General features: G+C 35.3%; 8 protein-coding genes, 1 long non-coding RNA gene and 1 other non-coding gene across 11 annotated transcripts; 5 read left to right on the forward strand and 5 right to left on the reverse strand.

Annotated features, from left to right (window-relative positions):
- Positions 1–2,307: 2,307 nt before the first annotated feature.
- On the forward strand, positions 2,308–4,001 carry LOC145623755 (peroxidase 28-like). The gene is made up of 4 exons (XM_081676619.1): positions 2,308–2,470; positions 2,799–2,978; positions 3,075–3,234; positions 3,374–4,001. The coding sequence occupies exons 1-4, from the start codon at positions 2,363–2,365 to the stop codon at positions 3,778–3,780; spliced, it is 855 nt and encodes a 284-aa protein (XP_081532745.1). The 5' UTR covers positions 2,308–2,362; the 3' UTR covers positions 3,781–4,001.
- Positions 4,002–24,149: 20,148 nt separating this feature from the next.
- On the forward strand, positions 24,150–24,221 carry TRNAK-UUU (transfer RNA lysine (anticodon UUU)). The gene has a single exon. It is a non-coding gene; the product is annotated as a tRNA-Lys (tRNA).
- Positions 24,222–24,506: 285 nt separating this feature from the next.
- On the reverse strand, positions 24,507–35,229 carry LOC145623751 (uncharacterized). Its single transcript, XM_081676616.1, has 3 exons — positions 35,124–35,229; positions 25,809–26,000; positions 24,507–25,241 (listed from the first exon to the last, which is right to left on the reverse strand). Exons 2-3 carry the CDS (start codon positions 25,988–25,990, stop codon positions 24,581–24,583), a joined length of 843 nt encoding a protein of 280 aa, XP_081532742.1. The 5' UTR covers positions 25,991–26,000; positions 35,124–35,229; the 3' UTR covers positions 24,507–24,580.
- On the reverse strand, positions 35,156–39,082 carry LOC145623752 (UPF0426 protein At1g28150, chloroplastic-like). Of its 2 annotated transcripts, XR_014110219.1 has the most exons (5): positions 38,912–39,082; positions 38,670–38,798; positions 35,801–36,027; positions 35,573–35,642; positions 35,156–35,234 (listed from the first exon to the last, which is right to left on the reverse strand). XR_014110219.1 is itself a non-coding variant. In XM_081676617.1 (3 exons), the coding sequence occupies exons 1-3, from the start codon at positions 38,951–38,953 to the stop codon at positions 35,848–35,850; spliced, it is 351 nt and encodes a 116-aa protein (XP_081532743.1). In that variant the 5' UTR covers positions 38,954–39,082; the 3' UTR covers positions 35,688–35,847. The 2 variants fall into 2 exon arrangements, 1 of the variants encoding a protein (XP_081532743.1); XM_081676617.1 differs by lacking the exons at positions 35,156–35,234; positions 35,573–35,642 and having other exon boundaries at positions 35,688–36,027.
- Positions 39,083–41,048: 1,966 nt separating this feature from the next.
- LOC145623753 (ubiquitin-ribosomal protein eL40z fusion protein-like) lies at positions 41,049–43,343 on the forward strand. Its single transcript, XM_081676618.1, has 5 exons — positions 41,049–41,151; positions 41,791–41,877; positions 42,009–42,120; positions 42,376–42,442; positions 43,018–43,343. The coding sequence occupies exons 1-5, from the start codon at positions 41,049–41,051 to the stop codon at positions 43,048–43,050; spliced, it is 402 nt and encodes a 133-aa protein (XP_081532744.1). The 3' UTR covers positions 43,051–43,343.
- Positions 43,344–51,379: 8,036 nt separating this feature from the next.
- LOC145623756 (uncharacterized) lies at positions 51,380–55,870 on the reverse strand. Its single transcript, XR_014110220.1, has 4 exons — positions 55,828–55,870; positions 54,469–54,699; positions 52,962–53,086; positions 51,380–51,421 (listed from the first exon to the last, which is right to left on the reverse strand). It is a non-coding gene; the product is annotated as an uncharacterized LOC145623756 (long non-coding RNA).
- Positions 55,871–56,677: 807 nt separating this feature from the next.
- LOC145623749 (ubiquitin-ribosomal protein eL40 fusion protein-like) lies at positions 56,678–58,167 on the forward strand. Its single transcript, XM_081676614.1, has 4 exons — positions 56,678–56,912; positions 57,410–57,530; positions 57,842–57,908; positions 58,058–58,167. The coding sequence occupies exons 1-4, from the start codon at positions 56,723–56,725 to the stop codon at positions 58,106–58,108; spliced, it is 429 nt and encodes a 142-aa protein (XP_081532740.1). The 5' UTR covers positions 56,678–56,722; the 3' UTR covers positions 58,109–58,167.
- Positions 58,168–64,925: 6,758 nt separating this feature from the next.
- Positions 64,926–68,795, reverse strand: LOC145610874 (beta-fructofuranosidase, insoluble isoenzyme 1-like). Its single transcript, XM_081666142.1, has 7 exons — positions 68,588–68,795; positions 67,117–67,125; positions 66,183–67,036; positions 65,733–65,891; positions 65,405–65,646; positions 65,197–65,290; positions 64,926–65,111 (listed from the first exon to the last, which is right to left on the reverse strand). Exons 1-7 carry the CDS (start codon positions 68,748–68,750, stop codon positions 64,926–64,928), a joined length of 1,707 nt encoding a protein of 568 aa, XP_081522268.1. The 5' UTR covers positions 68,751–68,795.
- A 24,457-nt stretch (positions 68,796–93,252) lies between these two features.
- Positions 93,253–100,929, reverse strand: LOC145610884 (kinesin-like protein KIN-5C). The gene is made up of 23 exons (XM_081666150.1): positions 100,765–100,929; positions 100,471–100,600; positions 99,860–100,018; positions 99,414–99,763; positions 99,134–99,272; positions 98,893–98,990; positions 98,658–98,814; positions 98,376–98,445; positions 98,219–98,295; positions 97,972–98,025; positions 97,774–97,854; positions 97,581–97,692; positions 97,402–97,488; positions 97,131–97,306; positions 96,809–96,970; positions 96,476–96,583; positions 96,137–96,295; positions 95,970–96,053; positions 95,684–95,889; positions 95,435–95,536; positions 95,132–95,241; positions 93,833–93,984; positions 93,253–93,572 (listed from the first exon to the last, which is right to left on the reverse strand). The coding sequence occupies exons 1-23, from the start codon at positions 100,812–100,814 to the stop codon at positions 93,375–93,377; spliced, it is 3,021 nt and encodes a 1,006-aa protein (XP_081522276.1). The 5' UTR covers positions 100,815–100,929; the 3' UTR covers positions 93,253–93,374.
- A 27,785-nt stretch (positions 100,930–128,714) lies between these two features.
- Positions 128,715–139,910, forward strand: LOC145623747 (uncharacterized). The gene is made up of 3 exons (XM_081676612.1): positions 128,715–129,618; positions 135,669–135,837; positions 139,155–139,910. The coding sequence occupies exons 1-3, from the start codon at positions 128,728–128,730 to the stop codon at positions 139,598–139,600; spliced, it is 1,506 nt and encodes a 501-aa protein (XP_081532738.1). The 5' UTR covers positions 128,715–128,727; the 3' UTR covers positions 139,601–139,910.
- The last annotated feature ends 4,269 nt before the right edge of the window (positions 139,911–144,179 follow it).

Here is a 144,179-nt window from a genome sequence, read left to right on the forward strand (position 1 = left end):
ATTGAAAATAGTAATTGTACCTAATCCAATGATATACAGGTATTACGTAATATAGAGTAACATTTTATTATAATAGTAAAATAAAAAAAAGTTAAAGAGAATATATAAATAGCATATAAATTAAATTAGTGATGCAAATATTTAAAAACGAAGGGAGTGATATGCAAGAAAAATATCAGATATTTAGCGATGCAAATATTTAAAAACGGAGTGAGTAATGTCCCAGATTATTAATGTAAAATAGTAGATAATTAGATTATTAATGCCAGATATTAGAATATTATTGTTAGATATTATATTATTATTGTCAAATATATTGGACTCACCCATTTTTTTTTTGAAATAATAATGAGTATTAGAAAACCATTACTATTGTACAAAAAGGTACAATAGCACATGGAAAAATAAAGATAATTGAATATTGAAATTGCCTAATAAGGGTAAATTTGTCCAAAATTTATAATTAAAAAAAGGAAAAATACTAAATGCAAAGATTAAAAAAAAATACTTTAAATAAAAACGTAAAAAATAAAAGGAAATAGAGGGACTAATAAAAAAAAAAAAGAAAAAAAGAAACAAAGAAAAGTTTATATTTTTTTCAAATTGAAATCTTTAACTAGTTAAGGGGTAAGGGGACATTGGAATTACTTAAATGATTGAAAAGAAAAATAACAATCACTAGTTCCTTTCAAACTTGACAACCAGGATGATAATCAAGTAGATTGTTTCATTGATTTTGTAATAATATTCCAAATCATTTATCATTTGTTGACTTGTTGTAATCGGCTTTAGTGCTGAGCAACTCATCTTTGTAATATTCTGGCTTCTCCAATGAAAACAAATACGAATGAATAAAAGAATTGGCGCGATATATTTCTTTTGTTTTAGAATAATTGTACTTCGTAACACTTATTAAATGCTAACTAATACGAAATATATAGCTTTGAACACTAATATCTATAATTGCATATTTAAATATATATCTAAACAATTAGTATCATGAAAATATACAATAAAACCACTCAATCCAATACTTCGATCTGGAACAATTATTTAAAGCAACAATAACTAAAAGATAATTAGATTTAAGAATCTATGAAGAATATGAGCCTAAGATCAACATGGATTTTATATTATAAAGCAGTAAGCTACTAGATTAATTTTCTCCTAAATCTGTTAATTTGAACCGTTACATGATAGCACGTAAGCACGTCAATGTCGTATAAAAGATATGGCAACCCATTACTTAATGTGGCATGTAAGTTAATTATGTCAACGCATGTTTACACTACTATATAGTTAACCAAAATTGGCTTTGATTTTCATAAATCTTTATTAAAAAAAAAAACATATAAAACAAGATCAAATAAGCTAGCTAGCTATGGGGCTCTTGTATGCACCATTGTCTAGGCTCGGTTTAACTCTAGTTATTGTACTAATGATTGTAACAACGAGCCAAAATGTTGATTGTAAGAGACACAACTTGTTGAGTGTTGAAGCCGGTGTGGTTATCACTTCCGGTGATCGTCCTAGCCCTCCACCAAAGTCGTCACCTTCCAAAGATCGTCCTAACCCTCCACCAAAGCCGTCACCTTCTAATGATCAACCTAACCCTCCACCTAAGCCGTCACCTTCCAATGATCCTCCTATCACCCCTACATCTTCGAGCCCTCCTAGTCCTCTTTCGACTCCTCCAATAATGGACCTACCGAGTCCTCCTAGTCCTCTTCCGAATCCTCCAATAATAGAGCCATCGAGTCCTCCTAGCCCTCTTCCGAATCCTCCAATAATAGAGCCATCGAGTCCTCCTAGTCCTCTTCCGAATCCTCCAATAATAGAGCCATCGAGTCCTCCTTTGCCTATAGACGACACATTTACACCCGTGCCTTCTATTGACTCTCCCTTCATTACGCCTTCTCCTGAAGCCTATCCTCCTCTTTTGCCACCACCTATTGCACCATCCCCTTCTCCTGTTGCCCTTCCTCCTCTTTCGCCGCCTCAGATTGCTCCTCTTATTGCTCCCTATCCTCCTATAGTTGATTCTCCTCCTCCTCCTCAAGTACCTTCTCAGGCATCTGTTCCTCCTTTATTGTCGCCGCCTCCTCCAATGGATGATGATCATTCCGAAGAACCTTCTAATCCAGCCTTATCACCCCCTTCTCCCACTGTTCCTCCTCCACCTCATTCACCATCAAGACCTTCTTCATCTCCTCCTTCAACAACGTTCTCTCCACCTCCTCTTTCAAAACCTTCTCCGTCTACTCCTTTAAGACCACCTTCCCCTAACTCTTATCCTTCCAACTCTGATGACACTTCTAAATTGCAAGTTGGTTACTATCAAGGGAAATGCTCTAATAAGTCCATGGATGTTGAAGCGCTCATCTCAACTATTGTTGAAGAACATTTCCTAAATGATACTTCTATCCTTCCTGCCCTACTTCGCTTACAATTTCATGACTGTTTTGTCCATGTAAGTATACATCCTCTTTTCTGTTTCAACGTTTATCTATCAAGTTGTGGAAATTCCCTGTTTCTCATGGTGAGAAACAAATTTGTTCTACATAATGGCTTTTCGTGAATAAATCAACAACCTTTTCATTATTGTGGGCTCCACAATTGAATAAAGTTGTTGGTTTATTTACGAAAATGCCATGTGAGAAACAAAATTTGTTTCTCACCATCAAGTTGTGGTTAATTTTTTCAATATAATGGTTACACTTTGGTTTCTTTGCTAATTCAAAATAGTGGTTTTACTTTCAATTTTCCAGCCTAATGTATAGAATGTTTATCTTGTAAAGGGATGTGATGCTTCAATCCTAATAGAAGGAAATACAACTGAAAAGACCGCGATCCCTAATCTCACTGTAAGGGGATATGAACTTATTGATACAATAAAGGTTTCTATTGAAGAAGAATGCCCTGGAATTGTCTCTTGTGCAGACATAATAGCAGTAGCTACTAACGTCGTAATAAAATTGGTAAGATAGTTCCAAGATTTTCCTACTTAATTCCATACTACTTGATTATTTAGATAACTAAATGTTAATTAGTAATACCTTTTTTCTCCTACAAAGGGAGGTGGACCGGAATATTTAGCACAAACAGGAAGAAGAGATGGAATAGTTTCAAAAGCTGAAGATGTTGATCTTCCAAGTCCTACCTTAACAGTGCAAGAAACTATTGATGTTTTCCAAGCAAAAAATTTCACTGCTGAAGAAATGGTTGTTCTTTTAGGTATTTCACTAAACATATGTACCCTGGTTTTATAATATGGTACATATTTTTTTAATGTTGCTTTGAAATAAGTACAAGATTTGGTTTTTATGCATTAGGTACTTTCTAATGTGGTTCAATTTGTTTTTGAAATTATTAGGTGCTCATACTGTTGGAATTGCACATTGTACATCATTTGAAGATCGCCTTTACTCAGGCACTAGCCAGTTTGATCCAACCATGGACCCAACCCTTCGCGAACAATTGTCAGAAACATGCCCCCAAGGACAGTTCTCGAACAACTTTGCTCTCCTAAACCAGAATCCACAACATTCAGGCAATGTTGACAACACTTTCTATGATCAAATCTTGAAACAAAGAGGAATCCTCTCAATTGACCAAGCATTGGCTAATGATCCTTTAACAAAAGCAACTGTTGTACAATTGTCTTTAAATGCCACTTTATTTAATGTTGCACTTGCAAATGCAATGGTGAAACTACAAGCAGTTGACGTCCTTACAGGCGATCAAGGAGAGATTAGAAATGTTTGTAGTAAATTCAATTGAGAGCTAGCGACAAAGCTTGTCTTCTCATTTTTTCCAACACTATAACGTGTTCTTATGTTAATTTTTTTTTTAAAGCATTCTTATGTTAATCTAATATATACCTATATATTAATTCAATTTTTTCCTCACTCATTTATTGTCGTCATCCACAACTTCGCTTCGATTTTCAAATTCTAATGTATCAAATATTTTATTTGAAGATTTTGAACCTTATTCAATTCCTAAATGGCAATTTAGGGCTCTTCCCTTCTTCTTCTTCTTCTTTTTTTTTTATTTTTTTATTTTTTTTATTTTTTTAAATAAGTCTTCTATATATTTACATAGTTCTTTTTAAAGTGCAACATTAGAACATTTGCATCATTCATAGACACTCATTTGATAAAAGAATTTATACACACACACTCGAGTGCAAGGTGCAATCTGACATTTGTTTTTTTTTATCTTACACTTTGATTATCACGTAGTTTTATAACTTTTATCCAATATATTTGACTTTGATATAATAAGAGCTAAGGGAGGTAGTTGGTGTATTAAAAAATTATAGGATATCGGGAACCATGAGAAAAAATAGATTTAATTATGAATTGAAATGATATTAATTTTGGGCTTGATTTTAATGATCTAATCTATTTCTAAGCTTGTCGTAACTCAATTGGCCGGACCTTGAAACCTTAATTTTCATGATTATTGTTTTGGGTGTTTTTGTCCCTTGGGAGAGTTACGTCACGAAGTCTGATCCGGTTGAGCTGCACCTGCAAAATAACGGAGACTCCGGGTGGTTGGAGCTCCGCCTTCGACGGTCAAGTTAGTAACTTGAAACGGAATAAAGAGAACGGAAATTTAGGTGGGTATCTACTCGGATTCCAAGCTCAGGTCTTTCTCTGATGTAAGAGAATAAAGGTGTAATAAATGATTCCATGTGTCCCCAAAATGGGGAAATATCTCCCTATTTATAGGGTCGTTGGAGAATGTGCCCCTATCTAGGTCACTTGACCTAGATTTTAGTGGGCTGCGCCGTTTTACGGCGCTACTTGGGATTTGGGCCCTTGAAGGCCGCCATTTCAAAGGCGTATCTGAGGGCGCCAAGTGTCAAGAGGATGTTGAGCAACATGGGCCATCCTGAGCTCGACACGTGGCGACCTCTCATTGGTCCACGTGTCTAGGGTAAAAATACCCTAAACATTTGCCCCTCACAGGTCGCGCGTGTATATCACGTGGGGCTTGTGACACGTGTCCACCTTTCATAGGTGAACAGTAACGGGTAAAATTTTGAATTTCAAATCAAAAATTTCCCCCCCCCCCACTTTCACTTTCTATAAATAGAAAGTTACCCCCTCCTTTTCACACCTCACGTTCACATTGACTTTTTAGAGAGAGAAAAAAGAGAGATTCTAGAGAGAGATTCTCTGCTCCCGCCTGCATCAACACCTTACGTTCAAGCTTCCGAGTGCTAGCAGTTCAACACCCGGTTCACTGGCTGTAGCGGTTTTCAGATTTTTCCAGAGTAAAAGCGAGGTAACCGCTTGTACCATTTTATCTTTTCTCCCTTTAAATTTGTATACCATTTTTTCCGCCTGTATACCCGGCTTTTTAAGAGAATATAAATGAGTTCCCAATCCACCCACTCGGCACTGCCTAGGACACTCAGCCGATCCCCCGGAACGGCTGAGTCTAGAACAGGGGGTGCCTTTTCTGGACTGTCGGAACCAATATGCTCATCTCCGAATTCCTCCCTCTCTGTGTCTGTGCAGGACACAATGGCCAGAACGAAACAGACGGCCAGACGGTCTAAAAGCCGGCGCACTATGAGAGTGCCTGATGAGTGACATTTATGTCACTCTTAGGGAGTAGTTTTAGAGTCATTTTCGTATTTATTTTATCTTATTTTCATTTCTTTCTCTTGTTTTCTCTTTAATAAAGTTTCTTGTTTATTTTGGTAATTTTGTCGTGTTTTAGTTCTTTTCGTAGTTTATATTAGAATTAGTTTATTTTCGTATTTTATTTGGTTTTGATTTGTTATATTTCGTTCTTTATTTTTCCTTGAAAGTTTTCTAATTTACTTTTATTTATTTTAATTGGTTTTGAGTCTATTTTATTTCACTTTCTTTGCTTGTATAGTTTTTGTTTAGTTTTTATTAGTTTTAAGTTTATTTTGTTATTTATTTGATTTTATTTACTTGTATAGTTTTATTTAATTTTTATTAGTTTAGTCTTATTTCTCTTTTTCTATTTTACTTTATTTTATTCCTAATTTATTTATTTCTTTTTTTATTTGTCTTGATTTCTCCTCGGTTTTGTGTTTAGGGTCCCGGGTTTCATGTCAAGTGAGTTCGGAGTTCGGGGACGAGTGAAAGTGTGCAATTCTTCTTTGATGGCTGCTGCCCACCGCTTATCCATCACCCCACCTCCCTTATCCTCCACCACATCAACCTCACCCAAACCAGCCTGCAACCCCGCAAACACTACACCACCACAGCCCAAACCAGCCAATTCACTCACCTGCTGCCACCCTCACACCATCCACGCACCAGCCTAAGCAACCCACCATCAATCTCAACCACCAGCTGCTGCCACCAACACCTCACACACCAGCACCAGCCACCACCTTCACGCGCAGCCGCAACAACAACTACCACTATCCCCTACTCCAGTTCACCTCGTAACAGCACCTGCTGCCTCCCTCGCGCAACAATCAACCCCACAACCACCAACAACAGCACACACAACCAAACACCGCAAACCACCAGCCACAACAGCCCACCGTTCCCACAAACCAACAGCAGCCACCCTCACCTGCGAACAGCCACCACCATCTCCAATTAACCCAATCACAAACCCACAATCAACCACCAATTACCACCAGCCACGAAAACCCACAGCACCACTACTCACTCCACCTAAAAACAGCCCCTGCCGCATCTCCTCCACTTCTCCAACCACAGCAACAAATCGCCCACCATTGCATCACAAATTAGAACAATTAGCAAATTAATCAAGTTCGAGCAAATCAATGAGTGTTCGGCCGAACTTCGAGTCAGAGACTTTGGGGGTTTTGTTATTCGAAGAGGAGTGGTCGAACATACCCTTGGTTCGACCAAACCAACCCCGTAGTTCGGTCGAACCAGCCACCGGTTCGATCGAACCATTTCACGAGCTTCTCACGCGAGTTTTAATGAAAATTGAACGGCCTTGATTGATTGCTGGTTGATGAAGATGTCGGTGATGATTTTGAGCCATTGATGATGGTTGTTTGGTGTTGATATTGAAGCAGCCAATTTCGAAGAAGAAGGGGAAATGGGTTGCTGATGGTTATTGGTGGGGATTGGTGGGTTTTGTTTTTATTTTTCTTTTTTCTTTTATTTTTATTTCTTTTTCTTTTCCCTTTTCTTATTTTCTTTCTTTTATTTTATTTTTATTTTAGTTTCTGATTTTTTTTTTAGTTTTCCTTTTAATTTAATTTATTTTATTTTCTTTTTCTATTTTTTTTCCTAGTTTTATTAAGTTAGTATAAATATCCAATTTTTGGGGTAATTAAAGGGGGGGAATAACTATCTATTCTTCTCTCTAATTAGTTTTAGTTTAGGTTAGGATTAGTCTTCTTTGGTAGAGAGAGAATGTGAGGTTTTCTTCATTAATGAACTTGGATTTTGAAGAAGGAGCTTGTTCAATCCTTTGTAGACCTTCATCTTCAATTAATGAGCAATTTCTTACTCTCTCTCCTCTATTTTTATTTGTTTATTTTGATTATTATTTTAGTTGTTGGTATTGCTTGTTGATCATGTTGATTCTTGATTATTTGTTGATTAATCTTGTTATTATCATGATTAGTGAGTAATTTCCCCATTAAGGGGATGGTTGTGGTGTAGTTGGACCTTGAGCATGTTCTAGGGTTTAGAATTGATTTATTTGTGATTAAAGTCTTTATATGCTTGATATTCTTTAATCTTCTTGCAAGTGCACATTGTTGGTTGATTAAAGGTGAATCTTTGCTAACAAGAAACGGAAGTTGACTTAGTTAAGGTTCATTACTATCGATTGTTATTTAATAGTACCTCCTAGTATATGGTTCTAATGTGGAAACATAGAGGCTATGTTAGGAGAAGCCAATTGACCCCGGAAGGCGGCTAGATTGGATTCTTAATTTCGATATTCGAGCATGTTTAGTTCATAATTAATTCAGTTTCTATGCCTTTGTTTATGTTCAAGTGAATGCTATACCTAAACCATTCCCCTTAATGTTTTATTTCTTGTTTTAGCATTTTTAGACTTTAGTTTATTTATCCCCTATTCCGGACTAGCTTAATTGTCGATAACATTTGGTGGTGTTTACCGTTCTCTGTGGTTCGACCCCTATGCTTGCCTTATACTCGTATTAGGTTTGTTTAGGTTGTATAAATTGTATTTGATCTAGGGATAGACAATTGACGACGCGTTTATTACCTTGTCAGTGCCAGCCGATGAGGTTTTCCCGGAAGGGGAACAAAGGGATTGGGAGGAGAGCGGATCTGACGAAGAGGCTCCCTCTACCTCCGGGAGCTCTGGAATAAGAGAGGTAGACGGCGAGGGAGCCGCCTCCTCTAATGAAGCCGGCGATGCTGAGGCCGGCCAAGGATCAAGAGCGGAATCTTCCGGCTCCGACCTGGGTGATTTTGCGGCTGACTATCAGCAGCCGCCCAAGGTTGCTGACAATCCCAACCCCAAAAGGACCCGGATGTTGCCGAGTAACATTGCCCTTCTTAATAGCGGGTTCAGGGCCTTTAAAGAGAAACATCCCTTTGGAAGGGGTTGGGAGGTTATTGTCCCTCCGGCTGATGCTGTGATGGCCTGGAGTGACGACATTGACCATGCAGATGATTACTTCATCTGCTATGAGGCGGTTATCGAAGCCGGCCTCCGGTTCCCCCTCCACCCCGGGATTAGGAAAATCCTCAAGGGGTAAGATCTGGGGGTTTGGCAGCTCACACCTAACTCGTGGGTGAATATATTGAGTTACATCGCCGCCTGCGAGTTTCAGAATTTGAACCCCAGTTTCTCTGCCTTCGCTCACATGCACTATTTGAGCAAGGCTCCAGGCGGCCATGGGGCATGGTATACGCTGACTACCTTGCCCCAATACTTAATGACTTTGGACAAAGTGTCCAAATGGTCCGGGTGGAAGGACAAGTTTTATTTGATTTCCTCCCCCACCCTAAGACACAACCGGACACTGCGCCGGTACAACACCGAGCCGGCTCTTCTAGGCCGAAAATGCCCTCTCCCGGTGCTATCTACTAAGGCCCGGGAGCAAATAATAGAGCCGGGATTTTTTGAGACAACAACTGAGCCCATGGGGGATGGGACTCACATCATAGTTCCCAAGAACTGGATCCCCCATCCGGACTTCTTCAAGGACGAGTGCTTCTTGTCCGCCTGCGGGCTGAGTACAATGTTTCCCAGGGGTAGAATACTTCTCATCCGGAATGATTGTTATTTCATTTTTATTGCAAACTTGCCTTAATTTTTTCTAACTTGAAATTCTTGTTTTTGCAGACGAAGCCTTGAGGATGGTTGACCAGGGTAAAACTCCTGCTAAGTCTGCGGCGCTGCTACGCAAGGAGGCGTCACTTGCCAAAAAGGCAGCCGTCGAGGCTAAGGATACGAAGAAAGGCGGGGTAAGACCGCCTAACTTTATATGTTTGTTTTTTTTTATTTTTTTTTATATACCGGTTGGGTATGCTTACATTTTGCTTCTTTCTCAGGAGTCCGTCAAGAGGATTCCACGATCATTCTCCAAGTTGCTCAAAAGGCAGGTAGATGATCTGGAGAAGGCTCCGGCTGCCAAAGCCGCCAGGAAGGATCCCCCCCAGAAACAAACATCTGCCCAATCCGGTCGTCCAACGACTGGGGGTAAATCCCCTACTGTTCTGAAAAAACTCAGCGAAAGCTCAGAACAGCAGAAAGCGCCGGATGTCTCAACGGCATCAAAGGGTGGCGAGACACCTAAGGTTGCAGGCGGTGCGACAACCACTGGGGAGGAGAACAAGCCGGAGACCCATCCGGAAGCTCAAGGTAAGGAACGAACTGAAATACCTTAGCCACTTGATTTTATGAGAATCAAGACCAAGGTTGATCCTTCAAAAGGGCCAGTCAGCAGCCGGCAACGGATGAATGTCGACTACGCTGATTCTATCTCACAAAGCACTACTTTTGATGCAGATCTGACTTCTGACCAGCCGGATCTTGCAAGCTTCGCAAAGCGGATGGTGAGGACCCTCACCCGGTCTGAGAAGGCCTCCATACCTGATCTGCAGGTCGTGGACTTCGACCGGATAATGGGTTCTCTGGCTGAGGTAAATGATCCCTTTACCTTGATGTCTTTATTCTTTAATTTGACTAAGTAACTCATAGACCGGCTGTTATTGTCTCAGGCTATGGTGAGAGTGGACAGTCTCCGGGGCCCCTTCAGGCGGAAGCAAGAAGAGGTAAATGACGCCAAACGGAGGGCCCTAGAAAACCTCAACTTTGCTGAACATTCTGATTATATGTGTAATTTAAAGATTAAAGCAGTAGAGTTGAAACAGGAGGAGCTGATCCGGAGTTTGACGGCTGCAAACGATGAAGCTAACAGCCGGGCTGATGACCTTGACAAGAAGCTGAAAGATGCCAAATTAGATCTCAAGGCATTGGAGGATGCTGACAAGGAAAATGCCCAAATCCGGATAGACAATGACCGCCTGAAGGTCGAGCTTATGAATCTGTGCAACAAGCAGTCGGATGAGCTGGCCCAGGAGCAGACCCGGCTGACTGAGGAGAATGAACGGGACAACTTGGCCCGGCTGAAGATCACCTGGGGCCTCCTTTACCTAGAGATAGACTTTGAGTTGGGTTAACATTTTATCTTTCTTTCTTCACCGGATGTGTCCGGTTAACACTTACTTTGGCCCTTGTGCCATTTTAAATATTAATGAAGTATTCCGACTCAGTCGGTGTTTATATATATTTGTGTTTTGAGTTTTTTATTTTGAATTTTGCCTCTGTTTGCAATTCTTTAATATTTTGCCTAACTTAAAAAAAGCATGCGGCAATTTGCAATCCGGGTGCTCTTGCCCCTGGGCGGCTGTGTGGTTGGTTTAATGTCAAGCTGATTGATTGGCTTGAAAACACTTGATACTAGGAGAAGTATGGAGTGTTTTTAGGCCAATCAATCACAATGGTGATTGCCCCAAACCAAGTGCACAGCCGGTCATAATAGCGGGTGCTTTGAGCTTCTTACCCAGGCGGTCAATTCCGTCTGGGGTTAACGCGTAGCCATTACACCACCTTTTGCCCCAATAGGGGAAGTGAGTGCAACTTTGGAATAAATAACCCAAGTAAGAATTTCAACCAATGACCGACTGATGCCCTAGGGCATCCGGTACTTGATTACTTAATTGTTCTTCATAGATTATTCTGGTCAGACAACTATGAGTTGACCAATTTGGTCGTTCAATTTTCGCAGTCTGCATGGATACGTAGAACCGACAAATAGTCTGTTCTCTGCGACGATTGCACCCGGAGGGGTGTCGCCGGACGCCCTTGTCCATGTTGGGATAGGCGGTTTTATAAAATAAGCAACCATCCGGCCATATTGGCCTTTGGTCTTGTTTGAGACCGGTTGTATATAGCTACTAAGCGTTTTTGTGCTTAGTTTTTAATCGGATCATTTGGCCGAGCATAATTACAACATTGAATTTACACTAAGTATCGAACTTAGCTTGTTGAACGAATAGTCCGTCTGAGTATTACCCAGGCGGTCCAACAATTATTAAATTACACTATCAAACGTAATTTAAATAAATAAAGGGTCCGTCTGGGTTTTACCCAGGCGGACAAACAATAAAAATGGTAAACATGGCAAAAATAATGTTCAACCAAACTAAGTATCAAACTTAGTAAGTTAAACACTGGGTCCGTCTGGGTATTACCCCGGCGGACGAATGATAAAAATGGCAAAAATAATTCTGCAAACAAAGCCTGAATTTTCATTAATTGACTTACTGTTTACAAAAATTATACTTTCTCAGAAGTAGTACTTTTTTAGATTGTCTACATTCCAAGTTTTAGGCAGGCGGCGACCGTCCGGAGTTTCCAGACGGTAGGTGCCGTTCCTGACTTTTTCATAAATCCGGTAGGGGCCTTCCTAATTAGGGGTTAGCTTCCCAGCCTCATTGGCCCTACCGGTTGCCTCCATTTTTCGTAACACGAAGTCGTCCATTTTCAGGGGACGCTTGTGCACTCTCTTGTTATAAGCTCTGGTCATTCTCAGACGGTATATCTCATGGCGCAGGGCAGCGTTTCCCCTGCGTTCCGGGAGGGAGTCCAATGCTAGCCGCATGGCCTCCCAATTTGCCTCTTCATCATAGAGCATAACTCTGAGAGTCGGCTCATAATGCTCAATGGGCAAGACGGCTTCAGCACCGTATACCATAAGAAATGGGGTTTCTCCGGTTGCCCCTTTAGCAGTAGTCCGGATGGCCCACAGGACATGAATTAATTCCTCTGCCCATAAACCACCGGCTCTTTCAATTTTCTTTTTTATGCCGTCTGAGATGAGTTTGTTGAAGGCTTCAACTTGGCCGTTTGCTTGGGGTCGGCCGATTGATGCAAAACAATGTGAGATACCCTGATCTCCCAACCAAGTCTTGAGCTGGGGGGTCTCAAACTGAGGGCCATTATCAAACACCATAGACATAGGTACCCCAAACCGGGTGATGATGTTCTTCCAGATGAAGGAGATGACATCCTTTGTCTTGATGTTCTTAACCGGCTCAGCTTCTACCCATTTGGTGAAATAATCCACAGCCACCAAAATGTAGCGCTTTCCGCCTGGTGCAGGCGTATATGGGCCCAAGATATTCATGCCCCATTTGGCAAACGGGACTGGGCTGTGGATTGCCGTCAGATCAGTAGCCGGGCGGCGAATCAGTGGGCCAAACCTTTGGCACTTGTCGCATCTTTTGACTAACTCTTTGGCGTCTGCTTCAAGAGTAGGCCAAAAGTATTGCCGCCTGGCTCTGACGGCTAAAGACCTGCCGCCTATATGAGAGGCGCAGTATCCGACATGCAATTCTTCGAGAATTTCTTTCCCCTTTTCTGGGGTAACACACTTCAATAAGGGTTTGAGGAAACCTGCCTTGAAGAGTTCTCCATTTATCAACTCGAAGCTTGCTGCTCGCTTTTTCAGGACGGCTGCCTCCTGTGATGAATCAGGAAGCGTGCCGTCTGCTAAATATGACCGGATGCCATCCATCCAGGTAGAGCTTCGGTCTAAGGTTCCAATGGGCTCTTCATGTATGCTTCTCTTTTCAAGAACCTCCCAAAAGACCAACCGAGGAGTATCACAGCAGGCGGAAGAAGCCAATTTAGACAATGCATCCGCCTGGTTGTTATCTGACCTAGGCACTTGATTCAGACGGAATTCCTCAAGTGCCCCAGTCTCTTCTTTGACTGTCTGAAGATATTTGATCATAGCCAGATGAGTTGCCTCATATGCTCCCTCATACTGGCTAACGACCAATTGTGAATCAGAATAGGCGTCAATTTTAGTTGCCCCTGCTGCCTTACACATGCGGATTCCGGCTAGCAGGGCTTCATATTCCGCCTCGTTATTTGAGGCTTAAAACTTAAACCGCAGTGCATATTCAAATTTGTCCCCCTCAGGGGACTCATATATAATTCCTGCACCGCAGCCGTTCTTTGTTGAGCTTCCGTCCACATACACTTTCCAAACCTGGTCAACATTATCCGGTTGCACCGGTCGTGTCATTTCAACAATGAAGTCGGCAAACGCCTGACCTTTCACTGCCTTTCTAGGTTCAAAAGTGATTTCAAGACTTTGCATTTCAATAGCCCATTTCAACATTCTGCCGGATGACTCCAAAGTAGACATTGGCCGCTTGAGGGGCTGGTCGGTGTAGATTACCACCGGATGAGCCAGGAAGTAAGGTTTCAATTTCTTGAAAGCTATATACAGGGCAAGGCCAAATTTTTCTACCATGGGGTACCGGAGCTCAGCATTTTTTAAGACATGGCTAATGAAATAGACCGGAAGCTGAACACCATCTCTCTCAGCAAGGAGAACGGCATTGAGGGCATGATCTGAGACGACTAAGTACATGTATAACACCTCCCTAGGCAGTGGACTAACAAGTCTTGGCAAAGAGTGGAGGTGTTCTTTCAGCCGTTGAAAGGCCGCCTCAGCCTCATTCCCCCATTCAAATCTGGTCTTTTTCTTGATTGCTTGGAAGAAGTAAAGGCATTTGTCACCTGACCGGCTGAGGAATCTCCCCAGAGCAGCCAGGCAACCGGTTAGTCTCTGTGCTTCCTTGACAGTGCGGGGTGACATCATGTCAATCACCGCCTGTATCTTCTCAGGGTTAGCCTCTATCCCCCTTTGATCAATCAGGAATCCGAGAAACTTCCCAGACTCAACACCAAAGACGCATTTCTTAGGATTCAACATGACCTTATGCCGCCTGAGTATGGTGAAGGTTTCTCGGAGATCAGCAAGGTGATCCGCCTGCTGTTTGGATTTGGCTATCATGTCGTCAATGTATACCTCTACATTCCTCCCAATTTGATTAATAAAGACAGTATTAATCATCAGTTGGAACGTAGCCGGCGCATTTTTCAAGCCAAACGGCATCACCGTGTAACAGAATAGCCCCTGATCAGTGACGAAGGCCGTCTTTTCTTGATCTTTCTTCCACAGGGGTATCTGATGGAAGCCGGAGTAGGCATCCATAAAACTCATCAAGGCATGCCCGGCTGTTGAATCGACCAGACTGTCGATCTTAGGAAGCGGATAACTGTCCTTGGGACATGCCTTGTTGAGATCTGTGTAATCAACACACATCCGCCAGGTACCATTCGACTTCTTTACAAGCACAACATTTGCCACCCAGTCGGGGAAATTACATGGCCGAATGAACCCAGCATCCAATAGCTTTTTTACTTCGGTAGCTGCCGCCTGACTTCTTTCCTCGCCGTGATTTCTTTTCTTTTGCCGGATGGGCTTCTTTTTAGGGTCCACGGCGAGTTTGTGGACAGCAAGATCCGGGCTGACGCCTGGCATCTCTTCCACTTCAAAGGCAAAAATGTCCTTGAATTCTTTCAGCAGAAGGTGCAAGTCTGCTCCTAACTTAGCAAAGGCAACCGTCCCAACCTTCACAGTATGCTCCGGACGGCTGTCGTCCAGAGGTATGTCAATATGTTCACCAGCCGGTTGGGGACGGAGCTCATCTGACCGTTCATCGGTCAGTGATTGCTATTTTTTCTCCTTCTTCACCTCCACCAGCATAGGTGCCTTTCTTTTCTTTCCGGCGGCTGGTGGGGCAGGCGCTGGGTCAGCATCCTTGACATTGTCAAGGTCTATTGGTTCCTGGCCGCCTGGGGTTACAATATCTCTGACAGCTGAAAGATAGCACTCTCGAGCCGTCTTCTGATCCCCATTCAGGGAACCAATAGTGCCATCATCCCTCTCATACTTGATGAGCATGAGAGATGGGATGATTACTGCCTTGGCTACGTTGAGGGTTGGCCTGCCAAGGATAATGTTGTAGGCGGTCAACTCCTCAACGACCAAGAATCTGACAACAATGTGTCGTCCTTGGCCCTTCTCTCCCAGCCGGATGGGTAAGTCAATTCTTCCGGCTGGGTAGACCATCCCACCCCCAAAACCAACCAAGGGGTGGGTGACCGGATGCATGCTGCTGACATTATATTTCAGCTTTTGCAAGCACCGGAGGCTGATGATGTCTGATGAGCTGCCAGTGTCAATAAGGATTCTTCCAACCAGTTGGTTGGCAACCTTACATTCAATAACGACCGGGTCATCATGCGGACGGCGGACGCTGCCCCTGTCCTTCTCAGTGATCAAGACGTCTGGGAAGGAGGTGCTTGCAGACGCCTGCTCATCATCATCCTTGTCCATCTTTCGAAGATGGCTCTTGGTGCCCCGGATGGTAGGGCCACCACAGGAAAACCCGCCTACTATTGTGTAGACCGGCTCCTTGTCGGTATCCGAGCTACTAGCAGGCTGAGGGGTAGTCTTAGAGGACTGACCCTTATTCTTCTTCTTTGCCCCGGCTGGGGATTTAGAAATATAGGACTTCAGCATTCCTTTGTCAGCCAGACGGTCCAACGCCCTTTGAAGGCTGAAACAGTCGTTGGTGTCATGGCCAACTTCCTCATGGTATTGGCAAAATTTATTTTTGTTCCTTGATTGAATGGAACTTTTCATTGGATTCGGCTTCTCTAGGGACAACCGGTCCTTAATTTCCATGAGGATGGAATTGCAGTCCTTGTTAAACTCGTACTTGGGGACGTATGGTTAAAACTCTTTCTTCTTCTTCTGGGACGGCTGGTCAGAATCACTAACCGCCCAGATTTTTTTTCTCTTTTTGCTCTCTTCTTTCTTTTTAGCCGGCTGAGCAGGCCGGTTGTCTTTCTACTTGTCGAACTTTTTAGAGTCCGACTGGCTACCAGGCGAGCAGAGGTCGGTAGCTTGAATGTAGCTTTCCGCCTCCCTCAGGGCCGCCTGTAGGGTGAAAGCCCCTTTTCTGACTAGGTCGAACTTAAAGGTCGACCCGTCTCTCAGACCTTTGAAAAAGTCTGTAAAAGCTACCTCATCAGACAGTCCCCGAATCTGAATTCTGATCAGATTGAACCGCCTGACATATGAGCGCAGCCCTTCTCTCTCTCCCTACTTAACAGTGCTCAAATCAAGGCTTGTTTTCTTAGCAGGGATGTTCATTGAGAAGTTAGAAGCAAACAGGAAGGCTAGCTTCCTGAAGCTATCGATGGACCCGGCTGGCAGATTACCAAACCATTGTTGGGCAATGCCCTTCAATGTAGCCGGGAAACATCGACACCAAGTGGCATCATCCAACCCCTGCAGATACATGAGGTTGGTGTAAGCCATGAGGTGGTCTTCCGGATTGGTGGTACCATCATAGGTACCAACCAATACATTCTTAACCTTGGTCGGCTGGGCCGCATCGGTTATCTCTCGGGTGAACGCAGAAGGCTGTTCACCCAGGCGCAGCAGACGAAGCTGCCAGTCCAATGGCTGGACATTTGGATATGCCGCCTGACCTCCAAAGCAGGCCGGCTGCATGAAGTGAGGAGGATACTGTCCGTAAGCCTGAGTAGGCACATACGGTACAGCTCCAATCATGTGAGGGCCAGAATGGACGGTATTACCGCCTGTCTGGCTCTCATGCAAGGAGGGTGCACTCCCTGCAGAAATATTGTTGAAGCTGTCTGGAAATTTCGACGTTGAAGCCGACTCAGACAGCGATTGGTTTCTCTTCCGGTTAATGATCTCCCGGGCACCAAGAGTTGATTTTTTACTTCTCACCGGCTGCTGAGTTCGGCGAGTGTTATTGGTGTTCTTCCCAGGAAGAAGAATTTTTGACCAATCAATGGTCCCGGTTGCCTTCTCAAGAGGCGTATCTGAGGGCGCCAAGTGTCAAGAGGATGTTGAGCCACATGGGCCATCCTGAGCTCGACACGTGGCGACCTCTCATTGGTCCACGTGTCTAGGGTAAAAATACCCTAAACAATTATTATTTTTGATATATTTTATTTTTAAAACCAACAAGCCTGTTCTACCTAGGAGGGGAAGAAATCCTTAACCAGATTAACTTTCAATTGTGTATGTATGAGTTATAAAACTGTGAAGTGCCAACAATTAAATTATATCATTATAAAATAATAGGCATACAAATGAAATTTAAGTCAATTTAATACGTCTAACATGGAATATACATTATTAAATTATTAATATATTCATTATACTTAAATATTGTATTACTTTTAAAACAAAATACATACTTTGTAGAAGATGTAATTAAAATTAACTATTAAAATCATTTTTTTTATTTCTTCTTATTGATTGATCTTATCCCTTGAACATGTCAGGTTAGGGATAAATATATGAAAGCAGGGAAAGTAAGCCTCCTACTATAATCGATTAAATACTGCAATTTCACTCTATTTGTTGCGTCCTTAGTTCGAAAAACCTAAAAATTAAACCCTACGATCAACAAATTATTAAAAACAATTAAAATTTGAAATATTAATCCTAATTTTATTCTAAATTCAATTACATACTGAAAATAGAAAGAAAAAAAAATTTCTGTTATTGCCTCGATTTTATTTGAATTAATATCTTTTTGCACAAATCATGGTATTTAATGAGAAAGTGATTTTTGATGTTATATTTAAAAAAAAAAATACGAAAGTGATATTTTAGAGAAAACAAAAAAAAAAATGTCAAATATGTTTTTTTACACAAATTCTAGATTTTTATATACGATGTTTTGTCACATTACAAATTTTTGCTGCATGTAAGAGATTTTTATTTGTCATTGTTTACCCGTAACAAAAATCATACTAATTTATGTTATCTATATTTGATACGCAGTCAAATGCATACATAACACATTGTAAAAATGGTCATTAACACACTGTCTATAAATAGGACAAAGTAAAATGGTTTTGAGGAAAGGGATCAAACAATAATTTTTATTTCAACAAAAAAATGTAATAGATTAAATTAATCATAGAGTTAGATTTTTGATAAGTGTAAAACTTTTAAAGGAAAATTAACATAGTAACAAAGTGTAAGGTATTGCATTGCTAATTTGAAAAGTGAAATGGCAAAAATGCTACTTCCAACATCATAGTTTTTAGTGAAATAAGAACTAAAACAATTGTATTTTTATTTAAAAAAAAAAAAAAAAAAAAAAAAAACACATGCCTATAAATAGAGCTTTAGCTAAAAGTTTTAAAACAAAATTTGATTGTTAGTGTTGCCACTTGGAACAAATTAAAGGCTTATGAGAAATCGATCATATCGTATCACTAATAAATAAATTCAATTTCGTTCGCAGCCATGCTTTCATATTCCAGTTATTTCCCAAGTGTCGTGATATGTAGGCAACAAATGAGTATTATTATGACACATATGATGCTAAGACTAAGGGATATCTCAAGTGGTTAAAGTTTCCCTCTCGGTTTCAGGAGATCCTGGGATTGATTCTCACCCCGCCCTTGTGGCTCTCTAAACACCAAAGAAAAATGACACATATGATGCTAAGTAAGATATTTTCGTATTTGATTTATTTTACTATTTAATAATTCCAGATAAAAAAATACATAATAATTTAATTAAAGTGTTATTGCCTACTACAAAATTATTATTTTTTTAGTGTAGTTTATAATGTGGTTTTATTTATTGTTGTTTTGCATTTTATTTGTGGTTGTTAGTTATATGACAATTGAATTTTACAATATAAATAAATTGTAAATATGACATCTTTCAAAAAAAGAATTGTAAATATGATAATTTATCGGTTACATAAGAATAAAATCTTTAATGTGAAAAGATATTTTTTTTTAAATCCTAAATAATTATTCTTTGGTTTTTAAAAAATAATAAAGCATGTATTTATTATTTTTTTACATATTTAAATCCTAAATCATTATTCTTTGGTTTTTAAAAAATAAAAAAATTATAAAATAATAAAACCACGTATTCTATTTATCTTCAACTTCTTCATCTAATAAAAGTTGATAAATAAAACATGTAAGCAAAAATAAAATTTATATAAAATTAATCTTTATAGTCTTATAAAATTTTTGTGAAATTGATCTAAAAATAGTTATTGTACAAAATCAAATCTATGCATTGAAATTTTTTAATCGTCCCCAATTTTCGCTTCTTATTTGTAACGATTGAAAAGTTACTAATGGAGTAAACTTTTCTTTCAATTGATTTTGGAAGAAATTATACAAACTTGGCTTTAATTGAGGCATGAGCGTTAATTTGTTCAATTAAGTTAATTTGATGACTTGATTAAGCTACCTAAATCACAAAAAAGTTGTTTTAGTCATAAAATTTATTGATAAAAACTAAAAAGGTTTATAAAAAATTTAATAAATGTAAACGATTTATACAGATATAATACCTTATCGTACTTTGATTTTTCAATAATTTTTGCTCAAATTTAATTATTTGATTAAATTAGATCTGCATATAAAAACAAAACAAAATTTAGTGAACAAAATATAAACCTATAATCATTAAGCATTCCAAATAAACACAATGTAAGCAATAATCACAAATATACAAAATATGGATTTTAAAAAATTAAACTAAGAATTACGCAGCCACTGATGACCTAAAACTGACACAAAATTATGACACAAAATTCGCTTGATTTGGTTTTGTATTGATATGAAATTTAATTGCTATTGTAGGACGTGTCAATTTACGGTGGTAGGCATCAAAAATTTAATTTAATTATTATTAAGGAGAAATTTTTATTTCTTATCATAAACACTATATCTAAAGGTGATTGTTTTTACAAAAGATAATTTTAGTTTTTTTAAATAAATTGTTTTTTTTAAAAGATAATTTTTAGTTTTTTTAAATAAATTAAATCCTTATAAATCACTGTTCTTTATTTTTACCTACGTGGAAAAATTCTTAAATCTCATTCGTCACTTTTATTTAGGTGAAAATTGAATTTTTTAATTTTAAAATAAAATAGAAATCTAATTTTTAGTTGGTCAAAAATATACCTTTACTTATGTGGCGCGCCGAATGCTCTCCAAAAATGCCTACTTTATTTATATACATATTAGATAAATTGGATTGTATAAGTCGGTTCTATTTCCATCTTAAATTTTGTTTAAAAAGTTTGTTGTTTAAATAAGATCCATTATTTAATTTATCTAAAAAATAATAGAGAATTAGTAAAAATATGCTTTAATCAGTAAAAATATTTTAGTTTGGTAATGTAAAACTACAAAAAAATACATTATTATATTAATAAGCAATATGATATCGTATGTCTAAATATTATACATTATCAAAATTGATTATAGGATCGTATTTAACGTCCAAGACAAAAAAAAATTACTACCTCCGGTCCAATTTACTCGCAACAAAGGGGTATTATTTGTGAGACATAAAATATTCCTTTGTTGCGAGTAAATTGGACCGGAGGTAATATTAAAAAAAAATTATCTACAATTTGGACATTGTCCGGGCACAAAACTTGTACTACCTCCGTTTCATATTAGTTGTAACTTTAAAATATTTTATATCTCATAAATAATACGGAGTACCTGGAATTTACAACTAATAGGAAATAGGGATAGTAATTAATATCCTACGTATATAAAGCTAACTTGCAATGATCCGAAATGAGACGAAGGAGAATTTTTAAATGGCTTGATGGGAAGAGAGAAACCCATTCCACATTGGCCCACGCCCTATCAAGCCTTTTGAAAATGGGCCCACTTTCCCTCTTGTTGGTCCAAGTAAATTTTTTACCACAATAACCCAAATCAACCAATAGCTCTTTAGGAAGCTTAATAATACTTGTTTTTTCTGCATTATCAAATGTATATTTTTAAGTGCAACACTAAGGGCCTATTCACATCTACTGAACTGAGCTGAACTGAACTGAACTGAACTGATTAGAGCTGAACCGAACTGATTAGAATTGAGCTGAACCGAACTGATTAGAATTGAGCTGAACCGAACTAAGGGCCTATTTACATCTACTAAACTGAGCTGAATTGAATATTTTATGAGAGAGGGAAATTAGAAGCTAAACTAAACTGAACTGAACTGAAACTGAACTGATAAGAGCTAAACTGAAATGAAATTAAGTATATGTGAACAAGCCCTAACTAACTAATTTGGGATGCCATTGATTTTTAAAACTAATTAAGAACGGGCCATTGAAGAGGTTATAAAAACTCTCCTAAAGTCGTAATTAATTAATTATATATTTTCCTATAAATGTTTTGAATTTGAACCTTTTATTTATAGCTTGATGGTATATATGATTCAAGGTTCCTTTACAAGCAAGTAAGTATTTTTGTTTAAGCAAAACGAAGGTCATAAAATGTTGAGATAATTTCTTTGTCGTAGGAGAGCATTGTATGTCCAAGGAATATTTTTTAATGATAGACTTTGCCATCAGATTAAAAAGATTGTAAGGAAGTTGCCTTGATTAATGAAGGGATTGATTTCCTGTATTATTCTTTACCTAGAACTAGCATTTTGGCCCGTTTGATGCACGGATTTTTACTTAGGTTAAATTTTACATAGGTATTTTTTCAATAGGGGAAACTTTCCATGTATAATACAATGTAATTGTTTCATGTCCATTGAGGTAAATGAAGTTTACTGTTATTTTTAAAAAAAAAGAAAAAAAAAAAAAAAAGAAGTTTCCTGTTAAAACATAAAAGAAAGAGAGAATGAGGATGGAATTGGGGAGAAGATGAAGGAATTAGTTACGTGTATATACACGAATATTGTGGAATATGAAATGACATATTTGTTCAAGTTATATTTTATGTTTAGTAGATAAAAATACTATTTTTTTTACTGTACGTACTATAATATGTGTATTAATGTGTACGAGTACTAATTAGTTCAACTTTATTTTATTATGGTGAAAATGAATTAATTCATTTTTTACTTAAATTTGCTAGTTACGAAATGCATAAAAACATTATATTATACAATTTTTTTTTAATTTTTTTTTTAAATTTGATATTAGAAAGGATTTAAAAATAGATTAAGAAAGGTGACATGTGGCATATGAATGATTTGTGGGGACATGTGGCATACGAGTAATTTGTGATTTGTGTTTTTAAATACCAAATATAGAGTATAGATATAGATATAGAAGTATAGATATAGATCTAGTAGAATGATAATATATAGTCTTGCGAATAATATAGCAAATAAAAAAAAATAAAAAAAAAATGAAAACATTAAAAAAAATCACAAAGTTTCATATGTGGCTGGTCACATCGTACGACCAGCCACAATATAATTTTCTTTTTTTTTTTATTATTTTTTAATTCTTCTTCTCTCTCTTCTCTCTCTCCTCTTTCTCTCTTCTCTTTTAATCTCTTCTTCTCCGGTTCGCCAACCATATCACCCCCTTCACCAAGCTAAGCTATCTCCTCTTTCTCTCTCCTCCTTTCTCCAAAAAAGGGCAACATACATGCAAAACAAACCACCTGCAATTACAAAGGAAGAACGCATATCCTCCACCAAGGACACCAACCCGTCGTTGTACTCCGTGAGCTCCTCGTACTCCATCATCGGAAAACAACTTAAAGGTTTTTAAGGTCAAATTCGGCCATAAAAACTCTAGATCTAGATTTAGCTATATTTGAAGTGAAATTCAAAACCATTGTTAATTTTAAAGGTATTTGTTCGATTTAATTTTTTTTTTAACGATTTAGTTGTGGGTTTGGTTGGATCTATTTTTGTTTGTGGGTTTGGTGTATGGTGGTGTGGTGGTGGTGGCATGGCGTATTGGGGGTGGGGCTAGTGGCGTTTTGGGGGTGGTGGTGCGTGGGTCAAGGGTTGCTAGGTCGGGGGTTACTTAACGGGTTACTAGATGGGTAGGTCGGGGGCTACTTAAGGGGTTACTAGATAGATTACTTAAGTGGGGTTACTTGGAGGGGTTACTTGGGAGGTTATTTAAGTGAGGTTACTTGAGGGGTTAGTGGAGGGGTTATTTAAGTAGAGTTACTTAAAGGGTTACTAAGTCGGAGAGGTTACTTAAGGGGTTACTAGATGGGTTATTTGGTCCGGTCAGGGGTTACTTGGTCTGGGGTTAATTGGTTGGAGGGGTTACTTGGTTGATGGGGTTACTTTGTCATTTACTGATTTGACACCTTGCCGCATGGTGCGACCAGCCGCATCAGAAACACACTGTAAAAAAAAAAACTACTCCCTCTGTCCCGGTTTATTTGCAACATTTTGACTGGACACGCTTGCCGATGCACATGTTTGACCGTTGATATCTTTTATTATATATTTATATAAGTTATAAAAAGTTTATATTAAGAAACTATACATTAAAATAGACCCAACAACATGTTACATGATTAAATTGACTTTCATATACTAGTTAAAAAAGATGGTCAAAGGGAGATGTGTGAATAGTGCAAAACGTCAAACCGTTGCGAGTAATTTGGGACGGAGGGAGTACATAAGAACTGTAAACTTTAGGAAAGTCTAATAAAAATTGGTGTATGCTAAATCTAAGTTTATCTAGTTTACTGTTAAATAAAATGGTATTAAACAGTAAATTGTAGTCGATTTACTTAATTAAATCATAAGAATTTAATCTTATTAAACTGTCATTAAAAAAATAATAAAAAATTGAAGAATAAAAACTTTATTTGGGAAACATTTAACTTAAGGAAAGTTACGAGTAAAACTATAGGAAAGTGTAGCGGTTTAGTGATAGATCGAAAGTACCTGTTTATAACGTATGTTCAGTTATAAGAAATAAAGTTGAGCCGTCTTAGCTCAGTGGTAGAGCGCGTGGCTTTTAACCACGTGGTCGTGGGTTCGATCCCCACAGACGGCGTTTTTTAAAATGTTGAACAGTTTTGTTTCGAATTATTCATTTGACTTCCTCAAAAAAAAAGCTTAATTGATTTGATTCAGGGTTTTATTTTACTATTAAGCAAACATTAGGTTTTTGGCTTAATTAATTGGTTTGAGTCAAGGTTTTGTATTTTTTTTTCTTCAACCAAGGTTTTTACTGCTCCGTAGTCCGTAATATTAAGCAAACAATAGATAAATATAATTGTAGTTTTTTAAAAAATAGATAGATATAACTCCTTAAAAACAAAATTACAATTGCCTGATATTACAAAATCAATTTTTTTTAAAAGTTCGAAATTAACCTACAAACACGTTAAGTACCACTATATAGATGATGCATCATACATGTTTTAAAGGCAGGAAACTAGGCACAAATTTGATATCATCCAGAAAACCCATTCCTTGTATCTCAATAGACTTTTCTTCACTCCTTTCATCTTTCGGATCAAGAAGATACAACTTTTTAGAATTAGAGGAGTAGATCAAAATCTTTCCATCATCATATACTCGAATAATCTCAAATGGATGATCAAACTTATTACATTGAGATTCACCTATTACAAATGCCTTTCTCCAAGACTCTTCCATCATCCAAACTTCCACACCTTCATCGCCAAACCTGTTTATAGCTATGTAGAGAGACTCTCCCAACACACCTAAAGACCCTCCGCAAAAACCCGAATCGAGCACGATACTTGGCGTAGAGACTAACTCAAGTTCCTCCTTTTCCATGTCTAGCTTTAGAATTTTAGTGTCTCCATCCACAAGACAATACAAAGAACCTTCCCAAACCACTGGATTTTTAAATTTATGAATAATATTATTCTCAGTGTACTCGCGATATAACGGATGATCATGTGAAATGATTCTTCTTCTCCAATTTGTACATTCGAATTTGTCATCGTTGTTTATTGTGAGGATCTCATAGCTTTTCTCCAAAAATCTGACCACCTTATATTTTCCTATTTTAGGGACGTAACCAAATGCATACCTTTCTAAACTGTGGCAAGTAAAAATCAATTAATTAAATTTCAATTGGTAAAAATTATAAAAAAAAATTTCTACCTAATAAAATTTAAATAAAAACTACTTCCTCTGTTTTTTTACTTGACCCGTTTTGACTTTTACACTAATCATCATCCTTCTTTTGACCATCTTTTGTGAATAAAAAATATTAAAAAATGTATTCATGTTGGATCTTTTTTTATTTTATCTTAATAAGTAAAATTATAATATATATTGCTTCAAAAAAAAAATTATAATATATAACTTATACTCAGTATAATTTTTACTTATTATATAGATAATGAAAGCTATTGATGGTTAAAGTTTTGCATCAAGAAGCGTAATAAAAAAAATAGGTCAAATAAAAAAAACGTATTTAAGAATATGCGAGCCATAATGATTTTTGTAGTCTTGAAAACAACATATGTAAAAGTTTGTATGTTAAAATTATTTAATAATTTGGTTTATATACTATACACAATTTTAAAAATTGTAAAAGAAATTATGTTCAACTAACTTGATCGAGATTGAATTGAGATAAGAGTATCAATTAACCACTAACCTCGTTGTTGATAATTCAATAATTTGAGGAATCATGAGGTAACAACGATTGATAGGATCTACAAGGAACATGAACGTCTCAGCACGAGCATTATAATAATAATGCTCATCATACCACCATAACCTTACAAGGAACAAACCGTTGCACGAAGCCAAAACTTCAAGTCTTTGCAGCATCATCATATCCTTTCTACTAAATGCAGGTACGAATTCCATGTTAAGACGGGTTATGATGAAGTCGTTACGATTGGAGTCATACTCAATTAAGGACATCCTTGTATCATACAAGGATGATGTATACGCTATGAAACTACATGGATGAATATTATCGTACATTTGATAAAATTGAGGAAACTTTGGGTCTGAAATTATACTATGAAACTCTTTATCATGTAACATTTTCATGTTATAAAGACTACTAATTGGAAGTCTGCATATTATGTCTGTCAACAATTCTTTTGGAAGCTCCATGATTCTTGTTTTTTCTTCATCATACGAATCGTTTTTGGGCACGACACTTAAACTAATTTTGGATGCCATTGATTTTGAACTACGATAGGCTACTTGGGTTTTATAATAAAGATTCTTGTAATGTTTTTTTGTTTTTTTTTTTCTTCTATGAAATCTATTGATTTGATGATGTTAAATTGTTTCGATTGGACTATTATTTATGATAAACTTTAGTAAAATTGAAATAGGAAACCAAACACTATTAGGAAACATAACCAAGATTAAGGGAAAATAAAACTTTTGGAAAGATTAGTAGCCCTATTTTAAGTCAACAAAGTTTATAATTAATGTTAGATAAAATAAAAGATTTTGCCATCTTAGCTCAGTGATAAAGTTTAAGTTTATGTTTCAACCATTACCAATCACCGACTCATATCCCTTCTCTAAGACCCATTACTTACAATTCAAGGAAAAGGAGGTTAAAAAAAAAAAAAAAAAAAAAAAATCTTATTTTCAGATTTTCTTGACTATGTACTTCTGGCAAATTTCAATTTAGGAAGCTAAATTATACAATATATTTTATTTATTTATTTATATATGAGAGAATATGAGAATATTTTGCCGTGCCTTTCTCATTGATCATGAAACAATATATAATACAAGCGTAAGCTAGGTTAGGGTTAAGGCTAAACTAGTAATTTACAAACTAATTACATACTAGATCATTTACATAATCTAACACTCCCCCGCAGTCAAAGCGGGAGGACCATGAACGCTTAGACTGTCCCGAAAATCATCAAATAAAACCTTAGGCAGACCTTTGGTGAAGATATCTGCAATCTGGTATCGGGAAGGCACATGTAGGACACGTACTTCGCCCCTTTGAACTTTCTCACGAACAAAGTGAATGTCCATCTCAATGTGTTTAGTGCGCTGATGCTGAACCGGATTACTAGAGAGATAAATCGCACTAACATTGTCACAATAAACCAATGTTGCTTTCGAAATAGGAAGAAATAGCTCGAGCAACAAATTGCGAATCCAGCAGGATTCTGAGACCACATTGGCAACCCCTCTGTACTCTGCTTCACAACTAGACTTAGACAAAGTGGGTTGGCGTTTTGAAGACCAAGAAATCAGATTGTCACCAAGGTATACACAATACCCCGATGTGGAACGACGAGTATCCGGACACCCTCCCCAATCTGCATCCGTGTATGACACAAGGGTAGAAATAGGAGATTTATGCAGTTGTAAACCAAAATCTGTCGTACCCTTAATGTATCATAGAATGCGTTTCAACGCATTCATGTGCTTAACACGGGGCGAGTGCATAAATAAGCAAACCTATTGAACTGCATAAGAGATATCTGGTCGGGTGAATGTCAAGTACTGCAAAGCACCACAGAGGCGCCGATAAGAAGTAGGATCGTCATACAGAGCACCCTCCTGAGTACTCAATTTGCCTTTGGTGTCAACAGGAGTAGCCGAAGGCTTGCAATTTGCCATTCCTGCTTTTTCCAAAATTTCCTGCGCATACTTCTTTTGAGATAAAAATAGACCACTTTTACCTCTAGTAACAGCAATACCCAAAAAATAACTCAGAGGACCCAAATCCTTCATTGCAAATTCAGAGCTGAGCCGAGAAATAATATGTCGGCGGAGAGATTCCGATGAAGCAGTAAGCACAATATCATCAACATATAGAAGTAGATAAGCAGTATCATTACCATGGTGATAGATGAATAAAGAGGTATCAGATTTGCTATTAGCAAAGCCAATAGTAGCCACAAAATCTGCAAACCGTTTGTACCACGCACGGGGTGCCTGTTTGAGACCATAAAGTGACTTGTCTAATAAGCAGACATGATCAGGTTTATTAGGATCTCTGAATCCCATAGGTTGATACATGTAAACCGTTTTATTCAAATTACCATGTAAGAAAGCATTTTTGACGTCCAATTGATGAATTTGCCAAGACTTGGCCAAAGCAATGCTAAGAACCACCCGAATAGTAGCCGGTTTAACAACCGGGCTAAAAGTCTCATCACAATCAATGCCTTCCCTTTGAGTTTTACCATCACCAACAAGGCGAGCCTTATGCCTCTCAAAAGACCCATCAGACTTAGTCTTATGCCGAAAAATCCACAATGACCGAATTATGTTCACATTCGGTGGTCGCGGAACCAATTTCCAAGTACCATTTTCAATAAGAGCATCATATTCTTCCTGCATAGCAATTTTCCAATTATGGTCACGAAGAGTGGTAACCGGGTTCTTTGGAATGGGTGATATGGAGGTGGTAGTATGATGTGTTTGGTCTTGGTATTTGGGATTTGGTTTCACAATCCCATGCTTGCTACAAGTAGCCATGGAGTGCGTGGGCATTGGGGATGGTGCGGGAACATGAGTAGGAGGGGAAAGATGCGGCTGTGATGATGGGGAAGAAGTGGCAGCAAGCTGCCGTGGTGACACAGGGGTGGCAGCAAGAGGAGAAGGGGGTGATAAGGGTGAGGCAGCAGTGGGAGAACGTGGTGAGGAGGGTTCGTGCTGCTGCTGCACTACCTCGCTCACCGCGCTGTGTGGGGCAGGGGGCTGTGCGGGCTGAGCAGACGCAGCAGCTTGCTGTACCCTCCCCACTCCAGCGCCTGCTGGATCCCGTGTGGGTGAGGTAGCAGCAGGCTGCTCCTGATGCTGCCGCAAGATAGGAAGAGGAAGAGGACCTAAGGCATCACCCAAAAAATCATAAGTATGTTCATTTGGGGTATGAATTTTAGAAAATGGGAAAACCGACTCATCAAACCAAACATGCCTAGCTATTATAATTTTACGACTCGAGATATCAAAACACTTGTAGCCCCTATGATTAGACGGATAACCAATAAAAACACAAGGAGTAGAACGAGATTGAAGCTTGTGAATTTTAGTGGAAGGAAATAGAGGGTAACAAAGACAACCAAACACCCTAAGATGAGAATAAGCGGGATGTTTTTGATATAGAATTTGAGTCGGAGATTTATAGCCTAGGAGTTTGGTAGGAATGATGTTATGAAGGTATGTGGCCATTTCTAAAGCATGATGCCAAAAGGTAGGAGGCATGGAGGCATGACTAAGAAGAGTACGAACAACATTGTTGATCGTTTTGATTTTTCTTTCGGCTTTGCCATTTTGAGGAGAAGAATATGGACAATAGAAGCGAAAGGTCATGCCATGTTGTTCACAAAATTTTTGAAATGGAGTGTTGGTAAATTCCGTGCCATTGTCACATTGAAAAGCTTTTATTTCTTTTTCAAATTGAGTCTTAATATATGTTCGTACACGAAGAAACAAGTTGTGAACTTGGGATTTGGATGAGATAGGAAAAGTCCAAAGAAAATTCGTGTAATTGTCAAGGAATAGAACATAAAATTTGTGACCAAGAGAGCTAACAATGGGAGAAGTCCATAAATCACTGTGAACAATATCAAAGGGCATAGTAGTAAAAGACATAGAATCATAAAATGGCAATTTCATTAACTTTCCCAAAGGACAAGAATGACAAACGTGATTTGTAGCCTTATTACAATTTATGAGTTTACTACTACGTAAAGAGCTAAGAATTGCATTTCCCGGATGACCTAAACGGGAATGCCACACACTAGGAGAAACAACTGTAAAAGCTGACGGAATAGAATTGGAAATGACTTGACGATCATTGAAGAAGGGATAAAGATCGCCATGGCTATTACATCTCACTATTTTGCTCCCCGTCTGCAAATCCTTCACAGAAAACCCAAACGGATCAAATTCAATTGACACATGATTATCAATAGTGAATTTTCTAACAGAAATTAGATTTTTGACAAGTTTAGGCACGTGTAGGACATTTTTGAGGTGAAGTGTGTTTCGGTTTAAGGATTTGTGACCATAACCATGAATTGGAACTTTGCTACCATCACCAACAATAATATTATTATTATTATTTTTGCTCAAATGAAAATATGACGACAAGTTACCTTGAGAGTTTGTCATATGTGAAGTAGCACCGGTATCCATGTAGTAATTCGGGTCGGCAAGAGACATTGTATGCATAGCTTGCTCGATGTTGGTTGGCACATATCCCGAGGAAGAAGGAGGAGGAGATGACATGAAATATGCTTGCTGTGGACGAGCACCGAGAAGACCGGGCTGCTGTGATTGAGGCCTCCCACCCCACTGCATTGGGCCTTGACCCTGTGAAGGGTACGGACATGGGGGAGTGGCCCATGGTGGCTGAGACCAATAAGCCCAAGGGGGGGGATACATCCACCCCTGCTGCCCCGAGTGAGAATGCTGCGCTGAGGGCTGAGCTTGCGGTGCTGACTGCTGGGACTGGTTGTGCCGGCCACCGGAGCCGGCGCTGCTCTTCTTACCACCCTTCCCTTTAATTTTCCGACCACCGCGAGCAGGTGGCGCACCTCCACGAGCAGAGTCAGTCGCGGAAATACCCCTCCCCTGTTGCGGAAACGACGCTGGTTGCGAGGTTTGAGAGAGGAGAGCTTCCTCACCGGAATCTGGAATATCAGATGCATTGCTCTGCTCTTCCAATTCAAGCATGGAGCGCAATGCCTCAAAGGAAGGTAGCGGATTGAGGTGTCGAACAGAGGATCGAAAGGATTTGTAGTCATCGGTGAGACCCTTCAATAATTGCAGAGCCATTCGATGATCAGAGACCGTATCTCCAACGTTCCTCAGATTATCCGCAAGGGTTTTCAGATGTGAGCAGTACGGTTTAACACCATCAAACTGTTCAAGCTTGGTGTTTGTGAATTGCGCATCAAGGGTCATAGCACGAGCAGCCTTGTTATTTAGAAAGAAATTCTCCAAACGTTTCCAAGCGTCGACCGCTTTGTCATCGGGGTCGGCAATGGTGTTGAGCAAATCAATGGATATTGTCCCATATATCCATTGACGGACAAGGTCATCAAGACGTTGCGAGAAAGCCAATTCAGCAGCAGAAGGTTCGGGTTTCTTAGCAGAGGGATCAACCAGTGGAGGAATGATAATATCAATTACCATATTTGCGCGGCAGTGAAGTTGAAAGAGAGTTCTCCAAAGGTTGTATTGAGTGCCCTTGTAATCCAGAGTAACCGGAATACATGTCTTGATGTTGCTAACAAGTGTGGCCGGATGTAGCTTGCTAGAATCAGCCATTAGAGAAGAAAAGAAGAAGAAGATTAGATGAGTGGAAGAGAGTTAGGGTTTCGGATTGAAAAACCTAGACTCGTGATACCATGAGAGAATATGAGAATATTTTGCCGTGCCTTTCTCATTGATCATGAAACAATATATAATACAAGCGTAAGCTAGGTTAGGGTTAAGGCTAAACTAGTAATTTACAAACTAATTACATACTAGATCATTTACATAATCTAACAATATACTCTGCCAAAATCTTATTCACATAATTCACCCAAATTTTAAACCTAATAATTTTGGAATTATATTTGTCATTAAAAATTTTGCAGAAATTTATTGAAAAGTTGAAAATGCACTTTTTTTTAAATTTTTTATTTTATTTTATTATACTTTATATTACATCATTAAAGAAAATAATGGCTAAGGGCCTGTTTACATTTACTGAAGTGAGCTGAACTGAAATAAATATTTTATGAGAAAGGGAAATTAGAAGCTAAACTGAACTGAACTGAATAGAGCAGAATTGAACTGATTGGAGCTGAAGTGAAATTAAGTAAATGTGAACAAAAGTGAAATTAAGTAAATGTGAACAAGCCCTAAGACCCGTTCACTTCACCCTATTTTTGCTGAACTGAAATTATTTTTACTGAATTGATTAAATTATTTTATAAACCAAACTAGCAATTAGGTTTCGTTCACTTCATCTTATTTTTGCTTAACTGAAATAATTTTTATTTAACTTAAATTATTTTTCTTGAATAAAAATTATTTTTAAGAATTGAAATTAATTACTAAACTGAAATTATTTTTACCGATATTCTATTATATTTCTTCTTTATAGTTATTAAATTTTGCTAAACTGAAATTATTTTTATTGAAATGAAATTATTTTCACTACATTGTAAAAGTTACATCTTATTATTTTTACTGAAATGTTCTTATTATAAAAGTTGGATCTTACAATAACAATAATTAACATTAGTAGCAGTTGGATCTATTGTAGGCAAAATTGAAGAATCTCAAAAAACAAATGTGAACAAAGTTCAATTCTAATTGTTATCATTCTAAATTCTTTAACCAACTATGCTAATACCAAACTCAATCTCTAAAAATCTCATAATTCCTCAAAAATGCCTTTAGTCCTACTATTTTTCATTTTAATCTTCTTTTCTTGTTCCACTTCTTCCTCTTGGATTTGGAAATACCAGAGTAAGGATGGAAATCGGCATATCCACAAAGAAGTTTATCACCAAGTGCGTAAAGCAGACCAGCATCAAGAGTTACAATCACAGCATATTCATAGCTGCAAATATCATGATATGACTTCTTGTTCAAAAAATTAGCGTTGACAGAAGTACCACTGTTCAGCACTTGGCTACAATTTACTCCCCTCCATTAATCCTAGGCACTTGTTTACCCAACACGACCCTAGCAAGATCGTCGAGTCCATGATTTTTGTAGTGCACGCGATCATTATCTTCACCTTCATCAACTTCAGAGGAGGGTGCACAATGGAAGCAAGCTTGTTGACATCAAAGGAGTTGTGGAACTTGATATCGAGGTCAAGTTCAAGTTTCTTTGCAACGTGATCCATGTTTTGGCCAATTACTACCACAAGAGGGTCTGAAAAGAAGGAGCGGAGAACGCAAACGTCACGAGTATCATAATTGTAATAATGTTCGGTATCTGTGCTGAATATGAGGCACTGATTTCCGACGCATATAGAGACTGAATCGTAAGGACGATCATTACGACTGGTTGTTAATTCAGTTTCCGCGGTGAAACCTACAATGATGGAGTAGCTGTTGCAAGAAGAAGGTGGATGGTGTTTGAGGATGTCAGTGAACCATTCTTTGGCTGTTACTGCGCAAGCGGTGAAAACAGTGAGGATACGGTGTTTATCGAGGGAGATTGTATAGATTTTTGTTCCTAACCAACGAGTGTATGTGGGTTAATTATATTTGAATAATTTTAGGAGTCTAGTTAAGTGGATTGTTATGAATTAGTCAAAGAGTATATCATTGGGTTAGTGGAGTAATGTTACTATGTTAGTGGGATAATGTTCCTAAATTATAGGACCCATTAGTTAGATTTTTCGTTCTATTTAAATGCCATTAGAGCAACTCCAACGGCAAGCTAATTGCAAAGCTATTCTTCCTTCTAGTTAATTTATGCCACAATAGTTAAGCTAATTAGGCATTTAGATTTTTCAGCTTTATTTTTCAAATAATTAGTATTTTATTAGAGACAATTAATTTCTAAGCTAATTTGCTTGGCATTAGTTTGGCCAAGCTAATTATTAAACTATCCTCCAATGGTTTGGCTTTAGCTTGAAAATTATTAAAATTGCAAGCTAGTCCCTAAAAGCAACCATTGGAGTTGCTCTTATGTAAGTTGATTTCATCGTGTGAATATATCAAAATTATAAGTTTGAGTTTCTGTTTTATAGCTTCCGTGCATTGTTCTTTTCATCCCTCTTAAAATATTAAACACCGAGATTGTTTCGAACTTCATTTAATTGAAACTTGATTTCCATGGTTATTTGCAAGGTTTTTGCTTTTAGCTTTTCGATATGTATGATATGACCAACACCATGCAGGAATCCTTTGTTTATATAAGTATTCATTCATCCTTGTCAATTTATATAAATTAATGAAATATGTAAAGATAATTTATTAAATAGCATAATATATGTAAAAATAAATGTATGAAGTTATATAATAGGTAAAGATATGATTGTAAAATATATGCAAAATCTACAAACAGTAAAATTCCAAATAGGTAAAGATTTGATTGTAAAATATATCCAAAACCTATGAACAGTAAAATTCCTAATAAGTTTATACATAACATAATAGGTAAAGAAAATATTCACTCTGTATAAAATAACATAATATCTATGAAATTTTTCATAATAGGTAGGATATTTTGACTTTTCTCACCAAAAAAAAATCAAGAAATTATTTTTTTAATACCAAAACTTCTCAAAGTTTTAATTTACCACAAAAAAATTCTAAATATTGTACTTTTTACCACTTGCCGTTCAGAAAAAAAAAATTCTTTTATTTTCATGTCAAAACATGTTATTTAGAAGTTTTGGGGGTTATTTTGGTTATTTGGGACGGATTTGAGACACAAAAAATAAAACGTACGTGTTCATAAAAACCTAATCATCAATTACATTATACTAAAGGCGAAACTTAGAGAACACTTGGCAAAATATTATAAAAATTTTTCCCTCCAAAACCAGTTACTAAACAAAACTTATTGTAATTAAATTATGACTTTTAGTTTGTATAAAATCTAAAATAAATGTCCTTAAATATCGAATTGCTCATTGTAACTATAACGTGTTTAATTAATTTTTTTCACAATATTTCAAACTTTTTACTACTAAGTCAATTTATAATATTTATATCAATTATTTTTGGTAAAAATTATTGTCATTAGATTATTTAATAACCGTGCATTGCACGGGGTTTAATCTAGTGAGATGATATATAAGAAGTAATATAATAGGTAAAGCTGTAAGTGTAAAATGCATCCAAAACCTATGAACAGACTAACAGAGATTGTAAAATATAATAGGTAAAGATATGATCGTAAAATATTCAAAACCTATGATTGTAAAATATATCCAAAACTCTGCAAACCAGATTAATGCTAGCAATTTTTTTATGAAAAAAAAGGTTTATGCGTGAGAGCTTACCAATGAAAACAAATGAGGAGAGGTCGAACCAGGAATGCAAGAGACTGACTAGTGAGGATGAATTCGGGGGTGTTCTTCCTCCTGCCTTCCTTTCCTCGAGCACTTATAAACCTATTTCAAAGATTGGATACAATTCATATAAACAATCTAGCTTTCAAGGCATATTTGTATCTTATTCATAATATAGCTAAGTGTATTCTGAGGTTAATCTTGCCCATGTTCAACTTATTTTCCCACTTTAGCAGGTTTGATAATCGTATTTGCTCGTGATTTTTTTGTTTATCTTAGAAACAAATTCGCTATGATGTTTCAATAGCAACTATGTGTCATTTAAGTACATAATCTTTTCATATCTGTATGTATTCTAATTAAAGTTCTTGGATCGATCCAATTTTACTTCTCATGAAATGGCAAACGCAGCCAGGAAAAGTGGCTAGTCATTGACTCACCGTTCTCATGTATTGAGTATTTCTTACATTAGAGAGCTGGCACAAGCGTAAAATAATACTTCGTTTGAACCTGTTGGCAAAATAACAGAAGCACAAAACATGAGAGTTTGAATCATTTGAACCAAATATGAAAATATATTTTTTTAAATTGCAGATAAGGATGTACAAAAGTTTATTACATTGCAGTGCTAATGAACAAATACACAATACATATTACAAATATCTTACAAATTATAGGTGTCGAATTGTAGTGCGGACAGAATTATTAACTCAAATCACTCAATATCTATCTGTTGGGGAGATTCTTCTTCTACGTCTGGTCCTTGGGCATCAATTTCTTCCTCGGTAATTCCAGAAGCTTCGACTGTCTTGTTTACCCACTCCTTAAGGGGCTCTTCATTCAAGTCGAGCTTAAGAAGGCCTGCGAACATTCCACCCATGAATGCCACAGGTTCCTGAAAAGACAATTTTGAAGCTTAAATCATTATAAACAGTGCTGCACATACAAAGTATATGACTATGCATTTCTATGTGTGTTGTCATGGAATAATGGCATTAAAAATTTTTGAAATATCATAGGGAAAAAAAGACAACATGGCAATTTTGAGAGCTGTAAGTCGTTTTAAGTACCCTAGAAAATAAAAATAATAAATAAAAAAAACCCACATCAAAGCAAGTACAGTGTTATTGCTAACAGAGAACATACATACAGGATCCAATATTTAAGCATAGTGCTGATAGTGGGATAAAATGATAGTCATGGAGCATGACAATTTAAAGCAACCAAGATACTGAGCCTAGTTGAACCGATGTCTGAACTGCTCTATTTTGCTCCCCTGCCATTACCCCTCTAATCGTGCAGATGTGTTTTTTCATTCTCCTTTCCTTCTTTCTTTTTTTTATTTTTTATTTTTGTATTTGGGAGGAGGGTGGATTGTCCTTCCTTTTCGACCCTCAGTTATATACAAGCAGACAATAAAAAACATTTGCCAGCAGAAAGCCTAGTAATATAAACAGCATTCAGCTTACATAATATGGAGTAATTCATATATAGTTTGACTCCACTTACTTTTGCCACATTCTCTTGAAGAGTTGTACAAATTTGGTAAAACAGAGATAAATTAGTAATCTATCAATAGCGTGCCTGCAGAATGTAGTTCTGCATCGTATCAACAGCGTGCCCCAGAGTCCAGACTTTTGGCTTTCAAGGATCTTACTTGGTAATCATCCAGACATTCATCCATCAGTGAAACACAGGACCAATTGGTTAACTCATTCCAATCTGCATAACTTTTTATATTTTCTTATATAATTACACTAAACAATGACTAGTCATCCTTCCACAATATTTACTGTTTTGGTCAGCTGCAATGGACTGAACCAAAAGTCTCACTGAAGTGTGTTCTTTTGTTGGCTTAGCAAGTTAGCAGCACCAAGCCAATGCTTGTGTTCAACTTTCCTGAAAAGGAACTAATTATGACCGCTTCACTGTAAAAGTTACTCCATATATATCTGGAGATTATTCTTTTATTTTGACTAGGAGAGGGGGCGGCACTAAGGTGTCAATAAGCTAAGATGGTTGGAGGTAAGATACTACGACAGCTTCACTGTAAAAGTTATTCCATATATACCTGGAGATAATTCATTTATTTTGATTAGGAGGGGAGCGACTCTGAGGTGTCAATAAGCTAAGATGGTAGGAGGTAAGATATAATGCCTGTTAAGTAATTTTTTAGCTCTGTCCCGTCATATTATTTCATTGCTTTAGCAACATGGATAGGAAAATGTAACTTTCTAACCCTTAATCATGAAGTTCAGGAACTAAATTAAGCAAAAGGAAAGGAAAAAAATAATAATAATAATAAAATCAGAATCTAGTTTAAATTTATAGTTTGACAATCCTTTACAACCACCAAAACACCTGCAGGATGTCATTCTACAAATTTACAATGCATTTATATCTAGGATTTTCGTTAACACTACTTTAGTAATCAAAGCAAAACTGTAACAGCAAATTTATTTTCTTATCTTCTTCCGGTAGAGAGAAGAAGGTAGTAACAGGAACAAAATAATTAGAGTGGATTTACTTCTCCATACAAAAATCACAAAAAAAAAAAAAAAAAAATTAAAAAATTAAATAAATAAACAGAGAAAACATCAAATTTAAGCTCATGAAGTTGCAAGGACACAAAAGTAAGAAATCTTACTCATCGGGAACAAACCAATATTTGAAATCGAGCAAAAACGAACCAAAAGAGTGGAAAATTTGGCCATAATCATGCATAAGTGAGAATGTACACAACTTAAGGTATTATTAAAATCTCTCCAAAAAGAATCACCGAAATTGGCTGATTAATCTAATTATGATCTGAGATTCAGAGATCTGTTCAAGGCTTAGGCTCAATTATGCCAATTAGGCTCAAAAAGAATCACCGAAATTAGGCTCAATTTTGCACCTATATCTAAGTCAACCACTTAAAGGAACAAATAACTCGTCGAGTTCAGTATATGAGCAAGATCAGGGAATTCTGTTTCACTAGGATCAAAGGATCAATTCAGACCATTTTGGAGTAGGAACAGTCGTCAGTATTAATCACGTTTAACACGTACTTCGTATTTCTTATACCATTTCACAAATATTAAAGTTTGCAGCATCAATCCTAAGGGTGCTGCACTCTTAATAACATCAACACACTCAAAGGTCCTACAGTAAGAAGCTTTTATTCAAAATTTGTACACTACTTTATTTCTTAGTCTTTTCAATTTGGTTCAACTGTTCAAGTGTAAACAACAAACTTCAGACATTTTAGAGGCGGAAACATCGAATTTAAAAACACGATCAAGGAAGAAATTCTTCGAACCTTAAATTGGCATTCTCATCTTTAATTTCCAAAACTTAAGAGCAAAATACGAAAGCCAGTAACCTAAGGAAGTAATTCTTCGAACCTAAAATTGGTATTCTAACAAAGGCATTATTTTCAGCTTATTTTAACAATTCAAAAAGCAGGTCAACAAATTGATGAACAATCAAAACATATACACTTCAAATATCAAATTACAGTAAACAATGTAATATAAATATAAATTGGAATTAAACCTTAAATGCTTCTTTCAAAATTGGTTCATCAGATGGATTAAAGAAGAAAGCTCTAATTGAAACTGTTCTTGGCGAATTCCGATGAATTAATGATTTCTGATAATTTTTGGGGGCAAATTTTGGAGTCCACTGCAAATAACAAAGTTAAAGATTATACAATGAACTAGAGAGTAAGTGATTTAATTGAAAGAGGAAATCAAAATTCAATGATTGATGAAAGAGAATTTCTCAGGGAAGCTTACCAATGAGCTAATTGGAGGAGAAATGAGTAGAAGATTTGCCATTTTTCTGATGATTGCAATCGATAACCAAGAACCCTAACCACTAACCTCACCGGTCAATTGAGAGAGGAAGATAAATGTAAACTTGCAAAAACTAAGGGGGCGTTTGGTTGGCTGATTATAGTTTTGACTTTAGAATGACCACATCTCATACTGTTTGATTGTCAAAAATATGATTTATTTTTTAAACTCATACCTCAAGTCTGTATGGGGTTTAGATATTGGGGATGTGTGTTTGGCTCCTTTCTTTTTTTTTTTTTGAGGTAAAAGTGAAAATTCTACGGAGTAGCTCATTCCATTCCCTTATGTATCAAATACATGAAATTAAGGGAATGATATTCCATTTCAGAATTGAATCATACACATGGTATTAAGTATCGAGTGCTAGCCCGATACCACCTTAACCCTATTCTTGATTCCCAACCTATATCACTTTGCGAACCAAACACCCCCTAAAAGTCTAAAACACGTTTATTATTGTGAAAAGCTAAACAGCGCTCTTATTTTACTAGGTAACGCTCGCATTTAAACATGAACTAGCCTTCTGGCCCGTGCAATGCACGGTTTATTAATAGGTATATAATATATATAATTATTTTTTTAATATATTTATATTGGCAAATGAATAGTTTATATAGGAGAAGAAGAGGTGAAAATTAAATGCAATTGTAGTAGAAATTAAACTGGAGGAAAGTGAACCAAACAACCTTCAATCATTATACATGTAGTGAATTAAATTTTTTTTTTTTTTTCATATGAGAAAAGGGATTAAAAAAAATAAAGATTACATAAGGTGACATGTGGCATTGGAGAAAAAAATGAAATGTACATGCGGCATTATAAGGATGATGGTTTTTGTTTTTAAATATACTAACTAAGTATAGACTAAGTATAGATATAGATATAGATATAGATGGTCGAATGGACAAATATATTCTTGTGTGTAGTCCATGTTTTTCTTCACTCTAACCCAAATCTGATAGTCTCTCCTCCCAACAAACCACCATCGAATGAATGTAAAGTCATCGGATTCATCGCCAGAGTTAAAGTAATTTTTTATTGAAAAAAAATGGGTGGAGGTCAAACGCCTAATTTTTTTTAAAATTCTAGATTTTTAGGAGAGAAACACCTAGAATTTTTGAAATTCCAAAAGAGATTCAATCGTGTGAAGTTCGGTACCCACATAAAATATCTAAAAAGCCCCTTTTACCTCTATTAATATGAATATATGATGTTGATTGTCTCTAAGTTTTTTCTAGCATGATTTAACTATGATCTTATGAATAATATGTGTACGATTTTACCCTTTAAATGTTTATTTACTTATTTTTCTTCATTAATATTAACTGCTTTTTTTAAAAGCTTAAGAATAGCAAGTGTGCGGACATTTACACCCTATAAATTATTGTTTACCTATTACAACTTGCAAATTCAAGTAAGAAAATGAAGTGTGTTATTTCCACCATAATAAAATAAAATTCAATTAATTAGTACACATTACATAAAGATATAATTTATAATAAAAGTTGTCTTTTCATCCCCTAATTTAGATATAATTTAAACTAATATATCTTTTCATATCTTACCATCTTCAAGTATATATATCTAAATAAATTTCTTCATCTTCTTTCACACTTTTACCCTAAGTCTTTTTTTCTTTTAAGTTTTAGAAATAAAACAATTACTTCATATAAAAGCATACCTGCATATGAAATTAATTAACTCAAATAACCACCCGTGCATTGAACGGACCAAAAATCTAGTATACTATGATGAGTTGCCATACACACGTATAAGATTACTATTTAAATATTTATCACCTTAATATACTATGAATATATGATAAGTTGTCATACACAGGTGTAAGATTAACTATTTAAATATTTATCACATTAATATACTATGATGAGTTGTCATACACACAATATATAGATCAACTAGTATCTACATACTAAACCGGTATTAAAAACTTATATAAAGTGAGGCTAGCGTTACAATTTCTTTCACAAACCCTAAAAACTCCCGTTAAATACGAGGTAACATCAAATTAGCCGAGTAAAATTAAAAATTCAATTGAATTTACCAAGAGAAAGAAAAAATGCAGATCTTCGTGAGAACCCTAACTGGGAAAACTATTAGCCTTGAAGTTGAGAGCAGTGACACCATTACCAATCTCAAGTCTAAGATCCAAGACAAAGAAGGTACTTACTAACGTTTCATATTCGTGTTGTGGTTGTCGTATATATTATTTTGTAACGTATTTTCATATATAATACTTTCTCCGTGAAATTACACATCCCAATACACATTTTATATGCTAAATATCTATAATTGTTTATAAAAAGTTGATATCGTAAAAGTATTTTATGAGACAAATCCAACAAGATCCCACTTGACTATATTTTGCTTAACGTATAAATCATATTATATGTTCAAACAAAAGTGAAGAATAGTGCAAAAAGTTCGTTGTTGCAATATTAATAAAACAACAGAAGTATTATGTCTAGGTTGTTTTTTTATGGTTTGAAACGAATATTATTTGACTAAAAATATATAGCCAGGGCTTTACGGAATTATTTGACTAAAAAATATAGCTAGGGCTTTACGGAATCAAATTTCTTAATTTTTACCATAAAAGATTTTTTTTTAAAATTTTTTTTTTATGGTATTGGAATTATTTGACTAAAAAATATAGCTAGGGCTTTATGGAATTTATATTTTCTAATTTGGATCTTTTGCAATAATTTTGAACTTTTTTTTTTTTTTTTTTTTACAATGAATTTTGAACTTGATTCCGTATTTCCGTCCATATTAACAACGTTTTATTAAAATATGTATAGGGATTCCACCAGATCAGCAACGTTTGATCTTTGCTGGTAAGCAGTTGGAAGATGAACGTACTCTTGCGGATTACAACATTCAGAAAGGTTTTGCTCTTATTTATTTTTATCATTATGTGCATAATAATACAATTCTTACGCTAATTTTTATTATTTTGATTAAAAAATTTATAATTTTTTGTTAATTATAACCATTGTTATTGTTGTTTGTAACTTAGAATCGACTCTTCATCTTGTGCTGAGGCTTAGAGGTGGCAAACCAATGAATATCGAGCCATCTTTGGTTCAATTGGCTAAACAATACAGGCAAAACAAGATGATTTGCCGCAGGTATATATAATTATAATCATTCTTTTCTAATTATTTTACTCGCGATACAATAATTAATGTATAAGAGTACATACATGTTCTAGTTTTAGTTTAGAAATTCAAACATGGTTCGTTTTTAATTGATTTCATAAATAGAAATCATCCAATATCATTTTTATTTTTTCTTTTCAATTGGGAAGGTTAAGAAGGTTATTTATTAGAATTCAAGTATGAAAAGTAATATAATTTCTAAAATTAATGTGTTGTGGTTTGCAGTTGCTATTCTCGTCTACATAGTAGGGCTACACAGTGCAGAAAGAAGAAATGCGGGCACAGCACTGATGTAATTCTCTTCCCTATATAATTTGATATGGAGTATTAATTTGTTTGATTGGATTGGAATTTTACTAATTAAAAAAATGCATAAAAATTAGAAAATCTTAGGGTTCGTTTGGCATTGCTATGGTTTTCTGTTTTCTGTTTTTTTGTTTTATAAAAGTATATTATATATGTCACATAATGAATCAAAAATTATTTAGACTTACTTAGTATTAAAATGATAATTTTGAAAACGAACCACAAAACGAACAACAAAAAAGTGAAACACTTTTATTGTTTCCTGTTTTTGCCAAACAAGCTCTTACTTATTAATTTATTTTGTGTATAAAAATACGTATTTATTAAATTTAAACTGATTAGATATTGAGGAGCATATATTAGAAAATTAAATTCTCGTATAATTAAAACTCAAAAATACTTCTAAAATAAACTTAAAAAACTTGATTTAAAGCTATCATTTATTATTATTTGTCAAAACCTGTTACGAGTAGATTGTTATAGAGTACTAACTATTACGATTATTTAACGGTTTTGACCTATGCTGATATTATTCTTTTTTTTCTTGTTATTTTGTTGCAGTTGAGACCTAAAAAGCCATCTAAATTTGTTTAAGCAATCTTGCATTTTATGATTGGATTTGCGGAGAAGAGAGATTTTTCACAGTGATTGTTTTTATTTATTATTTTTTTTTTTTTTTATAATTATGCATTAAGACTTCCGTTAATATTTTGTCTTGTTATTTTTCTCTTTTAGCTCCTTTTATGGGCGTATAATACATTAATACAGTACTGTTTAAGTATAAATTCTGACGATTATCAGAACACTTATTCCTTCGATTGTTTACTTTACGCTTTGTTTGGATAGCAAAGAAGAAAGGAAAAGAAGGGGAGGAAAAATGGAGGAAGGGAAGGGAAAAGAGAGGGAGGGGGAGGTGAGCTCCATTTTCCCTCCAAATCTCTCCAATTTTGGAGAGATTATGGTTATTAAAGAGAGAGGGAAAATGAAACCCTCCCTCTCCTTCCCCTTCCTTCCCCCAATCTTTTACCCAAACAAGAGATTTTGTCCCCCTCCATTTCTCTTCTCTTCCTTCCATTTCTTCCTATCCAAACAAAGTATTATTGTCGACTTGTCGTTCATTAAACTCATGTCCAAAAAAATAAATAATCAAAGCCAAGCCTTACTTGGGAGTGATATATATAGCTACAAAATTAGATTATGTAAATAATTAAAATTTTGAGTTGCACTAAATCGATATCCGGTTTACACTAATATTAGTGTACATCAAGCAGTATAAAGGGTAACTTTAAGTCATTTTAGAAGAAAAGTTTTATAAGAATAATAAAATTACTTTCAATCACTATTAATTGAATTTTAGTCATTTAAAATGTGATTCGTTACCAAAAAAGTGTATATTATTTTTATTTGAATTGGGTTACTTTTATACATATTTGAGTAACTTTTATTTATTTTAAGGGTAACTTTTGATTACATTGAGAGATCTTCATAATGGATGTACCAGATTTTTTAAAAAGTTTGTGCAAAAGATTAAGGTAAGATTAAGGTGTGTTCCATATTTGTATCTTATATCTAATTGAACATATTTGTATCTTATATCTAATTGAACATATTACAAATTAAACATATCCATAAAAAAAAAAGGTATTTGCTCTATTATCTATCAATAAATTACAAATTACTTAAGTTGTTCGAGAATACATGACACAGTCAGCATTACACACATGCTAATACACTAGTTTGACTCTATTTTATATATTTAAATATTAATGAAAATTATTTTTAAAATTATAATATTATGAAACTTTATATTAATACATACTTCCTCTGTTTTTTTAGTTGACACCTTTCTATTATCACACTTGCCAATGCATGCTTTTAACGCCTTAATAACTTCAATTATCAACATTATAAAATTATAAAAAGTGGATATATATATATATATATATATATATATATACACTATTCAAACAAGATCTCACATGAATATGTTTTATCGTATCTATAAACCACAAAAGCGAGTCAAAGCGTGTTATGTGAATAGTGTAAAATCAAACGGTGTCAACTAAAAAAACGGAGGAAGTATCTAACAACATATTTTATGATAGAATATATTTTTATATATTAGAAAAAAAATTATAGTCAAAGCAAGCTAATGCATCAATAGCAAAAAAAAAAAAAAAACGTCTCATATTTTTGGGACAGAGGGAGTATATTATACAGATTGTGTAGTAGGCATGCATAATAGTTAGACATGTTCTCATACGTTTATTTTCAGTTCAGTTCATTTCCTAATTTCATTCTCTTATAAAATATTCATTTCAGTTTAGTTTAGTTTAGTCTATGAGAACAGGCCCTTAGTAGTAGGATCTAAACTAATTATGAGAGAGTAATGTTGTGGTCCCATGGTTATATATAGTGCAATCTTTAAGTTAAAGGGACCCTCTTTTATTAACAATGGAGCAAACAAATAGAGCCAAAAAGAGTATGGAATTTTTGTTGCATAACAATGGCATAATGTTATTTTTGTAGAATAATAAAAAGTGATAGGATACTTTAAGTTTAAGAATTTAGTGTATCACAGTAAGCATTTACAATACCATTACATTAACAAGTAACAATGGAACAATTTTACAACCTAATGGTATATAAATCAGGTTCAAAAGTATACCATTTTTGTTTTGTTTTGTTTTTTTTTTTTTTGGTGTTTCACCCGGTTTATCCTTTGGACTAATCCGGATTCGGGGATCAGTTTTAAGTGGTTAGGTTCCAGTCCCCTCCCAATTATTGTTGCGGGGGATCGAACAAAATTTCTTCCTACTCAGTGTAGTCCTAATCACCACTACACCAACAGCAAAGTGGTAACCATTTATAGTATCATTGAACTATCAATGATTTCACAACTTAGGGCCTGTTCTAGTTCAGTTCAGTTCAGTTCAGCTCTTAATTTACGTCTAATGATATTGCTAATGATATAAAGCCAAATTTCATTCTTTTAAGCTCTTATTACAACGACGACGACAACAACGACGACGACGACGACGACGACGACAACAACAACAACAAACTAATACTAATAATAATAATCAATAAATAATAATAATAATCATCAATAAATAATAATAATAATAATAATAATAACAACAACAACAACAACAACAACAACAACAACAACAACAACAACAACAACAACAATAACAACAACAACAACAACAACAACAACAACAACAACAACAACAACAACAACAACAACAATAATAATAATAATAATAATAATCAATAATTAATAATAATAATAATAATAATAATAATAATAAATAATTAATAATAATAATAATAATAATAATAATATGTACATTTGTATATACACATATGTATAGTAATAAATAATCAATAAATAATCAAAGATCACTAATCCGTAGTTAAAAATCACTAATTAATCAGTTCAGTTCAGCTGAGTTCAGTCAATCGGAACAGGCCCTTAGTGATACTAGTATTAATAACTTTCAAAATAATTACAAGTTTGTCATATTATGTAAGCTCTTACGTGATACTAGTTTCTTTCAAAATAATTACAATTCAGTTTGTCATATTATGTATTCTCATATACATAATGATATGGGTATTTCCTTATCTCGCTCCCTCCTCGACTTGAACTTAAGACCAACAAGTCTTAAGTTACAAGTCTTACCATCTTAACTATTTATTAATTGTTTTTTTTATCCAACAAAATTATAATTAATAACTTTGATAACTTAATTGGTGTTTTATATACTATTTGTTTCCATTATGTAATGATTGCGTTTGGCAGCTAAAAAATGTTTATAGCAAGACTTAAACTCGAAACCAACAAGTATAAACTAGCAAACTGGGACATCGCCGGGCCACACACTAGTTAGTGATTAAAAATTGCCCCTTCCTTAGCTTCAGCTTTTGCATGGAAGAAAAACAAGATTGAATTAAGAGTCAACGTAGTCCCAATTTATCAATATATCAACGCGACGCATAAAAGGGAAGGGCATAAAAAGGAAGGAAGAACAGGGAACGAAGGATCTTGACCCTCTGGGTTACTACTCCAGTAACTGTTGATACATGACGGTAATCTAGAAAAATCGTGTTTAGAAGATTATCTAGAATAAAATAGAAAAAACTAGAATTTATAGTGTATGGAAAAATCTTGTAAATAGTTCTTGTGTTAAATATTATATGAAAAATCTAGAACTAGTGCAAGGAAAAATGGTGATATAAGTTAAGAATCAACATACTTCACTATAAATACATGCTTTGTGCAACAATATTACCAAAGCTTGGGTAAAATAATAACTCTCACAAAATTGTTGTATGGATGAATAACCACCCACCAAAATATTGTTGCATTATATAAAACATTACCATTTGTACATAGTTGCATTATACAAAACATTACCATTTGTAATTTATGAAATTGTAAAATAGTTGTATTATATTCGGCTACATTAAACTTTACATCTGTCCAATTTGTTTTTTTTTTTTTTTTTTTTTTTATGAAATATCTATTCGCTAATACCTATCAACATTATATTAAAAAAAAAAAACAAAAAAAAAAACCTTTGTACAAATTGAATTTGTCATCTCTAAAATAATCTTCAAAACTATACAATAAACATTAGATATTTTGCTTGGATACTTATATATATGCCAAATATACAATTCTCTAAAATTTTCAACATAGAGTTTAATTTATTTATTTGCACACAATATTGGAACTAAATAATATGAGCAATATGGATATTATAACCCTATCACTAGAGGTTTAACATAACCCTCTGCCAACTATAATCGGACCAAATCATTTTTCCGTATTCGAAAAGAGAGAAAAGTAAGGTTAAACATTTGTCAGAAAGATTGATTTATCAGAATAATTCAATTTTAAGTAGGAAGAAAAGTTAATACTGCTAAGAGAAGTATATAATTGTAGCGGCAATTTTTAGGTTGTAAGGGATAGTTAGTTAAAATGTCAAATACACAAAACGGATCTATTGAAATTCGATTAAGATTTGAGATGATTTTATTTTAATTTTACAAAATACGCAAGTTAACAAAAAACTATGAATAATGATTTAGGATTAAAATTATTTAAAAAATAGCCTTATAAAAATTATCCAAATATCTGAGGAATGAGATAATATGAGTACAAAATGAAAAAAAAATTTGTTATTTTAAATTGATTACAAAAGTCACATAAGTATTGTGAGTTTGCTCATAAAATAAAATTCCCATTTTATTTTAAAATTAAATATATATCACCTCCTTTATTTTTTAGTGGACACAATTTGACTTTAGCATTATTCACACAATTTCCTTTGACCGTGTTTTGTGATTTATACATAATGAAAAATATATTCATCATCAACTTTTTATAATTTTTGCTTTTCAATAATTAAGAACATTAACGGTTGAATATGATAAATTTTGAGATTTTTAGTATAAAAAGTTAAAATTATCACATTTTATGCTATTTAAATTACATTAAAGTAATAATTATCTTAATCTAAGATGCAATATCAAATTATAAAATGGGTCACTTAAAGTCACAGGTTAAAAAATGTCACGCTATACCAAAGTTTTGAGTTCAGGTCAACTCCACGGGTTTATCACAATTTTTTTGTTTACTTTATTTTTGGCTAATTTTTAGAAATTTCTAATATTTCAAGCTTTTTTTTTAATTTATAATTTTTTAAATCAAGCATTTTCATCAATATTATTATTAGTCATTACATGCCTACTACATAATTTAAATTGTCACAAAATCACATCAATTCCTAACTAATTTTGTATCAATTACATAATTTAAGATTTGGCACATAGATAAAAAGTGTATCTTTAAATTTAATAAATAACCCGGGCATCACACGGGGCACTAAACTAGTTTATATTATTATTAAACCTCAAAGGTAAGGAGTTTCAATCCGCCATGTATCACTTTCTTTTCCTTATTTAGCCACATAGTCAAACCTTTTCACCCTATCAATTGACAGGCACCACATAAGCAATTACATGTGCGATAACAATAGCAATTTTTACCACCAACAAGCCATTACTTGATTCATTACTCATAAATTTAATTTTAACTTGACAAGGGTGGCTAACGCGCGTTGCGCGCCATAGCTAGTCTTGTTCGGAAAGCATTTTTTGTTTTTGGTTACATTGATAACATAATATATGTAAACAAAATTTTTTGGAGGCAAAAATGTTTGCATTAGAAGCAAAATTGTCCGCATATTTTTCTAAATATTTTTAATATAAACAACTAACATTAATAAAAGCCAACTTTTTAAAAAAAAACAATTAACATTAATGGAGGCAAAGTAAAAACTTGTACATATTAATAAGGGTAAACATGTAAATGCACATTTTGAAGGATATAATTAGCATACCTTATGCATATTTGCATGGTATTTTATTATATCTATTTGCATAGTAATAATTATATACTTTGTAAAATATGGAGAATGTATAAAAATAGAGAGTCTAAAAATTGCTTTAAACATTGAAATAAACACAATCAATTAATCAATTTTGGTGATTCACGAGACAATTTTAAGGCTTTTGAATTCAATGGGGGTAAATAAGTAAAATAACATTTTTAAGGATATAAATGTCCATGAACTATTCATAAGAGTATTCTCTCACTTTTTAAGGGTAAACATGTAAATGCACATTTTGAAGGATATAATTAGCATACCTTATGCATATTTGCATGGTATTTTATTATATCTATTTGCATAGTAATAATTATATACTTTGTAAAACTAGTCGTTGGAGCACGCGCAACACCCTCGACGGCAAGATAAGTATGATTCGTGAAATGTTCCTTTTTTGAGGTCTTCGTGATTTGGTTTAGGTTGAGTAATTATAGAGGCGTTTTAATTTAATTTATAAGTTGTTAGAAGGGGTAGTGATAAAGCTTATAAGATAAGTAAAATTCGTAGTTGTGTTCGGTTATTGTAATAGCAAGGATACAAGAATTTGTAAGTACTAACAAGGAATAGTGATAAAGTTTCTATGGAGATATATGTATGGAAAAACAATTGTTATAAGTGAAGTTATCTAGAATTTGTTAGAATTTAATGATTTTTCAAAAAGTATACTATTGTTTTAGATATTATTTCAGAACATAATATGGTTTCTTATTAAGTACCTAAATAATTTTCGAAGAGATTTATTTTAAAATGATTGTGATAATAAGGATTAGTAATAAGGAAATGCAATATTAGAGGCTAAAGTTATGTAAAATGGATTAAATGTAAAATATATAAAAGAATTGTATATCTATTTGTTAGACTATTTAAAGTAGAAAATTTTCAAGTGGTTCTTCTATTGAAAATTATTATTGTTAGAGTTTGTAACTGATACGAAGTGTATAAAATGAATGAGAAATATCATATGTGTATGTATTAAAGTTTATTTGCTGGTTAAATTAAATTATGTACAATTTTTAGATAATACGGTTGGAGGGAATAACTTTACTTTTTAGCACGCGCTACGTGCCTTCCCCCCCCCTCCCCCCTTCGACGGTAAGATATGTAAGATTCATGCTTTAATCGTGTTTCGTAGTTTGGAGTGGTATTAACGTAATGATTAGGGGATCTTATTTGTATGGTAGTCACTAACTTTTTTTAATGTTCCTTTTTTCTCCTTCCTATCCACTGTTGTATAATTTGAGCGGTTTGGTAAGCCTCCCTCTCTCTCTTTCTTTCCCGACTCATCTCACTTTTTATCCCTCTCTCTATGCCCCTCTTTCTCTTAATTGCTTTATTTCTTTCTCTTCTAACCCTTATCTCTCTCTCTCTCTCTTTGTCTTCCCATCCCTCTACTCATAGCTCATCTGTCTCTCTTTCTCTATCCGGACCCTTCTCTCTCTCTAGATCCATCTCACTCTCTTTCTCCTCCCACTCCCTCCTTCTTCCCCCCCCCCCCTCTCTCTTTCTCTCTCTCCTCCTACTCCTTCCCTTTTTCCCTCTCTCTCCTCCTTCCACTTCATCTATCATAACTATGGTTATATCAACATTTACCAAAAAAAAAAAAACATTTACTTATGAATGCAACACGATTTTACTATAAGGGTAAACGTTTTATTCTAAAAATGCTACAAATTAGCTAACATTTCCATTATTGTCACAAAACCACATTTGTTAACGAATAACATTGAATGTTTAATAAGCAAAAAGAGCTTAACAAACTTAGAATACTACTAATGGTGAATAAACAAATGTCACTATTTCTAACATTTGAGTCAAAATTGAAAAATCTAGGTGAACAAAGTTTTACAACAATGTCTCATTTCTCTAACATAAGACTATATACTACATTAATAAAACCAATATTACATTTAAGGGTTTAAAGATCTGATAAAAAAGCCGACACAATCAAGTATTTATGTCGAACTATCTCCGCCGCGTTGTACCATTGCCTCTTGCACTCTTCTTTGCCTAATGGCTCCCAACAAACTGCCAATAAACACAAAAAAATAAAAATTGCACCATGATACAAAGAAATTAGAATAGTAACACAATAAGAGCAAAGCCTTCAAAATCAAATATTTTTTATTTAAAATTTCAATTAGTACTTACCTCACACCTCAATTATAGATCATGTTGTTGTACAAATAACTAAAGTCTAATAATATTAGTTTGGGATACTAAGGCAGTATTCCTAGAAAAGATATTACTTCCTCAAGATATTACTATAATTAACCCAACTTATTTAATTGTATGACCATCTAATAACCCTATAATTTAGTAATCATGATGACATGGTTAATAAATTATTAGTTTCCTGCTTCTATAAAAGGGCCAGCATAGATAGGAAAGCACAAATAGTAAATACCATATAAATCTACCAGAACACACCTCATTATTGTTTAAGGCCAAATTGAGTGCTAAATAACGCAAAGTGCACCTTTCTTTCCATGTCCAGAACAACAAACCTTCACAAAAAACATTATTATAATAAGTAGTAAATAACAATTGGCAAGGGAAATCTTCTCAAAGAATAACATTAGACATAAATCCAACTTTTCCATCAAAACTGAAAGGACTATTCACCAGAGCTTCTGATCTTATTACCTCCACCCCCTCCCCTCTTAGGCTTTGTTTGGTTCAATATTATTAAAGGAAAAGAAGAGAAAGGATGGGAAGGGAAAAGAAAGGAAAAGAAGGGAAAGGAAGGTGATTTTATTTTCCAATATTTGGTTGATGAATAGGAAATGAAGGGAAGAGAAAGGAAGTTACTTTAATTTTTCTCTTTCTAGTCAAATTCCTCCGATTTTGGGAGGAAAGGAAAGCCAAAATTTTGTTAAGAGACTTTCCTCCCACTTCCCTTCCTTTCCTTTAGATTTTTATGTCATTTATTCAACCAAACATGGGAATTTGATTAAAACAATTTCCTTTCTTTTCTTTTCCATCCAAATTTCTTTAACCAAAAAGGGCCTTAAAAAAACAGTGAGATTTATCCGATAGCCCTTATTTCAAAATCAACCAAGGACATCAGAGTTGACCATTTCATAGTTACTCTTAGCCATTCATGTGGCATTTGGTTTGCATTGATCCTTAAACCATATGAGAAAGACTTCAGGGGACCAATATTTTATGAATGAATCCCTAATTGCAAAAGCAAAAGATTTTTGCAAAAAAAATCAAGCGAAGCAAAATCAAATAAGAACAAACAAGGTCAACAAACGTGCATATAATGATAAAACTCCAATGAACAAAAAAAAAAGAACAAATTGGATAAAAAAAAAAAAAAATTCTATTATGAACTAATGGAATATAATTAGAACCATCCCAAAAATATGAATTAATTATGCTTGGTTACCAATGTCAACTCACACCTTGGTCATTCATGATTGGCTCTTACCTAATCAAGGCACTAAACCACAATTATGGTTGTCATTTTTTTTCTTTAATTTGTAAGAGTATTTTCCCTTTTTTTCCCCAAAGAACAACTAAACATACAACTATATAAGTACTCAGTCCAATGCATTCCTTTCACCATCTGATATGAAATTTATTAACTCACCAAAATAGTGGCAAAATGTAAAAGAAAAGGTTCAGTTACGTTGTAAAACTCACCAAACTGCATCAAAACAAAGCTCAATAACATTAAAGGTTACCAAAAATGGAGAGAAAAAGATGGCAAAAAAAACCTGTGAGGTCGCTAGTGATAAGAACAAGAGAAGGGTTGATGACTGGAAAGATAAGGGCTCACCAATTCTTGAAATTAAGAGCTCTGTTTGGGTGGTGAATAATGAAATGAAGATAAGAGAGTTGTATCCTAACTTAGTTTTCAGCAAAAAAGAAAAAAAAAAAAAGTAAACAGTTGCGGAAAAAGACCTAGAAAATACAGTTGCGGAAGAAACAGAATAAACAAACATTTATCAGTAAACAGTCAAATAAAAGGAAAAATCTAATCAAAGAGTTGAATATTGAAACAATTAGAACACAAGAGTGAAAAAGAGAGAATTAAACCTAGATTTCGGAGAATCATCAAATTACATATCAAGCTTCTTCAATGGAGAGGAAAGTCCAGGAGTTGCTTCAGTGGAGGGTTGGAGAAAGCTCAGAATAGAAAAGCGCAAAACAAATCAACTTCCCTGCATATTTTTACAAGTAAATTCAACAAAAGAACACAAACAAACAAAATTCCAAACCGAATTCAACAGTAAAGGTGCAATTAAACCTAATATAAGCATCACCCAAAATTCTTGAAAAACAAAATACTTCATCAATGTGTAATATAACCACTCTGTTGACTCGAATGAACAATACAAGAGGGGGGGGGGTGAATTGTATTGTAGAGGAACTAGGGTAATTTTTGCGGAATTCTTAAAGAAACTTAAACAAAAACTTTAAAGTGCTAGAGAGATTTTACGTGGAAAACTTCTTGGCCCTAATCAAGAAGAAAAACCACGACCACAAGGGATTTTAAACTCAACTCTTAATAATAATAGGGCAAACAACCTATTACAAATTAAGACTCTAAACTTAAGTTCCTCAACGAACTTAAGTTCCCCTTCAACTGATCCCTCAATCAGTTGAACTCTCAAAAACTCTCTTTTTCTCCTTGCTTCACTCAAAGCAATAAAACACTCTTAGAGTTTCCCCAAATTCTAACCCAATACAACTCAAAGATTAAACTCTAAATTGCTAAGTACAAAGACACTCAAGGACTTAAGTGGATTATGACTCTTTTTTAAAAGCTAAAAGACTGTAATGCTCAAGTGTATCTTTCAAAACAGAAAACCAATCCTATTTATACTAAAGAAAAGAAGTTGAAATATTTCCGTTGGCCTTAACTCCCACTAAGCCACAACTTCCATGAAATTAGGAAGTGTAGGTCGTGGATACTTGGCAGCAAGCTGAAGCACTTTACAAGGAAGTGGTTTACTGCTTCCTTGGTTCTCTCAACTTCCTTGACCAGGCAAAAGAGCCATTTTCAAAAGAATATTTTCCAAGTCAGATTTTCCAAAACAATAGGATATAATCAAAACAGAAAATATTTTTAACTAACAAGATATTCCAAAGATATTTTTCAAAATTAAAACAAGTTAAAATATGGAAAATAAAATCTTTATCAAATAAAATTAAATCCACTTAAATCTTATCAATTGTAATGTACTTAACACAAATACAAGTTGTCTAAAGTAAAGATAAAATACATTAGACTCCTTGATACTCTGAGAAGCTTCGACTCTGAAGCTCCAGTTCCTCACTAAAGGAACTTTCCTTTGAACCTTCAACTCCGGAGCTTCAGTTCCCTTCAAGGAACATGACTTGATTGATTTCTTTATTCTTCCATAGCTAGCTCTGATCTTGTTCCATGCTCCCTTCTCACTCAAGAATTTCATAGCATAAACCTGTCATAAATCAAAGCTAAAAACGAGAGTTAAACTTGTTATAGGTTTGCTTAGGTTCCTTGAGTCATCATCAAAACATATAAGGTCAACACACTCAAAACTCTCATCAATTCACTTACCAAATAAAAATAGTTCAAATTTCACAAAAAATCGCCTAACTTCAACTAATCTTGTTTCTCAATCAATCAAAGTAATCTTTCATCAATTCCACAAAACACAAACAAACATTAACAGAAAAATCTTCTAGAAATTAATTTTTTTTTTAAAAAAAAGATCGAACATCCAATAATACCCAAGTTTCTTCACCTCAATTCACGCATGTATTCAAGCTGCTTAGCTAGTTCTGAGTTCTGCATAATGGTGAAAGCAGATAAAAGGAATTTAGTGTTGCAACTAATGTCAAATTTGGCAATAGAAAATAAATACACATTCCCTTCTTCATTCAGACTCAAGCATCAAATAAACAAATGAAGTAATACTTAGTACAAGAAATTCAAAACAATATATATATATATATATATATATATATATATATATATATATATATATATATATATATATATATATATATATATATATATATATAAAATTGAGATCATGTGAGAAACAAGGTGAATAATAGGAACTAGGAACTAATCTCAGCCATTGATCGCACTCCATCTAATGGCTCACATTGCACCCGCTCTCATTACTGGCATTCTCGTAATTTTGCTGTTTCAAACTTTTTTCCAGTTTTTTTTTAACTTTTAAGGCAATTTCATTTACTTTAAGAGTGATTTCATTTACTTTTACTAAATTTTCATTTACTTTTGAGAAATGAAACTGTAAACTACTTTATAAAGTTAAAAATATTACAAAAGTGTCATTAATGATACGGGATGCATGTGAGTCGTCCGATTAACATGATCTAAGGGCCTAGATTAGTTCCTAGTTCTTATTTTAGCCTTGGTTCTCATTATATATATATATATATATATATATATATATATATATATATATATATATATATATATATATATATATATATATATATATATATATATATATATATATATCTTGTTTTAAATTTCTTGTACTGAGTATTACTTCATTTGTTTTGCCTTCAAAACAACTTGCATGGTCTATGAATTATCTAGCGGTAGCCAATTTGGTAATTAAGTACAAAACAATGAATCTAAGTCTAATTAACAAAAGAACACTCCTACTCTTTGCCCCTTTGTTCGGTAAAATAAGTCAGCTTTATTATCAAGTTGCCACAACAAGAAATACATAGTTGCTATAACAGAATATAAGATGCATCACAATCTTTTAACAAATGAATCAAGGGAAGAACAAAGAACATAAGTCTCTAACAGAAACAGCTATGCAGGTAATTTTGTAAGTGTGTATGTTCACGGTCCACCTAGCATAGTAGTGCTCTAGTAACTAAGCCTAATAAGTCTTACACACCAATGTACAGGAGAGAGAAATAAATTGACCTTTGCAACCTCCGATTTGTGGAGCTGATATATATATATATGTCTGGAAAAAGAAAAGAGAGCCTATCAGACATAAATTTTATTGTAAATATAGTAAAACTTATAACTATTAATCTTTGAGCCTCAGAAAGCTCCTCCTTAGATATTTGAATTCTCTTTGATCAATAAAAGGAGGGTCTAAACAACCAATGTAAGAGTGAAAAAGTAAACAATTATCATCCGTATACATGATGATGAGCAAGGGTATAGTAGTTTGTTATAATTGTTGTATGGTTTCACCAAAAAAAAAAAAAAAAAAAAAAAAAGTTGTATGGTGTAGCTTTTAACCTCTTTAGAGGAAAGGATGGGCCAACTATTAGTTTAGTTTAATTTGCAGCTTAAGTTCATGGATCCAAAACAAATTCCATATATCTCATCTCATTCCATAGTTTAACAATTCGCTTAATTCAAATTTCACATAAAACATGTAATGCAATGATCCGGGGCAACGCCTGAGCCACCAACTAGATATCATTACTTTATATTATAAATTTAATTATTGAACTATATGACGTGTTGACACAAGAATATCTATAATTAAATTTGTTTCCAAATGTGACGCAAAGGTACATGCCTTGGGGAGAGGTTTTCCACTTTATTTATTTATTATTTATTATTATTTTTGTTTCTCTGAGGAATACTTTCTTTAATTTTGATATACTTGGGGAGAGGTTTTTCTTAAATTTTTATATACTTGGGGAGAGGTTTTCCCTAGATAAAAAAAACCTAACCCCACGTAATAGCATTGAATTTCCACTATAAATATAACCGTAAATCTGCCTATAAAATAAACCACTTCAAATTACAGTTTTCTTCGCCATTTAAAGTTGATTCGAGTGATAAGTTACAAACAAAAATGCAAATATTTGTGAAAACTCTTACGGGTAAAACCATCACCCTTGAGGTTGAATCTAGTGATACCATCAACAATGTCAAGGCTAAAATTCATGACAAAGAAGGCATTCAACCCGATCAACAGCGCCTCATCTTCGCCGGAAAGCAACTTGAAGACAACCGTACTCTAGCCGATTACAACATCCAGAAAGGTTATCATTTTTTGAAAGTTTGTTGTTGATTTACGTACCTCCGTTTTATAAAGATGTTACATTTTGAATATTGATACGTTTTATTATTAACTTATTATATGTAAACTTCTATTTGACTAAAAAAAATCCCTCATTTGTGAGTTATAAGAATAAATATATAGTTATAGGGTCATGTTAGATTTGTGTGATTGTTAAAATGCATGTTACGTTATTTTTATTATGCAATGGAGTTAATCTATAAATTAATCTAAGAATATTATTTGTGATCATAGTTTGTTGAATTGAATATGTTTTAAAATATATTTTTCAATTATGAAATTTTCATAATTTTTACTAAATAAATTACAAATACAAATGATTAAAAACTTTTTATTGATTGGAAATTGCGCATAATACAAGTGTAACAAATAAATACGAGTAAATTGTTATAATGATAATTTGTTTTCGTCTTTGGTTTAATTTTGGTGATAATTATAGTTGGTGTTGTAATATTGTAGAGTCGACTCTTCACCTTGTCCTAAGGCTGAGAGGAGGAGGATACGGAACATTGTCATGTTATCAACCGAGTTTATTGGCTTTGGCTCAAAAATATAATCAACACAAGAAGGTTTGCCGCAAGTATGTTTCTCCAACTTCCCTACGATCCTGTTCGGTTTTTTAAACCTATCGATATCGATTTTGCATTGTTAATAAATTTTTTTTTCATACGGTGTAACGTATAATCTAGTTAAATATTGTCTCGTAACATTATTAGTACAATAAAACTTAACGTGGTCCGATTGGACCATTTAGCAATGTTGTTGTACAAGTATCAAAATATCATTCGTGACTTTAACAATTAATGTCAATTAAATTGAACCCGGGATAATATTGTACGAAGTCCCTAATGTCTTAATGAAACGAATGTTTCATATGTTTGTGATGCCTAGGTGCTATGCTCGGCTACCTTTGAGGGCTACAAATTGCCGCAAGAAGAAGTGTGGACATACCAATGAGGTATTCTTGATAACCATTTGATTGTTAATCAACCATTATAAAAAATAATGCTATATATTACTATTATTAATGGTTTGTTTCTTTGTCAATTATTTCATTATTATACTTTATTTGATTTGATCTTGTTATATTTATCTTGAATTATACAGATAAGGGCTAAGAAGGTTTATTTGGCGAATGGGAAGGCCGGAGCACGGTGATCTTTGCTCAGAAGCTGTGATTAAGGGTTACATTAGGGATATCGAATATGATAGTATTACAAATATGTAGAATTATAGTATCTTGAAATAAGCATTTGATGATATATATATATATATATATATATATATATATATATATATATATATATATATATATATATATATATATATATATATATATATATTACAGTTTTCCATAGATTGTATTACCTTCATTTGATCACCTTTTCGATCTTATTAGGCTTGTTGAACTATTGTTAGTTTACAGCGAGTTTATCTCAGGTAATCAATGAAGTTAGTTTTTTTATGGTAATTTTTGAAATGTAGTTAGTTTTTTATGGTAATTTTTGAAATGTCTAGAACCACATCAAATTCACTACTCCGTTAAAAAAAAAAAAAAAATCTATAGTACTATATAAAGAGAAAGCACTTCTTCGTCGATAAATTTTGTTTTTCCTAAAATACCCTTCTATTTTTTTCAAATTACATTATTTACCCACAATTAAAAATTATTTTTTTATTAAAAAAAAAAATTATCCTATCATAACTACTCATAAACATAACCATTATTTAAATAAATAAATAAAACTACCTATCATAACTACCCTATAATAACTGCTCCACTTCTTTCACATAAATGTATATCTTCAACTGTAAAACCGCTCTTAAGTTTTGTTTTTTTTTTTGTTTTTTTTTTTTTTTTGTTTTTTTTTTTTTTTTTTCTTCCTTCCTTCCTTCTAATTTTTGCGTGTACGTCTTAGCTTGTCAAAATAAAAAGAGGAATTATATTGATGTGTAGGTAGATACTTTGGTCTAACAAACAACCCTTAAATAACAAGTGGAATGATAGCTAGTATGCTGGTATGATTAGAGATATTTTGCATAGATTAACCATAAATACATGCCCTTAGAAGCAATAGTCTGCTTGATTACTTTATCCATATCATTTATATGTTATTGCTCATATCTCCGTTAATGATTATTTGTAATGCTTGATATAATTAATCAAAATCTAATATATATATATATATATATATATATATATATATATATATATATATATATATATATATATATATATATATATATATATATATTTATATAACAAATAAACATTACAATACAATTATAAACAATCCGCCACTAATATTCATTGAAAAATATAGTACTGTTAAAAGCGTGAATAACAGGGTGTGTTTCTAGGATTGGAAATATACGCGTGGCAATCACAACATTTGTATTATTATTAAAACTATATAAATGAGCCTTATTCATTACTGCTAGAATGGGATAAACTCTTGATAATATGCATGTTTTTCCTCCAGCTCCAAAACTTTTATTATAAATATCAAACATTATATTATGTGTACTCTATAATCTATCAAAATCTAATTCAACAAATAAACATTGCTATCAAATCATAATCAATGACCACATTACAAAATATAGTATTGTTACAATATGTAAAGTGTTAATCATTTTAATGTCTAATTTATCACCCTTAAGAAGATAAACTAATCGTTCATTTTAAATGGTTTTTTCATTGTCCAAGCTTTGAGATGCTCGACTATCACAGCACCTGTGCTATTATTTAGATTTTAATGATGAAAAAAATGGCGGAGAAGGGAGAGAGTATTAAATCACGGGTCATGAATACAGAATTAACATTAGAATTTTCTTTGCTCTTGTATTTTTTATTTTTACAATAGCTAAACCACAGTTAAGAATTAGAAAAGGACACTAGATTAATTCTACAGAAATTAGCTACTTGGTAAGCTTCATGTACTTGCTGCCTTTCCACCTTTCTGATGCAGCAAACCTCAAATTGTTCTCCCTTATTCTTGATTCCCTGCAAAGTCCAATATTACTGTCTGATTTTGAGTTCAACTGTGTAACCAACGCCGCACAATCTGTATACATAGTGTTTCGGGTGAAAACAATGGGGCCTTGCCGAAGGCCCGCTGGAGTGGTGAAGACTGGATTCGGTCCAAGTGATGTTGGGCCGAAGGTTTCCTGCACAGCGAACACACGTAAACTAGCCTCGGGGGTGTTGCCGAGGAAGGCCCCTCCGATGCTAAAGTCAGTACAATGTGTAGAGAGAGAAAGCTATGCAAGAGAATTAATTGCTTGAGGCTTTTTTGTGTATATCTACAAATGAATGAATTGAAGGCTTTTATACCTTAGCACATATGGAGAATGTGGGCCGTGGCCCAATTGACATGTCTGGTAGACTGACCTTGACTTTAGCATAATTGGAGAGATGAACCTTGACCTTGGGCTTGTAATTGGATCATTTAATGACTAGGCCCAATTGGAATAAATTGGACCCAAACAACTTGCCCCCCAGACCCGGCCAGGAAGGATGACGGGTCGGGTTTGATTAATCAGAAAAAGGAGGGAAGTAAATGATTTAATTAATCCAAAAAATTTGAATTTAAACCGCAATTAAGGAAATGACGGCGGTTGGGCGAATAATTTGTGGAAGTTGGACGGATAATGGGCGGTTTAGCCACGAGATCGTGTGTTTAACGGTTACTCACTGGGGTATTTAAGAGAAATTAAGGCACGGACTCCCAGAATTCTCATTTCTGGACATATAATCAAGGAGCGCACCGTCTCTTCTCATTTCTTTCACAGAACCCAGAATTTTCGAGAGAACCCAAGAACCCGCTTCAAAACTTCGCAAATTCCCCGAGCATTGAGCTTAGAAACTGAGACTCGTCAATACCAATTCGTCAATTGGCACCTTTCGCTTCAGATTAAGGTAATTCCCTTTGATTTTAGTTTATTTTTCTTCAAATTCGAACTCTTTTTCCTTATTTTTCGAGTTTTCTTCGAAACTCAACAATGGCGAGGGAAGTTAGAGGTAGGGCCCGTGCTCCAAGAAGAGCAAGGCCGATTCCCGATCCTAGGAACAGGACAGGGACCTGGAATGGACAGAGAGCAGAGTCTGACCCTGCTGAAGGGATTAGGGCGACTCCCATTTCTTCGGCTCCTCCTCAGGGAACGGAGGGGCCGAGCGTTTTTGGGCGAGATGATGAAGTTCCCGCCGTCCTTTGGGATATCCTCCCTGGGTTTTCGGAGTGGGAGGATGCTGAAGTGGCTTCGGCCATGATAAAGAACCGCCCCTACTCATGGTGGGTAGAGAATGCTGAACAGTATCGGTTTTCCGAGCAGATTGAGTTGCACTACGGCATCCTTGAAGCTGATGGGTATTGGTGCCGAATGCCTGTGGCATCCGATAGAATCCATCGTCCACCCCCGGGGTATGTGGGGGTATATACAAGACAACTTCAGTATGGGCTGAGGTTCCCTTTGGACGTATTCGTCCGAGACTTGCTGATCCATTATAATATTTCTCTATGTCAGCTAACTCCCATCAGCATCCGAAGGGTGATGACATACTTATGGGTCTGCAAGTTCTTCAGGTATGTGCCGAACCTGCACTGCTTCAAAAAGCTCCATCGGCTAGTGCCAAATATTCAAAGTGGGCACGGACATCACGGCTCTGGGTGGTACCGGATTGAGTCTCGGCCCCAGTACCTAACCATGTGGCCGAATGACTCTTCAGACAAGGACTGGAGAGGTCAATGGATCTGGGTTAGGGCGCCCACAGATCCGGACCACCCTTGCGTCTTCAGTGCCCCCAGGTATCTTGCCGAGCCTGATCCCGAGATGGGAAGCTTGGGTCCCCCCGAAGGTGACGGTTCGGATCCGAACCTTAATCAACAGAACATCTTTGGCAAGCGGCCGAACCCGGGGGGCAGCGGTCGAATGCAGCATAACCCGGAGACTTGGCTCCCCGATACGCATTATGTCTTCCAAGAGAACATGTTAGCAGCTGTCGGCCTCAGCCGAAAGTTTAGGGATGGTAAGTTTCTTCGGCTGGGGCCGAGGCCTTTTAATTATATCTTTTCCTCTGTTTTTACTTCGTACTTCTCTGCTGCGCCGACCTAGCTGAGCTAATCTTTTCCCTCTTCTTCTTTCAGAGCGGGACGAGACCAACGTCGGCATTAACTACGATCGTCTCGGCGTCAACCGAGAACGGGTCGTAACTGCTCGGGCTCCTTCTATCACTGAATCAAAGCATAGGGAAGTCCATCTAGATTCTACCCATTTCCAAATTGAGGCTGTTGCTCTATATCAGAAGCAGAAGCCTTGGTGGAAGAAGAGGGATCCCTTGTTTCAGCTGTTAGACGAAGAAGCTGAAGCTGCCCGTACAGCCGAAGAGGTTGCACGGGTTATTGAAGCTTGCGAAGGAAGAGTAGGGTCTTCCAGGGCTGCTGAAGAAGAAGCTGCAGCTAGGGCAGCTGAAGAAGACGAGGCTTTGCTGAAGACTTCGGTGAGTTCTTTAGACTTAGCTTTTCAGCTTTGCCGTTGCTTTCTTTGCTGTTACTCATACTCTTCGTCCCCCCTTGTCTTTTACAGTCCGAGGAGAGTAATAGACAGAGAGAGGGTAAAGCCCCTGCTCGTCCCGAAGACCAGGTACAAGAAGAGTCTGAAGACTCAGACATGGATGAGCAGCCGCTTCAAAAAAGGCGACGAAGAATGGCCATCATCGGCCCACATGACTTTCAAAGGAGGCCGATGACCATCGGCATCGAGATAAGGGAACCTGAGGAAGGCGGTGGATCGCCGAGGGTTCCCCGGCCGCCGGCTCAGTCACCTCCGAGGACCCCTCCGCCACCTCCCGAGATGGAGGTGGATCAGAAAACTCTCGATCCTAAGGGAGGGGTTCAAGAGGAAGCTCAAGAGAGTGCTGCTGAGCACAGAGATGAGGATGTTGTGATGCCCAATGCTGAGGGTTTCACAGCCGATATTGCAAGAGAGGTTGAGGCTTTCGTCCTCACACCTGATGAAGAAGCGGAGGTCATAGTACTTGACTTTGCTGAGAAGAAGGGGGATGCCGAGCCATCTAAGACTCAAGAAGCTCCATCGTCATCCTTCCCTTCCTTCCAGACGCTGCAGTCTGGAGAAATGGGTTTCTCGGCCCCCCGAATGCCAATCCCAGATCACATCTGGGATCTCATATGGGGTCAGAACCGAGAAGGTGCTGCAGCCTACTTCGGCGACTTTGCTGGCATGTCCGAAGTAGATAGGGCGAGGATCTGGTCGCTGAAGGCCACTGCTGGGATGGGCGAATCCAGCAGATCAGTTCCAGACCCAGCCAGGTCTAACCAACTGCTGATGATGCAGGTGATTCTCCTTCTTTGCCTTTATCTCTTTTTCACTTCAGCTCTTCAGTTGTGTTTTGTTTTTGTTTTTTTTTTTTTTTGACTTGTGCCCCTGTTTCCAGTTTGTGCATAATCAGACTCTCACTGTAGAGCTGATAAATACCCTACAAGATAGGGTTGACGCTGCTGAGTATGACAAGAAGGTAGCCGAGGAGGAGCTAAAGCTTGCCAAGCTGAAGCAAGCAGCGGCTGAAGAGAAGCAGCAGAAGGGTGAAGAGTATGAGAAGAAAGCTGCTGAAGCCCTTCAGACCTTCTGCGATGCCATGGAGAAGGAAGTTTTCCCCCCGCTGATGGAAGGGGAAAAATTCCTTCAGGAGCACATGGGAGTGGATATTTCCAAATTCAAAGCTGCCATTGGGAGCCGAATCCAAGAAGGAACTGCTGCACAAGCTGAAGTGCAGCAGAAGTTGGAAGCTCTTGAAGCCAGCAGAATGGCTGCTGAAGAGGCGCTCCAGGCTCGGAATGTCCAACTCTCCGAAGCTGCTACTGCCACTGAAGCTCAACTAGCTAAGCTCCAAGAGGCTGAGGATCAGCTGAAGGTCAAGGAAGATAAGTTGACCCAAGCTCAGACCAAGGCTTCCCAAGTTCAGCAGGAACTGAACGAGCAGAAAGAGTCTTCCTCCAAGCTTGCTGATGAGCTAAAGAAATCCAAGGAAGACTTGGAGGAGACGAAGAAGAAGCTGGCTGATGCTGAGGCTCTACTCAAGGTCCGCATCTATACCCATTGCCTACTCAAGGTGTTACTACAAACTGAGAGGTAGTCAAAATCAAAACATGTTATTAAAATATGAATGAAATTAAAACATAACAAAAAAAAAAAAAGAATGTATATTAATCAATTGGAAATTATGCAAGAAAAAACCACTTTTTATAAGAAATTTTTTTGTAAGACCACCTTATAAATATTATTTTCCAATGACATACTTTAATCAAATTTTTTTTTTGAAATGACCCACCTTTGGTCGAAAAAGAGGGTTTGACCTTGTTGACCTGACCACGTGTGAAACACGTGACCTCTTAAAATTATTCCTGGTTAGTTAACAAGGAATTTATCTCAGGTAATCAATGAAGTTAGTTTTTTATGGTAATTTTTGAAATGTCATCAAATTCACAACTCCGTTAAAAAAAAATCAAAATAAAAAGAAATTATATTGATGTGTAGGAAGATACTTTGGTCTAGCAAACAACCATTTAATAAAAAAAAAAATTTAAATTAAAACAACCTTAAATAAAAAGTGGAGGGATGGTCTGCTTGTATGATTAGAGATATTTTACATAAAATAAATACATAACCTCAGAAGCAATAGTCTGCTTAATTACTCTACTATTATGTACTTTAATGTTAATTATTTTTAGGAAACTAATTATTCTATACTATGCATGTTTTTCCTTCCACTCCAAAACTTTTATTATTTATAAATATCAAACATTATATTACATGCACTTTATAATCTATCAAAATATAATTCAACAAATAAACCTTACTATCAAATTATAATTAATGACCATTACAAAATATATATTGTTACAATAGGTAAAGTGTTAATTATTAATGCCTAATTTATCTCCGCTAAAAAGATAAACTAATCGTTCATTTTAACGGGTTTTTTCATTGTCCAAGCTTTGAGATGCTCGACAATCACAACATCTGTACCATTATTAAAAACATGTAAATGAGTTTTATTCATTACTGCTAAGTTGGGATAAACTCTTGATACTATACATGTTTTTCCTCCCGATCCAAAACTTTCCACAACGGAGTGATCAATCTGCACAAAATTGAACTAAATAAGTTGAAAATTAAATAGACTATATATATACCATTTTAATATGAAAATAAAGAGTAATACTTACCAAGCTTCTAAGTGAGATTTTCTTTTCAAGACTCAAATCTATGTCTACAAAACCACCAAATGTTGGTTTGTATAATCCCTTTTCCGTTGAAGAACTTTTGAAAACATACAATTACATTAATGTTAGCTCACAATAATTAATAAATAATACTTTATTATATAAATAATAATATAACAGTTGTAAAAAAAAAAAAAAACAAAATAAATACCTTGAGCCTTCGGAGCACATAAGAACTACATGTTTATTGTTTTGGGCCTTGAAAACTCGAAAAAATATAGGAGTGTACTCCTCCAAATTATCTGAAGCAAGTGTTAAAAGCCCAAATGGTCCAACTCCTCCTCTCACATTTGATCCCATTTGGATGCACAAATCTTGGGGATCTACCCAATTAGAATTAAATATATCCGCCTTTTCTAAATTTGGGATCTTGAATGTTACCTCAACATCAGCCTACGTAAATAATTGAGTTTGAGTTATCACATTTTCAATATTATTTTCAATGTAATATTTTGGGTTAACGATAAATATTCATATACCTGAACCGTAGTTATCCCTTTAATTTCAAACCGATTCCCTGATTTAAGTGGACGATTGTTTAGCTCAACTTTGTTAGCCCTTAATCTTTCCACTTCCTCAACCGGCCATTGTACCAATTGTTTTCCCTTTGGATCTAGCCATATCGATCTTGGTATAGCCTAAGATAATGTTAAATTGTCAAAAAAAAAAAAAAAAAAAAAAATTAGTCGTATATAAATATATATAATTGAAACATGTAAAACTTTAATTGGGCGTTTGACAAACCCAAAACAAAAGCAATTTAATTTCTCGAGTTAATATTATTTATAAATATGTAAGTATTATTTAATGAACCATTGCTATAGTTTTTAAATTTAAAAAATATAATTAGATTTAACAAGTACCTATAAACAGTCGTTAAATCAAACAAAAAATAAAAAGGAATATATATTTAGGAATAATGATTTTACCTGAATTCCGGCCCAACCTTTGAGGGCAGTAATGTCTGGGGTCCAAGACTCATTAGACCAACCCCACAAAATCCTACGACCCGTTTGAGAATCAAAGAATGTCTTTGAGGCATAAAAATTACCATAATCAAATCTTAACCCATTCCAACCATCAATTTTAGCATTATCTGGAACATATCTACCTTTATTTGCATCATACTTTCCAATTGTATAGTACTCAAATCTTGTTACATCAAGACTAACCTTAAGCACATGTTTCACATTTGAGCCCGTTGTTGAAGTGTCCAACCCATTTTTACCTCGGGTCGAAACCGGAAAAAAATCAGGACATTCCCACATACCCGTATTTGGGGCCGAATGTAATGGGTGTTTAGCCTTGGTCCACTTTTTAAAATCTCTACTCTTATACAAATAGGCCATCCCCCTATGCTTCCTCCTACTACCCACCACAATGTGCCAATACCCTTGGGACCACCATGCAGTGGTCGGGTCCCGAAATAATGACATGTTTACGTCCGGGGTTGGGGTAATGATCGGGTTGTAATCGGGTTTGACCCATTTTCGAAGATATGGGTCGGATAAATTGGCTGGAATTGCAACATTTTGGACTTGTACACTAGTAGCGGTAAGACCAGTATAGAGTATAACAGGACGATTACCGGGTAGGATCGTAGCTGATCCGGACCATACCCCGTTTATGTCAAAGGGCTTCGACTCGTGCAATGCGGGTTCAAGGGCTTCCCAATTGATTAAGTCCCTTGACACTGAGTGAGCCCAAACAATGTTGCCCCATGTAGATCCCCACGGATTGTACTGGTAAAATAGATGGTACAAACCCTTGTAATACATAGGTCCTGTTCCAATGATAATAATCAATAAATAATTATTTAAAAATTAAGGGTTAAACATAAAATGTAATCTAAGTTAAAATTACCATTTGGATCTGTTTTAGAATTGCACCGTTGCATTGTAAAATTGCATCACCAAGAAAAAAAAATTGGTTAGTGAACAAGTCAAAACAGGTACAAAAAGCAATTAGATTACAAGGTTACCAAATGAGCATACATGCTTAGCTTTTGTTACATACTACGTAAAAGATTTGTAAATTTACACCACGACATAATTGTTATGTATGATTTTAAAGAATTTTAAATTATGTGAAGTATAAATTTCATACTTCCTCCGTTCTTTTTTTATTGCACCATAAGGGATTTCACGCTTGCCAATGCATTACTTTAGTTATCAATATCTTCAATTATACTTTTGTAAAAATTATAAAAATTTGATTTTGAAAAGTAGAATGCGATATGAATCTAACTAGATCTCACATGACTATATTTTTCCTAATGTATAATTAAATCACAAATGATAGTCAAAGAAGATTAAGTAAATAGTGTAAAAGTCATAATGGTGCAATAAAATAAAAACGGAGGAAGTATATTGTACTGGTACGTTTTAATGCTTTAACGCATGTGATAATAATTTTGATATTAATCGCTCTTAAGAATGATTTTCACTTAGTTATTCATCATTCACTTGTTCAAGAAAGAATATTAGATCACGGTTTAAAATAGTTGTCAAGACAAAAAATTTAATGAAGTAAAAGGATAATTTAAAGAAAAATAATTAACAAAAGACCATCATTAATTATTTCTTTAAAGGAATTAGACTATAAGTAATTATACTCGTCCTATAATAAGAATCTGTATAATAAAATTATTCTATCAAGTATCAAACCTATAATATTTTCTTCCATAATATAAAATTAAAACAATAAAAAAAAATGCATGTAACAAATTTCAAATAGATGAAACTATATATGAAAGTAGAAATTAAACCAAATTTAATGAAAAATACTTATCTAAAAAGCAATACGACTCGAAATTTTGATGGACTCTAAAAATGTAGACCCAATTCTATAATTAGATGCTCTGGGCAGAATCTTAACTTGAAGGCTCAATTCTAAATTGTAAGGCAAAGAAATAGTTTTTGTGCTTGTATGATTAGAGATAATTTACATTACTATTAAAAACTAGTAGTTTACCTATTCCCCCAAAATACCAAAGTTTAGAAATTAAATAACTTTATACAAACATTAGAAGATAAACTTCTTCTTAAAAAAAAAAATTACAAACATTGGAAGATAAAAGTCATATTTAATCAAATACCATATCTTAGAAGTTGGGTAACACAGTTTAAAAAAAAAAATTCATCCTTATTTGAATTCAAGTATTCATCCTGATATTTGATTTAGTCCATCACCCTAAAACAAATAAATTGCAATCAAATTATACTTCGTTATCAAATGTTTCATAAAAATAACCATGGTTTCTCATCTTAAAAAAAAAAATCAAAATACAATCATTGAAGAGATTAATTAATTATAATATAACAAAGAAACTTACCATTTATCCAATGCTTTGGAGGTTGAAAATGAAAACCAGTTCTGTGGATACGATCGACTTCATTGGTTACGAGAGATTGAAATTGTGGATACACATTATGAAATGCTTCTGCACCATTATAAATTATTAAACATAAAATGATTGTTACTGAAAATTTAATCATGGTAAATTTCTTTATATTTTTCTTGAGAGTATTTTGAGATAAGAGTAGGGCATAAAATAGAGGATGAGTGAAGTTAACTATCCTATTTATAGAGCAATTTTTATTTGAAAAAATAAATCTAGGTTTTAGATAAATAAAGTAATTGTCAGAATTAATATAGGAGTAGATAATATTAGCTTAATAATGATTTTAAGTGTTTAAAAAAAAATGGTTTCACGTAAATGACAAGATAGGAGTAGATAATATTAGTTTTAGTTCAGGAATTGTTATTCATCTTTTTTGAAAAGAAGGTTTAATTATTTATAAAGTTAATAAGTTCATTAAAAAAAATTAATGATATATATTGTGAAAATGTTGTAATATAGATAGATGCAATTGAACATCACAATAATTAAGGGCGTGTTCGGCGCTAACTTTTGAGTAGCTTTTAGTGGTTTAACTTGGTCAAACCACTACTCAACAAAAAAATGTGAGTGTTTGACAAAGTAATGGTTCAAGTAGCTTTTAGTGGTGGAGGTAGCTTTTATTAAAAGCTATGATTATTAGCTTTTGAAGTTAGAGGTAGTTTTTGAAGTAGCTTTTGAAAATTTAATGTATAGTTTTAAAAATAAAATATTAATTCTTAAATGTAACAGGTAGTCAACCACTACTTTACCGAACAATCATATCTAAATTATCTTTTTTCACAGCTAACAGCTTGTTGACAGCTAACAGCTATCTCCACAACTTACAGTTATCTCCACAGCTACAGTTATCTCCACAGCTACAGCTATCTTCACAGCTACATTTTGCCGAACATACCCAAGTTGTATCTGTATATGTAGATGATGATGTGAAAGATTTGAACAAGGGAATGAAAATGGATATATTAGAAACACACTGTTAATTTGGACTCCTAACAAACTTGGAAGAATATTAGAATAATATAAAAGTAAAATTAACAATGTGTGTATCAAGTGGCGACTCCAGTATGGGTTCAGTGCGTTCAGCTGAACCCATACTGGATCCGGAAAAAATCTAGATAGTTTTTTATTTTAAAAAATAGGTTAAAACTAAAATAATGCGTTGTTTAATACATTGTCACGTCCAACAGCGCAGCGGTTGTAAGCCTTTCTTCTTACACAGTAGGTCGCGAGTTTTATAATATATTTAATGTCAAATTAATTCGGTGTTTTATAATATGATAATGTTGAGCATTTTTTTTTTTTTGGTACAAACCTTTGTAGTACATAGGCCCTGTATTAGTGATATAATATCAATAAATAATTAATTAAAAATTAAGGATTAAACATAAAATGTAATAAAGTTATTAATCAAGTTAAAATTACCATTTGGATCTGTTTTGGAATTGGATCGTTGCAAAATTCCATCACCATAGAAAAAAATGGTTAGTAAACACATCAGAAGAGGTACAAAAATAATTACACTTATTACTATACTAGGGTATCCTACGCGCGCGATGCGCGCGAAAGAGTTAGCTCTTGCATAGAAGCTGTATTAGCGCGTAGTTACACCTTTGGTTTGGGTGGTAGACCTGGTAGTTTTTATACGTACTATTTGGTTTATGTGCCTATATAGTGGTTTTGTAGAAGTATAAAAAAGCCACCAAAATCTTTAATGACAATTATTTTTTAAAACCCTCAAAAGTTTAACAGTGTTATTTCAAAATTATTATTAAATAATATTTAATTGATTTGCATCCCTTCATATCTTAAGCTAGTTTAGAACTCTTAATTGATTTGCATGATTTAATAATACTTAACGTATTTTTCTTCAAACGAATTTTTTTTTGAGCTTGGTCATACGGAGTAATAATAAGTGAAATGTTCGTTGTAGCTATAAACTTAATAATGTAAGTTCAATGTTCTACGACCATCTAATATCTATATGTATATCTAATATCATTATTAGCCCCTTAATTATATTTTTCCTCTTTAATTCTCTACATATTTAATACATTTTTTTTCTATCATCGATGTCCCTCGATTTTAGGATTTTAAAGTTATTTATACCTCTTGATAACATCTACTCAAATATCATTATACCGGAGATTCTAGCCGGAAATACTAATGTGGTAGTGCTACTCTAACTTTTAAAATTTTTGTGGTAGTTGTTTTTAAAAAAAAAATTAAAAGGTAGTTGTTTTCAAAACAGAGGCTATAATTAGTAGTTGTTGACAAAATTTCCCATTTAAATTCCACGCTGTTTATGTGCGTGCCATCAAATAATGTACAATTGAAAAGCTAATAAAACTTAACAATATTTGTAATTAAAGGACAACAAAATTGTAAATAAGAATAGTAACCACAAAGGAGTAAAAATAAATCATCTCGTGGTAATAAACAAAGTATTTGTACATACAATTTTTTTCCTTTTTAAATAATAATAATAACATATGAAGTACAAAACATTATAATTATTTTATTTTTAAAAAAAAGGCATTACAAGTTTTTGTTAAAAAAAAACTTTGTATTAATTGATGGTATGTTTAATGAGAAAAAAAAAACAATTAAATATATTAATGAGAGTAAACATATTAATGAGGGTAAAAAAGTAAATATACATTTTTGTACACAATTTTTTACATATTTTTGAGGGTATAGTTGGTAGCACACTATTCCTATGAGTTATTTTCTACTTTTTATAAAGGTAGGGATAAGGTATGGAAATGTACCAAATGAGCATCTTAGCTTTTACTCCGTACTACGTTAAAAATTGTGAATTTACAATACGACATAGTTCTGTAGTATGAAATATATGAAATGTATGATTATAAGAAATTAAAAAAAAAAAATGCGTAAAAAAATACTAATAAAATTTATAAAATACAACTCTTATCCAAATATGCAATGTAGTGTATAAATGATTAAATGTAGACCCAATAATCTAGAATTGAACGGACTAGCTAGGCAAAATCTCAACTTAAACACTCAATCAATCAATCAATAACCTTAATACTAAAAGCGAAATCAGTGATGACACATGTCATTCACTGGTTAAAAATTTTCCCTCCATTTTTTCTTTCCTTTTTTTTTTAATTTTTTTTTATTAATTTTGTCAGTTCTTCATGAAAATTATTTATAGCCTATAGTATTCACCTAATGAAATATTCTTATATGTATATATTTTTTATATTAAGTAATTTTTGTGATTTTCTCCAAGATTTCTACAATATTCTCATGCTAATATTTCTATAATAATGTCATCAATCAACAATCAATAACTTAATACTAAAAGCGAAACCAGTGATGACAAATGTCATTCACTGGTTAAAAAATTTTCCTCCATTTTTTCTTTCCTTTTTTTTTTTTTTTAATTTTTAATTTTGTCAATTCTTCATGAAAATTATTTATAGCCTATGTAGACACCTAAAAATGTCTCCCCAAAACCAAGCCCGATGATAAATAACCTTTCACCGCCACTGTTGGTCGGGTTTAGTATTTAATCCCGAGAGTGCTTAAAAAATCGTATTTTATTAAATTCATATTTTTGAAAGGTCCATGGATCAGTCTTGGTGTTTGGTAAAAGCATAGTTTTAATTTAAGCCCAAACCTTTTTTATTTTATTATTATTTTTGGCCCAAATATTTTATTTAATTTTATTTATTATTTATTATTTTAGCCCGAATATTAAAAGTCAGAAAAAAGCCCGTAATTATCAATCGGCACTCAAAAAGCCGAAAGAAATTAGGGTTAAAAATGAATTTAGACGGAAAAGTGGACTGGAGTTGACCGTGTCACGGGAACTCTTCCCGTCTGACGGTGGGACTTCCCGTGACACGGGAGGTCTACCGTGACACGGGGAGTTCCGTGTCCTTTCCGCGTAAACCCTTAACGCGTTTTCCGTTCCGTTTTATGAAAATCTCCCGCGACACTCCAAAGACTGACCGTGTCACGGGAACTTGTACCGTCTGACGGTACTGTCTAACCGTGTCACGGTACAGTCTGACCGTGTCACGGGATTTTTTTTTAGGGTTTTTTTTTATCATTTTAGGGTTCCGTGTGCTCCCTCAGCCCATTTCCCTATAAATACCCCCTCATTTCTGATGAACGGGGCAACGAGAATTCTGTTATTCTTATTTTCTCTCTTCTATGCTCTTAACCTAAACACTAGCCTACCCTTTTCACTTCAAAATTCCCTCTTCAAGCACTCAAAGGAGTCCATATTTTACTCGAGGTTCTGTCCTTAAACCAAGGCGTGAAAGGTAGAATCGTTTGAGGGTTTGGCCCCAAAATTAACCTTGTTTTTATTTAATTTAATTTAATTGTTGTTTTATTATTTCCTTGAAGTTACTAACTCGTTTTATTATTTTGTAGTTGCAAGCAAACAGATTCAAAGTAAGAGTTATGCTCTTTTTATTATTATTTTTCTAACAATTTTTCTGTTGTTAGAATTATGATTAAATTGGTTCTTTTTATGTTCATATTGATTCTATTATTTATTTTGATCACCATATTGCATGTTAAAGGGAATATGTAATTGAAAATCACGCCTAATAAGATAATTTGGACAACCGGTTTAGGTTCCTTTTTAATCTTGTTGTTTAATCAAGTGATCACAAATATTTAGAATTATGTGTGCATTAATTTTGAACCAATTTAGTTAAATAATGGTTTGGAGCAAATTGAATATTTTGTTTGTATGCCTTTGAGATTGCAGGAATACTTTTCATTATAAGAATCGAGTAGAGGCCAATACGGGCGAATGTGACTCCATGACTCACTTCGTACCATCATCCCCGATCCTCCTTTCGTGGTTCCGAACCATATGGAGTTAGTAATCTCATGGATTATGAATGGGGTGTAACCTTCACGGGTCAATTGTTGCCTTCGTTGTCCCTTATCGTGGTTGCCTTTTTATGATCCGTGGACGGTTTACAAGTTCCTTAAAAACTTGTTGGCGGCTCCCTACTTTATTTGTCCCTAATCGTTGTCCCTAATTGTAATGTCAATTCCCACTTCCTATGAGTGCCAAGCATATTCACAACATGCTTTTAACGTAGGCGCACTTCGAACGACGCCTACAATTTGGCGACTCCACTGGGGAGGATTCTTAATTATTTATCGATTTGAGTGATCGGTATTTAATTAAGATGAGTGGATGAGACTTGAAAGATTCTTAAAAAAATATTCCTGTGATTAATTTGGCATTTTTGCATCTGCATAGACGTTTTAACGTCGCTTTCAGGTCTGTCCCGTAGGAAAAATTGGATAACTCGGTTGCGCGCAAAAGCAAACAGGGCACCAGTCAGATTTTCTGACTGCCGTGTCACGGCAGAGTCTGCCGTGTCACGGTACAGTGTACCGTCTGACGGTAGACTGTACCGTGACACGGGAATTTCTGCCGTGTCACGGCAGTCCTAAAAACTGTCCGGTGACCTATTTTCTTTTCCCACAGTCGACTTCCTTCGATTTTTCTGAAAAAACGTATGTGTTCTACATGCGTCTTAGCCCCGGGGGATTTAAGCTCTATCAACCCAAAAACGCTCATGGCAATAAGGGTTCATCCGAGTTATTAAATCCACCCATACCATGGAGTCGAGTTCGATTTCATCACGAACTCGCGGAGCCGCCCGTTGGCATACACCCTCAAGGGAGGCTGCCTTGCTAACGCGTCCAAACTCTTAACCATGGTACCCTTTTGACACCCAACGCTTGACCAATAGTTGAACATAGACCTTGACTTTAGGTTGCGAACTTTTTTTACACCATCGTGCCTACATGCTATGTGTTTGTTCGGTGCTAACCCTAATGTGTTTGTTTTTTTGACCCATGACCGAGGTTTTTTTTCTCACATAGTAATTAGTACGGACTTAAAATCGATTAAAATAAAAAAAAAGTCACAAAACTGACCTGGAACTGTGCACCGTGTCACGGCATTTTCTGCCGTGTCACGGTGAACAGTGCCGTGACACGGTAAAAACTACCGTCTGACGGTTAGTCTTAACCGTGTCACGCCAGTCTGCACCGTGACACGGTGCCCAGGAAAGTGTCCCGTCAGTCTTTTTTCTCGATTTTTGTGTTCAGTATTGAGTCGTGTCTAGCTATACGGTCAAAACACACGTCTATAACCTCACTTAATCACTCACATGTCGTGTTTACACACTTTTTGCTTCAAGTCGTGCACCACTTTTTTGACCGTATTTTAGGGAAAGTCTTGTTTTTATGTCTCTTTTTTAAAGTCGGATGGTATCCTCCCTTTAAAAATAAACAAGCAACGTTTCAAAATTATTATTTTTTTTTTTTTTAAAAAAAAAAAAAAAAAAAAAAAAAAAAAAAAAAAAAAATCTTTTTTTGACCGTGACACGGGAACTTATCCCGTCTGACGGGAGAAGTGTCCCGTGCCACGTCACCCCTTTTCAAAAAAAAAAAAAAAAAAAAAAAAAAAAAAAATTTGACCGTGACACGGGAACTTATCCCGTCTGACGGGAGAAGTGTCCCGTGCCACGTCACCCCTTTTCAAAAAAAAAAAAAAAAAAAAAAAAAAAAAAATTTGACTGTGACACGGGAACATATCCCGTCTGACGGGAGAAGTGTCCCGTGCCACGTCACCCTTTTTCAAAAAAAAAAAAAAGCGTCAGTTTAGTCATTCGTTTTAATTTGGTCCTCGCGTCAGTCATTTTGGTTATTGTTCACATGTCTAGCCATACGATCATACTACGAGTCTTATAACATCACTTGATCACTCACGAGTCAAGTATAGTCCACACACTTTCTTTATGTCCGACTCGAGTCGTGCACCAGGTCGTTTATGATCGTATATTAGGTTCATGCACCCTTTTTCTTCGTCATAATAAAAAAAAATGAGTGGAGTTTTCTCACCTGTTTTCAAATGTCTATTTTTTCCTTCCTTTCCTATCTTGAGCAATAAGTCAAACAATTAAGTGAATTGTTTTATTTCACAGTACTTGTTCAAGGAACAAAGATAGATCGATACGGTTCGAGCCATTACCGCAACAATCTCTCAGATCTAATAGGCGTTCAAAGAGAACTTTGTCATCTCCGTTACTCATCACCTTTCAATGGCCACTAAAGAAGACATTGAGAACATCAACAAATCCATTGAGACACTGTCTTCCATGATGCAAACCCTTACCACTAGGGTCACTACCATGGAACAAAACAAGGTCACTGTTTCCACCCTTGACAAACTGAAGGAACAAATGAGTAAGATTTCTGAGGATTTCACTTATGTGGAACGGCCTCCCACTCCTTTGAATGTGAAGGATAGACTCCCTGAAAAGTTCTCCACTGCTGATATTCCAAAGTTCAAACCTACTGACAATCCAATATTCCATTTGAAGGCGTTCTCTGCAACCATGGCTCTTAAGGGATTGGACGTAACACTCTTCCCTACGGTGTTCCCTCTCTCCTTAGAACATGCTTGCCAACAATGGTTCTATTCCCTAGATGCCAAGCGTACTGCGACTTGGCAAGATGTCACCGACAGTTTCATGAATCGTTACAAGTGTAACATTCAAACTAAAACTTCTGAACGTGAACTCTCCATTCTCAAACAGAAAGAGAATGAAGGCTTCACCGCTTACCTGAACAGGTGGAGGGAAACAACTTCACTCTTGGTAGATCCTCCCAAAGAAAGAGAGATGGTTCGTCTCTTTATTCAAAATCTGACTCATAAATATAGAGAACATCTCAAATTTCTTCCATTAAACACTTTCGAAGCTGTATACGACATCGGCATCAATATCGAGGATGAGCTAATAAAGACTGCTGGTAGTAACAATAATAACACTTGGAGAAACAAGAAGAACGACCATCCTTCTTCTTCGTCTTCTAAGCACGAAAATACTACCAACAATATAAGCCAAGTTGATCTCAATGAAGTGTTAGCTCTTGATGCTCCATTTCCCAAGAAGAAAAGAACTTACACTCATTTAGGAATGACTTATGATGCGGCCTTTGATCGCCTTTACGGTCAAGGCTTGATCACGCCTATTGGACCATTTCCAGAGCCAAAACCTGAAGAAAGGAGCGCCAAATGGAATCCCAATGCCCATTGCAAGTATCATCAAGGAAGGGGCCACACTACGGAGCAATGTTGGAATTTGAAGGACGCCATTCAAGATTTGATGGATGCAAATAAACTTCATGTCCCTCCAGGCGGCAAGAAGTAATGAATACAAGGCACACAGATCCTTCGTGCAAGATTTCATTCTTTTGTTTCGACCCTCTCCCCCAATAAGTCTAGCATAGGTTCCCGTTATCCATGTGTCTATGTGTCACATTTCTTACATTCTTCATAAATGAGCATCTCTTTCTTACATTCGATCATGTGATTAGCAAAAAAAAAATAATATAACAAAAAAAAAAATTAAAATAAAAAATGCCGAACTAAACACAAGGTACACCAATGATTTGAGGCACCTATGCAACCCTGTCATTCCCCATTAACCACTCAATCACATATCCAGTTCTTCATCAACCACTTTGAGCCTCGTCTAACGTTTGGCCTTCATTTCTTCAACCCACATTCACTCAACCCTGGGATTTGAAGATGTGTAATTGTATAACATTCAAAAAGCAAGTAAAAAAAAAAAGTAGCAAAGCAAAAATAAAACAATGTCTAAAGGCAAGTGTTCCAATGTCTTTGATATGAACACGTCTCAAATTGCCTCTCTCATCGAGTGCTCGGTACCGTGCCTGAGAAACATGAATGCTAAGTGAGGGATGGACCGCATGATCTGAGATTGCCTACATTGATTCAAAAGATTGAAAAAAAAAAAAAAAAAAAAAAAAAAAAAAAAAAAAAAGGTTCAAAGCAAAATGTGTTGAAAATAAACTTGCAAAATTCAAAATTTTCAAATTCACAATTACACATCTTGGGGACTTCTCTCGGGTCTTGAGCCTTTTACCTCTTTCTTCCTTAAACCATCAACTTAACCACATTACAACCCTTGAAAGACCTCTTTGAGGTGTACATACACTTGTGCAAAGTTCGGTTAGAGCTACGTTCGGCCTGATTCCTAACGGATACGTAGGCAACCTCACATCGAGGTGCGGCCACATTCATATTCATATCCATGCATGATCGAGTCAAAGAATATCCAATGTTTATCCCTACCCATTTAGAGCTAGACTTGGGGGCTTGAACCCAAATCACATTAGCTTACCCAGCCTGAGGAGTCATCATTTTTTTACTCTTCTCACATCTATTTCCATCACCATAACCCTTGCAGCCAGCCTTAGTATCACATTCACACACTTCACTCACACATCCATATCCATATCAATCATCCTTCCCTTTAAGAGCCCTTTATCATGAAATCTTGTTTCAACACTGTGCATGCTTCATCATATTTAAAGACAACATTTAGTAGAAGAAACATTGCATACTTGCTTAGCTTCCTGACCTGAGCAATGTTCATTGTTTCGCATAAGAAACATTTATATATCTATGATTTTTAATCATACAAAGCATATCATGCTTAGCTCCTTGACCTAAGCAACGTTCATTATGCAATAATCACTATACGTGCTTAGCTTCCAGACCTAAGTGACGTTCAAAATCGCTTCTTTACACCATATATGATGCTTAGCTCCATGACTTAAGTTCATTCATCTATCGTGTTATACGTGCTTAGCTTCCAGACCTAAGTGACGTTCAAAATCGCTTCTTTACACCATATATGATGCTTAGCTCCATGACTTAAGTTCATTCATCTATCGTGTCACATGATGTAATTGTCCTTAGCCTCCTGGCCTAAGAACATGCATCATGCATACATTATTTTCAGGACAAGCAATTCACTCCATATGACTTATTTCGTCTTGCTCAAGGAGGAAGTTCAAAACTTCTCTCCCTTTTCATTATTTTATTTTGGGGAAGTTCAAAAAACTTTTTCCAAGTTTTCATCGAAGGAAGTTCGAAAATAAAAGTTCAGTTTTCAAGTCTTTCTTTTTCGGGAGAAAGTCGGTACCCTCCACTCATGACAAAAATTGACGAAAATTTTTGCTTTTGCATCTTCGTTTGCTTGTGTCTGCACACACACACACTCACAAGTCATACACATGTCATGTCACATCAAGTCAAACTTGGTCAAGTTAGTGGTCAAGTCAATCACAGTATATACGAGTCCATTGGCAAATTTATTTTTGCAGGTCTTATCTACAGCCTACGTCCGGGGACAAACGGACCATCTACAGCCCACGTCCGGGGACAAACGGACCATCTACAGCCCACGTCCGGGGACAAGCGGACCATCTACAGCCCACGTCCGGGGACAAGCGGACCACCATCATTTCATGACGCAAGGTTCTCGATACACAGAGACTTGCAATCTCATCATCTGTCGACTTACCTCAAGCATGGAAAGTATTATCCGGTGGATTTCTTCAAGCATAGAAAACTGCCAAGTCGGCTTTCCTCAAGCATGGAAAGCGTTATCGGTGGATTTTTCTTCAAGTATAGAAAACCGCCAAGTCGGCTTTCCTCAGGCTTGGAAAGCGTTATCGGTGGATTTTTCTTCAAGTATAGAAAACCACAAAATTCCTTTGTTGGCTTTCCTCAAGTATGGAAGGCATTATCGGTGGAATTCTTCAAGCATAGAATGACACCAAATTCGTTTGTCGACTTTCCTCAGGCATGGAAAGTATTATCCGGTAGCTTTCTTCAGGCTTAGAAAGGTACCAAACTCTTCAGTCGGCTTTCCTCAAGCATGGAAAGCATTTCAACCAATGTCACTCGGTAGATTCCTTCAAGTATAGGAAAATACCAAACTCGTTTGTCACCGACACACTGGTGCCAGATATGTATTCTATCCCTTTACTCTTTTATCTGTAGAACTAACATTTTTCTGCAGGTATCGGCGTATATAGATTGATTTAGGATCGCAGAACGTCTTAAATCATTCTCCGTCCCTATCGACTACTTTGACTATCGTTTTCGAAACTGACGTTTCTACAAACTCAGTCAAAGTGGGGGCTTCTGTAGACACCTAAAAATGTCTCCCCAAAACCAAGCCCGATGATAAATAACCTTTCACCGCCACTGTTGGTCGGGTTTAGTATTTAATCCCGAGAGTGCTTAAAAAATCGTATTTTATTAAATTCATATTTTTGAAAGGTCCATGGATCAGTCTTGGTGTTTGGTAAAAGCATAGTTTTAATTTAAGCCCAAACCTTTTTTATTTTATTATTATTTTTGGCCCAAATATTTTATTTAATTTTATTTATTATTTATTATTTTAGCCCGAATATTAAAAGTCAGAAAAAAGCCCGTAATTATCAATCGGCACTCAAAAAGCCGAAAGAAATTAGGGTTAAAAATGAATTTAGACGGAAAAGTGGACTGGAGTTGACCGTGTCACGGTCAGGCTTGACCGTGTCACGGGAACTCTTCCCGTCTGACGGTGGGACTTCCCGTGACACGGGAGGTCTACCGTGACACGGGGAGTTCCGTGTCCTTTCCGCGTAAACCCTTAACGCGTTTTCCGTTCCGTTTTATGAAAATCTCCCGCGACACTCCAAAGACTGACCGTGTCACGGGAACTTGTACCGTCTGACGGTACTGTCTAACCGTGTCACGGTACAGTCTGACCGTGTCACGGGATTTTTTTTTAGGGTTTTTTTTATCATTTTAGGGTTCCGTGTGCTCCCTCAGCCCATTTCCCTATAAATACCCCCTCATTTCTGATGAACGGGGCAACGAGAATTCTGTTATTCTTATTTTCTCTCTTCTATGCTCTTAACCTAAACACTAGCCTACCCTTTTCACTTCAAAATTCCCTCTTCAAGCACTCAAAGGAGTCCATATTTTACTCGAGGTTCTGTCCTTAAACCAAGGCGTGAAAGGTAGAATCGTTTGAGGGTTTGGCCCCAAAATTAACCTTGTTTTTATTTAATTTAATTTAATTGTTGTTTTATTATTTCCTTGAAGTTACTAACTCGTTTTATTATTTTGTAGTTGCAAGCAAACAGATTCAAAGTAAGAGTTATGCTCTTTTTATTATTATTTTTCTAACAATTTTTCTGTTGTTAGAATTATGATTAAATTGGTTCTTTTTATGTTCATATTGATTCTATTATTTATTTTGATCACCATATTGCATGTTAAAGGGAATATGTAATTGAAAATCACGCCTAATAAGATAATTTGGACAACCGGTTTAGGTTCCTTTTTAATCTTGTTGTTTAATCAAGTGATCACAAATATTTAGAATTATGTGTGCATTAATTTTGAACCAATTTAGTTAAATAATGGTTTGGAGCAAATTGAATATTTTGTTTGTATGCCTTTGAGATTGCAGGAATACTTTTCATTATAAGAATCGAGTAGAGGCCAATACGGGCGAATGTGACTCCATGACTCACTTCGTACCATCATCCCCGATCCTCCTTTCGTGGTTCCGAACCATATGGAGTTAGTAATCTCATGGATTATGAATGGGGTGTAACCTTCACGGGTCAATCGTTGCCTTCGTTGTCCCTTATCGTGGTTGCCTTTTTATGATCCGTGGACGGTTTACAAGTTCCTTAAAAACTTGTTGGCGGCTCCCTACTTTATTTGTCCCTAATCGTTGTCCCTAATTGTAATGTCAATTCCCACTTCCTATGAGTGCCAAGCATATTCACAACATGCTTTTAACGTAGGCGCACTTCGAACGACGCCTACAGCCTATAATATTCATCTAATGAAATATTCTTATATGTATATATTTTTTATATAAATTAATTTTTGTGATTTTCTCCAAGATTTCTACAATATTCTCATGCTAATATTTCTATAATAATCTCATGCTAATATTATAATTTGGGAAAGCTTTACTTCTATATTAATCTTATGCTAATATTTTTTTATAAGAGTATTTGATGATGTTTCATTATTTTCCTCACCTTACTTATATATCATAATAAAAACCTATGACTCACTCATTTTTAAGAATTTGATTTTTACATATAGAAAACTAAAGTTAAAGTTAACTAAACTTGTATAAACCAATGTGTATGTCAAACTACGTGAACAAAATAAGGACATGATAGGGTATATAGCATGGGTTCTAAATAATCAATACACCCTAAATTTTTTTTTTTCATATTTATAAAGTCTAACACATCAATAGCCTTAGAAATTTACATGCATCATTGTCAAAAAAAAAATGTCAATATAGCTATTGTTTTTATGTTTATAAATGTAATTCTTTGTTTACATATAATTGTTAAATTAATGTTATAGTTTGTTAAATAATTTTATTAAAATCCGTGCATTGCACGTGACTTTAACTAGTTCATTCTAATTTTGAACGGTAATCTTTGAAAGCACACTTTTAACACTTGTTATTTAACAAACAACTCTTAAAAAAAAAAAGTGGATGGCTTGTGTGATTATATGATTAGAGATAGTTTACATTATAAACCAGTATAAATACATATTTTGTCACTCTCTCCATTAGAAATTTATTTTTTTCTCTTATTTTGATGATCAGATACCAAACACAAAGTTTAGAAATTAACCACTTTAAGCCAAATTTATCAATTGTTTTACATTGAAATGGTGGTAATTTGCAACAAAAATTTTAAAATTGATGGTCTTTTGCAACATTTTTTTTAAAAGGTGGTTATATGCAAAAAAAAAAAAAAAAAAAGATTTAAAAGGTGGTTTTTTGCAAAATTTCCAAATAATTATTTAAAAATTAAGGATTATACATAAAATGTAATCAAAGTAATTAATCGAATTAAAATTACCATTTGGATCTGATTTAGAATTGGATCATTGCAAAATTGCATGACAAAAAAAAATGATTAGTGAAAGAAATAAAAAAAAAAATTAAATTTTTAAAAAAAAAATAATAATATTAGACTTATTTTAAATTATCAAATCAGCATACCATCATAAATTAAGCAAATGTCTTTAATGTATCCATTTCTAAAAAGTACACAAGTAATAAGTTTGTAGATTATATAAAAAAAATTATTATCCAAAAGTGCAACACCACCTACTATATATTTTAATAAATTTTGAAGGCATCAAATTAACGGAGAGTAATCTTTGAAATTTCTGTGTTTGTATGATTAGATATAATTTACATTAAATCTGTATAAATACATACCATATATTGGAATCAATACCTTGTCAAGTTTTAGACTTAAAAATGCACCATTCCAAGCCTATTTTAGAAATTGGGTAACACTATCAAACCAAACTTATCTTTTTTATATGCAAGATTTTTGAATTTAAATACTTTTTCTTTGGTTAAAAGATATTATTAAAATTGATTTAGTGTATCACTCCAAAATAAATAAATAATTCTTATTGATTGTCTTAAAAAAAAGTCATAATATATAATTATCAAAAAGATAAAAGAAAATTACCATTGATCCAATGTTTCAGAGGTTGAAAGTGAAAGCCAGATTGTGAATACACATTATAAGATGTTTCTACAAAATCATGAATTATTAAACAAAAAAGAATTGTTACTAAAAATTCAAGTATGGTAACTTTCTTCATTTTTTTTTTCTTGGATAGTATTTTGAGAAAAGAGTAGGCATAAATGTGATGTTTATGTGTAAGGGTGGTGAACTCCCTATTTATAGAAGAGAGTGATTAATTTAAATAACACAGGTTTTAGATAAATAAAAAGATTACCAAATATATTTTAATTAATGTAATGAATTTATATTAATTGATTATTTCTATCCTATTAATTAAAAATCTTTAAGGTTTACCGCTAAAATCTTTAAATTTAGGAAAATTTGTTAGAAAAAACCTTTTAAAGCAACTTTTTTGTTCAGAAAAACCTTATAAAAATTTCTTGGCAATTTAAAACCTGATTGTAAATTTTTTTTTGTTGAAGAAAAGCAAAGGTCATTTTCCGGCATTGACTTCTTCTTTCCGGCATTGACTCCCATGTGACATGCACATGCTCATTTTTTTTTACTAATTCCACCCCCTTTTCTTCTTTGTTCCCTCTAATTTACCTCTAATTCCCTCTTATTAAACCTTGTTTAATTATTAACCACCAGTCCACCACCATCGCCTCCACCACCACCAACTAACCCTCCCTTCTCCTGTCAGCAACCCCTCATCCCCTATTCCACATGCCGTCCAAAACTCCTCACCCTCCACTGCCGACCGACCTCCCACCGCGACTACCCAGACAAACCCTAACCCCCGACAACCCTCTTGCCTCCCTTCTCCCACCACGAATTTCAGAAGGGGAAAGGGGTTCAAGTTGAGAGAAGTTCAAAATAGTACCATTTGAAGAATCAAGGTCTTTGATTTCCCAAATTCTTTGGTTGATTTCGATGTTGAGGACATCTTTAATGGTATGATTATTGCCTTTCACGAATCGCCCAATTCAAACTTTAGAGTTGAGCAATAGGATCGGTCGCCAGTGGACGCGGCTCGCTAGGGGTGGGGAGATCTGACGGCCGGTGGGATGGGGGAGCGGGCTACTGGCAGAAGAGGGGTAGGGTGGTTGGATGGTGGGAGAGGTGGTTGTGGTTTTTTTTTTCTTTTATTTATTTATAAATTAATTTATATGTTAAGTGAGTTAAATTAGAGGGAAATTAAAAGGTAATTAGAAGAAATGGGGTGGGAATAAGAAAAATAGACATGTGCAGGGCACATGAGGGAGTCAATGCCGGAAATATTCTAGTCAACGCCGGAATGTAATCTTTGGTTGTTTTCAACAAAAAAAATTTACAATCAGATTTCAAATTGCCAAGAAATTTTTATAAGGTTTTTCTGAACAAAAAAGTTGCTTTAAAAGATTTTTGCTGACAAATTTTCCTTAAATTTATATATAGAAGGAAGAAAACTATATAATTTAAACTTATATATAGAAGGAAGAAAACTATATAATTTTGTATATTGAAAACGAACAATTTTCATATGCAGATCAAAATATGATAAACTATTAATTTGGATATATAAGGTGAACTGAACATATCTAAGTTTACTGATCGAACTTGGCGAAACATCGAATTTTGAGATTTTTGTTAGATAAATGTTTGTTGTGCATTTGATATATCAATAGAGCGTCTTCTACTGATATTAACTAGCTATATACTTCTGCGTTTCGTTTTCTTTAGTTATGTTAAGCCAATGCAGAACCATAATATTTCAACTATACATAAGAATTAAAAATTATACTAAGTTTAAATTTAGAACATATATAGAATGAAATAAAATAAAATCTAACAAAATTGAAATTTGTAAATCACAAAATGAAATCAAAGTTTTTTATGGGATGGTTAGACAGCTACCCAAACCAACCCATCAATTTTATGTTAATTCCCCTAAGATAAGCCGGAGGTACCATTATGCTCGTAAAATAGAAAGTTGGGAAATTCTCTTTGGTAACATTGTAGTTTTTAATTTTCTCAGTGGTAAATTGTAAATTTTTTTATTATCCTTAGTAAACTCTAATTACTATAAAATTCAAATGGTAACATCAATGATGTTTATATCCAATTATAGGTCTAACCATGGTTAATTATTTATTTTTTAATATTAAAATTAATAAAAAAAATCCCTTCCCCCACTCACCCAGCCACCACCTGGCCCCCTCCCTAGCCGACGACACCAAGCCCCGGCGATCGCCTACACCTCCCTCCCTTCCGATGACCCCCAACCCTCCCTCACCCCCGATTCCTATCTGCCCTCTCTTACTCCCACTCCCCCACCTCGTTCTCATCCCCCCTCACTAGATCGCCCACCAAATCCGTCCCCTCCGACCTCCCTTTCCCGAAAACGCCCCCTTCTCCTGTTCCCTGACACCCTGAACGCCACAAATCTGCTCTTTCACGCACAAAAAGTAGTGAAATTGAGATGGGTTTTGGGATTCGAGGGTTTTGCCGAGGTTAGAGTTGCAGCCAGAGAAGGAGAAGATGAGAAGGTTGAAAAAAGACGCCGACGAAATTAAAGGTGAAGGTTGAAATTACAGTGCTGGGTTTTAGAGGTTCAAATTGGGGAAATTTCTAGGCATTGTTTAAGGAAGGGGATTTGGGCTGAGGTTGGCGGTGGGTGATGGTGGTTGCTGCCGGTTCGGGGGAAGGGGGAGGTCGGTGCGCCGGTGACAGAGAGGTTGGGCGCTGGCGTGGGGTTGATTGGGGCGGAGAGTGGTGGTTGGCTGGAGGGAGAAGGGGTGGTTTTTTTTTTTGTAAGAAAAAGTTACTATTTCTTTTTTTTTTTAAGTAAAAAATATTAATAAAATAAATAAAGTAATTAACTATAGTTAAATATTTAACTACATTTATCATTAATGTTATTTAATGGAAGTAATGGAGTTGTGATAGGAGATACCTCTATGAGTGATGAAGAAATCAACATGGAGTATGTGCGAAGGATTAGGAGAGTAGAGGTGGAGATTGCACTGAGGAAGATGAAACCTAAGAAGGCGGTTGGCCCTGATGGGGTACCGATAGAGGTGTGGAGGTGTTTGGGTAAGATTGGTATTGATTGGTTAACAAACCTTTTCAACAAGATATGGACGGCTACAAGGATCCCACAAGATTGGAGGAAGAGCACCTTGGTCCCGGTTTATAAAAACAAAGGAGACGCTCAAGATTGTTCTAACTATCGAGGAATTAAGCTTATGAGCCATACTATGAAGTTGTGGGAAAGGGTGATTGAACAAAGGTTGAGGGCATGCACAAGCATTTCAGATAACCAATTTGGTTTTATGCCTGGGAGATCTACTATGGAGGCAATCCATTTGATAAGACAAATGATGGAGTTTTATAGGGTAAAGAAGAAAGATCTTCATATGGTCTTTATTGATTTAGAGAAGGCATATGACAAGGTGCCAAGAGAGATACTTTGGTGGGCAATGTTGAAGAAAGGTATCCCACGAAGGTATGTAGACCTAGTTAAGGATATGTATCGGGATGTGTCAACAAATGTGAGGACATGCGGAGGGTTGACAAAAGATTTCCCTATTACAATCGGATTGCATCAAGGGTCTGCATTAAGCCCTTTTCTTTTTGCAACGGTTCTAGACGAATTAACTAGACCAATTCAAGATGAGGTTCCATGGTGTATGCTGTTCGCAGATGATATCGTTTTGGTGGATGAGACTAAGGATGGGGTTAATGTCAAGTTGGAGCAATGGAGGCAAAGGTTGGAATCTAGAGGGTTTAAGCTAAGTCGGAGTAAGACTGAATATTTGGTATGTCGTTTTGGCACTCAGAGGGGGACAAGCAATGAAGTGGTGAGTTTGGATGGAAAGGATTTGACCATGAGTGAATGTTTTAAGTACCTAGGGTCGATCATCCAGAAGAATGGTGACATTGATCAAGACGTGACCCACAGGATTAAGTCAGGGTGGCTTAAATGGAGAGCGGCCACGGGAGTGCTATGCGACCGCAGCATTCCCTTAAAGTTGAAGGGAAAATTCTACAGGACTGCCATAAGACCAGTGTTGCTCTATGGTACAGAATGTTGGGCTTCTAAGAAAGAGCATATTAAAAAGATGGAGGTTACGGAAATGCGCATGTTAAGGTGGATGTGTGGAAACACTTTAAGAGATAGAATCAGAAATGAGGTTATTCGCAAGAAAGTAGGTGTGGCGGGCATTGTAGATAAATTAAGGGAAAATCGTTTGCGTTGGTTTGGACATGTAAGACGGAGACCCGAGGGTGCACCGGTGCGAAGAGTGGAAGAGTGGGACCATGGAGGGATTAAACGAGGAAGAGGGAGACCAAAGATGACTTGGTTGGAAGGAGTGAGGAAGGATATGAAGTGCATGGATTTACGTGAGGATGAAGTTTTGGATCGTAAGGGATGGAGGAGAAAGATTTATGTTGATGACTACACGGAATAATCAAATTTGGTTCATGTTAGCCGACCCCACTTTTGGGATTAAGGCTTTGATTGATTGATTGATTGATTGATATCATTAATGTTATGATTAGCTTAATATAAAAATTCAAGTTTACCAACGATAATAAAAAATTTCGTAGTTTACCATTGAGAAAATTAAAAACTACAGTGTTACCAAAGAGAATTTCCCTAGAAATTTTTACTTACTGTAAAATAGAGATCTCACAAATTTTTAATTTCTCATGGTCAATTGAACGCATATTTTATAATATAAAATCACACGTGAAAAAACAAATTCATAGCCATCAAATAAAAATAAAAAAAAACAGAGGAAAATCTATGTCTCGTGTTGTTCAACCAAATAAACATGTGATGTATTATTGATGATAGGAATTGTTAATTATGGTATGTATAGAAGGGATATGACAAAAGTTGTTTTTGCTCATAAAAGGTTCATTAGAAAAATTGATTCTAATAATCCCTAATTTGATCGGTTCGTTGTTAATAATCTCATCTTTGAATTATTATTTAATAATTACACCTTAAGGAATTTTCTTCTATAGATCTCTACCCTATTAGTAACCGATTTTGAGAAGTTAATTTACCACATGTCATTTTGTAATTGGTTGAAAAAAAACTAAAAAAAGAAAAGAAAAATACCCACCAGCCACCCCTGACCACCGTGAAACCCCAACCCTCACCCTAGCCCCATCAAAAATCGGCTGGCTGCCACCCTAAATCCCCAAAAACGGTCAGCCGGAACCCCCCAATATTAGAACCCACCCAGCCAACTAAAAGGCACCCCCAAAATCACCTCTAATCCTAATCCCAACCCCAAAACCACCATAACCACTACCTTGAAAAACGCCTCTCATTGCCGAAAACCTACGAGAAGCCCTTCTAACCGTCAAAACTCCTACCCAAGCCATCCCTTCTGCTCTTGAAGATTTTTACTTTTTTTTTTAACTTTTTTTTTCTCAAGTCATTGAAATTAAGGCCTGGGTTTTGTTGCGTGGGGGTGGGTAGAGTAGAGGGGTTCCGACGGTGGGGATGCGAGTTACGGCGGTGGGGATGGGGAGGATAGGCTACCGGAGGTTGGGGGTTAGGGTAGTCATTGGGAGTTGGCTGGTTCTTTTTTTTTAAAATTATTTCGATCAAAATTTTTTAAAAGATTTTTCTTTTTGACCAATTATGTAGTAACACCTGTCACTGAAATTTAAAAAAGTAATTTAATAATAATTTACCTAAAGTACAGGTTACTGATCACAAGGGACCAATAGAATAAGGTCCCCTATAAAGGTCGGATTATTAATAGCGAACCGACCAAAAGTGGAATTATTAGAATCAATTTTTCTATGTTTAAAATGTATTCCTCAATTTTTCAGAAACAATAATTTTAACAATTTACGATGACTAGTTAAGCTCTTGGAGAGTTATATGGACTAAAATTAATTCATGTCATGTTCCATCAAAAAAAAAAAATTATTAACAAAAAATTATTCATGCCATGTAGGTTAGATGCACATAAATAGAGACGAAGTATATAAAAAGTAGAAAATAATTGGACGTGGGGAAAGTACTTCTTGGAAGGCTTTTTAGAATCTTGACCTTTTTATTTTATTTAATTTTTTTTTTACTTTTTATTCTATTCATATTTTTATACATAATCGAGTATAATTTGTAATCTAATCGAATGTAGTCGATTTTATCTATGATACTAGGTTAGATCCCGTGCCATGCACGGTTTTTCAATCTTTATTACGGAGATAATTTAAAATCTGTTTTTTTTTTATTTTTTATTTTATCTCAAATCAATCTACTTTTTTTTTTTTTTTTTTTTTTTTTTTTTTTTTTTTTTTTATCTTTTTTGAATACATATTATATTGCTTTCTTCTATTTTGAACCTTGATACCATTTTTATTTATTTCAAATATGAAAATTTTTCATTCACCAACTATGTTAAGTTGACAAATATACATTCATGATTTTTTTTTTTTACTATAAATAATCATTATAGATTAAAAAGTACTTACTAATATAAGAATTTATTTATAAAAAGATATGGTTAGATATTTAAGTTTATAATTTATAAATATATTATTCTACGATTTTTTTTCCTAAATTTTAAATTAAATATTTTGCGTATATTTTCTATTAATTTTTTAAAAATTTAATTTTTGTAAAAAATAATAATACTAAGGACACACTAGAAAATGACACGTGTCATTGCTGGTGTGTCTTTTAGTATATTATTATTGATATTATTGATTATTGATGATTGGTGATTATTGATTATTGATAGGAACATTATGCAAATTAGAAACATTATTCATCAACGATTAATATCTCTAAGCTAACGATCAATAAACTCTAATTATTAATAAGTAAAAATTATTAAAAATATATGTATATAGTATTTTGTATGTATTAACTATATTTTATCATAATAAATGACAAAATGTAATCAAAGTAAAATTTCTCATTAGTGTCAAAATTAAAACATGTTAACTAAAAAGAAGGAAGAAAGAATCAATCAATAACATAATACTAAACACAGACACTGGAAATGACACATGTCACTTCCTGGTGTCGTTTTTTCCCTCCAAAAAACACTTCCAAATAAAAAAAATGTTAACTTAATTTTTATATCTTTTTTATTGACAACGTATTTAAGACAATAAAATTATAAAATGCATATATTTAGTTCATACATTATAATAGAAATTAAAGATTCTTATTACTAATATTAATATTATTTGAGATATTTTTATGTTATATTACAATCACATGGATTTAATTTATAGTACCGAAAAAAAAATTACGTTATATTGTATCAAATTGAATTTAACACATAAATCTGTAACTATAACAAATATTATTATAATAAAGGTGATACCAAGAATGACATATATCATCTCCTTTTAAAAAAAATTGCGCAAATAATATATATATATATATATATATATATATATATATATATATATATATATATATATATATATATATATATATATATATATATATATATATATATATATATATATATATATATATATATATATATATATATTCCAAACCTTCTCCATTACTATTAGGTAATTGTATTCTATTTATACACATTCAACAAAAAATTACTTCGTATTTGTTTATTTAATACTATGCAATATTATTTTCATTCCTTTATACGAAGTATAACTTTGTATCTTAATCCATAATTATTTTATTAGTCATATATGCATGTAATACTCTCACTATTTTCTTTAGTATGATATAATTTTTTTTTATTTTGTAATTACGACTTTTTTTTATCTTATTTTGCAATTTGATAATTATTATAATAATTAAATTTAGTTTTAAACTAATAATAAATAGTGAAAATTACCGCGCATGGCATGGAACCTAATCCAGTGTAATATTAATTGGTGATAAAACAACCTCGTATGTTGAGAAAAAAAAAATATATGTAGTATATATCTCTATTAGGGTCTGTTCTCTTCAGCTTAATTTCAATTCAGCTACAATCAATTCAGCTCAGTTCAGTTCCTAATTTCCTTCTCTCATAAATAATTCATTGAGCTCTATTCAGTTTAGTTCAGTTCAGCACAGCTCAGTTAAGTAAATCAGAGCAGGGCAGTACTCTATATTTTTTCACTTTTTAAAATTTTTTTCATAAATATTCATCACTACTTGCTAGCTGGAATTTATTTGGTGCAGTAAAAAAAAAAAAAGGGAATGATTGGATCAAATCCAACACCCTAGCTATAAAAAAAAAAAAAAAAAAATCATTTTACACAAAAATAGTCAAAATACAGCTAGCTAGTTATCAAATACTTTTACACAACTATTACAATCAGGTAATTAAACCAGCTAATTTAGCGAGTTAAACCAAAATTACCAAATAAGATCTAATTGAGGAAAGGTAAAGAAATGACCTTCTATAGAGCCTTCCACGTCAAGAAATGATGGATGCTAAAGAAAAAGAAGCATAGGTAAGTGTCAAAACCATAACCTAAACTTGGTAAAAACATTTTAATAGTTCATTAGAATTGATTTAGCCAAATTTCACATAAAGGAGGCAACTAGAATCATATGGTTTGGGATCCAACACATCTTTCCCATCCAACATTGCAAATTTAATTTACTGATCTCTAGCTTTTTCTATGTTACTTAGCTTAGATGAGTAAATATTGACACTAAAATGGGCACATTCGAGTTTTTTTTTTTTTTTTTTTTTTTTTTTTTGACACGAGCTTATTAAAACTAAGTAATATGCACGAAAAAGATAGAAAAGTAGCATCGACATAAATTGCAAGGATGTGAGCAGTTGTAGGTAATAACAAATGGGTGGCTAAACACTTCAAAGAAGGTAGAATTCCTTTCAATTGAGTAAGTTATGCATAGAGATGGAAATTCAGCCAACTTACTTGTCACATATAGACCTTTTCGTAGTCTTAGCGTAGTGATTTAACCAAAGGTTGTGTTAGATCATCATATGATTGTTAAATTGGAATTGTTCCCTGAGCATGAAATTGTATAACGTAAATTTATAATAACACTACTTATTTTAAGACGGTAATTGTAAAAATAATTAAAATGGAATACCTTTGTTTTAGGTTAAATGTAACAGTTTGATTGACACATTTGTCAATGCACAAGTTTAATCAAAAAAGAAAAAGAAAAAGTTCATATATTAGTATACGTACATATAAATGAATCTTAAAATGTCATATGGACTAAAATTTGTGTTCGACATAACTTTGATTTACAAAAAAAGTCGTATATTACTATGATTACTAATTTCTCTAAAGCATATTGATGAATTAGCCAAGGGAATCCAGCCGCGAAGAAGCAGGGCCATCTTACGGAGTATAAACATTCTATTGTCTAACCTATGGTGCATTTGTAATGGAAAAAACTTGGTAAATCCATCGTATTAGTTGCCTGCTCTAATTAACTTTAGTAGTAGAAGATGAAAGTCATCTGGAAGAATTTGATATATAGTTTATTAGTAATGGTTTTATCAGGAATTTATATGCTTAATAATAGAACTTAGTGTTGATGTAGACTTATTAGGTGATTAGCTTCCTGTAGATTGTGCATATGATTAATAATTACACATATTATTCTCCCAACGCGTAATAGTTTATCAGGGTTATCTAGCAATTGAGTAGATGAATAGATGTTGCATTTTCACCCGTAATTGGACCAAACTTCGGGTTTATTTTTAAGCTAACCCTGCCATCAGTACCATGATACCCTTACATTTACTCAATCAAAACCGTCGAGTTTGGACCTTCTGCCCTAATTAACCAGTAGCATAATCTTCATTAAGAGTTTGCAGAATTCGAATATTAACAGATAGAACACAAACCAATCAGTCATAAAGGAGTGCAAATATTGAACATTCTGCAAAACAAGGAATTTTTCATTGCTGTAGTTGCAACATTTTTTTCTTAATGGAACAAAGCAGACATGTCAACAGCTCTGCAAGAATGATAAGACTAATTGCTTTCCCAATAAATTTGTTTAAACCAAAGTAGTTTGTATCTTACAACACGTTCATATTCAACAATATGGCTATCTGAGTGAACAACTTCATTGCAATACAATTCACCCTGTGATCTACACTATATATAAGTTGTTAAATTCCAAGATGGAATTTATTCAACGCATTGCATCGGTGCCACAGCTCAGCCCCCCCCCCCCCCCCCCCCCCCCCCTAGCTACAGAAATTAGAAAATAGAAATGTGTTTCACTATGCTTCTGGCAATAACAATAACAGCATACATGGAAGTTACATATATATTTAGCAAAATGCACCACACCCCATCATTGCCAAAATTTTCAGTTCCGTTCTACTAAGGGTGAACGTGGTATGAGAGATGGTTTTACTTCTTTATCTTCCACAGACTCATAAGGGTGATTTTCTCGAAATTCTTCTAAAAGAGTATCCATTGGCATGGTGCACAAGGCCTCAATAGTGCCCTTGCTTGGAACATCTGTCTCACATCTTACTGGTGTCGCCCCAGTTGGTTCATAATCCTGAGAAAACATGAATTATTATTATCAGAATAGTCACTTGGCCAGCAATCTAAATTCTGAGAGCATTTAATATCAACTTCATCATGCCCAATGATTATATTCAAAATTGTTCTTACCAACAACTTTCAGTTATACAACTAATTAACAACTCTTCCTAGGTATTTCATATGGTGTTATTCAATTCTTAATCCGGATTCAACACAGCAGCAGGTTGTTTAACCTGACAGTTTTAAGAGCGTGGCTATAAGCTCTATCCTTACCATATATCTCTGCTGGAAAGTCGTCTGTGCCTCATTTTCAATACGTACAACCTGCCCAGCATGATCCTCCCTGAAAACTTCAAGGTTCTCTACCTGAGTTTTGACAGATGAACATATACCCGACATTTCTCCATTTTGCCTCTCCGATAATCCTGTGAAAAAATTGCACCAGATTACAAAAAAATAATTTGAGAATTGAACAAAGATATTATCCCAGTGTTTTTTTTAAGCACACAAGGTGACTGAAAAAAAAGACTACCAATATCCAAATGTACAAAGCAAACACAAAAGCACCAGATTTTTACAAAGAAATGTGTATAACCAAAATAAAGATGATTTCAAGTGTTTCTGTGAGGATGAAAGTCACAGTTTTACTTCCAAACATTCTATCAGATCACCCATAAGCTAACTTCAACCAAACCAACCATAGGAATTGAGCATTAATTCTTATAGCATCAATTTATCAACCGTGGCACCTTCATTATAGAAGAAGACTAAAACTGAATTCCCCAAGTGACTGATTTCACTTCCATCTAGTACATCAAAATTTAGAAACATACAGAAAGCATTATCTAGTACATCAAGAGGAGCAATTTTCTCCAAAATCATTCCAAAAGCCTAGAGAAGTGAATTTAGGCGTTCCCCCACTTTCCTCAAATTCTATATTTTTATAATTGCAAGCTGCAGTTCCTATAAATTTGGGAGAGAAAGTACCATTAACTCTCTCATTTCTTAGAGCAAAAGCAAAAAAACTTTTTCTCCATCTTCAATCCACAATGTCCAACTTTCCTCCTACATCATATATCCCTCTCCAACTGTCTACTGTAGTTTCAAATAAGGCTATAGTTCATCTTCCAAAAAGGTGCAAAAACCTAAGTTTGTTAAATGCAGTATATTACACACACCAAATTCTAGAGATTATACTTTATTCTCTTTTAATGTGTATATTCATATCACCTTTTGATATATTCTGTTTTATATGTAATTATCCTATTGTTTTCCCAGGCCATTATCAAAATAAATTTAGTCACTGTTTCCCTTACATGTTTTGTCTGTTATTCCCTTAATATTCATTAAATATTATTTAATTTTCAACAAATATATTAACTGGTAGGAAATAAGTTATAGAGTAAGCCACCATAAAGATCCAACTTACAGTATCAAACTTAAAAAATAAGTGTCTAAAGATTCATTTGTCTTCACAATATAAAAACGTTGAGCACGGTAGATATTAATTACTGTCATCAATCAATATTAACAAGACTCTCAGTAAGATCATAACCATAACAGAAAACTTACTATCTAGATCGTGCACAATATCTTCACTGCATTTAGCTGCATCTTGACCAGCTGCAACCCTTGCAGAATCAACTTCTGAATCATGCTGCTCATGGCTTTCTACCATGCTCCTGCACATTAGATATTATGATATATGACATAGTATCATTGACAAAGTAAACTGGTTGGCTCAATAGTGATTCTCTTAATTAAAATTGCTATGCAGAATCATGACTGCCAGAGCATGCAATATGCAGCAGCATCTGGAGGTTTTTATGAATTATACTCCAAAAAACTTGTCGGCATTTGTAACCAAACACTGACCTCACTAAAGAAATCATTGTTGAAGCTTGATCACTGCATTTCTCATTTACAGACTCATGAGTTGTCTTCAACTGCTTGGAAGCCGTCTCAGCCGTGCTCACACTAAATTTTATAAAAGAATAAGAGAAACGTCAGCAAATATTTATGTGCAAGATGAAACCAATAAAAATAATATACAAATGAGAAATTACTAAACGAAACAATTCCACAATGAACACATGCATGACCATTGTTGATCAGAAGACCAACCATTTCTGTAAAAGCAACTCCATGCTACAATGTTGAGCTGCAGAGTAATCAGCATTATCATTCGTATTACTCTCAGCCTGCATCGAGAATGTCTGCCATTTTCTTTTTGCATCAGTTGTGAATCCCTCCAAAGATGAAACATGCTCATCCAAGTAAACTTTGTTTGCAATAGCAGTCTCTCGGAGATCAATGAGTCTTGCATCAACCTGCATGGTCATTTCTTAGAATTTTATCAAAATACCAAAACAGTAAGACATGAGTTGAAACCACAAAGTGACCCACATACCATCTCCTTCTGACGACGAATGTGGCTGGTTACTAAATCAGTCACTTCAGCTAGAAGCTTTTCAGCATCAGATCTAGATTGTTCCTACAAATAGCCCCACAAAACACCATAAACAACAACAAAATCATAATGTATTACTTACGCGCACAAAAATAAAAGCAACAGACCTCAAATGCTTTCTGGAATTCAGAAATACTATTTATCTGAATCTTCTCAATCTGAGATGCATGAACACCAAGCTTGCTTGATTCTTCAGTCATCTTTTGCAAATAAATATTTATGAACTCTGCAATCCCCTTCATGTGCTCAATGCTATCATGAAACCTCTGCATTTTCACACACAAAAAATATATATGATAAACTCCTTTCTGATCCCTCCAAACAAATGCATAGAAGTGCAAATGCCCATTTAAACAGTGACATATTCAGATTTAAGTACTCAAAAGATGTAATTACTATCTAAATAAGAGAATGCTCCTCATAGTTCATGAGTTAAAAAGACCAACCTGACGCAGTTCCCGAGCAAAAAGTGCCATTTCCCCTTGGTGGCTTGCAAGAGTTGCTTGAAGATCATCATAAATAGACATTGCTTTGCCATCCTCAATCTCTAGAAACTAATACCCCAAAAAAAAATTAGAGGCTGAAAAGCCAATTGTTCATGTTAAACACTTAAATTGAGTAATCATCATGAAGTGAATATCTTTTAACAAATGCTAGTTAATGCTTGATTAGAACCCAGTAATCAAGTTAAAAGTAACAGGGTTACCACATAAAAATTAAGGACCAAATACATAGGTAAGCATTCCAAAAAAATCTGAACATTGGTTTTCCTAACATACCTCTTCGATAGACCTAGTATTGGAAGAAGCTAGAGAAGCCATCTCCTCCAAATTAGCATCAGTGCCTGCTTTGTGCAATCGAACAACATTTTGTAGGGCATCAACATGGGAAATATACAGAGTCTTTGAAGCCACCACTTTTTTCTTCAAATCAGTCACAGCCTGCAGACAAAATCCGTGCAAAAATAATATATATAAAGGTTAATGTTGAGATCATATCATGTGAGAACTAAGAAAGCCATAGGTCATCAAACATTAGACAACACATGCAGGATCTAGACGTTAAAAACAAGTTCAACCATAACTGAATCTGAGTACCTACCACATTATGGTTATCAATCATTGAATGGCAGAGCTTATCAATACTTTGTAGGTTTTCATTTTGTTGAGACATTGAAGAAGCTACTGTACTGCAAAGGGAACCAAGTCGCTTTAAAAGCTCAGTTTGGTAATTTTCCACCACTGACTTGTTATCAGCATTCAACTGGTCCTCTCTATCTGTTCCTCAAAGAGAAATCATTTTAGATATCAAAATATGATGTGCATGTAGATATCAAATATGAACAATCAAATAACATAAACAAGCTTCATACCAATTTTAGAATGTAGTGAGGCATTATCTTGAAGGGATTTCTCTAAGTCTGAGCGCAACTCACAAGCTTGATGAGTCAATGCTCTCTCTGTTTAGATCATGACAGAAAATTTTGGTGATCAGAATACCCAGCAACAACAGCCAACAATAGATCTAAATAAATTTCAAACATTGTTCAACCTGCTTTTTTCTGCTCGGATATTATAAAATCTTTTTCTTTGAGCGTGTATTTACTTTTCTTCAGTTCCTCTTCAGTGCCAGTTAGCAATTTTCTAGTGAGACTCAAGTCTTTCTGCAAAGATGACATTGCCTGTCAAAATTTCGCATGGCACATAAACAACAGCATACTATAGGCAGTAGCAACGTGCATCACCTGTGTTGAATCAAGCTTTCGACTCAAGTCAGAGCATTCTTGAACTTGAGCAGCATATCTTCCTTGCAAATCCTCAACTTGCTATTTCAATGGCAAATCACAATTAACACTACAATAAGTTTAACAAGTACCAGCTCTCAAAAAACAAAAAAAAAAAGTTTAACAAGTACCAATTCTCAATTCAAAGAAGTACCATACCTTCTGCTGGTTCTCAATTGTGACTCCCATCTGCTCAATCTGATCAGCCATTGTCTACATGTGTAGAAAAACAAATAAAATATTTTAAATTAGTGATATTTTGTATGAATATGAAGACTATGTATGCATAGTGAAGCCGAAAAACAAACGACACAATGATATAAACATACTTGTAAACAAGGAAATTCTATGTTCTTAACTGTAGCACAGTCAGACAAGGCCATAAGGAGGAGGAGGATGTTAATACCTTTCGTTCAGTTTCTTCTTGGTAGTAACGATCTTTTGGAATATATACTCCATTCTTTTCTCGTGCAGCATAAACCTCTAAAAGAAGGTTACAGGTTCAGCTAAACATTTCAAAAAGGATGAATAATTCACATCACTTGTAGACAAAAGTTTCTCACCTCCCTTCAGTCTCTCAATTTCACCATAGAGATCTTTTATCAGTGTTGATTTCATCATTTTTTGATTTATCTGTATAATATTTACACATTAATGCTATCATCTAAGGTAAATTTCTAGAGCATAGAGAGTAACTAAACAAAAAGTAATAACCAAACTACAAAATAAAATATTAAAAAATGAACATAACACCACAAAAATAAAACAGAATCACTATACAGTTTGAAGTACTTGAAATATTTGGATCATCTATTACATATAGACTGGAATATTAGTGGACCAACCTCTGGCTTGTTCTTGATATGCTTAGCTCTGTGTGCATAGTCCAAAGTGCTTAAGGTCTCCTCAAGACAATGGACGGCTGGTGATACTGTTGCTATGATGCATGTCTTTGTCCGTCCACCAAGAGAATCACGCAATAATCTTGTGAGTTTGCTATCCCTATACATTCCCATTATTAAAGGTTAGCTTTAATGACTGATAATTAAAAGTTTTACATAAACTAGCCAAATCACTGACCTGTAGGGAATATGTCCAAGATGCTCTACCAGAGCATTGATAACTCGCCCTAGTGTGAGTAGACTTTTGTTAATCTCTCCAGCTTCTCTTGCACGACCCTAAATAAAGAGTAAGATCAGCACAGTAAGTCATTACTGGATGTCAATTTAGATTAAGATCGTATTTTAAACATGTCCAGGACTAGCATTACGGTGGCATGTCAGCAAAATGTAAATGAAAGATATCACAAAAAGCATCAGACCTCACGAGCCCCAGACCGAGAAATATTCTCTGATCCTGCTAAATCAACCAAATTAAGTTTTCCACATTTGATGAGCTCTTCCCCTTCTGGTGTTGCTTCTTTAATGTGTATCGTGATAGAAAACAAAGAATGTGATCGACTGAAAAATAACAATAAAACAATGAGTACTCCTTCCCATCCTTCTGTCTTAATTTTCTTTAACGGGTTGTTGAGTATATATATAGATAAGGGCTAGAAAATGATTAACACATAACAGGTAAAGTAAAGTTTGATCAAAGACCTTGATTGTTTATTAAGAAGAGTTTCAGCAGTGCGACGTTTGGCTGATCCCCTTTCAAGTAGGGTAAAGATCTCACTAGCACTGGTGACAATTTCCTCTTCCAACCCCCTGACCAGCACTCCTCCTTTACCATCCTCCATAAGAGGCAGCTGCTTCTTCTGCCTATCCTCCAAAGCAGCTTTCGAAATTTCATCTGGTGCTAATAAATCAGTAATTTCTTCATTATACAACTCCAAAAAAGTGACCTTTACACTATACTCAGCATTCTGACTCTCCAATGTATCAAATATCTGCTTGATAGCTCTAGGTATGACTCCTGCTCCAACGGGAAGCTCTCCATTCGGACCACTCTGTCACGTTTAGCAAGGTAAATCAACCAACCATTCAGTAACAAAGATTCAATGGCAAGGACCTCAGCAAGTAACAAACAGTAGAAGTTCATGTACCTTGTTTTTTTTACAGTCACCTTCCATTGTATATGTTTTACCTGTACCAGTTTGACCATACGCGAAAATGGTACAGTTAAATCCCTCTAGAACTTCATTCACTATGGGGGTAATTGCTTGATCATATAGTTCTCTTTGCTGAGATGTTGGACCAAATACCTGCATACACACCCTCACCAATCAAATTCGACGCAGATACTATTTGTTCATGTCCTCTCCTACTAGGGTTTTAATGCATTTTACTCATTCCCAAACCTATCTAGATTATCAACAAACATTGCAGTATGCACAATAGCCAAAATTCACACATTTGATTCATTTGACTAAACAATTAAACAGCATGTCTTGATAAACTAAACAACATCATTTAGTCATTTCCTTAGATAACTTCTAAATCAGCACAATTGTACACCACTATCACAGTGTCACTAACCCTAACTAAGCCAACCAGTTTAGATTCCAAATTCGAAACAACAATTACTATAAATTCAAAGCGGCATTCTTGTGGAAATTATCACTTCCCCTAGTTTAAATTAAACAAACAATCAAAATAATTGTAACAATTTTGAAATAAATCAATCGAAAACCCTTGATAAATGAAATTAAATTACCTTATCAAAAGCGAAAACCCTATCAAAATGTTTTCCAGCAATATTCTGAGAAACAGCAACTTCCCTCTGATAATCATTACAAGTAACAACTTGCGGCGCATTATTCCGCAGCTCTTCATCGCTAAACGGCCTGTAATTAAATCACTCCCAAATAAAACCCAAAAATCCTAATCAATTTTCAATCCCACACTTAATCAAAAACCCTAATCACAAATTTCCAAAAACCTAAATCCCAATACAAATAACACTCAAAAATCCATCAAAAATTCATAGAATCAAACGCATAAGTATTACCTGCAACGAAGAATGACTTGAACATTAACCCCTTTCTCCTTATTCGACATTTTTGTTGCTCAAATTTCTCTTCAAATGTTGAAGAGAAAGAGGAAAAGATGAAGATCTGCAAATTTTTGAATGAATTTGTAAGTAAGATTTTCTCTCTCTAAAAGTTGAAGTGTAGAAAAAGAGGAGAGAGAGAGAAGCGGGATGAAGGAGAAATTTGAAATTTGGAGGTGCGCTCCTCGTTAATTGTAAAGCTTATTTGGATTTTTGCGTTTTGAATTTTTTATTTTTTTTGGATCTAATGGTTGGAATTTGACGATTGGATTTGAAAGAAAATGGACGGTGATGATTTAATGAGATGAGGGAGTCTTTTTTTTTTTTTTTTTTTTTTTTTTTTTTGGTTTTTTAATTATTAATTTGAATTTTATAGACGTTGGCCCAAGTAGATGAATTGGATTAAGCCACTAGGGTTTTTAACATTGTGATATTTGGCCCATGTTACATCAAGGATCAAATAATTTTCTAACATTTCACAAGCTTTGTGTTTCTTCCCATGAAATAGAATGTCATTGTCTGAATATTTTTAAGGAAAAATTGATAAAAATAATCCCAACTTTGGATTATTTTTAAATGATCCGAAGTTCGGGGGTTATTTGCTCAAAATAGTCCCATGTAACCGGTAACCTGTTTAAGAGGTTTTTTTTGTTTAAGATACACATGTCATCTCATGATTAGTCGAAACAACAAAAAAATAATAATAAACTTAAAAAAAAAAAGAAAAAAAAAAAAAAAACCCAAAAACAACCCCATCCACCACCAATGTAACTTTCCGGCAGCTACCTCCTCCCACCACCCAAGTACTTCGATCCCCCCTCCCCTAATCGCTGCCTCGACCAGAACCCCCCTCCCCCGCGCCGACTCTGGCGCTGCCGCTCCCCCAACCCCCTAAACCACCAAGACCCAACCCGAAAGCCTCCTCTCTCAAACCCGAAACACCTAAAATAACCGCAACCCCCACCGCACAAACCCCCTAATTGGCCCTCTCCGACCCTCAGATGCCTAATTGTTAGGGTTTCGAGGGTAGGGGATGGCCGTTTGGAGGATTTTACGGTGGGATTGGGCGTTTTTAAGAATTCGAGTTGTGATAAGGGTGGTTTTGGGGTCGGATTTAGGCGATTTAAGGGGTACAGAAGGGCAGTGCCGGCGCCGACACGTTGGAAGAAGGATCTGGGCTCCGACGCGGGAGGTTTTTGGGCGGCGACGGAGGTGGGGGGTTCCGGAAGGTCAAGGCTGGTGGTTGGGTGTGGGGCTGGGTTTTTGTTATATTATTTAAGTTTTTTTTAAAAGTGTCTTTTATTTTTTTTTAACCATTCATGTGGTGACACGTGTCACCGTAAACCTGTTGTAACAGGTTGGTGACCGATTAGGTCCATTTTGAGCGAATGACCCCTAAAGTTCGGATTATTTAAAAATAATAAAAAGTTGGGATTATTTTGAGCGAACCGGCGAAAGTTGGGATTTATTTTATCAATTTTTCCTTTTTTTAAAGTCTATTGTAGTCTTGTTTGAATTTTTTTTTTTTATCTTAATTACTTGTTTGATTTAACTAAACTTTAACTTTAATTTTAAAGTTGTGTTCTCTTTTGTCAAGGATCGTATACGAAAGAAGATACAAGGTTGGAAGGAAAGACTGCTTTCCAGAGCCGGAAAAGAGGTGATTTTGAAATCGGTCATCCAAGCGATTCCAACGTACCTCATGGGTGTTTATAAATTCCCTTTATTCCTTAATTCTGAAATTCATTCAATGATGACCCGATTTTGGTGGGGATCGAATTATAAAGAGCATAAAATACACTGGAAGAGCTGGGAATTTTTATGTCAACCCAAATGGCTCGGAGGGTTAGGCTTTTGTGACGTAGGGGTCTTTAATGATGCACTTTTGGGCAAGCAGATATGGAGACTCGCTAGCAATGAGAATACTCTCTTCAGTCGGGTTTTCAAGGCCAAATATTATCCTTACACTTCGGTTTTTAATGCAGCCTTGCTCTAGTTTTTCATGGCAAAGTATTTGGGGTTCTAAGTCTCTTATTCTGGAGGGGCTTTTCTGGAGGGTTGGCAATGGTTAGAAAATTAGAGTTTGGGAGGACCCTTGGCTCATTAATGATGATGGTTGTTTTGTCACGAGTGAGATGCATAATCAGGAATGTAATTTGGTAGCTGATTCAATCAGAGCAGATGAAAGAAGTTGGGATTTTGAGAAAGTTAAAAGACTTTTTAATGAACGTGATAAGAAGCTGATTTATGCTACTCCTTTAAGCAACATGTTACCTAATGATGATCCTTCCTAGGCTTGGTCAAGGGATGGTGATTATGAAGTGAACTCGGCTTATCTGTTGGGCAAGTCTTGTTGGCTGGAAAACTTTGAAAAATATTGGGTTGAGATCTGGAAAGCCAAAGTTACTCCAAAAGTGTAGCACTTTCCCTGACGCTACTACACGAATACCCTCCCAACTCGCAGCCTACTCCACTATAGGCACTTAATTGAAGACTTAAGATGCCCTTGATGCGACTTCAGTAGTGAGACAACTACTCATGCTCTCATCTTGTGTCATTCAATTCGCAAAATCTGGAAAAGAATGGACTATTATGATGCCCTTAATATCGGGGATGTCTCGACATTTGGTGATATTGTTTTGTTATGGCAGGAGAAATTGGATGAAGCTACTTACTAGAAAGCACTGTTTCTAGTTTGGTACTTATGGAGTAGACGTAACAAGTGGGCCTTTGAAAGTAATGAGGAGCCCGAGAACATTTTTCTTCAGCGACATAGCAGGTTAGTGGTTGACTTCAATTTGTATAATGAGAAGATTTATGGAAGGTCAAGCCTTCCTCAAACCACCAGCAGAGCTATTTGGTCCCCTCCTCCTTTAGGATTTGTTAAGATAAATGTGGATGCCTCGACTAGGGTTGAAGCGTGGATAGGGTTAAGTGTTGTAGCACGTAATAGCTAAAGATAAGTCTTGTTTGCTGCTGTAAGTCTGTAAGACGTGTTAAGGCTAGATGGGACCCCTTAGTTGCTGAGTGCAATGCTGCTGCTTTCAGACTAAAGAAGGCAAAAGATTATGGCATCTTATATTTGATTATTGAATCGGATTCACAGCTGATGGTTTCGAAGCTCAAGAAGAACTCGTTCAACATGTCCTTGGTGGACTGCATCCTAGAAGATATAAGTGTTTCTAGCTCTAGTTTTTACACTGTTTTTTGGTCACTTGTTAAGCGGGATGGTAAATATGTAGCTCACCATCTTGCAAGATTAGTTCCGATTGGAGTAGAACAATGTTGGGAAAATCATGTTCCTAGTGAGGTTGCCTCGTATGCACTTGTTGACACTCTTACTATGATAGATTAATAATATGCTTTAACCGGCTTTCAAAAAAAAAACTTTTAATTGTACATCAATATATAAGAAAAAACATTATCAAAGTGGGATCTCGTTAGATTCGTCTCAACGTGTATTTTTGAAACTTATAATTCTCATAAATTTACAATTAAGAAATTAAAGATATATTGTCAACAAGTGAATGGAGTTTAGAAGATTTGATCTAATAAGGTAAAGTGAACAAAGTCTTAAACCTAAAATATTGTTGTCCCTTGGCTCGTGCACCTCTTTCTCCTCCAACTCGACCATGTTATCCAACTTAATCATAAGCATGTTCCGTTAATCCGTAACAAAATAATAACACCCCGAAATCATATAACAAACCTAATCAATTAATCATAATCAAAGGTACAATTTTCATTCCATATAAAACCCACCTAAAGGTAACTAATTAGCCCTTTAAAAATGCTACCATATATTTAAAAAACAATAAATGTTATCATAAAGATTATGTGACAACTCATTTTCACTCTTCATCTCAATAAAAACCAAAATAAAAGAATATACATGTTAGACCTAATCCCGAGAAGAGCATGAATACCATTTTGAGATCTTAAAATCTAACATGTGCCATGCATTGCAAAATCAAATTCTTAACCCACTATTGTTCAATAGTGGTTCATCTCTTCGATTTGACTTAATATAGGTTTACAAATCAAGTATTAGGTGTTTGAAATCGTATAAAATACTCATCTCGTGTTAATAAAGCGTCCATTTCACAAACAACTAAGATCGGGCTAACATTTATGAATATAGGCTAAGTGAGTTTGATTTTGGGCTAAGTAACAAGAAACTTGGCCAACAATTAAAATTGAGATTACATTTATGTAAATAGGTTAGATAATTACAAAACTAAGCTAAGAAAATGGAATTCGGCATTCTTTTTCCTCGATCGTATATTTGGACCAATTAATTAAGCTATTGTATAATTCAATCATTGGACTTATAAATTAGGAAGACACGATTTAGGGGTCTACAAGGTGTTTAAATTTCACACCTCTATCTATATGGAGGCATCTCAAATAATAAACTTCATGTCTATGTAGAGGTGTATTATCTGGATGCCAACATCTAGGCTAGGGTGAAAAAATAGACACCCTTGTTTAGGTGAGAGATGAGTAAGTGAAACGATATTGAGACAATAAAAAATAAGGGAGGAATAAACATAGGGATGACAAACAAAGGAGTGTATGTTTTGTTTTGGTAAAAAAATTGATTGCCGGGTTCGACCTGGGTTACGACAGCTACAGCTAGATTAAAATGAAGAAAAGTACTAATAGAGATCTATGGAAGGGAAAAAGGGAAAAGAGGGGAGAAGACATAAGAGATGATGACGCAGAAAACCCCAAGAATAAGGGTAAAAACTGCGGGTGGCTATGAGTCCACCAATCCACTAAGTGTTTTGGTTGAACAGATTACAATGTAGGTTACAGATTATAAAGTGAATGACAATAATACGATTTTTCTATGATTATGCTTAGTAGTAAGGCTCTTATATTTTGTGATGCCCTTTACAATGGTTAGGCCTGCCCTTATATACTAGAAAAACATTCAAAAGACCTTCAACGGCTCTTCCCCTCAATCCTTAGGAATCCGGAGCTAACAGCCAAAGCTGCTCCTATTTTCTCTCCACGTTTCCAGATCTGTTATTCCCATGTTTGAATTGGTCTTCCTCAACGGCTAGACTGCTGGGAGTGGTTCCGATTTCCATGGATAGAATTTTGTATCTTTTTCCATTCGATGATTCCTAGGAATATTCCTAGGAATATTCCTTGAGAATATGCTCAGTTGTTTGGTTTAGCTTTGCAGCTATCTTCAACCTGTATGTCACTAATCTGCAATCTGCAATCTGTCTACCTGTAAGTCATAGGAATTTTGGGGTGAAAATTCTAGCATAGCAGTTTGCCCCCAGCTTGTCTCTTAGATGTTCTAGTGACCTCTACGAGGCAAGCTCAGAAAATCCGTTAAAAAAGATAAATATTCAAAATGCAACTTTAAAGATAAATTCAAATTCGTTGCAAAGATAAACATTCTTAAAAAGATAACTTCAAGCCGTTAGATACAATTAAATGCGGTATAAATATATAAGTAAAGACTCTTCCAACTACTTCCCCTTTTTGCGATAAACACTGTTTCAGAAAATCTAGGGTTTTTCGATCTGCGAAAATTGGGGAAACAAGATTGACGAAGATACAACGCAATTTAAACTGGGATTTCGCTACAGTGGAGTCAAGCTTTGCCAACTCTCTCTATCCTGGTAAGTAATTTAGTTTTTTATTTCTCAATTTCATTGCTTTCTTTGATTTACCTTGCGAAAACTGCTTTCAATTATGGTAAAAATTAAGCATGTTGCTAAGAAAAAATGCCATAGACATACGACTAGGAACTTGAGAGTGAGCCAAAGTAAGATGGGGAGAGCAGAAGAAGACAAAGCTAGCAAAGTTACGGAGGCTGATTTGGCAGAGCTGAAAGCAACGGCTGGGTTCCCTGAATCTGCTGTGCTGATTGCGCCTGGACCAGATTACAGGCCACAGCTCTGCAGCAAGGATAACATTATACTTTATGAGTACCCTTTTAAACATGGTTTCACTTATCCCTTTTCTCACTTGGCTAGGCAAATCCTAGAGACTTTTGATTTGAGTCCAGGGCAGCTTATGCCTGCGGTCTGGAACTTGATTAGTATTGTTAATGAGGCTACGGTTAATTGGGAAACAAAGGTGAATGCTGCTGACTTTATTAGATGTTACGAGCTGAGGAAAAAGGATCTTGACGGGGTCACAATTTATAGGAGAGCCTCTTACAACCCCCCCCCCCCTTCTTGGGATATGAGACCCTTGACAGGTCATGAAAATCAAGGTTCTTTTTTGTGTTGAAGGATTCTTTGGGGGAATATGGAAGGTGGATTAGGAGTGGTTGGCACAAAGGTAAAGTCTTGATCTTGTGTGTGATAGGTTTTAGAATAAGGTATATTAACTAAGTGCTTTGAACTTGTGTATCTTTTGCAGATCTGCACCTGGATGCTATTAGACCGGAGGACGGCTCAGAGTTAGTTGTGAGGGCACTGTATCAGATTCCTAGGAAGGTTACTGGTGATCACCCTACTCCCTTTGCTACTACTGCTAGTGCTACTATGTCCTCAGGTACAACTTTTGTGGTTGTTGGTTTGCTTGACGTATGGTTCTATGTACTAGGCTTAAGAATTGGTGTTTGTTTAGTTATACCAGGGAAGAGTGTTATCATGTCTCGGGAAGAGGCATTGCAGCGTACCAAAAGGAAGAGAGGTGACAGCTCAATAGGTGGTTCAATTGATACTACTGTTCATCGGGCTGAGAATAGCCCTTTCAGGACTCTTTCTAACAGGGAAGATGTTAGGCTCCCTCGTACTATGTCTAATGCTCCTTTCGAGGCTGTGGTTATTCCGGATAATTATGACGTCAGTTTCCCTCCTGATTTTCTGACTGAGGAAGGTACAAGTAATGGGATCTGGCTAGAGGCTCAGAAGCTCCTGTTTTCAGCAACTGCCAAGCGTTTGGCGAGTTTAGATGGCTCTTTGGCTTTAGCTGACGGGGGTCAACTGGTTCTACAGGTATGTCTTCTAAACTGGTTCCGCTTAATTTGTTTTTAGATAGGTTTGTGCTGATTTGATGTTCTGTTGGTGTAACAGGGTCTCCAAAATATTTTGCATTCTAAGTCCAAGTTCGATGGCTTGGAAAGGAAACTGCTAGAGTCTGACAAGGTTAAGAAGGGGCTGCAACTCCAGGTAGAAGCAGCTAAGAAGAAGGTGGAAGATGTTAACCTGTAGCTGGAGGGTAAGCAGAAGCAGTTCGAGGAGGAGATGAAGTAGAGGGAGGATGCCCTGAAAATCAAGGGTGAAGAGCTGAAGAAGAAGGACAAGGAGGCGGCAGATCTGTATAAGAAGTTGGTTGACCTGGAGGATGAGAACAAGAATATTGAGGCTGAACTTACTCTGAGAATTAAGGCTTATATGGCTAACAGCTTCTTGTTGAAAAAGTTTGAAGGAGACGCAGGTGTGAAGAAACCTCGACAACTAGTTGATGATTATCTGATGGTTGGATACATCAGGGACCTAGTATCTGGCGAAGGTGACCTTGGGGAACCTGAGGCTACGAAGTCTACTGCTGAGTCCTCTCCAGGTCATCAGCCTGAGTCTCCACCTAAGAGAATTGAGGAGGATGAGCAGATACCTGATGCTTGATCCGTGATGCTTTTTGCTTCCTTAGATTTTCGATATCCGTTGTTAGAATAATTTTTTGTTCTTTTTAGACTTTATTTTACTTCGCTTCTGGGAGTGGAGGTTTAGACTTTGCATTTTCTGCTGTTGAACATTGCATGTTAATTTTCTTTGAGCAATCGTATGATACCTTAGATTTGCTTTGATTTCTTTGGCTTGCGTATGTGCTTCGTCTTTGCCTTTGTTTCTGTGAATCTGCGGTAGGTGTCTGGTGCTCAGGCCCGTAGTTGCTTTGTTCATTGAGAAATCTGAATATGTACCTGCATCATGAGGGTTAGAGGTGGCCGTTGGCATAGCCAACGGCCTTCCGATGCTTAAGTCAGTACGAGTCGTGGAAACTAGATGGACAAAGGCAAGGATTGTGAAATTACTTTTGCTTCTTGTGTCATCTTGTTGCTTTTCAGATTGCCTCTGGTTATCTGCTCGTGTTCCTTTGATTCTACAAAATAACAGGTTAGAGTTGGGCGTTGGTGCTGCCACCAACAGCCCTCCGAAGCTTAAGTTAGTACTAATGATTATTTTTATTTATTTTTTTATTTTTTTGCATGAACGAAAACTCTAGAAGTGATAAAGTTTCAGATGTGATGCGTTCCAGCTTCTGGGTACCAGCTTACCATTCGTTGCAGCTAACCTGTAGTCCCCTTTGCCGATGACTTCTACAATCTGGTACGGGCCTTCCCAGGTTGCCCCCAACTTACCTGCGTTGAGCTCTTGGGTATTTTGAAAAACTTTCCTTAGAACCCAATCTTTCACTTTGAACATCATAGCTTTGACGTTTCTGTTGAAGCTTCTAGCTACCATTTGCTGATAGGTGGCCATCCTTATGTGAGCTAGGTCTCTTCGTTCTTCTATGGTATCTAAGTCATTTGACAGTTCTTCACTATTGCGCTCTGGTGTCATCAAGCCGTATCTAGCTGTTGGAGTGGTGACTTATGTAGGTAGTACAACTTTACATTCGTAGACCAATGAGAAAGGTGTTTGACCTGTGGCGGTTCTTGGTGTGGTTCTGTTGGCCCAAAGGATTCTTGGGAGTTCTTCTGCCCACTTACCTTTCTTGTCCTTCAGCTTCTTTTTTAAAGACCCAATGATAATTTTGTTGCTGGATTCGACTTGTCCGTTTGCTTGAGGATATCTGGGTGTAGAGGTGACTAACGTGATGTTCCATTTGTCGCAGAAGTTTCTGGTTGGGGCACTTATAAATTGGGATCCGTTGTCACACACTATTTCAGATGGTACTCCGAACCTGCAGATTATGTTAGTCCAGATAAAGTTGATAACTTCTTTGTCTATGACCTGTTGGAACGCATCTGCTTCAATCCACTTAGAAAATAATCTGTTAGAGTTAACATGTAGACCTTTTGACCTGGGGCAGCAGGCAATTTGCCTACTATGTCCATGCCCTATCTCATGAAAGGCCAGGGTGTCAAAGTGGGATGCAGGGGCATAGAGGGTTTATGAGTAACACCTGAGTGTCGCTGACAGCTATCACATTTTCGTACATACCTGTGAGCGTCCTCTCACATAGTTGGCCAGTAGTACCCATAGGCGAGTATCCTGTTGGCTAAAGTTCTTCCAGCTGAATGGGCTCCACATTCTCCGTCGTGGAAATCTTTGAGGATCTGCTCGTAGCCATCTTCCCTTATGCAGCGTTGCAAGATACCCCTGGTGGAATTTTTGAATAGGACACCTTGGATGATCGTGTATCTGCTAGCTTTAAACTTCAGTGCTCTTGCTTCTGCTTTGTTCTCTAGTAATGTGCCATGCTCCAGGTAATCGGATATAGTTCGCATCCAGCTGGTTGGGTTGGTCACAGGAGCAACGAAGTTGGGTTCTTCAGGTTCGATCTTAACAAGTTGGTTCGGAGTAGGGGTGGGCATTTCTAGATTGTCTGGATCTGGTTTTACAGGTTCTGGAATGCTAGGTTTAGGTGGGCGGTTGGTTGTGTCAACGGCGGGAGCTAACAAGTGGATCAAGGGGATAGAGGAGAATTTGGATTTTCTTAAGGCTGATCCCAGATTGGCTAGAGCGTCTGCTTGTGTGTTTTTGTCCCTAGGTATTTGCTTTATGGTGAAGGTTGAGAATTTGGTTGCTAAGGACTTGGCGAAGTCTAGGTACAGAACCATCTTGGAGTCTTTGGTCGTAAATTCTCCGTTCATTTGACTTGCTACCAAGAGGGAGTCACAGTTGCGAGATTCATACCTGCAATCAAAGCTTCATATTCTGCCTCGTTGTTAGTAGCCTTGAAATCACAACAAATAGCTTGTACCATCATGTCCCCCTATGGCGACTTCAGCACTACCCCGAGACCTGCACCTCGAAAGTTAGATGAACCATCAACATAGAGTATCCAGGTACCTGGGTTATGGACTTGGTTGATCTGTTCAGACTCTAAGGTTGCTTGTTTTTCAATATCAAGGCTGAAGTCAGCCACAAAGTCGGCTAGCGCTTGTGATTTGATAGTTGTTCTTGGTTCGTATGTGATACCGAATCCGCTGAGCTTAATTGCCCATTTGCTCATTCGACCTGCTAACTCTGGTCTGCGCAAAACAGCCTTAACAAGATAGTTAGTTTTTACCACTATTGGGTGAGTTTTAAAATAGTGGCGAAGTTTCCTGCTAGCTACGATCAGTGTTAATACCAGTTTTTCAAGAGAGGAGTACCTGGTTTCAACACTTAGGAGAGTTTTGCTTACGTAGTAAACAGGTAACTTCTGACTTTCAGCTTCCCTTGCTAAGACAGCACTAACAGCTTGGGTGCTGACTGCGAGGTAAAGCTGTAAAGACTCTCCCTCAGCAGGTTTAGAAAACAAAGGTGGCGTCATTAAATAGTGTTTAAGGTCCTGTAGGGACTTTTAGTGATCATCAGACCAAGTGAAACCTTTATTTTTCTTTAGGACGTTGTAAAACAGGTGACATTTATCTGATGACCTTGAAATAAACCTATTTAATGCAGCTACTCTACCAGTTAATTTTTGCACCTCTTTCAGGTTTCTAGGTGATTGAATATCAATTACTGCACGTACCTGGTCTTGGCTAGCTTCGATTCCTCGTTGAGTGACTATGTAGCCCAGAAACTTACCTGCAGCTACCCCGAACGAACATTTGGACGGGTTCAGCTTCATTTTATACTTCCGGAGGATGCTGAATGTTTCTTCCAAATGGGTCACATGATCAGCTGCTTTCTTGGACTTCACCAACATATCATCGATGTAGACCTCCATAGTGTCCCCCAGTTGGTCCTTGAACAATTTGTTGACTAGCCTCTGATAGGTTGAACCTACGTTCTTCAAACCAAACGACATTAGTTTGTAGCAGTAGATTCCTTTATCTGTCATGAAAGCCGTCTTTTCTTGGTCGTCCGGGTGCATCAAGATCTGGTTGTAGCCGGAATATGCATCCATGAAGGTGAGGAGTTCGTGGCCAGCTGTTGCATCTACCATTGAGTCTATATGAGGGGGAGGGAATGGTCCTTGGGGCATGCCTTATCCAGGTTTGTGAAGTCGATGCAGACTCTCCAGGTTCCATTCTTCTTGCTGACGACAACCACGTTAGCTAGCCAATCTGGATATTTAACTTCCCTTATCTTCTCGGTATCTAGCGGCTTCTAAACTTCTTCATTGATGATCTGATTACACTTTGGGGCGAATTTCCTCCTTTTCTGCTTTACCGGCCTTACACTGGGGTCCACGTTCAGCTTATGGGTGATGATTTCAGGACTGATTTCCGTCATATCTTGGTGTGACCATGCGAAGCAATCTGAATTTTTTCTGAGGCACTTGATGATAGCTTATTTCTGTTCTGCTGCCAATGCAACTCCGATTTTAACCTTTTGCTTCGGCTTTGACTCCTCCAGCACAACTTCATCTAATTGTAATTCATCTGGACACTTGGGTGCTGGATTTTTCTGTAATTGCTAGATGGCAGGGCCATGAGGTTTTAGGGCGAGCTGGTAGCATTCCCGCGCTTTCTTTCTGTCTCCTTCGACTACTACTATTCCCCACGGGCTTGGAAACTTGAGCAGCTGGTGATAAGTAGATGGGATGGCTTTCATTTTATGGATCCAAGGGGTTCCTACTATCACATTATAAGCAGTTTTGCAATCTATCACGTAGAACTTGTGCATCATGTTGATTCCTTTGAGCAGCGTAGGCAGCTGGATTTCTCCTAGGGAATTCATAGGTTCGCCATTGAATCCAACCAGAACTGTGGACCTCTTGGTGATATCTGACTCTTTGAAGCCGGCTTGATCTAGGGTGTCTTTGAAAATTATATTGGATGAACTTCCATTGTCTACCAATACTCTCTTCATCTTGCAATGACCCACATGGAGGGAGATTACCAAGCAATCATGATGCTCGGGCTCATTGAACCTACTCTCGTCGAACATAACTGCTATATCATCCAACTTCTTTTATTCACTGCTTGGATAAGTTTGGGGGATGCTGGACGCTGAGGTGCCAACTCTTGCTATACGCTTTGCATTGGATTAGGTTAGGCCACTGATGCTAGATCCTCCTGATATTGCTTGAATCACAACACCTGGGGTGGGCGAAGCTGGCGGACCTGGCATGTAACACCCCAATAATTCTCTCTTAAAAACCTGTGAGAAACCTGTATATAACCTGAACAATTTCAAGAGAATTACTGGTGTGCTACCGCCACGTGTTCAAACGTTAAGGCTATCTCAGAAATTAGCAGCGGAAAACCAAAACAGTTTTAAATAAACCTCAAAACAAAGGAATTAAATCAAAATAAGTATTACAAGTTGGAACCATTAAGGCCCTTATTCAAAACCCAATAAAAGTAGTAAGTGTTTAAATTCAGAGTCCTAATAACTTCAAACTCAAAAGAATTAGCGTCAACTAAAAATAAATTAAATTAAATTCAAACTTTGCAAAATAAATAATATGGAAACAACCAACTCTATACTCAAGATCCCACAACCCTGATAAATGCTGCATGTGTAAGAACCTGTGGTTATTCTGCTCCCCAATATTACAAGTGTAAAAATTGGATCATCACAGGGTCATTGAAAGGCGAAGGCCATGACCAAAGAAAGACACACACAAAAGCACGCAGTCAGCAAAGCTGAGTACATACAAGCTGCGAAAACGAATTGAGAGAATACCTAACATGCTGCTAATATTCAAGCACAAGCATCATTAAATATAGACTCGATTCACAAATTTATTAAGACCTCACTATTTAATATTAACTGACTCATTTATTTATTTCATTGGATTTAGCAATAGACAAGGTTGTCCAACCCATGTCCCATTTGGAACATCAATAAAGAAAAACCCCATGCCTCCTTTCGGAAACATCAATAAACATCCAACGACCACGGGCGCGACTCCGTGACCGTAGTTAGTATGAGATCTCACCTAACTCCTAGTTTTAGAAAAATAATATTTGAAAGAAGAGACTCGTAGATCAGACGGCCTCGAGAAAAGTACACGGCTAATACCCCATGTACCCCAACCCCTGATTGTCATTACTCCAGAAGTGCACCAATCCAGAGTTTTATTGCTCATCCATCTTGCACTTTACGTGATTTACAGGTTTAAACTCGGTGATGACTCATATGCATAACAATACAATCAATCCAATATCAATTCAATCAAGTAAAACAACTTTTCAATTTCAATTCTTGATTTATTAGTGGTAAGCAACATTTATTATTTATTCCATTACTACCTCGGTGTATAAACACCTTGAGTGCATAAGGCACCCCAAAACCTTAACCTCGTCTTACAAGACTTGAATTTCTCCTTTACTCATCCTGTTTACATAATCCTGAACGAGTAATAATTTGATCTTTACACCAAACACATACCTTTGCCTTTAAGCGCACCTTGCATAAATAAAGCACAAATAATACTTGCATTATAAACTAGTGCACATCATTTGAAATTCACAATGTATAACCAGACAATTTAACCCAGTCAATCCTATACATGATACTAAGTTCTCGATCCGTCCTTAAACATGCACCTACAAGCAAGGTTTCGTATCTTGTACGTACCTTGTGTAAACAATCCGGTTGGCCACTTTAAAACTAGAAGTCGCCTTCTACAAAGTCCTCTCCTAAACCAAACAAATAGGAATAAATCAATACCAAAGCAATTAAAATTACAGCAATACTAAACTACTTTAAAACCTCTTAAATTACCAAAACAAAGTCTTTAGATTGTCCCCAAAAATCAAAGTTAGTAATATAACATCCCAACTTTAAGTTTACATGTTAGAATTATGAAAATATAGTGTTTTATATCAAATTACAGCAACTTTGAAATAGGTAATTAAATCTGGAATTTTGTTTTAAATATATAAAATAACCCCATAAGCATAATTGCTTGAAATAGTCATTATATAGCAAGTTAGTGTGTTAAAAACCCAAGAATATATCAATTCAATGCAATTAGAGGCTTCAAAATAAAAGGTATAAAATCTGAAAATTTTTATTAAGATTAGAATATAAAGTTCAAAGCTTTTTCAATCACAAAATACCCACAATAAATATTTTATAGGTTTAGAAGCATAAAAACATGAAATTAACACTACTAATCCATAAAAATTGAAACTTTATTAAATCTGAAAATTAATATACAACCAAAATAATCATACTTTGACATACTTTGAACATAGAATGATTAAGTAATTTGTTTAGTACGTTATTAAGCCTTTAAAACATGAAAAATCAACACTTTAAACCCTAAATTTATACATACCCAAATCTGAAAATTAATATAATACTTTAAACATGTTAAAACCCATAAATTTATAATCTTTTGTAATTTATACATACTATTAAAGCCTAATAACAATAATTTTATAATTGAAATCAAATAAAAATTGAATCTTTAAATCAAAATAACAAGAATAAAGGAAGAGAAATAAGGGGGAGGAGAAGAGGGGCAACTACTGTAGCTGCGGTGGCTGGGCAAAGGTCGACGGCGAACAGGAGGTGGCTGGAGTGGTGGTTCGTCGGCGGGGCAGCAGCAGCAGTTCGAGCTTCAAGGGTTTTTTTTTTTTTTTTTTTTTTTTTTTTTTTTGTGAATGTCGTGAAGAGGAGGAAGGGAAGTGAGGGGTTTTCCTCTTTTTGTTTTTTTTTTTTTCACGTAGAAAGGAGAAAGAGAAGTTTGAGGGCTTTTTTTTTGGTAGAAGTATGGGCTTGACTTCCTAATCCAAGTAGAATTAGGATTGTTGTTTGGGCTTGAGTAAGTTAGTGTGTTAGACCACTAAGCTTAAAAGAGAGTCTTGATTACAACCAAAACTTAATAGTTTTAGTTTGAAAATAATTAAAATCTTATTACTTTACCTCAAATAAAATTCATACTCATAAAATAAGAAAAATATAAAAGTATTTATAAAATAAATACTAAATAAATACGTTATTATTAAATTAAAAATACGGGGGATTACATGGCAAGGCTTCCCGCTTGATTTCAGGTCCTTTTCCCTTCTTTCCGAGGAGGTTTTTTAGATAGCCCTTTTTGAGCAGCCAGGCTACTTCTCTTTTAAGACTGTTACACTCGTCAGTCATGCCCATGATCTCCATGGTACTCACACCATCTTGATTTATCTTTCCGGTGGTCGGGCTTGTCGCTCTTCCTAGGCCACCTCACCGGTTGCCCAATATCTTTGAGAGCGTTCACCACTCCCACTATATCGGTATTGAAACCATATGAGCTGATATTTGGGTGGTATTCTATTGCTGGCCAGCTAGAGTTTTCACTTGCTTTTGGCTCGGATATGTTGTTGACATTGTTGCGCCTTGGCTGCCAGCTACCTTGTCGTGTTCCGGAGTTTTGATTGCTAAAGGATTGATTCCCCGAATACCCCGATGGTCTCCTTTCAACCCAGTTTCTGGCTTGCTCATCCTCTTCTACGCGGACTTCAGCCATTGCTATGGTTCTAACCTCTTCAAACGAGGAGCAAGGATATCTTGTCAGCTCATAATATAACCTGGATCTGTAATTGAGACCTTTGCGGACAGTTTTTTATGCTGACCATTTCTCGATTGAACCTGTCCCAGTATTGCCGGGTTGTCTCGTTCTGCTTCTGAACGATTCGATACAGGTCACTGCTTTGCTTATCCAGCTCTCGGTTGGTAGCGAATTGCTGATAGAATTTGTTCACCAAGTTGGAGAAGCTGGCAATGGTACCTGGCTTTAGATTGATAAGCCATTGAAGTACAGGTCCTGATAGAGTAGCGCCAAAGGACTTGCACATGGTGGGCTCAATTAGTTCCCACGGGATTGACAATTGCCACATTTTTTGCTTGTACTGGGCCACATGATCTTGAGGATCAGTGGTTCTGTCGTACATCTTTGGGAAGGAGGGGATGCTCAGCTTTGTGGGAATACACACTTTAGCAATCTCCTCCACGAATGGGGATTCAGCGAATCCATCGCGAGATTCATAAGCTACAGGTTTAGGAGCACCTGGTAGGCGGGTCAGGAGTTTCATCATTTTCCGGTTTTGGGCTTTAATAACGGCAACTTCCCTGGCCATAGGGTTGGGATCACCACCAGATTGTTCCTCATCACCACGAGATCCTTCTCCCGCATCTTCACCTTCAGATTCATCGGAGGAGACCAGGGTGAATTGGGGTATGTCATCGATTTTAACCCTTTTTTTCTTATTGCTCCTGACAGATTTGAGCTCTTTGGATAGCTTCTCTAGGGATGCTTCAGATTCAGCTTTGAGTCTTGCTAAGGTGGCTTGAGATTCTTCTTCGAGCTTCTGGCTCCGCTCTATGGAGGCTTTCAGCTCTTCTCGCAATTGCTCGATTAATGCATTTGCATTTGGATCAGGATCTTCTCCCATGATGAAAGATGAACCGAATTATCTAACTATATCCCCACAGACGGCGCCAAACTGTTTTGGTCAAAAAACTGATTGCCAGGTTTGACCTAGGTTACGACAGCTACAACTAGATTAATATGAAGAAAAGTACTAATAGAGATCTATGGAAGGGAAAAAGGGAAAAGAGGGTAGAAGACACAAGAGATGATGATGCAGAAAACCCCAAGAATAAGGGTAAAAACTGCGGGTGGCTATGAGTCCACCAATCCACTAAGTGTTTTGGTTGAACAGATTACAATGTAGGTTACAGATTATAAAGTGAATGACAATAATACGATTTTTCTATGATTATGCTTAGTAGTAAGGCTCTTATATTTTGTGATGCCCTTTACAATGGTTAGGCCTGCCCTTATATACTAGAAAAACATTCAAAAGACCTTCAACGGCTCTTCCCCTTAATCCCTAGGAATCCGGAGCTAACGGCCAAAGCTGCTCCTATTTTCTCTCCACGTTTCCAGGTCTGTTATTCCCATGTTTGAATTGGTCTTCCTCAACGGCTAGACTGCTGGGAGTGGTTCCGATTTCCATGGATAGAATTTTGTATATTTTTCCATTCGAAGATTCCTAGGAATATTCCTTGAGAATATGCTCAGTTGTTTGGTTTAACTTTCTCTTCCCATACCCACGTCTGCTAAAAATTCTATATTATCCCTTACCCACTACTTATGGTGGGTACGTATTCAACATCCAAATTCTCTATGACATCAAAATAGATATCCACTACTCGACTTTTACCGGCATATACTTGTTTCTTAACCATATACTGCCCACCTATAACAAATTAACAATTATACGACTAAGCCCAATTGGAATTATGTTTGTAATTTTGTAATAAATAGTGGTAAATTGGTAATAAAAGGTAAAGATGGATAAGAGGATGGATGTGAGGTGTGTTTAAGCGAATAACGGTCATATGATTTAAAATCCACCACTTTATCACTACCCATGGTAGGTATGAACTTTATTATGCTTATAGTCCGTTTCGATAAAGGGTAAATAAGAGCCCTTTAAGTTTGCAACTAAAATAAGTTATAACAAAATCAGAAATTTTAGATAAGTTCGTATAAAATTAGATTAATTCAGATAAGATTGTACTCCATAGGAGTATAGTTTAGATACTTAAAAATTAGGTGAATAAAACAACCTTAAGTCCCATAAGTTATATCCATACTCACTCTAACTAAGATAATTGCGCTACAATATACACATTTGCCACATGTTATCCCTAAATAAACACAAAAAAATGTAGAGATGATAAATATCGGGACAAGCTAGACCTTTGTATAATATCTCGTGCTCAAAACTTGCAAAATAATGATTAGGTCAACTCAGATTTTGATTTATTATCGGGACAAGCTAGACATATTGGTTTTTTTTAGGTCAACTCGGATTTTGGACAAATAATAATAATAATAATAATAATAATAATAATAATAATAATAATAATAATAATAATAATAATAATAATAATAATAATAATAATAATAATAATAATAATAATAATAATAAAATTAAGGTTAGTCTATACTTGCACATTTCTGGGCCAAACTAGTTTGAGCCAATGAGCCATACCATTAATGACCATAGCTAAAAGGGCCAAATCTTATAATATAGTAATATATAGGGCGTAATGATTTTGGATTATATATTTACTAGTTTTGTGCCTGTGCGATGCCCGGCTTGTTTATTAAATTTTAATATTAAATTTTTTATCTAAAATATATATGTTTTTTTTTAATTTTATTTTTCAACTCATGGATTAATAATCTCTTAGATAATCATACTTATAAAATAAATAATAATAGAGTTTTACCTATACGGGTATAATAGTTTAGGAAAGAGTTTAGACTACATGTGGTAGTTCTTGAAAGTGATGCAAGTAGCATGGCCAGAGTAATTAAGAAATCAATTTGGAGTTGCACCTAATTTCATATTATTGGATGAAATTTGTAGGATTAGTTGTGATTTTAATGTCTTTAATTTTAGCTGTAATGGGAGATCGGTATGAATTCTGAATACATGTGTATGCTTTGCTCCAAAGTCTTAAAACTTTGGCGCGGATCTTGATTTAATTTTATAACATTCGTAATTTAAAGTTTGAAATATATTTAAGCCACTTATTAAAATATATTATAAATGGATTTAATTTTAAGCAACGGATATTATGATAGAAGAATAATAAATTTATGAGATAAAAATATTGAAAGCTATAATTTAACATTTTTTTTTATTTTGAATAAAGTTATACTATATCCGTTACAGGTTATGTGCAACGATTTGACATAAAGCAGAGAGGGACAATGTCTAATCGTTGCACATAATCTGTGACGGAGGTATTACTTACGTAGTATAATTTAGGAAACTTGTAGTTCGTCAAATTTAGGGCTTGTTCTCTTCAGCTTAATTTCAGTTCAGTTCAGTTCAACTCTAATCAGTTAAGCTCAGTTTAGTAAATCAGAATGGCCCCTTAGTATAATTAAGCACACTCACTTTAATACATTGTCATAATCTAATATTATATATACACGAATATATGAATTGAATTAAGACATAACGAATGAGAGTATTTTACTAAATTTTAGGATAAAACTTTTGGCTTGAATGTTAAATACAGTTACATAATTACTTTTATTAATGCATAATATTTAAAATGTGATATCATACTTAAATTATGTTTACAAAACTGAAAGTATTACCGATTAAAACTTTTTTTCTTTGACTAATTTTCTATTATTTTAAATATATTATAAATGGATCTTATTTTATAGAACCTTTTAAAATGAATTTTATGATGAAAATAGAACCGAGTTATTATATTTTTATTAAAAGTTATAATTAATTTTTTATAAATGAAATATTAGTAGTTTATCGATAATAAAACTCTATACAACATTTTTATCTTCAAATATCTATCCAAAATTTGATTATTTTGCATCATATTTGTCAGCTACGTGACACGACACTTGACGAAAAATTAAAATGTCAAGTATTGCTGCCACGTGGCCTGGCTGCGAGATCGGCTTTATATATAAGTGATGAGTAGTGATATTCCCTTCCTATCGTATCCTATTAAGTGAAACACTAATAATGACCATTTTCTCATTTCTCCAACTAACAAAGTAACAAACTTAAGACCCTCTCCAATGGTGAGACTCAAGTGAGTATCTTTAAGAGAGAGAGTATTTTTTGCAATGTATACCAATAAGTTGGTATCTAAACTTAGCAACTCCAAAAAAAGGTTGCTAAGTTAAGATACGAGTAAAGCACAAATACGGTCCCTAAACTTTCGTATTTGTGCACTTTTGGTCCCTCAACTTTTGTATGTGCATTTTTGGTCCCTCAACCACCATATTTGATGTTTCTGACCAAAAGTTTAGGGACCTTGCTTAGTCAGCAAAAGTTTAGGGAACATGAGTCAGCAATTTTTTTTTCCCTTTTTTTTCCAGATATTTTTGTTAAAAATATTATTTAATTGTGAATTGGCAGTAGTCATGATGAAGAAAAGTTAAGGGACTTAAAGAAGCCACGTGGCTCAATTGAATGCCTGTTAATCAAAACTCAGCGTTTCGATTTCTATTCCCTATGCAAATTCATCCTTTGGCGGGATAAAAGCTTCTTTATATATTCTAGAAGAGGTGAAGGGTCATTCATCTTCATCTCAAACAGTAGTAAAAAAATACGAGCTCCATTGGTATGTCTGGGTGGGAATTTGGAGAATCATCGTTGCATAAGAAAGCAAAACTCGAGTCTTTGACATCAGCTAGAGGTTAGTTCATCCCCTATTTCAATTTCTTTTTGTAATATGAAACATACCCTGTTTGTGTGTTCGTAAGCGAGTGAGGGTTTGATGAAAATGATGAAAATTTTGAATTTTTTTGTGTTGATCTACTTAAATTATGCTTCACTTTGTTATTCTCTGCAATCGCATGAAATTAGTTGTTGTTTTGTGTGATTTTTGTTGAGTTAGGGTTTTACAGTAAAGATTAAGGTTTTGTATGCTCTGTTTTTTAATGTGATCACATAAAACGACCAATCTAATAGACATGTTCACCTAATAACCTAGGTATGGAGGCTTTGGAAGATGCTCACCCACTGATGGCAACCCAGGATGTTCTTGTGATGCATGTGTTCCCCAAACTCCATTGGGTGGACCAGATCAGTGTTGAGAGGGTATGCTGGAAGTGGCGACTATGGTGGACCCTAAGGCACATTTCACCCTACCTCCCATACCGCATTCACCATAGGAATGAGTTCAGGGATTGGGTTCTGAATGACATTCTCTACAACTTTGGGAGGGACTTCTTTGCGTGGATTGAGAAGGACATGACAGTGTACTTCGATGGCTTTCCACTTCTATTCAAGGAGGATTAGAAGGTTGTAGGTGGGGTGGTGGGGTGGTAGGGTGGGTAGTTTTTTGCTTATGGTATCAGCTGGTTTTTGTGCTGTTAATAGATGGTTTAGGTAGTCTTTTGACATTGTCATAGCTTAATGTATGTATGTAGGTTGAATGTGACATTCATGATGTTTTTTTTTTGGTATGTCACTGCTATGACATTGTATGATCTAACTTAATCAGATTAGGCTTCATTTAGTGATCTAGGATGATGCAGTTGTATGTAATTCAATGAAGCCTAATTTAGGGTATTTTGTAATGACAATTATGATTATTATATTAATGAAAATGAATGCTTTTATTCTGTTTACTTAAACCTTAATCTATTTTGCATTTAGCTTTAATTGTATGTTTGGTTTAATTGATGACATTCATGTTCATGTGTGTGATCACATGGTACTAAAGAAAGTTGTGTACTTAGTTGAATTGCCATTGCTAAAAGCTGTCCATTCTTTTGTCAGATTATGGAATTAAAATCTTGCTTGATTATACATCATGGTGGTCAGTGGCAAATTGGATGTGAATCATTTTACTTGGGGGGGGGGGGGGAAATAAATGTGTTTGAGGATATACCTGCAACTGTGGATGCTGACTATGTCAAGAAGTTAATAGATGGTCTGGGATATGATGATATTGTTAAGGTCCATTTCTTAGATCCTAGGAAAGATTTTAAATCAGGGATTAGGTACCTAGGTTTTGACAAAAATATATGTGATCCTTTCTTGAGTTTACTTCTACAATACAAGCTCATTCACATATATACAAAGCATCAGGAACATATCAATCCTTTATTTCAGAATTTAGGGAGAAGGGGTAGTTTTATGAGTTTGTTAACAACAGACATTGGGGAAGATGATGAGCATGCTGAGAGGTCAAGTGAAGGAGTGAATTTGCATGAACAGGAGAATATTCCTAGGCATGACCAAGCTGATATAGATTATGACACTGAAGGGACTGATGTGGATGATGAGGAGTGTGTGCAAGCAAGGTGTGAGATAGCCAATGACAAAAAAAATTGGTTTCTTATGAGGATGAGTTGGAGATGTTGAGAAAGGTAGCTGCATTTAAGGGTTTGGGAGAAATTGGGAGTGACTTTGAAGGGTTTGATGAGCTAGATAGCCCTGATGAAGATGATGATGATAGTGACTGTGGTTTTTTAGTTGCTCCACCTTCCAACAAATATGTTAAGTCAAGTGTTAAGATCTTGGAAAGTGAAAAACCCCAATCCCAAGTCTTTTATCCTGGGCAGAAATTTGATAACCCATCCAGTTTTAAACAGGCCATCAGAAATCATTCCATTGAACAAGGCAGAAACATACCTTTTCATAAGAATGATAAAGTGAGGGTAGGGGCAGTTTGTGAGCACAAGGACAAAGGGTGTCCATGGAGAATTTGGGCCTCTTAGGATAAAAATAAAACAAAATTTTGTGTCAAATCTTATGTTGGTGAACATACTTGTGGAAGATCCTCTAAGGTAAAGAAAATGTCAGCCTCTTGGATTGCAAAGCAGTATAACACACAGTTCAAAGTCAACCCATACATGAGGTTACATGATCTCATGGAGACTGTATGGTTAGATTGAGGCATTAGGATCAGTAGGTACTTGGCTCATAGGGCTAGGAGAAGAGGCAATCTCTTATTGTGGGTGAGTACAATGAGCAATATGGATTGCTACCTAGGTATGCAGCTGAGATTTTAAGAAGCAATAGGGGGAATACAGTGAAGCTCAAGTTAAATGGGACTGTTTTTGACAGGATATACATTTGTTTTGAGGCTTTGAGGAAAGGATTTTTAGGTGGATGCAGGCCTTTTATATCACTTGATGGGTGCTTTTTGAAGGGTCCTTATGGGGGGCAATTATTGGTTGCAGTAGGTAGGGATGGGAACAACTAAATGTTCCCCTTAGCATGGGCTGTAGTAGGTGTTAAAAGCACTGAAACTTGGAGTTGGTTCTTACACCTACTTGCTGCTCATTTGAGAACAGAAGAAGGGGCAGGCTATACATTTATGTCAGATCAACAAAAGGGCTTGCTTGCTGCAATTGCAGAGGTTTTTCCACAGGCTGAGAGCAGGGTTTGTGCAAGACATGTGTATTGCAACTTTAGGGGTGTGTTTGGTGGTAGCTTGGAGTTTAGGAAGCAATTTTGGATAATTGCAAAGTCCACAACTGAGAATGATTTTCTGGCTAAATTACAAGTAATGAGGGACCTTTCAAATGATGCTGCTGAGGATTTGTTGAAAATAAATTATAAGAAATGGTGTAGGGCATTCTACACACCTATGTCTTGTTGTGACAGTGTAGACAACAATATGAGTGAAGTTTTTAATGCATATATACTGAAATGGAGACATAAGCCTATCATCAGCATGTTAGAAGACATTAGAGAGAGCTTAATGGACAGATTACACAAGAAAAGGGACATGATCAAGGAAAGGGATCTCAGTTTATGTCCTAGAATCCAACAACAACTAGAGAAGCGTAAGATATGGGCAAGGGGTTAGAATGCATTCTGGGATGGAGGTTTTTGCTATGGAGTGAGGGATGGGGCAACTTAAACTAAGTATGTTGTTAATCTATCAGACAGAACATGCTCTTGTAATGCATGGCAAGTTAGTGGGATACCATGCAAACATGTTGTGGTGGCCATTTGGAACAAAGTGGACCAACCAGAGCAATATGTGAATGATTTTTTCAAAAAGCACACATATGCCAAGGCTTATGATCACCTACTTGAGCCTCTAAATGGTCCACAAGAATGGCCTACTTCAGAGAACATTGTGACTGCTCCAGAGCTGAAAAAGGTGCACAACAAACCTAAGACAAAAAGAATGGCCTCTGCTGGTGAAGTTACTGAGTCTGGGAAGCTAAGGAAGAAAGGAGGCAAAATAACATGCAGCTTGTAGAAATGCACTAAGGGATAGCTTCAATGGTACTAACACAGCTTCTGCCCACACAACTGAACCTACTGAAGCTACTCCTACAGTCCCAATGCACAACAGAGGTGTGGGTGTATACACCTATCCTAATGGTTATCAAAGACAAGCAACTGTAAGTTTTTGTTATTGCCTTAAGTTGATTTCTGTTTATGCATTATATTACTCTAATTAATTACTTTTCATGTCACTTGTTTCAGCCAATTAATCAACCAAATCCAACAACTTTTAGAAGAGGAGTTGCATTTTACTCTGATTATGCAGGGGAGCAGACCATATATTCCTTCTCTCAAGAATATACTATGTCACAAACACAACCAGAAGCACCATCTCAATCATCACAAACAATAACAACACAGTCACTGCAGAACTTAGCTAGGACAAAGCAAGTTCAAAATAGAAACAAGAGCAAATGAGGTAACCTCGTTTCTTTTTATTTATAATTTCATAATAATAACAGTCATTAGTAAAACAATTACATTTAGATAGCCTACTTCCTAATAACAAACCAAGCAAGTACACATGTAGCAAGTGCAAAAATAACCCACAATTCACACTTAAAACATATAGAAACCCTTGAATTTTTTCATTTTCAACATAACACAATCTGACTTCAACTTTCTTGCAACTGTGTTTGCTTCAGTAACCCTCTTCTTCAGCTCTTGCACTTCATTACACAACATCCTTTTGTCTTCAAGTAGCCCTAAGATGACCCGTCTCTGCCATTCTGTCTGATCTTCATCATCAGTCCAATTAAAATACTTGCAGCCTCTTCTGTTGGTCTCAGCATCATAGTCTGGGCATGCTACAAATATCCTGCCTGGATTATCTATAGTCCAGGACCTTGTTCTTGTTAGAGGTAAGCCACAGTGACACCTCCTTCCATTACCACTAGAACCTCTACTATAAGAAGACATCCTACAAAAACAAAAAAAAAAAATTTAAATTATTTCACCAATGAACAGAAATTTCAAATTTACATTTTTGTTTTGTAGGTACCTTGACTGGAGTTCCTGATGCAGTGGAAGCAATTTATTTGAGAAGCCAGATTTTTTTGAAGATGAACATCAATTTTTTGGAGATATTCTGTAATTTATAAAGTTGTTTTGAATTGTTAACGGCTAGTTTTTTAATAGTGAAAACATTCGTGCACGTTTGCTGTGTAATTGTTGTTGCATTAATGGTGGCAGTCCCTAAACTTTTTGCTTAGTCATCGTCCCTGAAGTTTTTGGCTGCTGATTGCTTACTTTTGCTGACTCATGGTCCCTAAACTTTTGCTGACTAAGCAAGGTCCCTAAAATTTTGGTCAGAATCACCAAATATGGTGGTTGAGGGACCAAAAATGCACATACAAAAGTTGAGGGACCAAAAGTGCACAAATACAAAAGTTTAGGGACCGTATTTGTGCTTTAACTTTAAGTCTCATTTGACAAAAAGTGTGGGTCCCATATCAATATTGTAATTATTTTTGTAACTTATTTAAGTTTTACCTTTTTTTTTTAATCTTACAATATTTGATATTAAAAATAAATGGATTTGGTGAGCCAAATTGAAAGTGACACTTCACATGAGTTGCTAAATTGAGAAGTGTGTATGATATCACCATTGGAGGTAAAAAAAAACAACTCATTTTGTATTTCAATACTCAAATTTAAGTCTCATTATTGGAAATGGTCTAACAAGTGAGGGTTTCAACTTTCAAGACCACTCTCACTCATGGGCAAAAAATAAAAATGTCGCTCTCTCTCTACTCAATTTCTCACTCCTCTTTTCCATTTTTTCTTATGGGCATTTTATTTAAAAACTCTTCCCACACTCATAGGCTAAACAAAAAAAAAACCACACCACCATCTCTCCTATATTTTCTCTCACTACAAATTCTTGGCTGCATTCTAGTGCAGCCAAGCTAGCTGCAACAGCAATAAATATGAACATATAGTACGTTAAAATGAACATACGTTTTTTTTTCTTCCCTATATCTTAATTCTCTTTCTTCTTCTTCCTTAGCTCTATTATTTTTCTCTCTCTTCAATTTTCTTCTCAATTTAAAATTTTCTCTTTCCTCTTTACCTCACTTCCCTTCAATCTTTAAAGTTTTCTTCTTCTTTATATAAAATTTTGAGTTAGTAATTCGTGTTTTGATGGGTATACTCCTTTCTTTCTATATCTATGAGTTTCAGATTCAATCATTTGGCTTTATCAAAGAGGAAAGAAAAAAATGGAGTAGAGAGAAAGTTGAGGTCAAAGAAAACAATGGAGGTTAGATTTTATCAATTTGTAATTGTATTTTAATTTGTATGATTTCGTTGATCATGCATGATGATTTATTGTTTGATTATTTGAAATTATTATGAGTTTGTGATGAATATCAATTGTATTGCTTAATTTGTAGTTATTTTCTCTCTCCCCTATCTTTCTCTCTCTCTTTTGATTTTTTTTCTTTTGATTTCTAATCATGTTACAAATCAATAATTATTTTCTCTATGATGAATCAAGATTAGATTTAAGGTTTATAATCAATTTTTTAGAGTTTCAATAATTACAATCGATCTTGAATATAATTTCTGTAAAAAAACTGAATACGTAGGAATTTAAAATGAACATCTTTTACAAAATGAGCATTTAGTATACCGAAAATGAATATTAAATACATAAAAAATGAACATATTTCGACAATTTATTTTATCTTTATTTTTCATTAATAATTATGTACAATGAATTTGAACCTTTATGAAAATCATGTTCATTTTAATATCCTAAACGTTCATAACTTTTTGTTACATATTCATTTTATAAGTGTTCATTTTTTAATACTAAATGTTCATTTTTATTAGGTTGAAAGTAAAATATAATACGTTGAAAGTTAAACTATCTGAACATTTATGTTGAAAATCTGAACAATTTATTATGAATATATATGTTTCGTTATTCTTTACGAACATATCTGTTATTGATTATGAACACATATGACATATAGAGTGAATATTATTTATATTTTTAATTAAGTATTGTATTGATGATTATATATTATAAACAATCTAAATAATTATTGTGAAGATATTTTGTGATGATTATGAAAATTTTGATTATTTGTTATATTTTAGTGAGTACAGATTAATTGTATTTGTAGAAGACAAAGACTCTGAATTAGCTTAGTGAAGAAACAACTAAGAAGTGATGAAGAAGTATATGATATGTACAATGAATTTGCCTTTAAGTTGGAGAATTTCCAATGTATATGATCCCAATTTTATGGTTGTATGATAAAGGTTCATTTCTAATATACTAAATGTTCATTTCAAATTTGGTTCATGTTAGCCGACCCCACTTTTGGGATTAAGGCTTTGATTGATTGATTGATTGATTGATAAATGTTCATTTCTTTTTTTTGACATGTTCACTTTTTATTACTGAATGTTCATTTTTATTATTGAATATTCTTTTTTTTTTTTTTTTTTTTTTTTTTTTTTTTTTTATGTGTTCATTTTTCTAACTAAATGTTCATTTTTAAGGTCGTGGTCTAGCAAATTTATGATTATATGATAATTAGATTCATTTTTAATAAATTATCATTTCCTTGTAACATGTTCACTTTTTAGTATTAAATGTTCATTTTTTTACGTGTTCATTTTTTGTTTTTATATGTTCATTTTTTTCATATTCATATTTTTCAACTAAATGTTCATTTTTTATCTGGGCCGCGCGTTTTGGGCTTCACTTGTTGTAACTATCTTAGCGTGCAGCGAAGACCAATTGTTCTCTCACAAACACTCATGGGCCCATAGGTAGTGTAGCAATTTATTTTTGTCATTCCTATGGGCATTTGATAATCTCCTCATGGGCATATTTTTTTTTGCTCGTGAGTGAGATGACATTTTTACCATTAAATTCTCTTCATGAGTATTTTTTTGGCCATGAATGAGAATGCTCTTATTTAATAATTGCCCAATACGGAATGCTCACGTCCCCATTTTTTTTGTCATCAACCAAACAATACTAGTTCCTCTGCTCAACGATAACGACATTAGATTAACATTTATTGCTAATCTCACTCAATTCCACAAACCTCTATTGCAGCTAACCGAAAATGAAAACCAAACTCAAACCAACTTTATTATTTCAATCATTACACTCCTCTCATCTCTCTCTCTCTCTCACACTTTCTCTCTCCTCCTCTTTAATGGCGGATTCCGATCAAACTCCGGCCAAAATCCGGCCAATCGGCGGCACCGAAAACAGCTGGTGCAAAGCCGCTATTGGGGGCACAGGAATAACAGTTCTATCTCTTCTCCTTAACAAACACCCTGATTTCTCTCTTCTCCAAACCGCTCTTCACAAACTCCAGAATTCCCACCCTATTCTCCGCGCCAAACTCCATTTCGACCCTTCTACCTCCACTTTCTCTCTCCTCATCCCTTCTTCTTCCTCCCTCATTCTCCACCACTTTGATCTTCAATCGACTTCTCAGATCATTCAATCGCAAAAACCCAATGTGGGTCCCACTGATATCAGCTCCTTCCAGATCCTTCTAGAACACGAGCTCAACGACAACCCCTGGAAGAATCTCGACCGTTCATCGGAGGAAGATGATGATGATGATGATGGGGTTGATGTGTTGCATGCGAGTGTGTATGAGATTGAGGAGAGAGGAAAATGGGCGGTTATGATTAAGCTTCATACTGGGGCGTGTGATCGGACGGCTGCGGTTGCGGTGATGAAGGAATTGACGGGGTTGATGATGAGTGGTGGTGGTGGGTACCAGGAGGAGGAGGAGGGAGAAGTGGGGTTGGGGGTTGAAGAGTATATTCCGAGTGGAAAGACGAATAAGCCCTTTTGGTCTCGTGGGGTGGATATGCTGGGTTATTCTTTGAATTCCTTCCGGTTGAGTAATTTGGAGTTTGTGGACCCGAATTCGCCTCGTAGTTCCCGGGTTGTTAGGTTGTTAATGGATTCGGATCATACCACCAAGTTACTTGAGGTATATATATTATGCTATACATTGGTCATTTGTTTTCAATTGTGTTTTATTGAAATGATGTTGAATTATGTATATTGATTAGTTGGATTTGCTTATATGATTAGCTAGTTTTTTCTAATTGTGTATTTCATGAATGGTTTTTAGAATATTGATAAGAGGACATGGAGGACGATTGTACAATGTAGGGATATAAATCGTAATATTGTAGATTAAACTCGTTTGGTTAATAAAGCGAGGCATTTGGTTTTTGTTTTAGAGTGGTTGTGTTGGTATAGGTATAGAATAACTTCATATTGTATACGAAGTATAATACTATAGATGTGTTTATAAAATGAAATGAAAGTATGACTAATGAATGTACGTTTTTGAGCTTTGGGTATTGCTCCGGTTGCTTTCAGTATTGTTATCATTTGAGTTAAAGGAAATGGGAAATTTTACCCCAATAGTGTTATACAATGGTAGTAGTTTGAGACAATGACTATGTAAAGATGATACCAATGGTCTTGTCAAAAAAAAAAAAAAAAAGATGATAACAATGAAACTCGAACATAGAAAAGCCTGGATAAAGCATACTAAAATGCCAATTTTTAGAGAGATGCAAGATTTTTGGGTGTATGATTTACTACTTTCTACTTTTGATGTGCAAATCTTAGAAAGGAACTCATATACATATGATGGGTTGGTTGAATGTTTTGTGATGATTGATGAATTTATCAAAAAGAAGGATTCTGAAGCAAGAAGTGGTGTCGGTTGACATGGTTGTCAGGTTTTAAGCTGTCAATCAAAATTTTTTTAGTTTTAAGATACTTAAAAAGGTATTCAAGCAAAATACACTAAAGGAGCTAGTGTTACCTTTGTGTTGTTGGCCTATTTAATCATATTTTTGGTTAGCTTCATGAAACTAGACATTCATCTTTGTAAGAGTGATATGTTGATTGGGTTAGTAGGCTCAGTGTATGTATGTTCTGACTTAAAAAGCCAACAAAGGAACTCACATGCACATGATGGGTTGATCAAATTGTTTTGTGAAGATTTCATCAACAGAAGGATTCTGAAGTAATATTGTTGGTTTTCATAGTATCAAGTAGGCCAGAATTGGTAGGTTTCAAGTTGCCGATGAAGGAAAGTTTGCTTTAAGGTACTAAGAAAGGTATTCAAGCAAAAAATCTTGGGTATTGGTATATAATTTTGTTAGTATTATAAATAGGCCTTTGACTGTCAAGGGCAAAACTTTGTCATAGCATTCCTGATGGATTACTTTTGACCGTGGCTTTGGCCGGTGAATTATATGGTAATATGGTGTTGGTGGCGATGGTTGTCCAATCAGGGTGAAATTTTTTGATGGTACTGTAACTTATTATGAAGCTCCAGTGACATTTCTTTCATCCATTTTTGTCCTTTTGAAGTATAATTTAGCAGTATATGATCATCAGAAATTATTATTTTCATCTTTTACACTCAAATAATGCTTTAGGTTGGATTTTATAGATCCTTTGGTCGTGCATTTGTTGTTAATTCATCACTACACTGACCATAATTTAAATAATAATTTATATAATCACTTTGTAACATAGTGCTGTATTGCTTTACAAGTTACTACAGTTTGTTAAAAAACCTTTATTATTGTAATGCTGCTGAATTATACTAATAGAGATATTCTTCACCCAAACACTAGTCATTAATTCATTATGAATGGCTGGAAGTTGGTGCTTCTCATATCTCACAAAATTACAAATAAGGTGTTGCGTCCCCCCCTAAAAAACCATTGTCGTTTGCAGTCCTATTTCAAATGCACCTGGAATGCATAATTAGATCACCTGATTGTTGTGAACTTTTAGTAGCTATAACCAAAAAAAGAAGTTATTTGTCTCAGTGTTCTGGCAATCTGGCCTCTCATTTACAATTATGTGACGTTAGGAAGATCTAGGTTTTACATGTTGACCTCTCCCATCACAAAAAAAGCCACATTTAGTTTGTTGTTATAGTCCCTTTACTGACAATTTTCAGCAACACTGAGCTAGTAGCAATGGTTTGTGGTGCATTGTCTCATGTACTCACTGTGTCCCCCCCCCCAAAAAAAAAAAAAAAAAAAGCACCGAGGCTTACCTTGATACGAGTTTCTAATGACATATATATTACTGCATAGTTTGGACATAGCATGGATTCTTTTGTACGTGGACCTTTCTCTTATTTTGGCTGGCTCTTGATCCTTAGGGCAGCAGTAAGTAGCAGTTACCAGTTCTTTATAGGAGATGATGATCTCAGGTGAAGATAATGGAGGGAGATGGGAGCATGTGTGCACTGGTATCTTCACTTGTTGCAAGGGAGGTTTGGCAGCCAAAAATTCACAACATGGAGGAATGTGTTTATGAAAAGGAGGGGTGGAGGGGCGGATGATTTGGGACATTGGAAGATGAGCAGAAGGTGCAAACTGGAACTGTATGTCTATGACTAGATCAATTTTCCAAAAATACTTTCATATCTTTTTGAAAGAAAAGAAAAAGCCTTTTATTCTTCTCTGATAGCTTTCTTCAACCTCAATCACACAATTATCTCTTATTACCTTGTTTGATACTTTAATACTTAAACCTTCTCTCATGTTCTGTTAGTGCTTGCTATGATATGTCCCCAAAGAATTTTCAAGGCAATTTGGTCTTCTATGCTCCATGGTTGGCATTTCACAATTGTGTAATCTTTTGGAGTTTTGGACCATTATCAAATGCAATGTTCTTCAACCTTTGTTAAGCAGGGAAGGGTGGCAGTTGGGAGGCAGGGAAGTGGCAGTATTCACTGATCGTTGTTGCCGATGGTTGTGTTTTGGTGCACAGTCCTCTATTCTTTCCTTTTGCTGTTCACTCAGACTCATCTTTAAGACATTAAGAACACAATTATATAATCCAGCCTCTCCAATATCCATACAAACCCATCCCTGTTAGGATTAGACATATATGGAGGGAAATTTAAGACATCTGTGTGAAATTCAGGTACATTGGAAATCAGGATGATGATTAGGAGGGCTAGGAAAATTTACTGAGTAATAAATTCGTTTAGGTTTCAAAATTTCTCTTTCCTCATTAAAAGTACTTCATATATGATTAAGGATTAAAACTACTTTAGAGAAGGTTTAAACAAACAATTAGAAGTTAAAACCGTAGGAGAGAGTTTTATTTCTTTTCTTTTCAAGTGGTATGAAGATGTTAAGAAGAGGTTACTGTTTTTATTTTTGCTTTTTTTGGGTGTGAGATTGGGAGATGTGAATATATTGTGTGAAAGAGCATGGATTTCATTGAACATAAAGTAGTAGATTCTGATTTATGGGCTGTTTTTGTTATACCAATTTTTTTCAGTTCATAGCCATTTGAAAGTAAACCATCCCTATGAAAAAGTAGCTGGCCTGCCCTCTTGAGGTTTTTTACCTTTTAATATGTCATTTCCTTTTATTATATCATTATTGTCCCACTTTTGGGATTAAGGCTTTGATTGATTGATTGATATTGCTCCTATTTGGTCTACACATTCTGCGTGTCAGCAAGTGGTAGAGGGGTTTCAGAGCCTGTAGTCCTGGACAAGACAAACTCCTCTTCCTTTGTTTCCATCTCACCTGGACACATTTAGCACCGTTTTCTATTCTCCTGAACTGGTTACTATGTTACTGCTTCTTCCTTAAGACATTCAGCATCAGTCAGGCTCCTATATGAAATTTTGAATAGATTAATGGCATATAAACCTTTTAATGAACCGCCTATCGCTACTGACCTTAGATATGAAGCTAGTTTTTCTGGTAGTAAATGCTTTTGACTTTTTAATAGACCGACAGTGAAGAATTACTTCTGGCTCAGCCATAACAATCTGCATGCACTCCCAGTTTTTGATGCTGTTTTATGTATGCTTTTGCTCCATATCATATCACATAATGTTATCCGGTGTTACTTAATGTTGTTTGGAACTTTAGGCAGTTGGATAGTTGATATACTTTGGCATGGCTGGTTTCTGTTTATCCCCTCTTCTTTCATTATATTTTTTCATTACTTCTCATTTTTGCTATACCTGACTACTCTTTACCGATTTTTTTTTTTAATTTTTTTTTAAATTTATTTGTCTGGGGAGGTGGAGGGGGGGGGGGGGGGGAGGGTGTTTAAAAGTAGCTTTGTTTTATTGATGGAAATATCTAACCAAAGTATTTGGTGAGGAAAAGACAAAAAACCACTGAGGCCTAGCCTAGATTGAGTTTAGTGAGTAGTGGGGATAGTTGTGGGAGGATCCAAAGATGTTAGTTAATTTGTCAGTAATGAATACAAGTTTGATTTATTTTTCATTTTTTTTTTTGTTATATTTGTGGTATGAAGGAATTTTAGAATCAATGACTTTTTTTTTTTATTTTTTTTTTTATTTTATATATATATATATATATATATATATATATATATATTTTACCATATTCAGATTTTTGATGAGAGATCAATCAATCAAAACCTTAATCCCATAAGTGGGATCGGCTACATGAACCAAATTTGATTATTCCGTGTAATCATCAACAAAGATCCTCCTCCTCCATCCCTTACGATCCAATGCCTCATCTTCATGCACATCCATATACTTCATATCCTTTCTAATTCCTTCCAACCAAGTCATTTTCGATCTCCCTCTCTCTCGTTCAACCCCTCCACGGTCCCACTCTTCCACTCTTTGTATTGGTACACCCTCGGGTCTCTGTCTTACATGCCTTAACCAACGTAGACGATTTTCCCTTAGTTTGTCAGCAATGCCTGCCACACCTACCTTCTTGCGAATAACCTCATTTCTGATTCTATCTCTTAGAGTGTTCTTGCACATCTACCTTAATATTCACATCTCTGTAACCTCTATCTTTTTAAAGTGCTCCTTCTTAAAAGCCCAACATTCTATACCATAGAGCAACACTGGTCTTATAAGAGAGAAACATCAATGTTGCGATGCGAGTTTCATATCATCAACAGTAGAAGAAGAAGGTTTCCAAAACAATTGTAGACTGGTGGGCTTGAAGCTATTGTTTGTGAAATCAATCAAAATAAATCAATAAAAGAGGAGAGGAGAGGAGAGAGACACTGAGTGTTGGGGCTGAACTATTATGTGGGTTGTTATTACAGTGAGAGGGGGGGGGGGGGGGTAGAGTAATGAAATACCCTCATATCATTCATATGATGGGGGAAATCTACTGGCGAAACAATTTAAACTCAATCCAGGCCTATGATTGCAGCCCATAGTTTTTACTGCCCTTACTTTTACCCCTCTTTTCACCCAATGTTAGCAACCCCTAAACATATGTAAATTGTATCAAAAGCTTAATGTAGTATTAGAAACCCTGAAAACCCAATGATTATATCATGATCCTTAATGAACATATAACACATACTTTCAAAATTTATGAACTTATAGCTCAAAGATTACAAACATATATGCTCATTTTTGCTGCTATAGCTCCATTTTATTGAATTATATGCTCATCTGGGAGTACCCTATCCATGATATATTTTTTACTGAAAAGAGTGAGAACCCACCTTCTGGTAATTTCTCTAGATGGGATCGTATGTGCCAAGAAGTGGGTTATAGAATTTAACTGGCGTACAAGGAAACAAAACAAATAACATTAGAAAAGAAGCAAATTAAACATCTACTAACAATGAAATAGCCTGAAAATAATATGCTTAGGACCTACCAAGCAGGATCTCAATCAGCAAGCATCATTTGCCAATCTGGTTCATTGCATTTAGTGGTGGAGAATAGAGGAAAATTGAATCAAAAGAATACAGAAAGACCACAATTCTTCTCAGTAAAATGCTCTGAGCTACAGTAACAAGTAGGAACAGGAAGGGAGCAGTAGCTAATTTCTATTTCATGGTGCAGCCTGAGGCTAGTGATGTTGACTCATGTTTGCATCAGAATTTTTAGTTCATGAATGTTAAATATTGGTTCATGCTTATTTGACATATCGCTTCAGAAGGAAAGAGTTGTGAGCATGCAATTCTTTCTGGAAGGACCTGCTTAAAGATTACTGATTCAAAATATTTCAGGGATGCAAGACTAGAGGGATTAAATTATGTGGTGCCTTGTCAGCAGCAGCTTTGATTGCCGCACGGTTGTCCAAATGCCTTCCTGATGGTGAATGGGAGAAGTATGCTGTGGTGACTCTGATTGATTGTCGTAAACTTCTCGAGCCTGCCCTTTCTAGCCATCATGTTGGTAAGTCTGTACGGTCTTTCTTTGCTATACATCTGAATTATCTTCACAGAATCAGATTGTATCATGTGCTTTGTGAATTATTATTAATGAAGCAAGTGTCTTTCTTCTTTTCCTTGGCATTAAGGTTTTCCTGCTACTATATGACCACCTGTATGGTATTTTCAGATCACTATATGGTATTATATTAGTTTGGGTTGCTATTGTAATAGCTAATACTTTTATACTAATAGTACTTACCAATCAGTAATTCTTTTTCAATTTTGTTTTAATGTGAGTTGTTTTCAAAATTAAGCTAATATTAAAGTTACTTCTTAAATTCATGAACCCTTTTTACACATTATTTGATTATAGTAGAACATCCTAATATGACAAGGAGAAGTTTTAAATGTGAGGGTAACTGATAAAAATCATGGTATAGTTCAGGATAGCTTTATGAAGTTTTTTCGTTAGCTTTTAATGAAAGCGACCATTTCCCTTCTCCCTTTACTAAGTGAGAAAAGCAAAAAGGATAGATTAAAGTAATAAAAACTATTGTTGCTATGGACTTTGTTTCAGCCTAGCCTTGCAGCAGTCTACCATTTCCTTTTGTTGTATTAGGAGATGCTTATGCACCCCCTGATGGGTCTGATCAATTAACGACGTTTTCCAATCAATTTAGGTCAGAAGAATTTAAGAACACTCTATAAACAGGGATTAGGACTGGTAATCAAAGGCCTTCCCTTGAACCAGCTTGGTGAGACTTAGCAACCTTGTGCACTTGTTGGCACTTTTTCTGCGCAAGCCTGGCCTCCTTCCTTTTTGTTTCGTGTGCATAGTAGCATACAAATGCATTACTAACTCAACAAATAACAAGAATATCCTCGTCATTGCTTGACGATTTTATTTTGGAGGTCCTTTGCCTTGTTCCTTAACCAGTGTGCTGTTTTCTTTGTGCCTTTAGATGAATCAGCGAACTGTCCTAGGGGAGGGGCATTACGGGTAGTCTAATTTTCTTAGTAGCCATCAAAGTTAGTATACATGAGGGAGGATATGCAAAAAATTAAGAGAGGTCACCTATCACGAGACAAATGCTCAGTCTAGAATCATCCTAGGGATTGAAACCATGTACATTAATAGAGAGAAGAAATGATTAGGCAGGAAATTGGTGAGAAAGTTTTAAGAGACTTGTGACCTAAAGTCACTACCTTGGAGAGTGATAGCCTTAAGCTACCAATCACTACAAGCTTTTAAAAAGATTGAATTTTATTAATCAAATCTTTTCTCTCTATTTTCCTGTTATTTTGTGTGAGCAAGTTAGTAGTAATCTGGGTCCATTACAGCAAGTAATAGGCAATCTAAGACTTGGGGTGACATCATCAATTTGAATCTTAAGACATATGCTTAAGACTTTTCCCATTTTTCTTCAAAAATCTCAAGCAAGTCTCAAGTTGAGTCTTGAAATTCCAAGACTCAACTTAAGACTTGAGATTGGGACCTACTTCACCTACTTCACCCACTTCACTTTTATTTTTATTATCCTTTTTTTTTTTTTTTTTTTTTTTACACTTTTCTACATATAATATGTCAAATATTTAAGTCTTAGGGTTATAGTGATAAATTTGTGTAAGTCTTAGTGAGTCTTAACAAGAATTTGATGACATTATTTTTAACGGGGACCACAAAAAATGATGTCACATCCAAGTCTTAAGACTTGGGGCTAAACTTGCTCTAAGTAGAAAGCAGCTATGAAACCACTGAGGTCTGGAACTAGTTTAAATATGCTTGGTCCTCCTTTTCTTTTGCTTGGTGGTGAGTGTTGTGAAATAAATGTTTTTAAGGAAAAGGACACTTCATTAGTAATTTCCAAATTGGCAGAGGGGAGACTTGTTCATAATACGTCGATTCCTCTACAGTTTATTTCTCTAGGTTTGAGTTTCTTTGCGAGTCCAGAATGTGTTTCTTAGGTGGGTGAAGCCTTAATTTCCTTTACCAAGCTTGGCCTTCTTATGGGAACAGAACTAGGAGTGACTTCTAAGGATCCAGAGATTTAGAGAGTCTATAAAGGTTGAAATGGTTCTTTGTTGGATAATGATTTAATTTCCTAGTTTTCTTTTGAGGACTGCATTATGTATATCCAATCTGTCTTTCTATAATTATCCTGTAGAACTTGTTCCTTTTGAGTTTCGAATTACTTACACTATAATTTTTGTGCTCTTGGATATGAGATGGCAGAGAATATATAACCCCAAAGCTGAGGGAGTTATGTTTATTGGTTGCTGGTGTCATTAACTCATTAACAAGTCTTTGATGGGAAAATGGCTTTGGATTTTCTGCCAGAAATTTAATTTCCTTTGGTATGGAGCAACTAGAGTTACCGAGTTCACTTCCCAAAGCTTCTCAAGTAAGTGGAGTCTAGTTGTTTTATGGGAAGAACCTTGGACATTGTAATTCTTAGGTCTACTGCTTCTAAGATTAGGAGTTGAATGAGCTTGCTTATGTTGGGTATTCTTAGGCCTACTACTTCCAAGGAATCCAGATAAAGCGTTTCCTCTTAAAACCACTTAAGGACAATTAACCGTGACACTTATTTTTGCTGTTTCCAACTTCTATTTTGAAGGCTATAGCTTTAAAGTACATGAGAGCTTTTAGGAAGAAAACTTGAAGAGACTTCAAACTAATGACAAGATGCATGTTTTGAGGACCCATATAAAGTTATCAGGTATCACTGATACTCGGTATGAATTTTGGGAAGTGAAAGATGTTACTTGAGTTTTGGATAGCTTAAGAGGAAGCAAAGATTGTGCTTGTTAACTATGGGTAAGAGGGTGATTGAGTACAGAGGAACGATTGTGCTTTTATTTTTATTATTTCTTCTTTCTTTCTAGCTTCTCTTTGCGTGTGTTTCATGAGGATTCTTTAGAAAACCCTAGAAGTTTCCTTTATTTTCTTAGTTTTTAAAAGATTTCTGGCCCCCCTTCACTCTATTCTGCATTATTGATACATGTAAAAAAAGGGAGGAAATTCTGAGTGTCCAACGTGTCTTGTCAGACTAATCAGTAGTATGATAAAATCGTTTGCTTTGTGTTAAATTTTTCCTTAATGATTCCCAATTGTTTGTAAATACACGCTGCTGTATTGCATGTATAAAGGAAGGAGTTATTCCAGTAAATTTTGTTACTGTATGAAAATACATGCAAGCACCTGGAAATGTGAATTTTGTCCACTGTCAGCTGTTATGTGGAAGTTTAGCATTTTTTGACATGAATCTGTTGTAAACTTTGTTAACATACAAATTTTGTTTGAAAATAATCTTGCTGCTTCTCCATGCATGGATTCAGGATTCTATCATTCTGCCATCCTCAATACTCATGACATGAAAGGAGGCGAGGAGCTGTGGGAGCTCGCAGGAAGAACTTACACATCCTTTGCAGATGCAAAGAACTCAAACAAGCATTTTTCGGACATGGCTGACCTCAACTTTCTCATGTGCCGGGCCATTGAAAATCCAGGTTTGACTCCATCTTCTTCCTTGAGAACATCCTTTATCTCGGTTTTTGAAGATCCAGTAATTGATGAAACAAATGAGGATCATAAGGAACTAGGGATAGAAGATTACATGGGCTGTGCCTCTACTCATGGTGTGGGCCCTACCATTGCTATATTTGATACTGTAAGGCAAGGCAAACTGGATTGTGCATGTGTCTATCCATTTCCTTTGCATTCAAGAGAACAAATGCAAGAATTGATCGACAATATGAAGAAAATCCTTATTAATTCTTTGTAATTCTTTTGAGAGGTAGGCCTTAATACCGTTAAAAAAAAAGAGAGGTAGGCCTTAATAAAGCTTAGCTGATTTGTATGAATTTGCAGCTGTATAATTAAGGGAGAAATGAATAAATGATTCATCATTCCTTAATCTTTCTGCAGTATCTTATTGCAATTTACGTGATGATCCTACCTTGTCTTGAGGAAACTTTCGTACCCCCTCCCTGCAGATGTTTGACATTGCTGCTATACTGCTTATAGTCAGCATCCCTCTAATTTGTGTGTCCTTTTCCTTTGTAATTCCCTTTTTCTGACAACAGCAACCATTGAAGATGTTTCAGTTCAGTCGATGATTGAGACATTGAATATGGTTGTTTTGTTTGGTAGTCTTTATTATCCAATGAAACTAAGGTTAATTTTATAGTTTTCTGCTTTAGAGGATGAATCTAGTGGTTACAAGAAAGGATTACCTGAATCAAGGTAATCAATCAACTAGACAAAAAATGTTTTAAAAGAGTAACATGGGAAAATGTTCGAATATGATCGCAAATTAGGACTATAGAGTATAGAGTAAATCTTTGAGGGGTATTAAGACAAGCTGGCAAATTTTGCAAATCAGTACAACCCCCCATTCCTTGAACCTTACCACACTTCCTAACCAGTTCGTAAAAGTTCGCTTGCAAAATAATTTGTGTATTCTGAAACAGAGGGAGTATCGTTTTACATTTTGAAAAATTAGAAAAAATAATCCCAACTTTGTCTAATTTACTTAGAATAATCCCAACTTTCGTTGTAATCCGAACTTTGGAGGGTCTTCTTTTTCTTCAATCCCAAACCGGTCAACAAAAGTCAATGACCTGTTGTAACAGGTTATGTGCCACGTGTCAAGTTACAATTGGTCTAAAAAAAAGAAAAATAAAAAAAAACAAAAAACCCTTAATTCCCCTACCTGACAACCGTAACCCCCACCCCCACCACAACCTGCCACCGCCGGCCACGCAACCACCTCCCTTCCCCTGCCCCAACTGTGCGCCGCTTTCCCCCCTAACGCCCTGTGCCGGAGTTGCGACCCACTTCCACCCACAATTCCCTAATTTTCCAGTCGAAACTCCCTTTGAAACCACCTTGCCCACTCCCGAAAACCCCAACAGCCTATTTCTCACCGTCGAAAACCCTAGCAGCTTGGGTTTTCGATGGTGGAGGAAGGGATTTTTGGTGGTTTTCGAGAGTGGGCAAGGTGGTTAGAGGGGTTTCGAGTGGGGCTGCTGGTTTAGACGGATTTTTCGATGGTGGGGGAAGGGGTTTTTGGGGTTTTCGGGAGTGGGGCTAGTGGTGGCATGGGAGTTTCGGGGAGGGGATGGTGGTTTGGTCGGAGCGGCGACCCTAGAGGCTGGGCTGGTGCCTAGTGGTGGGGGAGAGACGACCGGCGACGAGGGAGGTGGTTGGGCTGGCGGGTTGCCGGACGTTTAGGGTTGTTGGGGTTTTGGGTGGGTGGTTTTTTCTTTTTTTAATTTTGTTTATTTTTTATATTTTTTAACCAATTAATAATTGACACGTGTCACTTTAACAAAAAAAAAACAAAAAAAAAACTATTCAACCGGTAACCGGTATTTGGGATTGAAGAAAAAGAAGACCCCCCAAAGTTCGGATTATTCCAGTATTAACAAAAGTTGGGATTATTCTACGTAAATTAGACAAAGTTGAGATTATTTTTTCTAATTTTTCCTTTTACATTTACCTTTTATCTTCCATAAATTATGAGTATAGTTTGTACTACTAACTTCTCAGTTTTTGAATAGTTTTGTACAACTATTAGATAGATGATTGAAAGACTAATCTCTATTTTTTTTTTTTTTTGAAAGAGAAAGACTGATCTATTTTATACATGCTACTTTGAATAATTTTTTGATTTGTCAAATAAAAAAAATTAAATGTCAAACTCAAGCTGTTAAGCATGTTGTACGGGTCCTACGGACTTAAGTCCAAATCAGTACAACCATGAAAGTTGGTTGCTTTGAAAATGACACCTTACTAGATCCGTGGACCGCAGGCAACCCTAACGTAATTTAATCTTTGGCTGCATTTTGTTTATTACTCCGTAGTCGTCCGTAAGGGGAAGCTTGCCGTTACAAGAATTGAACCCAAATAGCGTTGTTGGAGGGATAGGGACGTGATCATGATTGGCCACAAGGGTGGTTCTGAGAATGTAAAGGGTGGTCGATTACACAGAATCCTTAAGTGAAACTACTATAGAATGGCCTCAGTATTGTAGCCTCGCCTCTGATTGGCCATGAAGTCTGCTGTATTATTTGCTTCACGATAGCAATGGGTAGTTGGAATTTATAAAAGAACTTTGACTATTTATTGTTCAGAGTCAGTCAATTCATCATTAAGAACAAAAAGGCTAACCATATCTTTGCTATGTTTATTGCAAATTCCAATTGACTCTGACATCATGAACCATGATATTCATACCAACGCCTTAACATATACTCTATAATTATTTATCTCAATACCTGTTTTTATTGATTAAGCATCTAATATATTTGTGACGTCAGGGTAGAGAATTTTAATTACCACTTGTCCCTTTTTCTTCTTCATTTGTTGTTTAACATGATCTCATTATCACCTAATACATACATGACTCTGTGTGTTAGAATCCAACCTCAAGCGTCATGACTCATGGGAAATTACTGTTATTATCATAGTGTTAAGTAGAACCATGGTAGCATGACGCTTTGTATGTAGGCCCATCATTATCCGATGTAAACTATCTTGGCAAGGACTCGTCTCACTCTCTCAAATAAAACACATGATCGTGGGTGCTAGATAGCTTGGTTGGTTATCGGTGGTCTTGGAGTTGTTCCTAAAATTTGATATTAAATTCCTTCTATATTATTGTTATTTGAATTACTCTATGTAAAAAGCGATAAATAAATTTGTGGTGTATGTACTAAAATTTATTAACTTAAGATAAGTTTATATATTACTTGGTTTCAATATATATATATATATATATATATATATATATATATATATACTAGTTTTGTGCCCGTGCGATGCCCGGGTTGTTTATTGAATTTTAAGATAAATTTTTAACTATATGTCAAATTTTAAAACATATTATTGATACAAAATTAGTTAGGAATTGATGTGTTTTTGTGATGATTTAAACTATATAGTAGGCATGTAATGACTAATAATAATAACATTAGTGAAAAACATTTCTCTACCCATAACCTGAAATAATGACCTTGTCCGAAATGACTCGTGACCCGACCCGATTGACAGGTCTACGTATATTAGATTGTTAAGTATATTGTTTTAATTGATTAGAATATATTATAAATAATGGATGTGGTGCATTTGAGCTAAATTCTTCCCTAAAAAAAAATACTATGATACAAAAAATAAATTTATATGATAATTTATGAGAGTTATAATTTTTTTTAATAAAATTATAATTTAATTTGTACATTTGAAATATTGGTACTTTATCGAAAATAAAAACTCTAAATTAACAATTTCATCCTAAAATTCTATCCAAATTTGATTGAAAATTGAATTCTAAATTAATTTTTTTATCATACAAATTGAATTCTATATAACTCTATCCTACGTGGCGCGATACTTGGCGAAAAGTTGGAGCGCCAAGTGTCGCCATTTCGTTGCCTGGCTAAAAGTTTAGCTTTATATATATATATATATATATATATATATATATATATATATAAACGGACTAATTTTCATTATTAATCCATCACTTGAATAAAGTAAGTAATAAAAAATAAAATACCATTGCAATATTATTGCTTGTCCATATTTTATATTCAAATTCTTAATACATTACTACGTAACATTAAAGTGACTCATTTTGGAACGGAGCAACTAAAATATCTAAGGAAAATTTATGAACATAGGCCATGGAAACGTAGGCACTTTATTGTCTTTATTCAATGGAGGTTTGGTTTGAAATAAAAAGATAATGTACCTTATTCAATTGTATGAAGTATTTTAAATATATTTGTTGTAAAATCTAATCATATTAGAGACTTGTTGACAATAACATTAGAATTAATAAACATTGGCCGTGGTACGGTTTGGAGATACTTTCTTCAATGGAGTTTAGGCTTGAAATGATGAAAAGCCGAAGAGGATAAGTTGAGAAGAAAAAAGTGTTATCATATGCGACCCCGGTCTAGTTAAATGAAAGTAAACGTATCAATTATACAAAGTATTTTAAATGTATTTTTCTCGTAAAATATGTTCATATATATAATCAGGCGTATATTTTAATTTACTCATTATCTATTCCAAGTATTAAGGACTTGTTGACACTAACTTTAGAATTTAAATCTAACTAATGAATTTGGTTGATAAATGAATTTAAAAATTCCAACTTAAGTATATGAAATAATATTATGTTTTAATCAATCATCTTGCACACCATTGTCATCTAATTAAATAAAATAAATTATTGTATGAATGATTCCTAACAACTTGTCACAAAAAGAAAGAAAAGAGATTGTGCCATGGCACAAAAATGAATATTCACTCAATCACTCGTCATATGACAAAGTCTACAAGCAAACACAATT

The sequence above is a fragment of the Chenopodium album genome, chromosome 3 (genome assembly GCF_948465745.1).
Source record: "Chenopodium album chromosome 3, dcCheAlbu1.1, whole genome shotgun sequence".
Lineage (NCBI taxonomy): Eukaryota > Viridiplantae > Streptophyta > Magnoliopsida > Caryophyllales > Amaranthaceae > Chenopodium > Chenopodium album.

Excerpts from the sequence above, each read along its gene's own strand:
- LOC145623753 (XM_081676618.1), top strand. The coding sequence starts at position 41,049 with ATGCAGATCTTCGTGAGAACCCTAACTGGGAAAACTATTAGCCTTGAA. Across the intron at positions 42,121-42,375 it reads AACAAGATGATTTGCCGCAG|TTGCTATTCTCGTCTACATA; the intron begins GTATATATAATT and ends TGTGGTTTGCAG. Across the intron at positions 42,443-43,017 it reads AATGCGGGCACAGCACTGAT|TTGAGACCTAAAAAGCCATC; the intron begins GTAATTCTCTTC and ends ATTTTGTTGCAG.
- LOC145623752 (XM_081676617.1), bottom strand. The coding sequence starts at position 38,953 with ATGGCAAATCTTCTACTCATTTCTCCTCCAATTAGCTCATTG. Across the intron at positions 38,799-38,911 it reads CTCCTCCAATTAGCTCATTG|TGGACTCCAAAATTTGCCCC; the intron begins GTAAGCTTCCCT and ends TGTTATTTGCAG. Across the intron at positions 36,028-38,669 it reads TTTTGAAAGAAGCATTTAAG|GAACCTGTGGCATTCATGGG; the intron begins GTTTAATTCCAA and ends TTGTCTTTTCAG.
- LOC145623751 (XM_081676616.1), bottom strand. The coding sequence starts at position 25,990 with ATGATGATGCTGCAAAGACTTGAAGTTTTGGCTTCGTGCAACGGTTTG. Across the intron at positions 25,242-25,808 it reads ATTGAATTATCAACAACGAG|TTTAGAAAGGTATGCATTTG; the intron begins GTTAGTGGTTAA and ends TACTTGCCACAG.
- LOC145623749 (XM_081676614.1), top strand. The coding sequence starts at position 56,723 with ATGCAAATATTTGTGAAAACTCTTACGGGTAAAACCATCACCCTTGAG. Across the intron at positions 57,531-57,841 it reads CACAAGAAGGTTTGCCGCAA|GTGCTATGCTCGGCTACCTT; the intron begins GTATGTTTCTCC and ends TGTGATGCCTAG. Across the intron at positions 57,909-58,057 it reads AGTGTGGACATACCAATGAG|ATAAGGGCTAAGAAGGTTTA; the intron begins GTATTCTTGATA and ends TGAATTATACAG.
- LOC145610884 (XM_081666150.1), bottom strand. The coding sequence starts at position 100,814 with ATGTCGAATAAGGAGAAAGGGGTTAATGTTCAAGTCATTCTTCGTTGC. Across the intron at positions 98,296-98,375 it reads AATTGAGAGACTGAAGGGAG|AGGTTTATGCTGCACGAGAA; the intron begins GTGAGAAACTTT and ends ACCTTCTTTTAG. Across the intron at positions 93,573-93,832 it reads CTTTCCAGCAGAGATATATG|GATTATGAACCAACTGGGGC; the intron begins GTAAGGATAGAG and ends ATGTTTTCTCAG.
- LOC145610874 (XM_081666142.1), bottom strand. The coding sequence starts at position 68,750 with ATGATTAAATTTTCAGTAACAATCATTTTATGTTTAATAATTTATAAT. Across the intron at positions 65,892-66,182 it reads AAGGTTGGGCCGGAATTCAG|GCTATACCAAGATCGATATG; the intron begins GTAAAATCATTA and ends ACATTATCTTAG. Across the intron at positions 65,291-65,404 it reads ATGTGCTCCGAAGGCTCAAG|TTCTTCAACGGAAAAGGGAT; the intron begins GTATTTATTTTG and ends TGTTTTCAAAAG.
- LOC145623755 (XM_081676619.1), top strand. The coding sequence starts at position 2,363 with ATGGATGTTGAAGCGCTCATCTCAACTATTGTTGAAGAACATTTCCTA. Across the intron at positions 2,471-2,798 it reads TTCATGACTGTTTTGTCCAT|GGATGTGATGCTTCAATCCT; the intron begins GTAAGTATACAT and ends TATCTTGTAAAG. Across the intron at positions 3,235-3,373 it reads AGAAATGGTTGTTCTTTTAG|GTGCTCATACTGTTGGAATT; the intron begins GTATTTCACTAA and ends TGAAATTATTAG.
- LOC145623747 (XM_081676612.1), top strand. The coding sequence starts at position 128,728 with ATGAAAACCAAACTCAAACCAACTTTATTATTTCAATCATTACACTCC. Across the intron at positions 129,619-135,668 it reads ATACCACCAAGTTACTTGAG|GGATGCAAGACTAGAGGGAT; the intron begins GTATATATATTA and ends AAAATATTTCAG. Across the intron at positions 135,838-139,154 it reads CCTTTCTAGCCATCATGTTG|GATTCTATCATTCTGCCATC; the intron begins GTAAGTCTGTAC and ends GCATGGATTCAG.